The sequence below is a fragment of the Arvicanthis niloticus genome, chromosome Y, assembly GCF_011762505.2.
Source record: "Arvicanthis niloticus isolate mArvNil1 chromosome Y, mArvNil1.pat.X, whole genome shotgun sequence".
NCBI classification, from domain to species: Eukaryota; Metazoa; Chordata; class Mammalia; order Rodentia; family Muridae; genus Arvicanthis; species Arvicanthis niloticus.
Genome location: NC_133431.1, coordinates 9,578,836 through 9,723,014, shown reverse-complemented (window position 1 = coordinate 9,723,014; position 144,179 = coordinate 9,578,836). Strand labels below are relative to the sequence as shown.

The following is a 144,179-nucleotide window of genomic DNA, read 5'->3' as shown; positions in this document are numbered from 1 at the left end:
TTTTTTTTTTTTTTTTTTTTTTTTTTTGAGACAGGGTTTCTCTGTGTAGCCCTGGCTGTCCTGGAACTCACTTTGTAGATCATGCTGGCCTCAAACTCAGAAATCCACCTGCCTCTGCCTCCCAAGTGCTGGGATTAAAGGCATGTGCCACCCATTATTGATCATTATTGGTTATGAATTAGTATTGATAATTATTGATTACCATTTATTGATTATTGATTGGTATTGATCATTGATTGTTACTTCATCACCCTCATCACCCTACCTCTGCCTCCCAAGTGCTGTGATTAATGGCATGTGCCACCACCGCCAGGCCATGACATGTGGTTGAGCAGGTGTGTCTGATCATGTGGGGGCTGAGACACAGGGATCAGGCAGGAAAGGAGGACATTATGGCATTGTCTGTGGTGTCTATAGGAGGTGGGCAGAAGGGAAGAGAATACTGCCCCTATCTCTTCAAATTGTAAGGGCAACTGATATTAGAGTTTGAAGTAATAGTGGGGTAAGCCTTTGGTCAGAGTACCTAGTCTACTTTCTGGCATGGCTTTTGGTTGAAAAGGAATATCTGCTGATAATAAGGGGCTCAGACAAAAGATGAGTTTGTAAAGCCCAACCAATTCTTTCTTGAGAATGCACAAAATCCACTTGAGCAAATATCCTATTACAAACTGCCTTATCAAGAACCAGTCAAGGTACAACAGCAAGGTCATGCTACATATAGATAACTAATACACCTTAAAGAAAAATGCAGCCTACCCATCATGGTTGTCAGATGATTTTGCCCCCTTGTTTGATTCCTGAAAATTATGCCAGACATGCAGTTACTAAAGTATTAAGTTGCTGACATGTATGTTAATGCCCCAATCATGCTGTTACCACAATAAATACCCAGCATCCCTATATACTGGGTCTCTCAGTTTGGACTTGATATGAGGCTGACTGGTGAGAGTCCTTGTTGCTGAACTCATAATAAATACATTTGTGTGTTTGCATTGTAATAGGTTTCTTGGTGGACTTCGGGGTCTTTGTGACCTGGGCATAAAATCTTGTTGCATAGACTGCAACCTCAAGACCTTCAGGACTCCCAAACAAAGGGTTGAAAGGCCAGTGGTAAAGATGAGTCATTGTTCTTTGTGTTGGTGCCTTGTGTGTCAGATTTGTGTCTGTGTGCCTTGGTTTAAGGATTTTTCTTGAGTATTTGTGGAGGGAGATGACTAAAGGAACATGGAACCACAATACAGTGGATGCAAAGGAAAGTCTACAGAGGGCTTGAAAGATGTTCCAAAGCCTGGCGTAGTGCCCATGGTCTTAAATGCTGAGAAGGTTGAAGCAGATTTGGAACCCTGATACATGACTCACAGTTGCCATCCTTCATTTTATCCTCTGTCCAAATGTAGGAATCTGCTGGGTATCCTTTGTGTCTGTCTATTATATGTGTGGCACTTTATTTTGTGACTTAGAGAGGAAAAGAGACTGTTTTCATTCTGATCAATTTAGTTACTAACCTTGGCTCAAATTCTTACCACGAGACCCATAACAGAAAGCTCTTTAAGACAGTGTCCAAGGCAAAATCAGGCTCTCCCTACCCTGTTTTACAGGGTGGGAAGGACAGACACCTCATTTTCCCCCTCCTAATCAACGCTGTTCCCAGTCCATATGTGAATCTGTAGTTTTTAATTTGGAGCTGTCAGTAGGTAGCAGGTTGTTCTTCATCCATTGCAACAAAGTTAGTGTAACTTCCTTGGCTCTGCAGTCCTATGTTGGGCCTTGGATGAGGCAACTCCATTTAACCTGCACCATCAGTCACATAACACACAGGTAGAAGGCATGATTAGCAGGTCTCCACCTCCAGAGATTAAAATATTAATGAGTTATCTAAAGGTGGGGGAGGGGCGTAGCTAATTAAGTTATTCCCTCCCTTTTTCCCCCTCCCTAAAAATCCAGGGGAGGCTGGCTTTTGGCTGGGAGCCACATCATCCACACCAACTCACCACACCATGAACAATAAAAGCTTTGGAAAACCAAACTTCACTTGTCGCCTGGGCCTTCCTGTGCCTGCCACCAGATTCCCAGCCTTTGGAACCCTGAACCTTGTCGATGTAGCCTCTGGCTCACCTGCAACAGCTGCGTGAATGTGGGACCCTCCACCAGTGGTGTGGGAAGCCCACCTGGGACCCCACTGCCAGACCGATGTGAGACCCCGCCGCTGGACTCCCCCGAGAGTTTTTTTTTTCCACAGTCCTATTTCCAGGTCTGTAGGGCAATCTGCTTCTCTGTTAACCTTCCAGCTGCTTTAGCCTCCTCTTTGGCTGCACTGGCCTGGGAACCCAGGGTTAAAGACACCTCACTCCTGGGCAACACAGCCTCTGAACTCCCATTCCAGTGTAGCCTTCCCTGCTCTGAGTCAGGTGAACTTCCCATTTTGTCCTGGCTAAGCCCCAACTACACCTCCCTTATGTGGTGGCAGAGACTCCTGTAATTAATATGGTTGGATGATTGGTTTTGTGTTTTTACAGTTTCTTTTATTGTTTCTGTGTCATAATTGTCTTAAGTTCTCAGCATTTCAGAGCTACAGTCATCTGAAGGAGCCTCAATTGAGGGAGTGCCCTCATCAGAATGGCTGGTTGCTATGTCTCTGAGATATTATGTTGGTGATTGATTGGGAAGGAACTTTCACTGAGGATGGCAATATTTCTAAGCAAATGGACCTGGGCTGGATGAGAGAGCTGAGTGAGCACTGGGCAGTGACCAAGCAAAAGAGCCAGCCAGGAAACAGGGTTTGTCCATACTTTTTGCCTCCATTTTTTATCTTCAATTTCTATTCTCAGCTCTCAGTACAGTGAACTGTGATCTGACAGAACCATAAACAACAACCATTTATTACCTCAGATAGAGTTAGTAAGTTGAGGTCATAGTATTTCATGGAAAATTTACTCTGTGAAAAATTAATCAGGATGTGATTTGTGTGATATTTTAGCCAGAGATCTTTAGTAGTATGCTTATGCCCTGAAGTACTGAGTAGGTAGAAATCTAGAAATAATACAATGAGTTCTATATTTTATTTATTTGTGTTTGTTCATTTTTCACACTTATTCAATTTATGTTTCAATCACTACCCCCTTCCCATCCCACCTTATACACTCCCCCATCCCTGACTCCTTTCTATCTCCCCAGGGAGCGTTGAAACCACTTAAATATCCCCCCAGCCATGGCATGTCAAGTCTCTGCATGGTTAAGCACATCCTCTCCTACTGACATCAGACAAGGTAGTCAATTATAGGGAACAGTGTGGACAGACAGACAACACCTTAAGGGACATCCACTGCTCCAGTTGTTGGGGACCCACATGAACACTGAGTAGCACATGTACTACATATGTAGTGGGGTCCTCCATCCATCCTGTGCATGCTTTTTGTTGGTGACTCAGTCTCTGAGAGTCTCCCAGGGCCCAGGGTAGTTGACTCTGATGGTCTTCTTATGAATTTTCTGTTTCTTCAGAGGCCCTACATTATTTCCTCAAGTCTTCAAAAAGACCCCCTGAGCCATTTCCAATGTTAGGCTGTGTGTCTCTGCATCTGTTTCAGTCAGGTGCTGGTTGAGACTCTCAGAGGACAATTATGCCAAGATACTGTCTGCAAGTATAACAGAGCATCTTCACTAATGTCAGGGGTTGGTGCTTGCCCATGGGATGGGTCTCAATATGGGCAGGGTATCATTTGGCCTATCCCTTAGTCTCTGTTCCATCTTTGTGCCTGCATTTCTTGTAAACAGGACAAATTTGGGGTGGAGAGGTTTTTGGCTCAGTTGGTATCCTTAACTCTCCACTGGGTGCAGGATCCATATCTCACTGCTATGCATTTCAGCTAAGATCACCCCCATAGACTCCTTGGTGTTCTCTCATTCAAGATCTCTGGCACATCCTAAAGATGCCCTCACCTTTCCCCTCTCACCAACTACAGATTTTGATTCATATTCCTTACCCTCTGGCCCTCTCTTGTCTCTCACCACACCTGTTCCTGACCCTCCTTTCCCTTTCTTATCTGCTCTTCTATCCAGTTCTCTTTCTTCCATCTGCCTCCTATGACTGTTATATTCCCCCTTCTTTGTGAGATTCAATTGTGCTCATTTGGGCCTTCCTTCTAGTTTATCTTCTTTGGGCCTATGGAGTGTAGCATGTATATCCTGGACTTTATGGTTAATATTCACTTTAAGTGAGTACATTCATGCATGTCCTTTTGGGTCTGGGTTACCTCACTCAGGATGATAGTTTCTAATTGTTTCCATTTTCCTGTAAAATCCATGATGTCCTTGTTTTTATAAGTGAATAGTCTTCCATTTTGTAAATGAACCACATTTTCTGTATCTGTATTTTGGTTTAGAAACATTTGTATTCTTTCCAGTCTCTAGCTGTTATAAATAAAATGGTTATGAACTTAGTGGAGCAGGTGCCCCTGTGGGTATATGGCTAAGAAGGTGCCCTAATTTCCTCCTGCTAAGACTTAAATTAATGGAAGGAGTAGGCAAGTGTTTCTTTTTCTCAGAAAGAAAACTAAATAAAACCTGCTGCAACCTGTTGTCTGCAACGCGCTACCTCGCCGATAAGGAGCACGCCACACTCAGGATTCTTCTGACAGCATTTATTGAACAGCTCTCAGGATGGTAAGGTGGAGGGAAGGACGCCGAGCTCAGAAAGCCCGCTGCTTAAATAGAGCTTTGGGAGACGTACAGATCCCTCATTGGCTCAAATCTTTCATCCAATTGTCATACTCGGTTTTCGTGCCATGCACAGGCACATTCTCAAGTAAAGCTTCCGTGAAGAACCAGGAAGCAGAAGCCTGTGCCATCTTTTAATGGCAAATGCGGCTCCTCACATCTCCCCCTTCCTTATTAAACTGCAACAACAATCGAGGATTGTTAGGTTGCCGATCTAGCCCACCGTTCTACCGATAGGCGTTCAAGGCAGTTAAAAGTACGAGACCCTCCACACCTTTTATCCCGTGCAATGGGAACCTGAGCCCCGGGAAGTGTGGAGGACCACCACTAGGATACCTGGTGCAATGGGAACACGAGCCCTCAGGATATCCTATTAAGTGATGGTGTCTCATTGTTTAAGCAGATTCAACCAGGCTTGAGGGGATGTTCCCTGCTCCACGGCAAGCAATGCTTGCGTGATCACCACCTTATCCTTTTGATGTTGTTGTTTGAATTTGCAGAGCAACCAGAGGGTAAGCAGCACTCCCCCAAAGATCATGCAGCCAAATAACCCTACCCCCACCCATTCCTTAAAGTAAGAAAAGACCGAAGAGATCCACGAGGAGAATCCCTGGGTCAGGGAGAAATCCAAGCGAGTAGAATTGATCTGGACGATAGCAATCCGCAATCGTCGCATGGTCTCATCAAAATCAGCCGTCCAATTCTGCAATAGCTGCTGAGATAAGATTCTTGAAAGGTTAGCTACCCGAGTAAAATTTTCATATTGAATGGAGGTACTTATATACACAAGCAGGAGAACACAGGTGAAAACACTTTACCACGTGCACCATACAGCTGAGGTCACTAAACAGCAAAACAAGCTATGTGGGATAAACAATATATTTATCAGAGTGCGCTTCAGCTGTTATAGGCTTTTGAAAACCATGTCTTTCATCAGGGTATATGGTTCCAGATGGCTGCAAAGTTGATCTAGCCACTTTCCATACCAAAGCCATCAGTTTGAACAGCATGAACCCGAGAGACAAGAGACTTAATATCTAAACTGTTGATATAAAAGCAATACTCTTTAAGGCAACACACAACTTCCCCTGTTGGAGAAGTGAAAGGTCTAAGCCTTGTACCCACAAATTTTCAATAGAAGAAATTATACCAATGAAATCCTTGAATTTTGCATCAGCTTAGTAACAATTATACAGATTAAGACAGCCTAATATTAACCACCTCAGTCCCCAAATCCAGGGAATTGGGGCGCCGACTCCTCATTAACTTCTTCAAGCTGAACATGGGTGTTGACTTTTAGAAGAGGAATGAGGGGAAGGGTAAATTGATAAGCATCTTAAGTCTGTCTTAACTGCATCCAGCTGGAAGTCCAGGGCATCAGTGAACATGCAGGTGATAAGAAGATTCATTCACCAAGGCTGTGTATTCTGTAATATACAAATCTCAAAACAAGTTTTAGTATCTAGATAATTATTTTGATTGATTCTCTGGAATCTAGTGTTCTGGAGGCCTACCTCTGTCATGTCTGATCCATATAATTCTGGAAGACATAACTACTACCTTAATGACCTCATCAGAAAACTCATAGAAAAACCTTTTTTTCCAAATTAGCCTTTCCTTAAGCCAGTAACCAGAAAAACCTTTACATTGAGTTTTTATCCAGAAAAATATTATACAACTCAGAATCACACCCATTTTGAAAGTTAAATCAATTAACATTATCATTCTACTTAACTCTCTGTCTAGAGCAGCCTTCTATTTATTCCTCGCGTCTTTAAAGCCTTTTTCATCTGTTTTTACTCACTTATTTCTTGCCCCATTTTCGTTACTATAACCTTTATCTATTTTTCTGTTTGGCTCTCTTGACTCAGAGCAGCCTGAAATTTACTCCTTGCATCTTTAAATCCTTTTTCATCTGTTTCTATTTACTTATTTCTTGCCCCGTTTTTGTTACTATGCAATCACCTTTGTTTCACTTCCAAATTCAGCCAGCTTTGTCAGTCGACTAGTTCTCCAGCGCAGGAGTGAGGATGACCGCTTCCAATTCCCATGGTGTCCTTCACTGTATCCCGCTTACTGGAGCTCAAACGTTGAGACTCTGTCCAAATTAGCCTTTTCTTCTTAGTTTTCTTCTCTATCCTAGTTTTCTTTTCTATTTTATTAGCGCTCTCTCCCTTTTCTGCTTCTGATAGGCTATCTTGTTGTTAAGCCAAACAAGATCCACCATACCTTGCAGAAAAGCGTCTAGACTCTCCGAGCCACCAGTTCTGAATCCTCTGCGAGCCAACAGGGTCCTTCGTGACTGGTCAAAACTCCGAGATGTTCGGCTTCATCCCGGGTTTCGGTTCCACTTGCAACGCGCTACCTCGCCGATAAGGAGCACGCCACACTCAGGATTCTTCTGACAGCATTTATTGAACAGCTCTCAGGATGGTAAGGTGGAGGGAAGGATGCCGAGCTCAGAAAGCCCGCTGCTTAAATAGAGCTTTGGGAGACGTGCAGATCCCTCATTGGCTCAAATCTTTCATCCAATTGTCATACTCGGTTTTCGCGCCATGCGCAGGTGCATTCTCAAGTAAAGCTTCCGTGAAGAACCAGGAAGCAGAAGCCTGTGCCATCTTTTAATGGCAAATGCGGCTCCTCACAGTTGTCCAAAGAGATGCAGAGTCCATCAACTTAGAGGCAAAACTTGAGAGGATCATCTAAATTGTGCTGCTTTGCAAAAATGAAAAATGAAAAATCCAAGGTCACAGAGCCTTCCTCTGCGGTTTCAATTCAGCACTATTCAGCCATTGTTTGGCGGAGTCAGTGCCTCAGTAAGGAATCGGTGACAGTTCATTGCATTGAAGTTGTCAGGAGGATGCTTGAGTAGCATTTTGAGACCACAACTTGTTGAGACGTCTAAGGCATTGATACATATGCTATGAAGAGACGCACACAGGGAGAGGATGAACCCAAACTGAGAGATGTAGGAGAAGTTATAGGAATAGAGCAGTGTTGCAGGGCAGTGGTGGCACATGCCTTTAATCCCAGCACTTGGGAGGCAGAGGCAGGGGGATGATGGTGATGGAATAATGATCAATAATCATGCCAATCTATAATAAATACCAATCAATGACCAATAATCAACACTAGTCAATAAACAAAACTGATCGATTATCATGATAATCAATAATCGATAATCAGCAGACAATGCTAATCAATAATCAAACTGATCGTGTATCATGATAATCAATGATCAATAATCAATAATCAGCAGACAATGCTAATCAATAATAGATTCTAATCAATAGCCAATAACAATCAATAATTGATGGGATACTCTCTTAATCCCAGCACTTGGGAGGCAGAGTCAGGGGGATCATGGTGATGGAATAACTATCAGTAATCAATGCCGATCTATAATCAATAATCAATAAATAGTAATCAATAATTATCAATACTCATTGATAGCCAATAATGATCAATAATTGATGGCACACGTCTTTAATTCCAGCACTTGGGAGGCAGAAGCAGACAGATTTCTGAGTTTGAGGCCAGCCTGGTCTACAGAGTGAGTTCCAGAACAGCCAGGGCTACACAGAGAAACCCTGTCTCAAAAAAAAAGGAATGGAGCCATCTAAGCCTTTAGAAAGTGAAGTCCAGTGTGTCTGAGACAAAGCTATAGGATTTGGGGTTCACCCTCTTGTGTTTCTTGCCTTGGTCCAATCTTCTTTCCCTGTGTTCACATTCCTATCAATTGAAATGAGAAGGGGAATTCTGGGCCATTGCATGTTGGAGAGATATAACTTGCTTTCTGATTACTCAGTTTTGAGAAGCAGCACAGTTTAGATGATCCTCTCAAGCTTTACTTCTAAGTCGATGGACCCTGCATGTCATTCTGAATGATGTCATTGAAATGACATCGCTGTATGTGACCTCACTGGATGACATCTCATTCCCCATCAATCCCACTCATCCCCGTGTGACGTTGCTCTGGATGACATCATGTTTGACAATGTCACTCTGGGTGACCTCACTGGATGATGTCGCTCTGCATGATGCCGTTCTCGGTGACATCACCGTGCGTGACATCACTCTGTATGATGTCACCATGGGTGACATCACTCAGGATGACATCACCCCAATGGTGTCGCTCTGGATGATGTCAGTGGATGACATCACTTTGTATGATGCCATTCTCGATTACATCACCGTGTGTGGCATCACCTGGTGACGCCACTCTGTTTGATGTCACTGTGGATGACGTCACTCAGGATAACATTGCCCTAATGATGTCAATCTGGATGATGTCAGTGGATGACAGCAGAAGAGACTTTACACTTTGTACAGTGTCTGAGCTCCTACAGACTCTTAGGATCACTGAAGACTCAGTGCATTTTCATCACAGGATGAACGTGAGCCTATAGTGTCCAGGGCCAAAGTGCAGTTGAGTGAAACAAAAGTCTTCTAGATAGAATGATGTTTTTAACACTTTTCTGTCCTGTCTGGCTTTCTTTGTCTAAGCTCTTGTAGGAGGGACCTTTTCAGGTTCCTTTAGGGGGAGAGGATAGTGTATACAGACTCAACATGTTTCTTTTTTCTGTCTTTCTTTTTGTTTCTAGAATAATTTATATACTCATCATTACCCTGATCACTGTCCCTATGGGAGGTCCCCTGCCCTCACAAAGTCCCTCCCTGACACTATTTTTTTCTCCTTTGAGATGGTGTGGGCCCCGTGGGTATCCCCACACCATGGTACATCAACTCTGCTGGGTTAAGTGCATCCTCTCACAATGAGGTCAGAAATGGAAGCTCAGTTAAGGGGACAGATTCCAACGGTAGGCAACAGCCCCTGCTACAGTTGTTGGAGGACCCTCATGAAGACTGAGCTGCACACCTCCTATATATGTGCCAGGAGACTTAGTCCAGCATGTGTATGCTATTTGGTTGGTGGCTCAGTCTCTGAGTCTCCCCAAGGATCCAGGTTGGTTGAGTCTGTTGGTCTTCTTGTGGAGTCCCTATCCTCTTTAGGGCCTACAATCTTTCCTCTAACTCTTCCAAAGAATCCTCAAGGTCCCTTCAATGTTTCATTCTGGTTCTCTGCATCTGTTCAGTCAGCTGCTGGGTGGAGCCTCACAATGGACAATTATGCAAGGCTCCTGTGTGGGAGCATAACAGAGTATCCTTAATAATGTCATGGATTGGAGCTTGCCCATATGGTGGGTCTCCAATTGGACAAGTTTTCATTTAAAAAAAACGTTGTAGATTTAATTTGCAATATTTGGCATCGTCTCATATTATTTATATTTTATAATATTCTATAAAAGAAAATTATTTTTTGGATATTTTATTTATATTTCAGATGACATCCCTTTTCCCCATTTACCACTCCCCCCCCCAGAAAACCCCTATCCCATGCACCCCTTTTTTTCTTTTATACACTTTTTTAAAATGTTAATCAAAGGCTTTATAAGATTCATAATGCTCAATCAGAAGTGTAACCCAATACCCAACCTAGATATATCAACTATCTTTGACTGGTGGAGACACATGAACATCTGCCTCCATATCACCCCTCTCTTTCTCTCTCTTTCTCTCTCTCAACTCCTAGCTTCTCCTCTCCCTCTTCTCCTCCTCTCCTTACTCCTTCTCTTCCTCTCAGTACTTCTTCCCACTTTAGCTCCTCCTACATATCACCCTTCCTGTTAAAATAAAATTTTTCTTTCAAAATGCAATTAGGGCATAATTATGCCAATTTGTATCAATGAGGTACAAAATAGTCTTAATACCCAGTCCATTATTTTGTTGGCTAACCAGAACCTCTGTCATCTCTCCTAACTAAAACTCTTAGTTCTGGACCTGGCTTTTTCCTTGGCTTTAGAATGAACATCAGCTGAGAACCATCAATTCAAATCTTTTATCTAAAGGTAAATAACCAGGATTGGCTATGAGACTATAAGTTTTAAACCCTGTCAGAAATCCAGAATGACTGAGTTAACTAAAATTATGGGAAACACAAAGCATAGCTTCTGAAACTTAGCCAACTTATAGAGACCTTTGAACACCTGGACAGTCCGAATACTACAGCCTTCTGAGTCAGGATCATCTGACAGACCTTAGAGATGCAGAATTATTAAGGGCTGATTACTATGTTTAGGCAGATATAATCAGTCAACTATTATGCAAGTGTGTCCTTTTTTGGACAGTAATTTGTCTGAAGATGGAAAGAGGCAATTCTTGCCTGGTTGCTGTCTCACCACAATTGGAGTAACTCCAAAAATGCTCAATTTTTCTTAGGATCCAAGACAGGAAGCTGTCAGGAGCAGACAGGTCTCTAATCAAAATGAACATTAATATAGAAATGTTCGTAAGTGTAGTTAACAGACAACAGTCCAACTATTCTTAATAAATAATGTATTTTCAGTTGTCCATGTCTCCTTCTTAGTAGTGGGATACTCTCACTTATAAGTGGATATTAGCCTAAAAGTATGGAATACTCAAGATACAATTCACAGTCCACATGAAGCTCAAGAAGCAGGAAGACCAAAGTGAGGAAGCTTCAGCCCTTCTTAGGAGGTGGAAAAAATATACATGGGAGGAAATATAGAGCCAAAGTATGGATCAGAGACTGATGGAAACACTTTCAGAGGCTGCCTCGCCTAGGGCTCAATCCCATATAGAGACACAAACCCCAGACACTATTGGGGATGCCAAAAGGTGCTTGTGACAGGAGCCTAATATGTCTCTCTCTTGAGAGGCTCTTTCAGAGCCTGGCAAATACAGAGGCAGATGCTCACACCCAACCATTGGACTGGGCATGGGGTCTCCAATGGAAGAGTTAGAGAAAAGACTGAAGGAGTTGAAAGGGTTTGCATCCCATAGGAAGAACAATAATATCAATCAACCAGACCACCCAGAGCTGCCAGGAATTAAACCAGCAACCAAAAGAGTACACATGTAGTATCCCATGACTCCAGCTGTATATGTAGCAGAGGATGGCCTTGTTAGACATCAATGGGAAGAGAGGCCCTTGGTCCTCTGAAGGCTTGATGCTTCAGTGTAGGGGAATTCGAGGGCAGGGAGGCAGAGGGAGTGGGTGGGCAGGCGAGGAAGCACTCTCATAGAAGCAGAAGAATAAAAGATTAGATAGGAAATTTTCGGAGGGGAAACCGAAAAATGTGATAAAATTTGAAATGTAAATAAATATAATATCCAATAAAACATGGAAATAAAGATTTAGTAACTCTTATTCTGAAAAATTTATAATGAGACCCTTCATCTAGTGTGAATTATATATTCACAGAACTCACTGATCTTATTGTGATAAAGGTATTGTGTATGATATTATTTTCACTACTGATATTTCTTACTGAATGAAACACATTCATTTCATGTTTAAATGGTATGTTTTCATGAAACTAAAAGAGCCTTATACTGCAGACACAATCTGAACCCCATATTCCTTTTCATGTACTGTACTCTTCTTAATATGTTACCTGATATTTTTAACATAGTCATGATACAGTGTAAAGTTACCCCTAAAGCCTGGTCCTCTGTGATGGTAATCAATAATATGCAATGCTGCCATTATGCTCTACACACTACTAACACTCAATCTTGTTTCTCTTTTCAAATTGGTTCTTTTTATTGCATCAGTAATCTATAATCTATTATATTCCAAATCATTAATGAGACAATTTACCATTTTGCTAATGTCTTAGTTTCTGTTGCTGTAATATAACACCATAGTCAAAAGGAACATATGAAAAAAGTATTGATTTCCCTGTGTACCATTGTCACAGTTAATTGAATGACACCAAGATGAGAACATGAATGCAGGAGCCCAATTAGAGTCCATGCAACTGTGCTCATTACTGCTGTCATTTCCATGTTGTCTCAAATCTTTTTTCTTATAATTCCCAGGACAACATGCCTGGAGGTGGCACTGTTCACAAACAATTGGGTCACCTAATATTAATCATTAATTAAGAGCATTGCTTATACACGTACACATCAAAATGACGGAAGCTATGCTTCAGTTGAGATTACCTATACTCAAAATTGAGGTTTGTGTACTCATGAATGAAGCCATTTTCTACCAAGCCTTAGTCATGGGTATTTCATTAGGCAGTGCTATCCTGCTGTGATAGTATATTATTTAAAATTTTTGTATGACTTAGTAGTACTTTTGTCAAGACAAAGCAGGAAGATATGTTGAGTTCCATCTAACATTTTAAAACTAATGAAGTTTCAATGATGAAACTTATCTTTGTACTTCTGAAAAGAATTTAAATCTTGTCTCAATAAAATAACATAACACTTTTGGATGAAAATACACCCTAGCAACCCAGCACTTGAAGCCAAGATGGAGAAGACCTCCACAACTAACATGACCTTTCCCCTGGTGCTGTGGTACACAGGGAGGAAGGTGATCCAGACACTGCAGAACACCAGCATGCTGAAAGTTAGGAACTTGGCTTCATTGAATCTGTCAGGAAGGTTCCTAGCCAAGAAAGCCACAGTGAAGCTCCCCAGAGCCAAGAAACCCAAGTATCCCAGGACAAAGTGGAAAGCAATGACAGAGCCTTTGTTGCAAATAATAACAGTCTTCCCATGTTCAGATTGTATATCTCTGTCAATAAAGGGAGGAGATGTTACCAACCACTTTCCACAGAGAAAAAGTTGGATTAGGGTACACATGGGGATGACCAACTTAGGTGCTGCTGTTATAATCTCTTTCATCCTTCTTCCAGGGGTAGTGAGCTTGAAAGCCAGGACCACAGTTATTGTTTTGGCCAACACAGTAGAAATAGCCACTGTGAAAAACACTTCAAATGTGATTTGCTGCAGAATGCAGGTGGCCTGGTTGGGATGTCCAATGAAGAGCAATGAACAAAGAAAACAGAAGATGAGGGAGATGAGCAGGATGTAGCTGAGAATGCGGTTATTGGCCTTCACAACAGGAGTATCCTTGTGCTTCACAAAAATGACGAGTACTAGAATTGTGATGGCCGAGAAGCACAGGGCCATGCAGGCTAGAGCCATCCCCACTGAATCTTCATAAGCCAGAAAGGACACAGCTCTTTGGAGGCAGTGAGTTTGCTCTAAGTTGGCATACTTATCATCTGGACACCTCACACACTGTTCCATATCTGCTAGTGAACAATAAACCATTATAAGATATCATAATTATGTAGGCAATAATTATGTATTTGTATTATTAATAGGATATATCAAAACATAGTTTAGTTTTGAGCATCTATTTCATTCCTTATTGCCATAGGGACCACTGACTTATGATTGCTCTCTATTAACATATGCTTGGTGATGGAACAAAACACCATCATAGGAAATGGAACATAAAAAACATTATGAAACAAAACAAGGAAAAATATGATGATGAATAATATGCATCGTCTCAGATTATGTCATTCCTCAAACCGTAAATTCACAACTCACAAACAAGAGTAGGGTGCATACATAGGTGCATACATACATGCCAGTTCATGAAACACATTATGTACTTTGCTTTGAGAGTTGTTCCCTTTGTCTATACCTACCCATAGGCACCAGAGCACACAATTCCTCATGCAAATACTGTTTGCAATAAGTAATATTTTCATTCTAGAAACTGTATGCCTCACTGACAAATGCATGTCCCTGTCATTATGGTAAGATCTCTTTCTTCCCAACTACACATTTAAAGCTATAAGGCATGAAGATTATGGATATTTACATTCATCCCTCTTTCCTTAGTTAGGCTGGGATTGATGATAAGTGCTATCCCCTCTCTTGCTGCATTCTTGAAATCTTCACTCTTGTTTTAATTCTTTGACAAGACATGCTTAAACCTTTAAGCCATCTAAGCTCTTAAAATATATTTCATTAAACAATAACTGTTAGCAAGCCAGCGGTGGCACAGCGGCTTAGGTGGCTGCCTCCAGAGGGCAGCTGTGCCTTTCTTCCCGAGTTCGAATCCCGCCATCTCTCTTTCTTCCCATGTGTTTCATGGGAAAAAAATAAAAATAAACAATAACTGTTACCCTGAGCATCTGGTCTTAATTTAAAATCAGTTGTGAAAGAAATGTGCTGTTTGTAGAATATACTTCAGATTATTTCCTAAGTCCAAAAGAAGTTGATATGATTTAACTGATTAAGTTCTAAACACGGGAGTTTAGGTCTTCAGTTTCCATCTAGGCCATATCATATTTCTAGTCTGGAATGAGAATGTTTTGAATTCAGCATTTTTTTCTGCATGAAAGCATGTACCTGTTTCATTGGAAACCTCATTTTCTGGGCACTGGACACAGTCAAAGCAGCAGTCTGCTGTTTCTTTCTGATGAATTTTCCTGAATCCAGCAGTACATGGTACACTACACATGGAGGAGGGAACCTGAAGCAACACACACACACACACCACTATATATATATATATATATATATATATATATATATATATATATATATATATAGTGGTGTATATATATATATATAGTGGTGTGTGTGTGTGTGTGTGTGTGTAGTTCATGTGTACATCATATGTATAATGACCCATAGATTGCTATGTGGGACATTAAAAGATATGGCTATAAATATTCCCCTGATAACCAGCATTACTTAAATATTTCAGGGACATTTTTATTTGTATTACCCCGAAATGCACTGAAAGTCACAGTACATTTATATAACATGTAATATTATTTATGCAACATTCAGTTTGTAGCAATTTAAAATTTTTCCTTCCAAAACTGATTAATCAAAAAGGAATGTTTATTTGGCATCAGTTTCTCTATAATTATTTATAAATAAAAAATAAGAACACTGAGTTGTATGGTAAATCAAGAACAAGTTGTTTGATGAGTATGAACAAAATATGTTATATAAGACACTCATAAAATTAATGAAGATTTCCTAAGTTTAAAAGAAAACGTTGAACCCTCTATCCAACCAACCCCCTACTTCTATAAGGGAGCTCCCCTACCCACCCACCCACTTCTGCCTCATCACCTTGTCTTTTCCCTATGCTGGGGCACCAAGCCTCCAAAGGAACAAGGGCCTCCTCTCCTACTGATGCCCGATAAGGGATTCCTCCACAGAATAGGGGAAACCAGGAATGCTGATGATATTTAAAACGTAAATAAATAAAATAACTAATAAAAAGATATAAATTTAAAAAAACCTTGAATCTGGAGAAAGATTTTTGTTAATAAATATGTGCTGTTCTTAATTAAACTATAAGTATGTTCACACAGAATCAAAAAATTCTGTAATTTACATATAGTTACAAATTTTTAATTATATATATGTACATATATAATACTATATGTTTAATAAATATATGCCTGTGTCATGTCGTTGAATAGGCTAGTGGGTGCAACTGAACATGGAATCCAGAGGCCTTTGATCCCTATGAACAGATTTACATGAAGTTGAGAGTTATCAAATTTTGGTGATTGGAACTGAGGATGGTCCTTTGTAAAAGTAGCAACTGGTCTTAACCACAGAGCTATTACTTCAGTGCCTCATACTTTAAAATTTAGATATTCTGAAAAAAAAGCTGTGGTATACCCACTGATGTTCCTCCTGTGGCCCACTCCAGGTCTTCAGATATGTGAAGTTGTTGACTCTGTGGGAAACAAGGAAAATAGCTTCCTAATTTCACTTTTAATCCAAAGCCTTGTGGAAAATTCCAAGTGAAGAAAATGTCATATTCTTCACACTGATTTTCTCTATGGTTCATGTTCACCAGTTCTCCAACAGGGTTAGTAAATACCCTGGTTTTCAACAAGGAAGCCATCTAAATGAGATGCATCATTAGATAATTACATATGCATATCAATAAAGGGAATGCCAAATTCAGAATTTCCTCTAATTTTTTAAAGACTTTCAGAAAAGACAGCTGTATTAAAATAATCTTGTGTAGTAAAATAAAATATACCTTATTGATAATTAAAATTAATATACTGAATACAATTGTTCGATGATAAAATGTGCTAGAAAAATTACCAAATATCAAGTAACATGGTGTGTTTGTGTGTGTGTTTCTGTGTGTATGTAGTGTGCACATGTTTGTCAAAAATACTTTGTAAAAAAATGGAAGCCATGTATGTGCAAATGAAGGCGAAGTCTGAATGTCTGCAAGTTGTGAAAATTAAGGATGATTCTGGGTCTTTCATATATATATATACCTTATGCATGTACAAAAAACCCCACAAACTTAATAAATTGTGCAGTCTTAGTCATTTATGGTTATATAAATAATTGTTAAGTTAAATGAATAACTATTAATCCCAGCTCATGTACCTGTTATTTATTTATTTATTTATTTATTTATTTATTTATTTATTTATTTATTTGAGACAGGATTTCTCTGTGTAGACCTGGTTGTCCTGGAATTCACTCTGTAGACCAGGCTGGCACTCTAACTCAGAAATCCGCCTGCCTCTGCCAATCGAGTGCTGGGATTAAAGGTGTGTGCCACCACTGCTCAGCTCATGTACCTATTCTTGAGAAATTATTCTTTAGAAAAATATTCTAACCTACTCATCACTTAAGGCTTTTAGATAAAACTCTTGGCTCCTATTTTTAATTTTGAATTCATTTGGTGAAATGTTGAGACACGTTTTCACAAAACTTCCTGATATTCAAAAAATGTATTGTTTCCATTTAAATCTTATCCCTGTGTATGATATTTATCCATTTAAAGATTCAATGAGGAGTTTTGCAGTGTATAAAACTTTCTATTGAGAGAATAATCTCTAACAAATGTACAATTGTTTCTCAGAGTCCATTTAAAAGATCACATTGATTTATCTAAACATAATGAAATGTAAGAAACTTTACCTGCAGACAGTCCATGAATACTCCCTTGGGTTCTGCCATTTTCTGAGACTCTACTTGTTGAAGAATGAGTTCATGGTAGGTGTAGGCCACAGCATAAATCGCGTTATACAAATTATAACCTTCATCACTCAGGACCATGTCATATTTGTGCAGTGTTGTCCATTCCAATGTGTTGATGAATGTAAAAGGAATCATTTTATTGCTGTTCTTAGAGATTGAACAATTAAAATAATTCCACCCCAGGACAGAGTCAGAAATGCTTACGGGGTATTTCTCAGTGTCAATTGTTTGCATAAAATTCCTAAGTTTAGCAGTCTCACCTTTGTGGTGTGTAAAAGTGACAGTCCCATGGAAGAAATCAAGGGTGAAATCTTTTTTATTTGTAATGACATCCCATTGTGAGGTTGTGATCCAGATTCTCTGAGCACCTAAATATCCTCATCGTCTAAGGCTGATTTCTAAAGTAGAGTTCATGTCACCATAAATGACAACAACCCTTGCTGTTGATGTTGTAATTTGTTCATCATATACCTTAGCCCTTGTCATGTATAAGTGCGTGTTTTCTGGGATCACATTCCCAAAACCAAACAGAACCCTTTCCTTTGCATTTCTTCTCTCATGTCTGAGAGAAACTGAATACCTTGGTCATTGTCTGAGATGACCAGTCCAATCCAAGTCCATCTAAAATGAAGCATCAAGGAGACCATGCCATAACACAAATGGGTGTCCTTCGTGGCTACCTGATGGACAAAGGGCAACTGGTCATGGTCACTTAGGTTCGGATTAAATGGTCCAAAGAAAACCTAAAGGATGCGGAAGAGAAGATGAAACATCCACATGAGGAATATAATTATTAGGACACTTGGACTTACATACAGGTAATGTTACTCACCTTCAGAACTCCTGTTAAGAATATTAAGATTTTACTATATATATATCTATTTCTATTAGATTCTAGACTATTTCTGATAAGTCTGAATGTCCTATAAAACAGTTTTCTCTGTTTGCTTAGATATGATTTTTAACTCTTTATCACATATATGTATATATACAATATATAATATATATACTATGTATATACACATATATATACACACACAATATGTGTGTGTATGTGTGTAGCAGCACACACATAAATTCATGCTCTCCAAGCTTTGTTGTAGGCACATGCAAATGAAATTTAAAAGATGTTAACTGTTCCAGTGTTATGCCTTCTTACCGTTGGGGTCCTAGAATAAAGTGCTAGTCTTAAGGATGATTTCCATGATGGTCCTATAATGTCTGCAGCACACGTTGGATCTAATCCACAGATATAATTAATAAAATCCAAACTATGGTTTTGTTGTGAATATACTAAATCCAGAAGTCCCAATGTATCTCCACATAGGCCAACAATGATGTCAAATATCAAAGACATGTTGGGTAAAAGATAAGGATTCTTGTTGATCTCTTCAGCAGCAAAAATCATTACCAGAAGAAACTCAGATTTTCTTTTTTGTATTCTAGAACAAGGCATAAAAATGATTAAGGGAGATGTCTGAAACATGAAATATAAATTGCAAAAGTTTGTAATATGAGACATGCTATATTTCTGTCTAAATTTCTTGAATAAGTTTTATAAATTAGAAGTCTTTAGAACTCCATACAATTTAAGAATTCATAGATGTATGGTACTATAATATGCTAAATTTTGTATTTGTGAGAACTGATATAGATTATTTATATCTCTGTCATCTTTGAACTAGATTCTTGTCCTCTTGAGCAAGACTACTCTAAAGTATATTTGGAGTTGTAATGCCACAGATAAATAAATAAATAAATAAATAAATAAATAAGCATGGCTGAAACTACACATAAATGGTATAACACATTCTCCTCAAAATTTTTAATATTTAAATGCAATTTATACATCATATTTTTATTGAATATTTTGAGAATCAGGTAATATATTGCAAATTTGTTCAACTTTTATATTCATATTTTTAATAACCTAAAAATATTAATGAATATTTAATAATATCCATAACCATGAATCCTATATCTAACATTGAGTACTAAATTGTTTCAAGACATACAAAATATTTTGGGGGGAATTTAGTAAAGGAGAATAAAATATTAAAAAGGAATCATTAAAAATTATATTCAAAAGCCCTTATATGATATCGTGTGGGAGTATTCAAAGCACATTATACATCTGTGTACATTGTCTAACAATCAGTATACTTAAAATGATTATCAGTGTTTGTAGGAAAGAAATTATTTCATCAGTAAGAATATTTTACAGATTTCAAAATAGCAAACTCTCTTTGTAGTAAACATTAAAAATGCTAGCTTTATGCACAGTGAAAAAAATTATCAATAATATTCTCATGATTTTTGTAGAACATGATGTTAATATATTCAAATGTTAATATTCAACAAACAATAATTATTTTAAGATATATTTTATATAAATCAACTTATCTATTTCAAAATATACAATATGATACAATTATCCACATAACTAGAATATTAACCTTTTTGATCTTTTATACATCAATTTAATGTTACCTTTCAGTGTGTTGTTATTAGTCAATTTCATAAAAAAAGATATCAGATTTCTCTTAACACCTCAGTCTTCTTAATTCTTTGAGAACCTTTAAGTGATATCTGAACACAGAAATCTTCTTTCTCTATGAAATGTGCTCACCTGGCCCAGGACAGATGGCAGATTATCTACTACTATTAGCAATTACCTCTTGTCAGAAGTAAAAATGAAAAACATCCTCTTTTGATGAAATTTGCAATTTCAATAGGACTGTTTGAAGCTAAGTTTTTCTTTTGAAACCTGAAAAGTGCATTGGCCCAGTTCATATATTTATAATTTTAAACCTAATTATGGCTTATAAAAATGTCACCAATGAGGATTTTCACTATTTTTCTACTGAGGTGTAGGATAAAACAGAATACATCAGAAATAAAATTCCTACTGACCTAACAGAGAAGTATAATAATGTGAAGCCACCATCACTGTCAAAGTGTACACAGTGTTCTGTGGCTAACAATTGAGAAACATATTCTTTAAATCCTAAAGACATGAAAATTGAATAAGAGATTGGTTGGAAATTCAAAGACAGAAAACTACAGGAAAACTCAGTCACAAAAAAAGTAGTCCCAGTCATACAGATTATGTAAAATGTGAATGATTTCAACACTCTTTCCTACATGATCGGCAGGCACAAATGATAACATCTCACACTTGGGATCTCAGAACTATGTAGCCACATTAAGAACAGGTTCTTATCTACAAGAAATGCATTTATTCTCCTAGATCTCCTCTAATGTTATATTTATTTGATAATTAATAGATATATTGACCATCTACCTGATAGTGATAATAAGCCTAATATGTGACTGAGTATTTGCATAATTGGACCAAAAGATTATTCTGGTAACAGAATATGAAGCCTGGAAGTCTTTATCCACATTAAGTGTCAACTCCAGAATGGCAGGAGGGATGCATTTAAAGACTATTTTAAAAATCAAGGTAAATATATATATATATATATATATATATTCATGTAATCAGGTATAGTAGACCAGCACATACACAAATATTTCAGTGTCTGAATGTATGCCTAACTTTTGGAGACCAAAATTTGATAACCTTTTCATGAAGGCATTTAGATGCCTGCTCATACAAGAATCAATGGCAGACAATAGAATATAGGCAGTGTTGGAGTCTTTTCATATTGAGCTCTTTCCAAAGGTGAGAATTGTGAATGCAAGGTAGATGAAGAGACAACTTTTAAGATAAGATGTGCACAAACACTCAACAGAATCCAGTCTCTCTCATTGTCCAGCATTGTGAATTGGAGCCCAGCATAGTAAACATAAACTAAACTGTGACACATTTCAAAGTATTAAAATAGTCATTGATGTAATAATTTTTAGTAGTTCCTAAAGTAACAGGGGGGAGAACAGGACAGAACCCAACAGTTTGTGTATACACCTAAATATTTCTAATTCATGACACTGAAGCAAGAAACATAGTTAGTGACTTACCTAAAAGGAATAAGTTCATTATAATCAATGTCTTCAAAAGCTTCTTCCAATGCTGAAAGCATAAAACCACAGTCACTTCTCAAATGTCCATCATTATCTTCAATATTCTTTATCCTCCAAAAGCAACTGAGTTCAGTCAAACAGCACAAGATGAGAGAAAACTTCAGGAGCAAAAAGGACATAGTGAAACCACGCAGCTTCTTCATGTTTGCTAGGATCTAAGCCAGAGCAATTGCTTAATCTGTTTCTTATGCAGACAAACACAACACACACACACACACACACACACACACACACACACACACACACATTTACAACTATGTGTCTGTTTTTAAGGCTACTGCTGTTTGGAGATCTACTTAATTATATTCAACAATAATTTTCCACTCATCTTATGTAATGCTCCCTGGATTCAGTGGGAAAATTCTTGCTTCAAGCTCTACATCTGAGACCTGAAAACTTTTGATCAAAACATTGTTGAAAACATGTTGTGAAGATCATGTTCTCCGTCCTCAGGTGCCATGATTTCATTCATATCCATGGCATAAATATTTTCAGAAAGTATCTTCTCCTGGACAGCTGGGACCAGACCATGTGTCAACAGCCATATGTATGAACACAATGGATCTCATCAGAACTTCCATAGTAAGACAAAAGTTGAGAAGGTCATAAGTGTTCCTTAACATTTAGACATTGAGTTTGATCATGGGACATTATATCTTCCATTGTCTAGTGCAGGGAAGGGCACTCTCACATGCAACATTGAGGCAGGAGGTGACCATGCTCTCTGTTGTTCATATACTATTGTATGCTAGTCATGTTCACAAAATCTCCTCAAAATCATGTAATTCCTGTCGTCTCTAGAATATGTCATCATGCTGAATCCAATGATGACTTGAGTTATAGAGATTCATCACCCATCCTGTCCATTATCAGTACCTGCAAAGACATTCACTGAGTTATAATGCTGATATCTTGCTTGATAATCAGTCCCTGGTAGTCAGTGTCATTTGATAAAACATTTCTTTGGTTGATATTTGTTAACACTTCATTAAAAAATTTGAGAACAATTTCATACATTTTATTCAAAGGAATCAAAGAAATTAGATGTCATTTATGAGAGAGAATTTTATTGCTAATGTTAGTATATACTTATAGTTTTCATTCTTGTCTAGTTGGTATTTGTTTTGATACAGTCCTGTCTTGGATTACATTGCAACAACACAGATGTATGTCTCTTATGGTCATTTATGTAACTTGGTTAGATTACAATTAGTGACACAGATGGAACATTGAATTGATGTGTTTTTTTGAACTTCCTTATATTTTTGCCCATAATATCCACACTGTGTTAAGTGGAGTCTTTATCACAATTTCTGTAATGGTTAGTGTGTTACTGGCTTATAGTAAATATTGCTATGGAGTTTATTGTGCTATCTTAGTTACTATGAATGAGAATTTGTTTCATACTTTGGTTGAATTATGAATTTGTGAGTTTATATATTTTTAGTACATTTGCAGACAGACCTATAGATTGTATAAATTGAGTGTCTTGTTGTGATAGTCTATACTTTTTGTATACTGAGTGGTAATGCTATGTCAAAAGAACTGGAAATATGGATGGAGGCTGACTCTACACACCATTGTGCTCAGTTCAATACTTGGCTGCAAGCATTTGCATATGTATTGGGAAGGGTCTGGCAGAGCCTCTCAAAAGACAGATAGATAAGGCCCCTGTCAGCAAGCACTTCTTGTCACCAGCTATAGTGTCTGGGTTTACTGGCTGCATATGGAATGGATCCACAGGTGGGGAATTCTCTGGATTTACCTTAGACAGGAACAATTATGAGTTAATATTATTGAGATGAGTGTGGGACCCCATGCCTTAATCGGGTGCAGAGCCTATCCTCGGTCTCCATAGTTTTTTTTCTCCCCCTTTTTTGGTTATTTCAGCTAATGTCATCCCCATTGGGTCCTAGAAACCTCTTTCTTTCCTGGCACCTAGGACTTTCTGTTGGCTACCCCAAGTTTTCCATCACCCATTGCTACACACCTCTCTTCAATTCCTTGACACTCTGCTCATCTCCCCTGTCTCCTCCCACACCTGATCCTGCCCGCTTTCCCTCTCCCCTCCTTCTCTTCCTCCAAATTCCCCCCTACCCTCTAACTTCAGCGAGTATTTTGTTTCTCCTTCTAAGTAGTACTGAAGAACCTACACTTTGGCCTTTCTTCTTCTTGAGCTTCATGTGTTCTCTGAGTTGTTTCATGGGTATTCTGAGCTTTTTTCTTAATATCTACTTATCAGTGAGTACATACTGTGTGTGCTGTTTTGTGACTAGGACCTCACTCAGCATGATATTTTCTAGTTCCATCCATTTGCTTAAGAATTTCATGAATCCATTGTTTTTAATAGCTGAGTAGTACTCCATTGTGTAAATGTACCACATGTTCTGTATCCATTTCTCTATTGAAGGAAATCTGTTCTTTCCAGCTTCTGGCTATTATAAATATGGCTACTATGAACACAGTGAAGCATGTGCTGTGATGTATGTTGAAGCATCTTTTGAGGATATGCCCAGGAGTGGTATAGCTGGGTCCTCAGGTAGCACTATGCCCAATTTTCTGAGGAACCACCAGACTGATTTCCAAAGTGCTTTACCAGCGTACAATTTCACCAGCAATGGAAGAATGTTCCTCTTTTTCCACATCTTCATCAGTATCTACTCGCACTTGAGTGTTTGATCTTAGCCATCTATGGTGAGAAGAAATCTCAGGGTCTTTTTGATTTGCATTTCCCTGATGACTAAGGGTGATGAACATTTCTTTAGGTGCTTCTCAACCATTGGAGATTCCTCAGTTGAGAACTTTTTGTTTAGCTCTCGACCCCATTTTTAATAGGATGATTTGGTTCTCTGGAGACTAACTTCTTGAGTTGTTTGTATATATTGGCTATTCCCCTTCTATTAGTTGTAGGATTGGTAACAATCAAATCTGTAGGTTGCCATGTTGCCTTGATGACATTGTCCTTTCCTTTACAATGTTCTGAGATCCCATTTGTGAATTGTTATCTTAGAGCCTTGACCATTGGTGTTCTGTTCAGTAATTTTTTGCCTGTGCCAATATTTGAGGCTCTTTTCCACTTTCTCTTCTATTAGATTCAGTGTATTTGGCTTTTTTGTGCAGGGCCTTAACCTTTTAGACTTGAATTTTGTACAAAGAGATAAGAATGGATCTATTTGTATTCAACTCCATGCTGATTGCCACTTGACCCAGTATGATTTGTTTAGTATACATTTTTTACGCACTGGATGGTTTTGAATTCTATGTCAAAGATGAGGTAATCATGTTTGTGGGTTTAATTCTGGGTTTTCCATTCTATTCCATTGATTTACTTGCCTGTCTCTGGACCAGTACCATGTGGTTTTTTATCACAACTGCTCTGTAGTACACTTTGATGTCAGGAATGGTGATTCTCTCAGAAGTTCTCTTATTGTTGAGAATAGTTTTCATTATCCTGAAATTTTTGTTTTTCCAAATAAATTTGGGAATTGCTCTGTCTATCTCTGTGAATAATTGTGTTGGAATTTGTTGGGGATTGCATCAATTCTGTAGATTGCTTTTGGTAAGATGGCCACATGTTAATCCTGCTTATTTGTGAGCACAGGGGATCTTTTTATGTTTTGAGGGTTTCTTCAATTTCTATCTTTAGAGACTTAATGTTCTTGTCATACAGAGCAACAGTGATTAAAATTGCATTGTATTGGTACAGAGAGACACGCAGAAAGATCAAGGGAATAGAATTGAAGACACAGAAATGAACCCATACACCTATGGTCCCTTGATCTTAGACAAGGGAGCTAAAACATTCCTATGGGGAAAAGACCCCATTTTCAACAAATGGTGTTGTTTCAACTGGAGGTCAACATGTAGAAGAATGCAAATTGATCCATCGTTATCTGCTTATACAAAGCTCAAGTCCAAGTTGATAAACAACCCCCCAAAAAATACCAGATACACTGAAACTAATAGAAGAGATGGTGAGGAAGACCCTTGAATACCTAGGCACAGGGGAAAAGTTTCTGAACAGAACACCAATGGCTTATGCTCTAAGATCAACAAATTGTCATTGTCCCATTGTCAAATGGGACCTCATAAAATTGCAAAGCTTCTATAAGGTAAAGGACACTATCAATAGGACAAAATGACAACCAATGGATTGGGAATAGATCATTACCAATCATACATCTGATAAAGGGCTAATATCCAATATATACAAAGAAATCAAGAAATTATACTCCAGACAACCAAATAACCCTATTAAAAATGGGGTACAGAGCTAAACAAAGAATTCTCAACTGAGGAAACTCAAATGGCCAAGAAGCATCTAAAGAAATGTTCAGCATCCTTAGTCATCAGAGAAATGCAAATCAAAACAACCCTGAGATTCCACCTCACACCAGTCAGAATGCCTAAGATCAAAAACTCAGGATATCATAGATGCTGGTGAGGATGTGGAGAAAGAGGGACACTCATTCATTGTTGCTGGCATTGCAAGCTGGTACAACCACTCTGGAAGTCAGTCTGGCATTTCCTCAGATAATTGGACATAGCGCTACCTGAGGACCCAGTTATACCATCCCTGGGCATATACCCAGAAGATGCTCCAACATATAATAAGGACATGTGCTTCACTATGTTCATAGCAGCTTTATTTATAATAGCCAGAAGCTGGAAAGAACCCAGATGTCCTTCAACAGAGGAATGGATACAATAAATGTGGTACATTTACACAATGGAGTATTACTCAGCTATTAAAAATAATGAATTTGAAAAATCCTTAGGTAAATGGATGGAACTAGAAAATATTATCCTGAGTGAGGTAACCCAATCACAAAAGGACACACATGGTATTTACTCAGTGATAAAGTGGGTATTGGCCCAAAAGCTTGAAATAGCCAAGATTCAACTCACAGCCCTCATGAAGCTCATGAAGAAGGAAGACCAAGTGTGGATACCTCAGTCCTACTTAGAAAGAGTAACAAAATACTGAAGGGAGCAAATATGGAGACAAAGTGTGGGACAGAAACTGAAGGAGGGTTCGTCTGGAGACAATTCCACCTGGGTATCCATCCCATGTGCAGTCACCAAAGGTAAAGGCTGATGTGGATGTCAGGAAATACATGCTGACAAAAGCCTGATATGGCTGTGTCCTTAGGGGTCTGCCAGAGTCTGACACATTCAGAGGCAGATGCTCACAGCTAACCACTGATCTGATCAAGGGGTTTCCAATGGAGAAGTTAGAGAGAAGACTGAAGGAGCTGACAGTTTTTGTGGCCCCATGAGGAGAGCAACAATACCAACCAACCAGAGCTCCCCAGGGTCTAAACCACTAGCCTGGGAGCACACAGGGAGGGATCCATGGCCCCATCTGTATATGTAGGGGAGGATGGCCTTGTCAGACATAGGTGAGAGAGGAGATCCTTGATCCCATGAAGGCTGAACACCAAGTGGGGTGGAATTCGAAGGTGGGGAGGTGGGAGTGGGGGAGTTGGTGGGGGCACATCCTCATAGAAGCAGGAAGGAAGATGGGATAGGAGGTTCCTGGGTGGTGGGAGAATGGGTTAAGGGGATAAAATCTGAAATATAAATATAATATCCAAGTAAAAAATAAACAAACATATATACGACACCCCCCAAAGAAGTAACAAAATACTCATGGGAGCAAGTAAAGAGACAAAGTGTGGAGCAGAGACTGTAGGAGGGATTGTCTGGCTGTGTTGAGCATATGTTTCTGACCCACCTTTGCTTGGCTATATCACAGATGTCACAAGCGGCCTGGCCTCAAGTTTTTAGAACTTGTGGGACAGAGAACCAAAAAGATAAATTATCATGTCTCTTGTATTTTTCTTAAAGATGACAAATTATTCAGTCTCAATCATGTACTGGTCTAGAAATTGATACAATATTGGAAATAATAGTCTTCCTTTGGAAGGTGGGGTCTGCGCGTTTTCAGAGACATATATGGAAGTCAGCAGCAGATCTCTGTGATGTTATGATAGCAAGAGGTAAAGTTGGGAGAGAATCTGGATTTCAAACAAGGGTTATTGCATGGGTTAAGGCTTTTATAATTGTCAAGCTAAAACCGGTTTAGTCTTTTCCACCATATTTATTGTAAGTTGCATTGACTACATGCTTTCTAACTGTGTCCTTGTGTTGAAACCAGACACACCTTTCACGGGGGTCCATCAACCAGCTTTTGTCTCACTGCCCCGAGTCTTAGAAAACCTTAATACTTTGAAAAAAAGCTTGAGAAAATCATTCTTTAGGAAATTATTCTCATGTGTACGTGAGAGCCTGGCCCCACTCACACGTTCCTGTCGTTCACGGTCGGGGTCGGTGTCGATGTCGGGGTGAACGAACACAGATTTCTGGATCTGGGTCCCGGCACTTAGTCGGTCAGCTTTTTAGTTCTCCTGCACCCACACCACCAGGGTGACGTCTACAACACCTCACTGGCTGTCTCACTCAGCGCCACACGCAGCAAGGGGCGAGGCCAGCTACCCTGCTCTCCTGCCCTCGGGGGCGGCTCACACACGCCTTCCCCACTAGGGCGGCTCCATTGTGCTTCCCAGGTGATGTGCAGGGTCCCCCATGCTGAGTGCGACAGAGAGGGAGGGGTGGGATCGGCTCTCAGGCTCTCACAACGCTGGTAACATTTCACACTTCTGTCCATTAAAATGCCTTTTATTTCAGATATACATTGAACATAGTTTCAGCAGTTATGTAAACTATAAGGCATGATATACACTAATAATAATGAAATGATAATGAATGCCATATTCTGTGAATTTCTGATGTGTTTGAAGACTATGTATCTATATAAAGTATATCTGGACTGTTAAATCTTGACTACCCTTAGCTATTTGTATTTGAATAATATTGAAAATACTTTAAAAATAATTTATTATAATTAAACATATATTATATATTTATTTATATAGAATATATATTTATATATTTATATATATTTATTTATTTATTTTTATATGTAAATAAATATATTTAATTTATTTATATATTTATATATAAATGATATATATTCTATATAAATAAATATATAAATATATATATGTTTATATTATATACTATAATTAAATCATAATCTAATATAACTATGAGTTTACTGTCTGGCCCTTAACTTGCATTACTTAGTCATCCTAACAGTTAGTCATCCTAAACAGCAGCTATAGAGAATTGGGTCAAAGCTTTGTATTATCAAATGGGTTGCATAGGTACAATGCCTATCTACAAGTAAAAATATTAATTTCAAATATTGTATCAATATACAAAGATTTGTGCTAATGGAAACCTTAAATCTGTATCAATGTATAAATTCTGTGCCAGTGTAAGAAATTATAAGTTCAGTTTGGCATTGATTAACAAAGATTTCTGTCATTATAAGATTATGACTATACAGTGCTTTGTTCAAGAATAAATTTAGTAATCTCTCCTATCTATTTCCTCCCTGTTCAAAATTATAATCATTTGGAAGAGGGGTGACAATTTTATTTTTGGTTTTATGAGACAGAGCTTCTCTGTATAGCCCTGGATGTCCTGGAACTCATTCTGTAGACCATGCTGGCCTCAAACTCAGAAATCCTCCTGCCTCTATCTCCCAAGTGCTGGGATTAAAGGCGTGTGACATCAATTATTGATCATTATTGGTTATCAATTAGTATTGGTGATTATTGATTACCATCTATTGATTATTGATTGGCATTGATTATTGATCATTATTCCATCACCATCATCCCCCTGCCTCTGCCTCCCAAGTGCTGGGATTAAAGGCATGCGCCACAACTACCCAGTGACAAAATTTTTTAAAGAGGTAAGGAGGGATAGGAAAATTAGAAAAATTGGTTTGACTTAAGAAAGTAGCCTTTGCATCTGTCATCCAGTTTCTGTTCGCTTAGAGGGCTCAGGGCTTGACTGAAGTTCTGACTGGCTCTGTCTGGATGAACCAAGTCTGTCTGGAATCAGCAGCTACTCCTGATGGTGTTTGGGAGACAGTTGGAACAGCAGGTCACTTCAGAGTTGCTGCAGATGAATCTTGTCAGAGCTGCCCATTGTGTAATATATGAATCTTACAACCAACATTTTAGTATCATTAAGATATTTACATAGATTGTGCGAGGTGCACAGGTCAATTAAAGATGAATTTTTGTTCCTTGTTTGAGCAGATGAAAGACAACTGTCCTTTCACGAGTTAATCTGATCAATAACCAAACGTAATAAATCCTTATTCATGCCATGTGAGAGATGTCGTGATGAATCTTAAAGATTCCATAACCAACAAGATTAATTGTCTGATTTTAGCTGAAGTTTTGGCTAGAGATACTTTTATATCTACGCATGTTTCGAGGTTGTTTCCCTGTGGAAGGATCAGCAATTTATGTTGCCTGTCCTGTTTGGTCTTGAATTTTTCTTTTCCATCTGTAGCCAAGATCTTCAGGGGGCTTCTACTATCATATCTGGTCCATATTAGTTTGGAAGGGGTCCAGATACTTTTTGTGTTGACACAAAAACAGAGCCTCTCTCCCAGAATAGAAAATAGAAATAAAAAATAAAAGTACAGTAAAATATAAAATAATATAAAATATAACATTAAATATAAAATACAAAATATAATAAATTATATATATGATATAATATGAATATAAATATAAACTATAAAATATAAAATAAATATTAAATAAAATAAAATATAAAATAAAATTTAAAATATACAATAAAATATAAAATGTAAAATATACAACACTTATCTGTTCTAGAATATCAGAGAATTCTGTCCACTTTGCCTCCATATTACCAGCATTATAGGTGGGTGTGTCACAGCTAGATACATCAGTTCTTTTCATTGGCTTATTGAGGATGAGAGGCTGAGTCTCTCTGGTTAGGGTAGCTAGGACACAGACTGTGGTCCTAACTCTAGTAAGAGAAGTCTACCATGAAATGCAGCCCTGCTGACTTAAATTCCACTGTCTTTCAAATTAGGAGCAGTATTGTTTTGCTTCATCATAATGTCTGTTATAAGTCACCAAAGGACTAGGGCAGAGCTCTGTCCTTATTCTCTAGATGGTGAAACCCAGACTCAGGGTGCTAAGTCACTACTGAATATATATGTGGAACTGCTTGTCTTACTCATGCTGGGTCTCTACTGACTCAGTAAATGAAGTGGAAGCCACCTCAGCTAGACATGGTGGCACAGGCCTGTAGTCATGGTGCTTGGAAAGTGGCGACAGAAAGGGACCGGACAAGAGAAGTTGGTAAATTCCCTGCTTTGATGGAACTTAATATTAGCAATGAACAGTGAGGTAATCACTTTTAGATGATTGATAAGTGTCATACTCAACCTTTTTTTTTTTTTTTTTTTTGGTTTTTTGAGACAGGGTTTCTCTGTATAGCCTTGGCTGTCCAGGAACTCCCTCGGTAGACCAACCAGGCTGGACTTGAACTCAGAAATCCGCCTGCCTCTGCCTCCCAATTGCTGGGATACTCACCCATTTTTGTGTCCAATACCAGTCTTTCAAGAATTGGATAAAAAATCGAACTTACTGAGAAATGAAATTACTGTAGTTACACTAGTCCTACCAAAAAGAATGTCTAGGTAATGCTTGTGTTCCTGCCTATAAGACAGTTTTCTTCCAAGGTTTAAGATGATACCCCTGAGAGAATAGGCTTAAGTAATACTTGGCATGCTCCCTGGCGCACATGATCATCAAGTCCACTTCAACTTTTAAAACAATATTTTGCCAGTATAATTATGACATTTCCACCATCTCTGTTCTGTCTCCAAATCCTTCTATAGACAACTCATTGTTTTTCACCTAAGAGCTAATTTTGCTTGAAGAACAATTACTGTTTGAGTGTGACCTATATTTGGCTGCAGGACTTCCCAGCTATGAAGCAAAGTAATGGCTGAACTGGAGTGTAGGTATGGGATAGGATGTACACATGATGTCCCCTGTTCCTTGGTTGAAGAAGAAGACATGCTCTGGGAGACTGCAAGAATTTCTTCCTACCTACAAAGTTTCCAAACTCAGTCCCTATCTGCCCCTATTGTGGAAGTGCAGAGCTGGGTAGGCCTGTGCTGTCTGACTCATGTCGTCTCTCCTCATCCAGTAGGGAAGCTGCTGCTGTCCTGAGGCCCAGCTGGGTGACACTAGATAGTGACAGATTCTGGGGAGAGCTAACAATTAGTAAAAACAGTTGGAGGCACCTTGTGAGATGTTTCTAGAATTCTCCATTGATGCAGCAGGAGTGAGCTGTGAGGTAGACAACAAGCAATACTATGCTGAGTGTGGCAGCCGCTGTCCAGGAAAGTCACTTCCACAACCAGGAAGAGCAGTTGGCTGAGTTGTCAGAATCTGATCTGCTGGGACTGGGATGGATTGTGAGACAGATTATGGTTCCGTTCATATATGCAGTGATCTGAGCAGGGGAAAACATCCCACTAAATATGATTTAACTGAGAAAACAAAAGGAGTGAAAAGAAAATGTGGTTCAGGTTGAACAATGCATCTGACTCTGACAGGGCATTCTGTATTAGAAGGGAGAATAAACTCTGCTGTAGGTCAGGATTTTTTTTGACAACTAACAACTCATGTAAGTTAAAATCTTGTGGGGTTTTTTTTGGTTATAGTTGATTTATTCTCCCTGAAATCATAGACTGAAATATACATTTGATTTATCACACCACAAAATATTGCTTACTGATTGAAAGAGTAACTCAAACAACTTTGTTTTGTTTCCTAATAGTATAGAAGTGTATATATGTGTGTATACAGTGACGGAATACACACACACACACACACACACACACACTTATACCATACATACACATATAGTGTATAGTGTATATATATGTGTGTGTATATACATTGATGGTATAATATATATTATAATATACATAATATATTGATAATTATAATAAATTAATAATATATAATACACACACATATATATACATATATACATATATATGTATATATATATATACATACATACATACATATATATATATATATATATATATATATGGGGGTAGTTTTGAGACAGAGTTTCTCTGTATAGCACTAGCTGTCCTGGAATTTACTCTGGAGACCAGTCTGGCCTCCAACTCAGAAGTCCACTTGCCTCTGCCTCCCAAGCGCTGGGATTAAAGGCATGCACCACCACAGCCGGGCTGAGAAGTATATTTCTATAGCATTAACTTCTGATTCTATATGACAAGACATACAGAAAAGCTCTCATTTATGGAAATACCCATAAATGACAGAGCTGGAAAACTAGGGAGACCTAAGTACTCTGTAGTCTAGGCAAGTTGATCATAATCTCAAGAAGCTGAGCAGTGAACTTCATGAGGTCATGTTTTCCTGGTGGATTAGGTCTTGCTTTGGTCTGTTCCATCTTCCATATGCTTTGACTCTTTGTGGAATAATATTGTTCCTTTTTAGCATTGACAGTTGAAAACATAACAGTCTTTATGAGGGTCATGGAAGAGTGTGGTACAGAAGAGGCAGGAGTCGAAGCGAGATGCGGGGTTTAAATGGGAATGTCGCCCATTGCTCACATGTTGAATACTTTTTTTCCAGTACCTGGAAGTCTTTGAGAGAAGTAGGGGAAAAGTCTAGGATAATCATTCTGGGGAATTTGGGTGACATCTACGTCTATATGAAAGGTAAGTGAGGTTTGCCACGATTAATAGCAAAAAGCTCACTAGGTAAATAAAATAATCCACTTGCAGCTTTTGGATTCAATGTGGGACTGTATCTACTTCACAGAGGAGGGCTATCGTAGTTTCCTCTTGATCTTTGGATGCTTTGTGCTCCCGAAGTCCTATTGCTTATTAAAGAGTGGAACTCTCAAGTAGGAGAATTAGCCCCAGGCAATGAGTTCCCTATTTGGCTAATCAATACAACATGTGCAGTCCTTGAACCATATTCAAACAACCAATAAAAACACAGTCAACAAGTTTTATTTATGTATTTGAGTCTTCACAGTCACACATATGTAACAAGTAAGAAATTGTCAGGGAAGAATTTAGGATGGAGAGGGGAGAAGTAAGGGGATAAATTGTTGAAGTATATTTCATTATGGTTCATAGAAAACGTAATTGATTAGTAAAATACCTAAGCATAGGAAGACATTGCCTTTTCAGATGCAGCTATGTGTCTGAAATGATGGAGTTTGGGTGTGCCTCTGAAAGTCTCAATAGACAAAAATGCTAAAGCATGGAAAGTTCCTGCCTATTTTAAGGCAAACTGCTTGAGAGGAGTCTTGTGGTCTTTGATGAATGACTTGAAGCAAAGTCAGCTGGATGCATTGAGGTGCTCTTCTGTTAAGTTACAAACTTTGGCCTACTACAGCCATGGCTTGGAGCCAGATCAGCTCGACTACCATGAAATGACCTGTTTCACCCTCCCAAGTGTGTAGTGAGGGAGATACATCCTTCTTTTATAGCCATTAGACGTCTGAGAAGTCTCTTGCTGGGTACTCTCTTTGGAGGACTCTATTTCTGCTTCTTTGCTTAGAATGGCATCCTGAAAGCAGAGTGGAAAGAAAAAGCAGGACACACATGCACACATGAAACTGAATGGAGGAAAGAGAGCAGTGCAGTGCACATGTGTTTGATGATCTCAAGAGAAAAGTTGACTAGCTAGATGAAAGGGCATAGATGAAGGAGAGTCTGAGCAGCTAGCAGTTCAATTGTAGAATCAAGCTTATAAGTAAATATTTTGCTTATGGTTAAGAGAATGACTTTAACTTACTTTTTTTGGTTTTTTGAGACAGGGTTTCTCTGTGTAGTCCTGGCTGTCCTGGAACTCACTTTGTAGACCAGGCTGGCCTCGAACTCAGAAATCCACCTGCCTCTGCCTCCCAAGTGCTGGGATTAAGGTGTGTGCCACCACTGCCCGGCGACTTTAACTTACTTATTTATCGTGTTTTTACCAAATCTACCACATTGTTTGCCATTATTGGAAAAATGTAAAAACATGAAGGGTACAGACAGTGATATATCATATTTCAAATATATAAAAATTAATTTTAAATGAAATTATGTTAAATAAAGAGATGGCTTAATTATGAGCATTGGATGTTACAGATGATGACACATGTTACAGTCTCAGAAACCACAGGCATTAAACCAGTTGCTGTAACTGCAATCACAAGGGGTCTAATGCTCTCGTCTGGCCACTGCAGGTACAGCACTCAAATAAGTGCCAGGACAACCCTCAGAGACATAAAATAAAAATAATGTATAAATAAATGAAGTCTTTTACGCAGATGTCACAGCCTTGAGACAGACAGCATTCAGATGAGGTAAAATGTACTTCAGTTCAAATTACTAAAGTTAATTATTTAAAACTGAAACAAGTGGGCACCGTGAGGGCTTTTTATGATTTGCAATATTGAACATGGGATATTCCTTCTTTAATATGGAGCTTTTGAGAGGATAGGAAAAATCTTTAATCTAGACCACAGCTTCTGGTGGCAGCCTACGTATATAAAGGATATCGAAGATGGAAGGTCCTTCTGATTTTGTGCTTGCTATACTCTGGCAAGAAAGATCACTTCATTTTCTAGCATCAGAGGTTCTGTCTTTGGAATTTTGGTGTGTGCTGAAGACCACCTGAGACATACAGGCACTGCTGTATTCTTCAACCTTCCATTGGTACAAAGTCTCTGTTTTATTTGTGGGACGACATTCTGAGATTCATTCCTATACATCCATGTTGTACATACGTAACGAGATCCCTGCTATGAGTTCTGTTCATCTGGAAAACCATCACTAATACCGACAGAGTTTCTCACCTTCGCACTGAGGAAGATGTGCTGGCTAACGATAGTCCTCCATAGTGATCGGCATCCATTTCCTGCTTTTGTCCCAGGGTTGTCTGGAGAATTGTATTGACAGGTCCAGATAAACCCCATTTGTCTCTATTTAAGGATCCTATTGGTCTCCATTTGGGGGACCAGGCCTGATAGGCCATAAGGCACCATCTCCAGGAGTCAACCATAAGTCCCAGGATCTAATTCATAAGACACCAGCTCTAGCAACAGACCATAAAATCCAGAACAAGATCCTTACCCTCCTCCTGGAGAACAGCCTAGGGATAATAACTACAAAAATGGGAAAATATCCTAGAGCCAGCCGCCCGGGCTGGCCAGCCCTATATCATCATATGGTTAACTGTTCATGAGGTAGGAATTCAAATCACTGACAACCGGTGACCCCCCCAGCACCCACTAATGAAATATTAGGTTACCGAATTCTTCTAGAGAGTTCCACCTGTTCCCTATACGAAGGTCTGCATGCCTTTCTCTGGATTACCATTTCAAAGAATGGTTGAGACTCATGTGCTAGTTGTTTCTGCAGAATGAGTGCTTTTTGTTTTTCCATAGTATCTGAGTCTAGGATCCTCCTTCAGGGATTTTCAGATCATTACAATATGTAGCAGGTGAATATTAATTTTGTTTTTTCCTGACATCAGTGTGAAATCACAAAAACAAATATACTGTTTTGTGTCCTAAAATCTTTCTATAATTGTTAATATTCTTGGAGGCCTTCTGCCTGTTGTCATATAGTTCAATCTGCTCCATGGTGAATAATGGACTGTGCAAGGATTCCATCCTGACTAAAGGAGGAGGAGGACGCAGATGAGGACCACGGGGGGGGGGGGCGGAGGAGGAGGACGACGACAAAAACGACAAAGACGACAAAGACGACAAAGACGACGAATATTCTGTATAATAGTTCTGGAAGACAAAAAAAAAAAAAAAGGTATTGGAGGACAGGCGCAAGTGATACTGAAAGAAAAATCTTGCAGATCCGAAAACTGTCTGCTTCTGCACTAGAATCCTGGGACAGGAAAGCCTTTACTGCGTGCGTTCAGGGCGCTCCAACCCTAAGGGAGGTGCTCATGTCACTCAAGATTCCCAGCCAATCAGAGCCTCCAAAAAGACCTTCCACTCAGAAGGAGAGGAGGGTTCTTCCTGGTGCTTTGCTCTACACTACTTATTCAGCATACTATATCCCTACAGGGAGATAATCATGTCAGTCAAGATGCACTGGCCAATCAGAGCCTCTGAGGAGACGTTTCACTCAGAAAAGGCGGGTACTTCTGGTTGCTTTGACCTGTACTTCAGGTTCGGTTCAGTTGCTGAGCAAGCTGCCTTGAGTGGTAGGTGTGACGTGGTTTGACCTCTGCTTCTGGATGCCTTAGTGGAGTGCCGACAGGCTGAGCTACTACATCGCAAAAACAACAGAGCTCCTTTGAAAGCAGGAATGTGCTTGGGAGAGCATGGTGAGCATGTGAAAACTGCCCCTAACCTGAAGGAGAGGTGGTCTGAGAAGCTGGAGTCCGGGTGGTTCGCCCTCCCCTGGGGGAGTTGGGAACTAGCAGGCACCTGTGAGGTTCCATGTGGTCTTTGCCACTGTATGTACCCAGCGGTGGCATCTGAATAACTTCATTGCATGAGCTGCATCTGCACAAACCGCTTGGAGCAAGGGCTTGCATGTAGAAACATCCTTAGCAGGATGCCAAATTCGGAAAGGCCTCGTTTGTCTGGTATCTTCTAGATAGACATTGTGCCCTGGCCTTAAATAGTTCCATTTGGATGCAATTTTTTGGTGGTTGTGAATGCCATCTCACACACTGGGTAGCACTCCAAATTTAAGCTATGATGAAAATAATACAATTTATGATGTAAAGGATTTTCCAAGGTTTGGAAGATAGTGAGTCACAGAGAGTAGACTTCAGCTGAGGGAGGGACTGCCTCTAAAGCCCCCACAGGTAAGTAGCATGGTAAGGGAGCGTCTAGGACATCAGGATGCTAGGATACACACGTTTGTTCACTGGGATTGTCAGGAAATGTAGGTCCAAAACATAAAAAAGGAGTCAAGCCTGATTAACAAACTTCTAGGCCCAACCCCAGATCAAAGTCACTGTTTTAAAATCTGCTCTAAGGAGCATTGCAGGGTCACAACCAACACTCATGCCTGGTGTGCCATAAAGGATCGTTTTTCTTCTTGAGAGAAGCATAGTTTGGCCACATGGGCAAGACATCTGGTGAATCCATTTGAAAAGCAAAAACACTGTTGTGGTGAGGACTGGCCTGCCCAAGCAATGCTTTCCCTGAGGCCTTCATAGATAGAGAATTGCATAGCTCCATCTCAAACACAGCCACATGCTTGGCAGAGCCTGTAATGGCCTGGGACCTGGGGCTTTTCCCTAAGGCCTTGAGGTATTTATCAAAAAAACAAAAACAACAGAGCTCCTTTGAAAGCAGGAATGTGCTTGGGAGAGCTGGTAATGGTCTGGGCCTAGGTCCTTTGGAGAGAGGATGTCTCTCATCCTGAGATTCCAACAGTTCCTACCACATGGTGCTGATGATATCAGTCAGAAACCACTGTAGGCAGGGTCAGTAATGTTGATGAGATCACCCTGTTCTCAGTGGGCATCGTTGTTTTATTAGATCCTTCTTTAATTTGTCCCATGCTGTGGTGGATTCTGCTGACTTCATTGAAGTCTCCCAACTCTATCTATTTTCCCTGTAGGTAGTATACAAGCTGCTATTCTCCAGAAGCTTCCTTAGCATAAGCCTTGTCTCCTGGCTAACCACCCCAACTCTATACTTTGTATCTTCTACTTTTTTAACTTTTGTCTCCTCTGAGACCTTCCACTTAGGACTGTGCCAGTGCAGAATGACCTGCTGTTTCAGGACACTGGTATACTTAAGAAATAATTGTAGAATATCTTTGCCATGTAAATCTCCCTTCTGCCTAAGTGGCTGGCTTGATCAGCATGAGTGTTCAGTCCATCCTTAAATTGTTCACATTATAACCTGGGGTGAGAACCTAAAAAAGCGTTAAGGATAACGACATGTGTGGAATGCAAAATCTCTTCTAGGTTGCCTCCTTTTTAACCTAAGCTACATTCATACTATTTTCACAGAGATTTTTTTTTCTTTTTTTCTTTTTTTTACACTCCTTATTTTATTCCCCTCCTGGTCTTCCCTCCAACTGTTCCACATCCCATACTTCCTTCCCACCCTCCTGTCTCCACAAGGATGTTCCCACCACCCAACACTCCAGACCTCTAAAGTCCCCGGGGCCTCCAGTCTCCTGAGGATTAGGTGCATCTTCTCTGACTCAACCCAGACCCGGCTGTCCTCTGTTGTAGACCTGTTGGGGGCCTCATGTCAGCTGGTGTGTGCTGCCTGGTTGGTGGTCCAGTGTCAGAGGTCTTGGGGGATCCAAGTTAATTGAGACTGCTGGTCCTCCTACAGGGTTGCCCTCCTCTTCAGCTTCTTCCAGCTTTTCTCTAATTCAGCCACAGGAGTCAGCAGCTTTTGTCCATTGGTTGGGTGCAAATATCTACATCTGACTCTTTCAGCTGCTTTTTGGGTCTTTCTGAGGTCAGTCGTGAGTTTTTGAGTTCTGTGGACTGTATCTTGGGATTTTTGTTTGTTTGTTTAGATTGTTTTTTTGTTTTTGGCTAATATCAATTTATTAATTACTGAATACATATCATGTGTGTCCTTTGTAGTCTGAGTACCTCACTCAGGATGATATTTTCTAGTTCCATCCATTTGCCTGCAAAACTCAAAATGTCCTTGTTCCTAATAGCTGAGTAGTATTCCATTGTGTAAATGAACCACATTTTCTGTATCCATTCTATCATGGGACATCTATCTGGGTTGTTTCCAGCTTCTGGCTATCACAAATAAGGCTACTATGAACATAGTGGAACACATGCCCCTATGGCATGGTGGGGCATCTTTTGGGTATATTCCCAAGAGTGTAGTCGCTGGGTCTTCAGGTAGATCTAGTTTCAGTTTTCTAAGTTGTCTCATCCACTGTTTTAAAGGAACTGTAAGTTCCTTCAAGTATCTCCATTTAATTTGATGTTGGCTGTTGGTTTGGAGTAAATTGCTTTCATTATGGTTAAGTATATGCCTTGAATTCCTGATCTCTCCATTACTTTTAACATGAAGGGGTGTTGTATTTTGTCAAATGCTCTATTTTTTGCATCTAATGAGATGATCATGTGTTTTTTTTTCTTTGACTTTGTTTGTATAATAGGTTACGTTAATGGTTTTTCATATATTGAACCAACCTTGCATCCCTGGGATGAAGCCTACTTTATCATGGTGAATGATGGTTTTGATGTGTTCTTGGATTTGGTTTGCAAGATTTTATTGAATATTTTTGCATTGATAAGCGAGATTGGTCTGAAGTTCTGTTTTTTGGTTGGGTCCTTGTGTGGTTTAGGTATCAGATTATGTAGTGTTCCTTCTGTTTCTATTTTATGGAAGAGTTTGAGGAATATTGGTATTAGGTCTTCTTTGGTGGTCTGGTAAAATTCTACACTAAATCAATCTGGCACTGCACTTTTTTGGTTGGGAGGTTTTTAATGAGTTTCCCTGTGGGATATGAGCCTGTTTAGATAGTTGACCCCTTCTTTGATTTAACTTTGGTATGTGGTATCTGTCTAGAACAACCATCCATTCCATCTCGATTTTCCAGTTTTGTTAAGTATAGGTTTTGTAGTAGGATCTGATGATTTTTTTGATTTTCTCCGTTTCTGTTGTTATGTCTCCCTTTTCCTTTCTGATTTTTGTTAATTTGAATACTGCCTTTGGGCCTTTTAGTTAGTTTGGCTAGGGGTTTATTTATCTTAAGTCTCTCAAAGAACCAGCTTTTGGTTTTGTTGATTCTTTGTATTGTTCCTTTTGTTTCTATTTGGTTGATTTCAGCCCTGAGTTTCACTATTTCCTGCCATGTACACTTGTGTGAGTTTGCTTCTCTTTGTCATAGAGCTCTCAGGTGTGCTGTTAAATTGCTAGTGTAAGATATTTCCAGTTTCTTTACCAGGGCACTTAGCAGTATGAATTGTCCTTTTAGCACTGCTTTCATTGTGTCCCATAATTTTGGGTGTGATATGTCATCATTTACATTAAATTTCAGGAATTTTTTAATTTTTAATTTCATGATTTCTTCCATGACCAAGTTATCATTGAGTAGAGAGTGGTTGAGTTTCCATGTGTATGTGGGCTTTCTGTTGTTTTGCTGTTCTTGAAGACGAGCATTAGGCCATGGTGAACTGATAGGATGAATGGGATTATTTCAATCTTCTTATATCTGTTGAGGCCTGTTTTGTGACCAGTTATGTGATTGATTGTGAAGGAGGTACCATGATGTTCTGAGAAGAAGGTATATTCTTTTGTTTTAGCGTGAAATGTTCTGTACATATCTGTTAAATCCATTTGGATCATAACCTCTATTAGTTTCACTGTGTCTCTGTTTAGTTTCTGTTTCAATGACTTGTCCATTGGTGAGAGTGGGATGTTGAAGTCTCCCACTATTATTGTGTGGGTTTCAATATGTCTTTTGAGCTTTAGTAAAGTTTCTTTAATGAATGTGGGTGCCCTTGCATTTGGTACATAGATGTTCAGAATTAAGACATTCTCTTGGTAAATTTTCCCTTTGATGAATATGAAGTGTCATTCCTCATGATACTTGATAACTTTTAGTTGAAAGTATTTTATAGAATAATAGGATGGTAACTCCAGCTTGTTTCTTGGGACCATTTGCTTGGAAGACCCTTTTCCACCCTTCTACTCTGAGGTAGTGCCTGTCTTTGTTATAGAGGTGTGCTTCTTGTATGCAGCAAAATGCTGGATCTTGTTTGAGAATCCAGTCTGGTAGCATGAGTTGAGTCCATTTAAATTGAGATATATTAAAGACAGATGACTCTTGGTTACTGTTATATTTGTTTTTGTGGGTGGCTTTATGTGCTTGTATTTCTCTCCTTTTGGCTTTGTTGTGAGATACTTAGTATCTAGTGTTTTGTTTGGTGTAGGTACCTTCCTTGTGTTGGAATTTTTTTTCTAGGATTCCCTGTAGGGCTGGATTGGTAGGTAGATACTGTTTGAATTTGGTTTTGTCCTAGAATATTTTGGTTTCTCCATCTATGTCGATTGAGAGTTTTGCTGGGTATGGTAGCCTTGGCTGGGGTTTGTGTTCTCTTAGAGTCTACATGACCTCGGACCAGGCTCTTCTGGCTTTCATAGTCTCTGTTGAAACGTCTGGTATAATTCTGATAGGTCTACCTTTGTATGTTAATTGGCCCTTTTCTCCAGTGGTGAATCCTGGTGCTCCTGTCTAAACCAGGAGTCACTTGTAGCTATATCTTGTCCTCCAACCATCACCATCCTAAAGCTCTGTACACCATTTTAATAGGGTTATTTTGTTCTCTGGAGTTTATCTTGAGTTCTTTGCATATATTGAGTATGGGCCCTTTATCAGATGTAGGTTTGGTAAAGATCTTTTCCCAATCTGTTAGTTTCGGTTTTGTCCTATTGACAGTGTCCTTTGCCTTACAGAAGTTTTGCAATTTTATGAGGTCCCATTTGTCTATTGTTGGTCTTAGAGCATAAGCCATTAGTGTTCTGTTCAGGAAATTTTGCCCTGTGCCCATGTGTTCGAAACTCTCCCCCCTTTCACTTCTCTTAGTTTCAACATACCTGGTTTTAAGTAGAAGTCTTTCACCCACTTGTTCTTGATCTTTGCACAAAGAGATATGAATGGATCTATGTGCATTCTTCTACATGATGACTGCCAGTTGAACCAGCACTATTTGTTGAAAATGCTGTCTTTTTTCCACTGGGTAGTTTTGGCTTCTTTGTCAAAGATCAAGTGACCATAGATGTGTGGCTCTATTTTTGGGTCTTCAGTTCCATTCCATTGATCCATTATATAAACAAAGTTAAAAAAACACATAATCATCTCATTAGATGCTGAGAAAGCATTTGACAAAATTCAACTTCCATTCTTGGTAAAAGTCTTGAAAAGATCAGGAATTCAAGGTCCATACCTAAACATCACAAGGACTTCAAGTCTCTGAAGAAAGAAATCAAAGATCTCAGAAGATGGAAAAATCTCCCATGATCATGGATTGGCACACTTTATTTAGTAAAAATGACCATCTTGCCAAAAGCAATCTCCAGATTCAATGCAGTCCCCATCAAAATTCCCACTCAATTCGTCATAGAGTTAGAAAGAGCAATATGCAAATTTACTTAAAATAAAAAAAAAAAAAAAAACACAGGATAGCTGAAAACTATGCTCCACAATAAAAGAACTTCTGGGAGAATCAATATCCCTGACCTCAAGCTGTAGTACAGAGCAATAGTGATAAAAACTTCGTGGAACTGGTTTAGAGACAGGCAGGTAGATCAATACAGTGAGGTTTGTAAGAACCAGCCAGATCAAGTTGTTTGTTATTTGACACTTGGTCTTAGGATTTAATCATAACAGTTCTAATATGCAAGTTCCAAAATTAAAATGGTAAGTAAAATATGAATTTGCTTCTGGACAGAAACTGGGAATGTTGTCATTTGCATTTATATTGAAAATATAGGATGTTTAGATGGCATAAAGCATTGAAGTCTATATTTATCTTAATTAGCTGTCCTCGTAGAACCCTGAAGATTGGCATGTTAAGAGTAATACATACAAAGGAAATCAATGTCATTGGATTTCAGAGGAAAACAGACTTCATCAAAAATTAAGCTACAGGTTTTTTGTGTGATATTTTGCCCTCAAATCCTTCTCATTCTGCCCATGACCTGGGATCTTGAGTAGGGTAGTGTTAATAAGGGGCTGATTTCCTAGATGGAATAATAAATCATTAGGATGGTTATTACTAGCGTGTCACAGCTAAACAAATCAGTTCTTTTAATTGGCTTATTGAGGATGAGTGGCTGACTCTATCTGGTTAATGTAGGAACTGAACAGATTGAGGTCCTGAGTCTAGTAACAGAAGTCTCCCATGGAATGCAGCCATGCTGCCTGAAACTGCCCTGTCTATCAAACTAAGATCAATATTGCCTTTTCTTTATCATGTCTGTTAGAAGTTAGCAATGCAGACCGTGATTGTCTATGGCCAATATCCATAGTCTTTTCTGCAGCTTCAGAAATTCAGAGCCGTGGAAGCAGTTAGTGTTAGCTGAGGTATATAGTTCACTATGTTTTGTATTCTTCATGCTTTTTTGCCAAGATAGCCTAGGTCACTTCAGGGTCTGATTCTTCCACAAGTGAATCAGTTATCCTCAGGCTGTTTTGAGCTACCTAATGGCATATCCAGTGCAAAGAACTCATCCCTGAAATCATGGACATAGTCAACAGAAATTCACACAGTAGGTTTTATTCATATATTTGTGCATAGTTTTCAAAATTAACAAGGAAGAAATATGAAAGAATCTGGGAATGGATAAAGGAAATTTAAAAAGGGTGAAAGTAATGCAATATAATTTACTTAACATGTACAAAAATATATTTTATATATAATGTGGCTATAAATACGACCTAGCAGTTAGAGATAAACTGGACGTTTCTATAGTAGACGAGGAGTCCCATTCCCAAAACTACTTGGTTGCTAACTGTAATTGTGAAGTATCTGCTGCCCCCTTGTGGTCACAGCATGTACTGTGCACAGACACATGCAGGCAAAATAGTAATACATATAAAATAACATTTCAGAAGAAGAGCTCAGAAAACTGGAATTCTCCACAGTGAGGTCACTGTCCTGAGAAACAGAGCAGTCAGGGCTAACTGAAATGTAATCCTTTCTTTCCTGCATTGAAGTATCTATTGCCTTCTTCTGACCCAGCTTGCTCAGGAGGAAAAGCTGCTTTATTTTGAGGTTAGAGTAGCTCAGCAGAGCTGCTCATGTAAGAGCAGTGTGTATATATTCTCCATGTGCTCTGTGTCTGTTGCACATGTGAGAATTGTGCATTGATAAGTCTTTTAACTCTATATTTGAGATCAGATTTCATGATTAAAATGTAAATTTGTGCTATAAATCTCTTTATTTACAGTTCAAATGTTTCAGCCTTTTCAGGTCTCCTCTTTGGAATTCCCCCTCTCCCTATCTGTATAAGGGTGCTCCCCCACACCCCCACCCACTCCTGTCTTCCCTCCCTGTCCTTCCTCTACACTGGGGCATCAAAGACCCTCTGGCCCAAGGGCCTCTCCTCCCACTGATGTCCAACAAGGCCATCCTCTGTCACATATGCAGCTGCAGCCATGGGTCCCTCCATGTGTATGCTTTGGTTGGAGGTTCAGTCCCTGGGAGATCCGGGGAGTCTGGCCAGTTGACACTGTTGCTCCCTCAAGGGGTTACAAAACTCCTCATCTCCTTCAGTCTCTTCTCCAACTGTTCCATCCAGGACCCCATGCTCAGTCCAATGGTTGTCTGCGAGCATCTACCTCTGTATTGTTCTGGCTCTGGCCAAACCTCTCAGGAGACAGACATATCAGGCTTCCAAGACCAAGCACTTCTGAGCATCCACAATAGCATCCAGGTTTGGTGGCTGTATATGGATTGATCCCCAGGTGGGGCAGTCTCTGGATGGCCTCTCCTCAGTCTCTGCTCCACACTTGATTCCATATGTCCTCCTGTGAGTATTTTGTTCACCCTTCTACAAAGCACTGAGCATCCACATTTTGATCTTCCTTCCTGGGCTTCATATTTGGTTGGTTTTCTTTGAGCTGAATACATACTCTTTTGAAAGATATATTTTAAAATAATGACTTAGTTTTGTGCAGTGATTTCCTTATCAAACACATATTAATGCTAGAGCGGCTATACATCCAGCCTAGAAAGATGTTATTGATAAAAGCTCTCCCATTTACACTCAGCTGTCCTTGATTCCACTGGTTACTCCTGAGGGTTATAACATATTGTCTTCTTGATTAACCTAGCTAAATTCTTAATGTAGCTGCCTGTACCACCACTCAGTTTTAAAATTACTTGTTGTAGCCATGTAGTCAACTTTCCATTGCAGTAAGAGGGAAAGGATTTGCACATGGAGCATGGCTTCTACCTTCAGACCACCAGAGTAGGGGACCAGATTCTTGTGTAATTCATGGAAGGAAATGGGACAAGCAAACAACGGTTCCCATCACCATTATGATGAAGTGCCAGGTGGTGCCATGGTGAGTGATTCTGTTATTTCCCAGCATGCATTAATTCATGTCATGTGAATGAAAGCAGCTTAAACTGGTAGTCATACAGATTGGGATGATTAGCTTGGATCCAATGAATATTAAATTTCCAACTAGTTGGCAATATTGCACACATTTCCAATGCACTTGCAAATTTACTTCAGCCCAGAGGGTTAAAAAGAGGACATTGATGTTAGAGGCATGTGATACGTTATATATCTCAGCAGCTAACATTGCTCATAGGGGTGAGGTAAAACCATATCTTCTTAACAGCATACTCTGTGCCTGATGTTTTTGAAAATTGGTGCAGATATGTGGGGACGATTCAATAATGATTATCATTTGAAATAGTCAATAACTGATTTCAGTTTTTAAATTTGATATCCTTTAAATGCATCTGTGCTATTGTCTCATAATTATTTTCATTCTCCAATACTTCCCAGTCATTCAAATTTTCTTTTCATTTTTCAAAAGTGCTGCTGATTATTTCTTTTTAGAGCAATAGCTCTTGTACCACAGGCTGGATCATACTCAGTAATTTAGAATTAACTTAAATGTCCAATCCTGTCTGTGCTGGTACATGCGGGGAAGTCTTCAACTTGGCAGGCTTGACTTTGACACTTCATTGAATGGAAAAATAGACCAGTGAGTGTGTGTCGTGTAACTTCTGTAACTTCTGCTTTTTGTCTGGACTCTCAAATGAAGCTGTACTTGTAAAAGAGTTGAATTCTGTGACCAACTTGGAACTGTGTGTAGTTACAGTGAAGAAAAGGACAGAGCCAAAGAAGTTTATAAATTCCCTGCTTTGACAGTACTTAATATTAGCAATGAACAGTGAGGTACTCAATGTTAGATGATTGATACGTGGCTTGAGAAGCCCATCTTTGGGTCCAACAACAGAAAATCAGTAATCTGGATTAAAAAGTGAACTTTTAATTCACCTTTAATGGAGATATGACTCAGCAGTAAAGAGCTCTGTCTGCTCTTCCAGAGGCCCTGAGTTCAAATCTCAGCAACCACATGGTGGCTCACAACCATCTGTAATGGGATCTGATGCCCTCTTCTGGTGTGTCTGAAGACAGCTACAGTGTATCCACATAAAATAAAGAAATCTTTTAAAAAATGAACTCACCAAATTACTGTAGTTTTACTAGACCTGCTGCTTAACAGGACATTTTTTGTTTTGTTTCATTTTGTTTTGGTCTTTGAGATTTTAAGATGATTCTCCTGAGAGTATAGGCTTAAATAATACTTGTTGTGCTATAATACAGATCCTTCCTATATGGAGCAGAGAATCATCAAGCCCATTTCTACTTTTAAAACAATATTTTCCATTATATTTATCACATTTCCACCATCTGTCTTCTGCCTCCAAATCCCTCCATAGACATCTCAATGTTTTTCATTGAAGAGCTGTTTTTACTTGAACACTGGTTACTGTTTGAATGTGAGCTATGTTTAGCTGCAGGTTGTCCCAGCTGTGAGCCAAATGGATGGCTGAAATGGACTGAAAGTGTAGAATAGAATGTACACATGATGTACCCTGTTCCTTGATTGATGAAGCAGACGAGCTCTGGGAGACTGAAAAAATTTCTTCATAACTACAAAATTCCCAGACTAGGACCCTGTCTGCCCCTATTGTGGAAGTGTAGAGCTGGGTAGGCCTGTGCTGTCTGAGTCACTTGATCTCTTCTCATGCAGTAGGGATGCTGCTGCTGTCCTGAGGCCCAGCTGGGTGACCCTAGATAGTGATGGAGTCTAGGAAGAGCTAACTATCAATAGCAAGAGTATGAGGTCCCTTGTGGGATTGTTCCAGGATTCTCCATTGAGGTAGCAGGAGGGAGCTGTGAGGTAGACAACAAGCAATAGTATGTGGAGTGTCCATCCATTTCCAGCTTTTCTCCCAGGGTTGTCTGAAGAATCATATGAAAAGATCAAGATAAATTTCATATGTCTCCATTTGGAGTTCCAAGCCTGTTGGGCCATAAGGCACTATTTTAAGGAGTAAACCATGAGCCCCAGGAACCAAGTCATAAGACACCAGCTCTAGCAACAGACCATAAAATCCTGAAAAAGATCATTAATACCCCCCACCCCCCAGTGAATAGCTTAGGGACAACTAGAAAAATGGGGAAATATCTCAGAATCAGCCATCCAGGTTGGGCAGCCCTATTTCATCATATAGTTAAACATTCATGACTTAGGAATTCAGACCCCTGACAACCTGTGATCCCCTAGCACCCACCAATGAAGTTTTAGATTACCTAATTCTTCTAGAGAGTTCCACCTGTTTCCAATAAGGTCTGTGTGCTCCTCTCTGAGATCGCCATTTCAAAGAATGGTTGAGACCCATGTGCTAGCTGTTTCTGCAGAATAAGGGCTTTTTGTTTTTGCATACTATCTGAATCTAGGATCCTCCTTCAGTGATTTTCAGATCATTACAATACCTAGTAGGTGAATATTAATTCTGGTTTTCCTGACATCAGTGTAAAAATCAGAAAAACAGATATCCTTTCCTGTGTCCTAAAATTTCTCTTTAATTGTTGATAATATCCTGGGAGTCCTTATGCTTGTGAGACATATAGTTTACTCTGCTCCAAGGTGAATAATGGACTGTGCAAGGAATCTGCCTTGATTGAAGCAAGAAAAGGAGGAGCAGGAGGAGGAAGAGGAGGAGGATGAAGAAGAGGAGGAAAAAGAGGAGGAGGAGCAGCAGGAGGAGGAGGATGAAGAGGAGGAGGAGAAAAAATAGGAGAAGGAGGGGGGAGTAAGAGGAGGAAGAAGAGGAAAATGAGCAACAGCAGGAGGACCAGGAGAAGGAGTAGTGAGAAATTTCTGCAGAGTGCTGAAAGACAGAAAGGTTATTGGAGGACAGGCACAAGTGATACTGAAACAAAAATCTTGCAGATCTGAAAAGGGTCAGGTTCTGCATTAGAACCTTGACCACAAAGTCCTTTACTGTGTGCCTTCAGGACACTCTAATCCTGAGGGAGCTAGTTGCACATGTCACTCAAGATTCCCAGGCCAATCAGGGCCTCCAAGAACAATTTCCAATCAGAAAAAGAGGAGGGTTCTTCTAGGTGCTTTGGTCGTGCTTCAGGTTCAGCACACTCTAACCCTAAGGAAATAATCATGTCAGTCAAGATTCACTGGCCAATCAGGACCTCCAAGGAGGTGATGTGCTCGGAAGAGGAGGGTACTTCTTTCTTTTTCCTGTGCTTCAGGTTGAGCTGCATTGCTGAGCAAGCAGCCTTTAGTGGTATCTGTGATGTGGTTTCACCTCTGCTGCTGGATGCCTTAGTGGAGTTCCGACTGGCTGAGCTACTAAATTGCAATATGGTGAGCATGTGAAAACTGCCCCTAACCTGAAGGAGAGGTGGTCTGAGAAGCTGGAGTCCGGGTGGTTCGCCCTCCCCTGGGGGAGTTGGGAACTAGCAGGCACCTGTGAGGTTCCATGTGGTCTTACCCACTAGATGTACTCAGCGGTGGCATCTGAATAACTTCATTACATCATGAGCTGCATCTGCATAAACAGCTTGGAGCAAGGGCTTGCATGTAGATACATCCTTAGCAGGATGCCAAATTCAGAAAGGCCTCTCTTCTGGTATCTTCTAGATAGACATTGTGCCCTGGCCATTTAAGATCTATTTAGACTTAGTTTTGTGGCAGTTGTAAATATCATCTCATGCACTGGATAGCACTCCAAATTTAAGCTGTGATGAAAAGGGTACAATCTATGATGTAAAGGGTTTTTCAAGGTTTGGAAGATAGTGAGTCACAGTGAGTAGATTTCATCTGAGGGAGGGACTGTCTCTAAAACACCTACAGGTAGTAGCATGGTAAGGGAGGTTCCAGGAGATCAGGATGCTAGGATACACTTGTTTGTTCACTGGGATTGTCAGGAAACGTAGGTCCAAAACATAACTGTAGAGACAACCTTGCCAGGTCACAAGCAACACTAAGGCCTGCTGTGTCATACAGGCTCATTTTTCTTCTTCAGAAAAACAAAGTTCTGCCACATGGGCAACACAGCCAGTGAAACCATTTGAAAAGGAGAAACACTATTGTAGTAAGGATTGCCCTGCCAAAGCAAGGCTTTCCCTGAGGCCTTCAAGGACAGAGAATGACATAGTTCCATCTCAAACTCAGCCACATGCTTGGCCGAGCCTGTTATGGCCTGAGGTCTAGGACCTGGGCCCTTTCCCCAAGGCCTTGAGGTATTTATCAAAAATAAAAAAACGATCTCTTTGAAAGCAGGCATGTGCTTGGGAGAGCTGGTAATGGTCTGGGCCTATGTTCTTTGGAGAGAGGATGTCTCTCATCCTGAGATTCCAACAGTTCCTACCACAGGGGGCTGATGATATCAGTCAAAAAACATTGTAGGCATGGTCAACAATGTTGATGAGATCACCCTGTTCTCAGTAGACAATATTGTTTGATTAGATCCCTCTTTAGTTTGTCCCATGTTAGGGAATCTGGAAGTCCCACCTCTTCCAGTCATCTATTGGCTGCTCGCAGCTGTATTGATCAATCAAGAAACAATTAGAGACAGGGACCTTCAGAGTTTACAGGCAGTTTCCCAATACAGCATCAGAGCCATGCCCTTCACTTTACTGCTGAGGTATATCTCCTGCCCTGTGTTGTTTACAATCTCATCAACGTTAAGAGTGGCAATACTTTTTATGTCCAATTGTAACTGTTTAAACATATATTCCCTTTGGTCACGTCTTATTAATGTTATAGTTTGAACCAGTCAGTGTATCTCAAGTTTTTGGAAGATGAATATACAACTGGATTGTTTGTATCACTCTCTTAAGAATTTAAGTAAAGTGCTGGAGAGATAGTTCAGCAGTTAATAGCAGTGACTGCTCTTCCAAAGGTACTGAGTTCAATTCCCAGCAACTACATGGTGGCTCACAACTGTCTGTAATGGGATCTGATACCCTCTTCTGGTATGTGTGAAGAAAGCTACAGTATACTCATCATATATATAAATTAATAAATAACATCTTTACAAAAAGTTAGAACTTAAGGAAAACCCTATGTGTTCTTTCTATGTTTCCAGTTTGGTTAGTTAATTCTGCCAGGAGATACAGGGTATTACTATACACCTTTGGCTGTCCTAGAACTCATTGTATACATCACACTGGTGTCTGACTCAGTGTGATACTTCCTGCCTCTGTATTCTGACTGTACTGTTAAAGGCCTAAGCCAATAGACCCAGCTTGGTTACTGATTTTTATAGTCAGTAATTGTTAATGTTGATAAAATTTCTTTGAAATGTGGTAAGTAAGCACTATTGATTTTGTAGACCTTATCTGTTCTTTGTATCTGGAATTGAAATTTCTCGAGAAAGGCTGGATCCTATTCAAAGGGCTGAGAAATGACAGGGGTGAACCTCATTATTAAGTTTTCTTGTAATATGACTTGGTAGCTACAGTAGAACTTCAGTGTCAGGAAATAAGAGGGGCAGGCCCCAGAATTATAGGAATACATTGTCTATGAAGAATACATGCCCAGTGTTGTCTCTGTTGTGCTTTCTTCTGTACATGTGTATGGGATATTCTAGAGTGCAGTGACTTATGAGGACGTGCATGTGAACTTCACTCAGGAAGAGTGGGCTTTGCTGGATCCTTCCCAGAAGAAGCTCTACAAAGATGTCATGCTGGAGACCTACAGAAACCTCAGTGCTATAGGTAAGACTGTGAATTCCCTTTCCTGATTAAAATTGGAGAAAACAGTTTCTTTCCTTTGATGCACTTCTGTAATGCAGTTGACATGGCTGCAGGATTTGGTTTAGAAGTCACGCATGACTCACTGGTTCACCGAAGATAGTAACTTACAGGTTACACAATGTGCATACATACATGTTCTGTTACTCTGTTTTAGGAATTAATTGGGAGGACCAAAATTTTGATGAACATTGTCAAAGATCTAGAAGACTCAGAAGGTAATTTTTACTTGGAAGCTCCTAAAAATATGCCTTTGAATAAATTTTAAAATGTGCTGAAATTTTAAGGAAAAGCAACAGTATAAATGAGCACAGCTTTAAGTGTATTGATGATGGTTACATTGTAACAAATCCATGTCCTCAGTGCCCTGTATCTGGTTTGTTTTTGCAAGGCATTCCTTTAAGAAAGAGGGCATGGAAACAATGCCTTAGTGTATATCTCCATTTGAAACATAGCCCTATCAGAGCAACACTGTACAACTAGCAGTCTGTTTCTGCTCATTTTGTAAAAGCTAGACACATTGAATAGTTGATAAATATATGTCCAAAAGCTTCTAAGAAGGAACTAGTCTATAGTAAAGCTAATGTTACTCACTTATTAATAGAGACAGAATAAGTTTCTAGAGATGGCAGCTTCTTGGATGTATCAAGGATGTTGTGCAGTAACCGTGATCCCTATACCACATGTCTGTGAGGAACAAAAAAATCAAACCTTTTGAATGCAGTGTTCAAACTTTTTTTTGTTAGTCTTCCTTTCTTAAGTATATAATGTATCAGATACAAACTGTATATAAAAGGGATATTTCAGGAAATAAAGTCTATATATATATATATATATTTATATGTATCTCTCTGATAAAAAGTAAATGATCTATCTATAGTGGATGGTAGTTAGTGTAGGCTTTTTGAACATGATACAAGTTTACAATTAATTGCTTTTCCAATTTCATTGGCAATACGGCAACCTCATTCTGTAGAAAATTCTCTTGAGTATTAGGAATATAGAAATGCTACTATTTCTCCTGATTCATTTTGCAAATATAATATGATGCACAGTATAGAAACAGTTCAAATATAGTTAGTGTGTTAAAGCTCTGAATTCTTCCACTTTTTATCAAGTGTGAGAAAAACCTTTGATTCAAAAAGAATATATAAGGCTGAGCCATATAATGAATGCTCATAGAATCTCAGGTATCTTTCAAAATGAAAACCAACCCATAATGAAGGGAACGGCATGAATGTAAACAAAGTGATAAAATCTTAAGGTCTGATTCCTCTTTATATTTAGACAAATAGTACCATGAATTCTTACAGACAAAAGTATTTATCACTGTGGTAAAGCTTTCATGTGTGCCAATTTTCTTCTCAGGCATGAAAGAAGTCAGAGTACAGAGAAACCCTCTGAATGTATACAATGTGGTAAAGCCTTCTCTTTACATGCTCCCAGTCATGCTCAAAGACATGAAAGTTTTCATATAGAAAAGACACCTTATGAAGTTATTCAGTGTGTCAAAGCCTTTGCACCTTACACAAGTAGCCAGATAAGTAAAAGCACAGAAATTGGACAGAAACCCTATGAATGTAATCAACATGGTAAAGGATTTGCAAAACACAGTCATCTTAAACGTCATAAAAGTATTCATAGTGGAGACAAACCCTTCAAATATAATGAATGTGATGAAGCCTTCTTACATCCCTTGAATCTTCACATGAATGAAAGGATTCATACTGGAGAGAAAACCTACAAATGTAATGACTGTGATAAAGCCTTTTCCCAACATATTAGTCTCCAAATTCATAAAAGAATTCATACAGGAGAGAAACCCTACAAATGTAATCAATGTGAAAAAGCCTTTTCCCAACACTGTCACCTCCAGAAGCGTAAAAGAACACATACAGGAGAGAAACCCTACAAATGTAATGAATGTGATAAAGCCTTTTCCAAACAAGATAGTCTCAGGACACATAAAAATATTCACATGGGGGAGAAACCCTACGAATGTAATCAGTGTGAGAAAGCCTTTTAACGAAACAGTAGTCTTTAAATACATAAAAGAATTTATACTGGAGAGAGACCCTACAAATGTGAATGTGCTAAAGCCTTTTTTCTAAACTCTAACCTCCAGAAGCTTAAAAGAAGAGAGAAACCCTACAAATGTCATCAATGTGAGTGAGCCTTTTCACAGTAGTAGACACATCCTCTCACTGAGGCCAGACATGGCAGCCCAGTTAGGGGAACAGGGTCTACAGGTGGCAAATTCAGGGAAAGCCAGTACTCCAGTGGTTGGGGAACCCATATGAAGACCAAGCTGCACATCTGTTACATATATGAGAGGCGCCTAGGTCTTGTTCATGCTCACTTTGGATGGTTGGTTGTTCAGTATCTGGGCGGCATCAAGATTCCAGGGTAGTAGATTCTGTTGTCTTCCTGTGGATTCCCTGTCTTCTTTGGGAACCTCAGTCCTTCCCTGATCTCTTCCACACAACTCGCCAGGTTTTGTCTGATGCTGGGCTGTTTGTCTGTGCATCTATTTCCGTTAACTCTTCGTCATAGCCCCTCAGAAGCGAGGTGTGCTGCAATCCTATTTGCAAACGTAACATGATATTATTAATAGTGTGAGGGACTGGTTTTTGCCCCATATGGAATGGGTCTCAATTTGGGCCAATTGTTTGGCCACTCTCTTCTCTGAACTACCCCTGTTTCTATTTGTCTTATAAACAGGACAGATATTAAATGGAATATAATTTTGGTGATATGATGTCCTTATTTCTGCACTGGGAGTCCTGCTTGGCTACAGGAAGTGGCCAATTCATGATCGACATCTTCCACTTCTAGGAGTTTTAGCTAGACCCTTGCAGTATTCATTCTTTGGGTTTCTCCTGTCCCAGGTTTCCTGCAGGTCCTTGAGATTTCTTCTGAATCCCTACACCCCAGATTCCTATTGTCCCCTCTGCTTTCCGTCCACCTCTCCCTTTCTCCCTCCACCCACATTTTTCTTCCCCATTTCTTCTCCCACCCAGTTTCCTTCCACTACCCACCACTGAAATCTTATGAGAAAAATCCAACCATCCTTCCTTGGCCCTCTTACATATTTGCAGTCTTTGAGTCTGTGGATTTTACTATGGTTATTCTATACATTATTTGTAATATCCACTTATAAGTCAGTACATAACATTCACAGACTTTTGTGTTTGGCTTATCCCACTCAAGATGAGATTTTCTTATTCTATCCATTTGACTGCATGATGTCTTTGCTGTTAAGGATTCGGTGTTCCTTGTGTAATGAGTGACATTTTTTAACCACTCTTCGGTTGAGGGACTCGAAAGGTTTTTTTTTTTTCTATTTCTCTCTATAATGAATAAAGCTACTATTAACATAGTTGACCAAGTGTCCTGGTTGTATAGTTGAACATTTTTGGGGTATATCCCCAGGAGTGATATAGATGGGTCTTGAGGTAGAACTATTCTCACTTTTCTTAGAAAGTAACAAAATGTTTTCCAAACTGGCTCTTTACGTTTTCACACCCACCAACAATAGAAGACTATTGAGAGCCGACTTGTAGCAGAAAGCGGCTATCAGCTTTGCAGCCATCCTGAGCCATATACCCTGACATGAGACTTGTTTTTCAACAGCCTACAACAGCTGAAGCACACTCTGATAACATCTTGTTTATCCCACATATCTTGTTTTGCTGTTTAGTGCCCACAGCTGAACGACGAATGTGCTGTCCATACCTGCAAGGTGCACAGTGCACCGCTATCCACACTATACACACCTACACACCTGTAACGTATATGTCATATTTACACCTGCACGTGTAAATATACCACGTGCCTACAAGGCACGTGACAAAGTGTATAAATACCCTGGGCTTCCCTTCGAAGAGAGAGACATGAAGAGAGAAAAAAGGAGAGACAAGAGACAAATAAGACAATGAGGGAGAGACAAGAGACAATAAAGGAGTCGAGACTTGATCAGAACCTCTGTCTTGTCTCCGTTCTTGAACTCTTTTGGTAGACCCTGACCTGAAGATCGGAGCAGCAGCTTGGGCCTCAGCATTTTGGCCCCCAAGCATGGGACAGAGTGGGTCTCACTAGAAGAGTGTTTCCCTGGCTCCACATTCTATCCAGCATGTGCTATTTTTTGAGTTTTTGATGTTAGCAGTTCCCACGGTTGTAAGATTAATCCTCATAGTTGTTTTGGTTTGAATTTCCCCGGTGAGTAAAGATTCTGAAATTTTATTTAAGTATTCCTTGATCATTCACAGCTCCTCTGCTGAGAATTCTCTGATTAGCACTGTACCCTAGGCTTTAATTGGGGTATTTGGGTTGTTGCTGTCTAACCTCCTGGGCTCTTTAGAAATGCTGAATATTAACCCCCTGTCAGATGAAGGGTTAGTGAAGATTCTCTCCCAATCTGTATGCTGCTGTTTTGTCCCAATGACAGTGTCTTTTGCCTTCCAGAAGTTTCTCAGTTTCCTGAGGTCCCATTTATCAATTGCTTATCTTAATGCCTGACCCATTGCTGTTCTCCTCAGGAAACTGTCTCCTTGACCACTTTTCTCTTCCATGAGAGATAATATATCTGCTGTTATGTTGAGGTCCTTGATCCTACATGAGTAGGGTTTTAGTGCAGGGTCAGATATGTGGATCTATTTGCATTCTTCTACATGTAGACATCCAGTTATATTAGCAATATTTGTTGAAGATGATTTTATCTTTTTTTCACTGTATGGTTTTGATTTCTTTTTCAAAGAGCAAGAGTGTATAGTTGTGCATTGGCCACCTTGTCTGTTTCTGTCCCAACACCACGCAGTTTTCTCACTCTTGCTCTCTAGGACAGCCTGAGGTTGGGAACAGTGTGTTTTCTTTCAGAGTTGTTCAGATTATCCTGGATTTCCTGGTTTTCTATATGAAGGTGAGTATTTCTCTTTCAATGTTTGTGAATATTTTTGTTAGAATTTTCATGGGAATTGCATTGAAGTTTAGAAAGCTTTTGGTAAAATGTCCATTTCCACTGTCTTAATCCTACCTATCCATGAGCATGGGAGATCTTTCTCTCTTCTGATTTCCTCTTCAGCTTCTTCCTTCAGTGATAGGAAGTTCTTGCCATACATTTACTTACATGGCCCATGCTACACCAAGATATATTTTATTATTTGTCAAAATTATGAAGGGCATTATCTCCCTGACTTTCTTCTTGGGATATTTATAGTTTGTATGAATTATTACTACTGAGTTCATTGACATTTTTTCCAGTCACTTTGGTAAAGATGTCTATCAGCTGTAGGAATTCTCAGGAAGAATTTTAGGAATGATATATTTATATATCATTAGGATATATATATATATATATATATATATATATATATGAATGATATATTTATATTTAGGAATGATATATTTATATTATATTATTATATATATATTATATTACATATTAAAGATGTCTATCAGCTGTAGGAATTCTCAGGAAGAATTTTAGGAATGATATATTTATATATCATTAGGATATATATATATATATATATATATGAATGATATATTTATATTTAGGAATGATATATTTATATTATATTATTATATATATATTATATTACATATTAAAGATGTCTATCAGCTGTAGGAATTCTCAGGAAGAATTTTAGGAATGATATATTTATACCATCATATCATCTGGGAGGAATGACACTTGACTTCTTTCTTTCCAGTTAGTTTCTTTTTGTTCTCCTTTGTTGTCTTCTTGTTCTAGTTAGTACCTCAAGTACTATATTTCATAGACCAAGATCTCTGTCTTATCCCTGATTTTAGTGAAAGTTCTTTAAGTTTCTCTGAGCTTAATTTGATGTTGTCTATTGGCTTGCTGCATACTGACTTTATTATTTTTAGGTATGTATGCGATATCCCGGATCGCCTCAAGAGTTTTGATATAAAGTGGCTTTGATCTTTTCAAAACTTTTTCAGCCTCTACTGATATGATCATGTGATTTTTTTTCCTCCCAGTTTATTTGGTGGATTACATTGATGGGTTTTTATATATTAGACCATTCCTGCATCTCTGGAAGGAAGCCTGCATGACCATGGTGAATGATGTCTTCTTGTGTTCTTTGGTTTGTTTTTATTGGGTTTGGTGTGAGTTCATTTTCATTGACTGTTAGAAAGTCTTTAATTTCTTTCTTCCTGGACCCAGTGATCAGAGCACAAAGAATATTTAGTTTGAGTATGTTTGTAGGCTATCTGTTCTGTTCATGTAGACAATTTTACCTAGTACAGCTTTCCGTTTTTCACCTTCCCTCTGAGGAAGATGTGCTACCTAACAATAGTGCTCCATAGTGATTTTCTTCTGTTTCCTTCTTTTCTCCTAGAGTTTGCTGGAGTATCTGGGTAACAGGTATATATTCGTCGATATTACCCTGATACCAATTCGATCTCATGGAAACAGAAATCATATTTTATATCCTAAATCTCACTTTAATTGGTAATCTCCTTGGAACAGTTCTGTCTGTGAAGTAGATAGTTCACCCTTCTGCAAGTTGAATAATGGACGTGTAAGCTATCCACCTTGATTCCAGGAGGAAGTAGAGGAAATGGTGCTGAGTGCTTAAGACAGGGAGATAATTCATGGGAGGACAGGCCCAAGTGATTCTGAAACAGAATTCTTTGTGATCAAAGAAGGATCAGCTCCTGGTAGAATCCTGGGCCCTGAAACTGTATGGTGTGTGCCTTCAGCATACTCTACCCCCAAGGGAGGTTCTCATGTCCCTCAAGAATCTAATGTATATACCCAAATTCATGCATTTTTAGAAATGTAATCACATAGAACAATCAGCCATCAACTATATATCTCACAATATAGCTTGAAGTGATACCATGTAAAGATGTATGTGTAATTTGACAATTCATGCTCCTTCATATCCCCATTAGTTATCCATTGGCACTTCCTCTTGAAGTACTGCCTGCTAATAGAATTATCTAGATATGCTAATTATGCAAGAACAATGAGACACATTTTATTTATTTGTTTTGTTTTGTGTTGTGTGTGATGTGATAATGGGCTTTTAGGCCCCCAAACATAAGTGGAGATGGGAAGACAACTCTGTGTGATCTACATTTGGCAATCTTTTTAGGATGATCAGTGTTATTTTGCCAACCTTGCACACCAAAGGTGTTTCACACTGAGTCTTTTCATAGATGGTCAGATAAGATTTGGTGAAAGAAACATTTCACCAGAAAACATTGTCTTCTTTTTAGATTGTAAACATATTGTCATATAAGAATGGAGAGAAATAGTAACATTGGTTATAAATTTTATGTGCAAAAAAATGATGTATTGCTAAGTCTTTTTTAGATTATGTTATTTCATTCTTAGGTAGAAACACTTCTTCAGAACACTTTTCCCAGAATCAGAAATGAGTGCCAGACAACTGTCTCAATGGGTCCAGCTGGTTGCCTCTAACCCTGTTGACCTGAGATCAATCACTGATAGACCCATATTATCTAGAAATGTTTTTCTGATTTCTATACTTAGGTTCTGGCTTATGCCTGTCACACACCAGCGGTATATAAACATGTTAAACGAAATAAGGAACAATGATATCACTTGTAGTCAAAACATTCTTGGGTTTTATCTCTAGAATTCACACAAAGGAAATAGAAAAAGACACCTGTTAGGTGTTTTCTCACTGCTTCCTACACCCAGGACACAGGGGTATATCCACAAACACAATTGAAATATTTTTTACAGGAGGAAATTAACTAAACAAAGAACCCCAATTTTGAGAACATATGAAATGAATTGCCAGTTTAAATTATTATTATAAAATTTCAGTAGGTATTACTGAACATCAAAACTATGAGGTTTACTCTTTAATTCTTACCTTGTCATTCATTCTTTGATTCAAATGTAAGTCATTGACAAAACAGCTCAGCTGTTGTTAGAGGTGCGTTCCTGTAATCCCAGGACATTAGGGATGGTGGTAGGACAGCCTCTGAGTTTTAGGCCATGGTGGTGTACATAGTGAATTCTTGGATAGTCATAATTTATAGTGACAGTCTCAAGGAAAAATAACAAAAAGAAACAGCATACCTCATTTTATTGAAATTTTCCAAATATAATCTGTTTTCTGGACTCATTTGGCAGCAGTAGGAGCCAACAACAATGCGTGCCAGGTGTACCTCTGATGTGAGTTTTGCTTCCTGTAAGGAGAGAAAAGGAACTTGTATGCATGAAGATTGGTTTGCTGAATGGGCTTCTGTTCTGGTTCATAGATGCTGGCAAAACTTTGTTAGTAACTCTGAGTGGTGGTGACTCTAGGTGACATCAAATCTGTCTTCACGTGAGCCTGGACCTCAAACAGAAGTCACCCTAAAACTGTGAAAGTCTGGCATTTAGGCAGAACCATGCAGTATGGATGAACTATAGGGGGTGGGATGGGGCTTTGGATGTAGAAGAAAGAGGAAGAAAAGGCCCCTGTAATGGAGTCCTCGGGGTTTACCTGAACACCAGCTGGCCTCTATTGCACTCTGTATCCACTCAGCTGTGATGCTTCAGTCCTGTCCAGTTCTTCCCCTCATTTTTATCTAGGCAACTACACAGATTTGTCAGTGATAGCAGCCTGCATATCCCATGTGGCAGTCTCCACAATTTGCACACAAAGCCTCTCAGTTCCTACAGCATTAACCCTGTATAATGCCTGGATGGTTGGAATTGGATATTCTAAAGGAGACATTCCCATCTCTCCCTTTGGTTTTGGTAGTATAATAGTGGACCCCATGAATTTTGAATTTCTCATGGAATCTCGTTTTCATAAATGATTCATTCCTCCAGGTAAGGACTTCTGTGCATAATAAATATTTATTTGTTAATGAAATACTTTTCAGGAGAGCAAGGAGCTCAAATTCTGTTAAGGACTTAGAAAAGGGAGAAAATTCTGTTTCAAGTCAGTCATGCTGAACAAATCTCTTAATCTGTTTTCAATTTTCATGAGTAATTGTCTCCTTTCATTTTACTCATTTTTGTTGTTTCATTTTCAAGAGTATTCTCACTATGAGTCTCTGGATGGCCTGGGACACTTATCTGTTCTAGAATATCAGAGAATTCTGTCCACCTTGCCTCCATATTACCAGAATTATAGGTGGGTGTGTCACAGCTAGATACATCAGTTCTTTTCATTGGCTTATTGAGGATGAGAGGCTGAGTCTCTCGGGTTAGGGTAGCTAGGACACAGACTGTGGTCCTAACTCTAGTAAGAGAAGTCTACCATGAAATGCAGCCCTGCTAACTTCAACTCCACTGTCTTTCAGTTTAGGAGCAGTATTGTTTTGCTTCATCATAGTGTCTGTTATAAGTCTCCAAAGGACTAGGGCAGAGCTCTGTCCTTATTCTCTAGATGGTGAAACCCAGACTCAGGGTGCTAAGTCACTACTGAATATATATGTGGAACTGCTTGTCTTACTCATGCTGTGTCTCTAATGACTCAGTAAATGAAGTGGAAGCCACCTCAGCTAGACATGGTGGCACAGGCCTGTAGTCATGGTGCTTGGAAAGTGGAGACAGCAGTTTCAGGATTTCACAGTCATTCAAGGTCTAGCCTCAACACAGGATTGGAGTTTTCAGCTGGGAGCAGGGATATCTGGAAGGCACATAATGAATAAACACAGAATACATTTTGGGTACAAACTGGCATGTAATTTTTCAAGATTTAAAGTTACTCTCCCTTCTCTCTCTTTACTTTCTCTTGATTGCTCACAGCTTGAAGCTGCACACAATCTCCATTCTCCTGCACACTCTGCTTTTCTCCTGTGAGCTTTTCTCAAACTCTCACACTCCTACACATGGCTGTGCATTCCCCTTTAACTCACACACACGCATCACATATCTCACACACACCACATGCACTCTACTTTCACTCACATACACACTCTCTATACACACCTCACATTCTCTGTTCACTTACTCTTCAGAGCTCTCTGGCCTTTTTTGCCCCAGTGTTTTATTGGTAATCCAAAGGCAGGTAGTAAGAAGACACTGTATAGTCATTGCTAAAACAAATTTAAAAGGATAACCACATCCCAGAAAGAATCAAGAATTACAATTGTTCCCCAGAGTTCCAAGCTTCCCCTATTCCTAGGCCTGTAGCTAAGATGATAATAATTGCAAACTTGTCATTATTTAAACTTTAACTTTGGACCCCCAGCATGCTAGACTTTAACAGAATAAAACACTCTACGTTTACATACCATTTGAGTCCAGGGCATCATTCTTTGGTGAATCATGGACCCTTACCTAATTCATGTCATGTGAAAGGAAGTAGACCAGATTGGTTGGCATATAATTTGAGTAGGTTACCTTGATCCAAGGAATGTTGAGTTTCCAGCTAGAGGGCACTCTTGCATATGTGTCTGATCCACTTGCAAATTTACTTCAGCTCAGAGGGCTGAGAAACATGCCATTGGTTTTAGCTGTATGTGTTTGGCTACACATCTCAACAGCTAGCATTGCCCACAGGGCAAGGTCACACAATGTCTTCATAATGCCATTCTCTCCAATCAGGGAATGGCCTGCTGTTTTTAAAATCTGTATGGCTACGTGGGTATTTTTTAAATGCTGTATCTCTTTTTAAATGTGAGTTCCTTTAAATGCATCTCTGATATTGTCTCTTAATTGTTTTCATTCTCCAATACTTCCCAGTCATTAACAATTTTTTTTTCATTTTTCACAAGTGCTGTTGATTATTTATTTCTGATTAGAACCATATCTCCACTAGCACAGGCTAGATCATATTATGAAATTTAGAATTAATTTGAATGCCCAATGCTGTCTCTGCTGCCACATGCAGGAAGTCAGTTCTTCAACTCTCCCAGGCTGGACGTTGACTGTTCACTGAAATGAAAAATAGACCATAAATGATTGTCCTCCAACTTCTGTTTCCTATTGGGACTCTCAAATTAAGCTGCACCTGTGCAAGACTTGACTTCTGTGACCAACTTTGAAACGTGTGTAGTCACAGCCCACAAAGGGATGGGACAAAGAGAAGTTGATATCTTCCCTGCTTTGACAGTACATAATATTAGCAATGAGTACTGAGGTAATCAGTTTTAGATGATTGATAAATGTCCTGTCTGGACATTTTTCGAGTTCACAGACCAGGCAATGAAGAATCTGGATAAAAAGCTGAACTTACTGTGAAACCAAATTACTGTCCTTACTTTATTTCTACCAAATAGAAGATCTAAGTGGTGTGATATGGCCCTGACTAACAAGACTGTCTTTTTATTCTTTTTCAAGATTTAAGATTGATTTCCTCTGAAACTATATTCTAGAATATAGACTTGATTCTTTATATCACATAATGTTGCTTGCTTACTGTCTGAAATAGTAACTCAAACAACTTTCTCGTTTTCCCTCCTACTATAGAACTATGTTTTTATATCACTATTGTTTTAATCTATATGTCAGGACACTCAGGAAAGCTCTGATTTATAGAAAAACCCAAGAAAATGCCAGGTCCCAGCTTATACTCAACTATTTAGAGTTTCAGTTCTCGTGGAACTGTATTTAGCCGTGTAATTGCTAGGAATGAACCCTGGTTCTAAACCTATGCTCTTGACAACTGAGTGATCTCTCCAGCTCCACTAACCCAGTTTCAGTAAAGTAAAACGTATTATACTCAAGACATTTGTCACAAGAGAAGCAACTCTGAGCAGATAGCCTCAGTTCAATTCCTTTGATGGTCGGAGTGATCCCAGGACAGACAAGTCTAGGCTGCTGTGGAGAAGCAATCCTGTGAAGCACATCCTCCTTTACTTCTAACCAGCCCTGTATCACATGACTTCTAGGCTCCCTCTTCTAGAGAAGATTATCATGCTGGGAATAGTGGTCCGAATGCACAGGATACATCTATTCTGCTATCTATTATAGATTCCATATGTATCATACATTATTATGTTCTTAGTTAATCAAGGTCAGCTGGGGTTCTTAATGAGACCCTGTCTCATACAAAGGAAACAAATCAAAATTGTATTGGTGATGAGCTAACAGACTCCACTTTTTCTTCCTTTTGCTGATGAATCATAGTGTTACAATTTGATTCCAAGTTAAAAGTCATTTTTTTACTTGTTCTTCCTCTGTAATCTTGTGACTTCCACATCATAAATCATTTCATTGTTCCTGCTATGTTCTGAGAACTATGAGATAGTTAACTAAATTAATAACTAAAATAGAATCTGCTTTTGTAATCACTTGCTTTGTAACTAGGCCTTGAGTTTTTCTATAAAAAAACTCTCCTGCTTTTATTCAGGGGTGCCTTATAAAGTGGGAATGAAAGCTGGGTATTCTGGAAGAAAATTGGTGCCCTGACCTTCTGGGGGATTTTCTTAACCAGGTTTTCTATTTTTTTTAAAGATTTATTTATTCTATTTATGTGAATACACAGTAGCTGTCTTCAGACACACCAGACGAGGGCATCTGATCCCATTGCAGATTGGTTGTGAGCCACCACTTGGTTGCTGGGAATTGAACTCAGGACCTCTGGAAGAGCAAGCAGCCAGTGCTCTTAACCTCTGAGCCATCTCTCCAGCCCCCAGGTTTTCTATTCTTGATGATGTTTCTTGTTCAGGGTGTTCTGGGACACATGGGGGTCAGGATTGTGTTGAGGGGTCCCTGAAGGTAGGGAAAGAAACCATGGTAAGAGATAAGAATGAAAACCTCATACAGATTGTCTTTTTAACCTGGATCAGACTTCAGGAAGTGTAATGCCAGGTAAATTATTGCTAGCATACTTAAAACACAGTACAAGTTGGGAAAAGGTTTCCAGATAACTGTCAGTCCAGTCAGTCCAATTCCAGGCCACAGTAAAGCCTGGGAAGTACCTATAAAAAAAGATAGGAAGTACCAATCTTTTGCAAAATACACATTCCAATGAGGATGGATTCTATGGCTAAAAGACCTACATTTAAATCTGGTCTCTGATGAATAGCAAAGAGGTCTGCAAGCCATAAAATGCATGTCACATTTTCTATAAGGTTAGATAACAGTTGTAAGAGAAAAAAGTGTAGGATAATCATTCTGGAAAACTCTGTGACACTTACCTGTATATCAAAGGTAAGGGAGGTCTGCCAACACAGATAACAAAAAGCTCACCAGGTAAATAAAAGAAAAGTCCACTTGCAGCCTTTGGATATCTGCAGGTACTTTGTGTCCTTCACAGAGGAGAGACCCCTTTCCTTATTTTCCTCGTGATCTGTGGATGATTTCTGCTCCCAAAGACTTCTCACTTATTAAGAGTGGAACAGTCCCTCAGTAGCAGAATTAGCCTCAGGCAATGAGTTCCCTGTTTGGCTAATCAGTGCAACGTGGTCAATCCTTCAACCACATACACACAACCAATAGAAATGCAGTCAGCAAGATTTGTTTCTGTATTTGAGCCTTCATATTCACACATACATAAGAAAGAAGAAATTGGTGAAGAAGAATTTAGGATTAAGAGGGGGAAGGAAGAGGGCGAATTTTTGAAGGATATTTGATTATGATTCATCTAATTGGTCGGAAAGTATCCAAGCTTAGGAAGATACTGTGTTTTAAGATGCAACTAGGCATGTATTGAAATGAACTTGGGTGTGCCTCTGTAAGCCAAAAGCTCCATAGATGAGAATGCAAAAGAATGGAAAGTTGTTGCCTATTGTAATGAAAATTGCTTGGAGCCGTTCCACCCTGATAATGACCTGTTTCAGCCTGCCAAGGCTTTACTGAGAGACCTAGTGCCTTCTTTTATAGCAATTAGACATTTGAGCGCCCTCTTGGTGGACAATCTCTTCAGACTCTATCTCTAGCATAGAGGAGCATTGTGGAAGCAGAGGGACAAGAAATTGCAGGACACAGATGAAACAGGGTTTGAGGAAAGATAGCAGAGGAGCCAATAAGGGTTTCGATGAGCTCAAGAGAAAGGTAGACAATCTATATAGAAAAAGATTCCTAGCTGGGCAGTGGTGGCTCACGCCTTTAATGCCAGCACTTAGGAGGGAGAGGCAGAATTAATTTCTGAGTTTGAAGCCAGCCTGGTCTAGAGAGTGAGTTCCAGAACAGCCAAAGCTATGCAGAGAAACCCTGTTTCGAAAAACCAAAAAAAAAAAAAAAAAAAAAGAACAAATTTCTAAGGAGCTAGCAGTTTAGTTGTACAGTCAAGGTGTATATAAGTGTGTGTGTGTGTGTGTGTGTGTGTGTGTGTGTGTATTTAGAATTGAAGAGCCAGACAGAACCCTTAGCTATTTATATTTTTTCTGAAAACCCTCCACTTAGTTTCATACCCCATTTTTGAATGTGCCCTTTTTGTTTGTTTTGATTATTTTTCAAAACACCGTGATAGATATTTTGCATCTAGTTAAGAAAATGATGGCAGCTTACTGAGCTAAGATGTTTTTACCAAGCCTCCCACCTCATTTGTCATTATTAAGAATACATATTAGAGAAATGTAAAAAAGTAAGGATACAGGAAGTGATCTATTATATTCTAATTCAAATGCATAAAATTAGTTTTAAATGAAAAAATATAATAAGTACAGAAATGACTTAGTTATGAGCATTAGTTGTTGTTACAGATGACACAGGTTGCATTCCCAGAAACCACATGGTAATAATTCACCTGCTGTAATTGCAATCCCAAGGGATATAATGCCCTCTTCTGACCACTGCAGGTACTGACCACAGACAAGTAACCAACAAAACACTCACATACATAAAGTAAAATAAAGTATAAACTATGGAATCTTCTACATGGATGTCACAACCTTGAGACACACAGCATTCAGGAGGAGGTACTATGCACTTCTTTCTGGTCCTACAGAAAAGCACCTGTGGCTTTCCTCTGGACCACTGTACTCAGTAAGAAAAGCAGCCTTATTCTGAGGTTAGATGAGCTCAGCAGAGACGTTCATGTAAGAACAGTAACCACAGTGCTGTTAGGTGATGTTTTCTTGATATTTTCTGTATTTCTGTTCTCTGTCTTTTGTATATGTGAGAGCTGTGGCATTGATGCATCTCTGAAATCTATCTTGTAGATCACACATTATGGACCAGGAGACAGTTTTGCTCTGCAAATCTCCATCTCCCTCAGTGACTAAACTTGCAAGGTCCTGTCCCCATTTAAGTTGTTCAAACTCTAATCTGGGGCTCAAACCTAAAGGAGACTTATGGATGACAGCATATGTGGAACTCACACTGTGTCCTAGGCTGGTTCTTCTGTGGGCATCAGCCTGAGCTGAACCAGGATTCCCACAATCCTGGTTCACAGTGCTGCTGTGGTGTGATGCACACTACAGAAATATCTAAGAATGCAATCAGTGGTTTAGTACTCTGAGTTGTCCCATATTTCTTTTGACATGTGAAATACGTCATATAGAAATCTCATATAGAAAAAAAGATGCTATAAATGTGAGCCATGTAATAAGTGCTCTTACCATCACAGGTATATTCAAAGAGGTAAAGCAACCCACAGTGAGCAAGTACAACCATGAACATCAAAGTGATAAAATCTTAAGATCTGAGTGTTCTTTGTAATTAGACCAACCATAAAATATATTCATATTTGTAAAAGGACTGATCAGGCTAATGAATGTGGTAAAGCTTTCACATGTGCTTATTATTGTTGCAGGCATGAAAAAAGTTATATTGCAGAGAAATCTTATGAATGTAACAAAAGTAGTAAAGCCTTTTCAAGTCACAGTAATCTCCAAAGACATAAACGAACACATACTGGAGAGAAACCTTATGAATGTAATCAATGTGGTAAAGCCTTTTCACATCACAATACTCTCCAAATTCATAAAAGAACACATACTGGAGAGAAACCTTATGATTGTAATCAATGTGGTAAAGCCTTTTCATGTCACAGTCATCTCCAAATACATAAAAGAACACATACTGGAGAGAAACCTTATGAATGTAATCAATGTGGTAAAGGCTTTATACAACCAAGTCATCTCCAACATCATAAAAGAACCCATACCAGAGAGAAACCTTAGTTATGTAATCAATGGGGAAAAACCCATTTATAAGTAAAAAAGTTCCAAAGACATAAATGATCACATACTGGAGAGAAACTGTATGAATGTAATTCATGTAGTAAAAGCCTTTTCACAAAGTTTTTGTCTCCAAAACCATAAAAGAACAAATATTTGAAAGAAACCTGTGAATGTAATCACTTTGGTAAAAGCCTTTTCATAAGGATTTTTCCCAAAACCATAAAAAAAACCATATTGGACAGAACTATGAATGTAATCATTGTGCTAAAGCCTTTGCATATGTCACTAATCTTGAAAACATAAAAGATCCCATATTGGAAGAAAGTTCATGAATGTGATCAACATGGTAAAGACTTTTCACAACTTTATCATCTCCATTATTATAAAAGAACAGGTACAGGAGAGAAACCTTATGAATGCAATCAGTGTTGTAAAGCATTTGCAAGTCACAGTCATCTGCAGTGACAGGAGAGATCACGTACCAGAGAGAAATCTGCTTGAATATTAACAATGTGGTAAAGCCTTTGCATGTCATAGATCTTTACACATACACAAATTAATCACACTGGAGAGAAGCCTCATTAATGTAATCACTGTGGAAAAACTGAGAATTCACTTTTATCTGAGACTACATAATAGAACACATTCAAGAGAGTGACTCAGTGTCATCAAGGTGCTAAGTCCTTGCAATTCACAGACATCGCCCAATACATAAAAGAACACATACTGTAGAGAAACTGCATGAATGTCATGAATGAGGGAAAGTCTTTGCATGAGAATGTACTCTCCAAATACTTCAAGTAACACACCCTTTAGGAAAGCCTTACAAATGTAACAAACATAGAGAAGCCCGTGTCTATCACTGTAGTTTCCTAAGACATAAAAGACCACAAATTGGACAGAAATCTTGTGAATGTCCTCAAGTTGGAAAATCCTTTACAGCCACAGTATTCTCTGCATAGAAACATCAACACATACTAGAGAGAAACCTTCTGAAAGTAATCAGTGTGGTAAAGCATCTGCATGTCCTAATCGTATTTAAATGCATGAAAGAATTTATAGTAGGAATAAACTGTGGTGATTTGAATATGCTTGTCCCTAAAAAGTGACAATCTTAGTATGTTTGGCCTTGTGGGAGTAGATATTACTGTTTTGAAGGAAGTGAACTCCTAGGGTGTTGGTCTTTGGAGCTTTGGCCAGTACAAAACAGACTCTCCTACCACCTGGCTGGATGACAGTCTCTTCCTGGATGCCTTCTCATGAAGATGCAGAACTCTCAGCTCCTTCTCCAGCATCATGGCTGCCTGCATGCTGACATTCTTCCTGCTATGTTGGTCATGAACTAAACACTTGAAAGTGTAAGACAGACCAAATTAACTATTTGCCTTTAAAACAGTTGCCTTGGTCACAGTGTCTCTTCTTAGCAATGGAAATTCTATCTGATACTGAAGTTGGTACCCCAGGCTGAGGTATTCTTTTTGGTAGGCCTGACCATGCTTTTGCCCCAGACTTAAGTATTTTTATTGGTACACCTGACTATGCTTTTGTTGGAAGCAATGTGGGTTTTTAGACTTTGGATTTGTACATGCATTAAGTGGAACTTCATGGGCCATGCTAGTAGAACACATATTACTAAGGGTGGTTTGAACTTTGTATATAGTTTTTATAATGTTTTGTTGAAGAAGGTTGTTGTTTTTGCTTCCATCTGAAGGTAAAGAGGTTTATTTTGTTAATTTCATTCACAATGGAAGTCTCAGGAAAGCCAAGCATAGCCTTTAGCCTCTGTTTACTCTCATGGTGATTGTTTTGATCACGCTTAGTAAACTTAGGAAAGAAAAATATAAAATCTTAGGTTCAAAGAGAAAATCTCACCAGGAATTTGAATGAAGCTAAATCTTGTGATCACAGATCCACAACGTTATTAAAGAAATGGTGATATTATGGCAAGATTCCATCCACCTAAACATATGGATGTGAAGTTGTATGGATGAGAACTGTATAATGTTAGGCATTATTATTAACTGGTTATAGTTTTTATGTGGACATAAGAAGATACAATTATGTGTCAAATTGACAATGGACAGATTGTGATTACTATACTGGGTTTTCAATTTAAAATCTAAAAGGAAATACTTAGGTCCAGGCATAATGGTACATGCCTTAAATCCCAGGAGATCAGAGTCAAGCAGATCTCTGATTCAAGTCATCCTGGTAAAGAACAAGCTTTAGGTGATGAAAAGCTTAGGTACAGGGAAAGTGTTACACATGTATTACCCAACATTCAGGAGACAGAGCCATGCAGATCTGAGTTCAAGTTTCATCTACAGAGCAAGTTCAAGGACAGCTGAGCTTAGGCAGTAATGTTGAAAAATAGAAAGGTGGTGATGATGTACTAGAAGAGGCCATGTTCTGGCAAAAACAAGCAGAGGAACTCAGCAGCTTTCTTTTTGTGGTTCTTACTTTAGAGGCAAGAAGAGAAGGGACGACTGAGACAATTCATGCTGGTTGGCTATAGTTAAAAAATTAGTGGTGACAAAGAAGAAACCAGCATCACTGAGGTGACATCTTATGATAAGTGTTTTCTGAGAGGAGAAAAAAGCTGTATTCCAGAGGTAGCAAAGGTTGTCCCTTGTGGTGCAGCTTGACTCAGTCCTGGGTAAGACTCACCCAGGTGGCACTGGTTTTAAGGCATCAATGTGTCATGCAGTGCAGCTAAGGCTTGGCACCATGAAGGGAGCATGAGAGGAATGCTGTGAAGACTGTTTGTCACAGAAGAACCCAGCATATTGAAGATGTCAGTCCCGTGGGATGAGCAGAAAGAACAGCAGCAGCAGTTGAGTGGAGTCAAGCAGAACCTAGTGTACTATAGAGGGAAGAGCTGGAGAGAGACCCAGCTTCTTTAATGGAGCGCAGAAGATGATCTGTGGATCCCAGATACTGGAACAAGAAGCTGTAATTTTGAAGTTTCTTTCGAGACCCCAAGAGGTTTAGATTCCCGAGCAGTGGGATACCTTCTCAGGCAAACTCCTTTCAGGAAAGAAAATCAGCCAAAGAGAAAGAATTGTGCTGCAGTGAGCAAAGCAGGAAGGAGTTGGAGATCTGAAGAACGCTTTGACATCAGACATGGAGATGCAGAGTTTGGAGATTGCCTTGCTGGTTTTTGGTCTTCTTTTGGCCCAGTATTTCCTCATAATGGTGATTAAGAATGGTGACCTATATCCTGTTAATTTGGATGGATAAGATGTGCTATTTGTTTTGGAAAGTATAGGGGATTACAGTTGAATGATTGGGTGAATCTCAGAAGAGACTTTGAACTTTGGACTTTAAACATTTATGAGACTTCAATAGATGATGAGGACTTTTTAATTTGAACCTCACATATTTTGTATTATGCTACTTTTAAATATGGTCCCCATACACTCATGTGTTGACACAATTATATGGGGGCCAGGCAGTGGAATGTGGTAGTATAAATATGTTTGGCTCATGTGAGGAAGTTATGAGATGTGGCCTTGTTGGAGGAAGTGCATCACTATGGGTGTGGTCTTTGAAGTTCCACCCAGTGTAGAATGGGCCCTCCTATTAGCTCCCCAGCAGACAATCTCTTCCTGGCTGTCTTTGGATCAAGATGCAGAACTCTAAGCTTCTTCGCCAGCATCATGTTTTCTTTCATGCCTGCCATGCTTCCTGCTGTGATGAAAAAGGACTAAATCTCTGAAACCATAAGCCAGTCCCAATAAAACTGTTGCTTTCATAGGAGTTGCCTTGTTCATGATTTCTCTTTATAGTAATGGAAACACTAAGACAGAAACCCTGTGAGTGTATTTAATATGGTCAAGCCTTTGCACAATTCTAGAGTCTTCATTGTCATGAAAGAATACATGGTAGAGTCTAAGCACGCCCCCTGTGACACAGGACATACCTCCTGAGTCTTAAACATGCCCCAAGAGTCTTAAACATGTTCCCTGTGACTCAGGACATGCCCCCTGTGACTCAGGACATGCCTCCAGTGACTCAAGACTCATCCCCTGAGTCATAAAAACACCCCCCTGTTACTCTGGAAACAGTTTTAAACAGGCTCCCTGTGTCACAGGAACGACCCCCTGAGTCTTAAGCAAACCCTCTGTGACTCTGGACATGCCCCCTGATTCTTAAGCTTGCCCTCCTGTGACTCAGATCATGTGTAGATCCCAGATACTGGAACAAGAAGCTGTAGTATTGAAGTTACCTTTGAAACCCTAATACTTTGAGATTCCAGAGCTGTGGGGTACCTGCTCCAGAAAACTGTTTTAGGGAATAAAACCAGCCAAAGAGAAAGAACTTGCTGCAGTGAACAAAGCAGGAAGGAGTAGGAGATCTGAAGAACACTTTGACATCAGACATGGAGATGCAGAATTTGGAGATTGCCTTGCTGGCTTTTGGTCTTCTTTTGTCCCAGTATTTCCTCACAATGGTGAAATATATCCTGTGAAGTATATCCTGTGATTCAGGCCATGCCCCGTGAATTTTAATCACACCCCCTGTGTCTCAGGACACACCCCCTGAGTTTTACGCATACCCACTGTGATTCAGGACATGCCCCCTCAATCTTAAACATGGCCTCTGTGACTCAGGACATGCCCCTGAGTCTTAAGCTTGCCCCCTGTGACACTGGACTTAACTCCTGAGTGCAAAACATGCACCCTGTGACTCAGGACATGCCCACTGAGTTTTACACACATCCCCCTGTGTCTCAGGGCACACCCTTGAGTATTAAACATACATTCTGTGACTCAGGACACACCCACAGAGTCCTAATGGACATGTTTAGTATAATGAAGCATTTGCCGACCTCTTTGTCTTCATCATTATGAAACTATTCATACTGGACAGTAGTTACATACTGTGCTAAAGCCTTTACGTCATGAGGTCCACTGAGATCCAACACAACTCAACCGCAGGACAAGGCACATGATAAGAATTTATTGTAATCAAGTCACTGCTGATAAATAAGGGCCACAAAATTACACTCAGAAGCTCAGCTGCAATACCCCAGCCTCAGCCCCACCCTGAACCAGAAAGTTATATAGCTTCCAAAAGTCAAAACCACAAAGTCCTGTGCCAAGTTACAGCTACATTTTTCTCCCAATCACGTTTGTTTTTTTTTTTTGTTTGTTTGTTTGTTTTTACTTTATGTCAACTGATACAGAATGTAGGTTGTATGGTCAACATTATCACAGCCATTTGTTCTTTTGTGGTTAGTAACTTGGATTATATTTTGAGAAATAAAACATGAATAACAGAGATTACTGTTAGGAATGAAGACCCCCAAACTTGGGAGACCCTAAATCCAGTCTTGAGAAGTAACGGCCACCCACAAACTCACATGATACCATACCTGGATGCAATCAGCAGAGGTTTATTAGGGAGAAGAGTTGGCAACCAACAGTCAAACAGCTCACTCTCACAGGAGTAGAGTTTGACAAAAGACCAGCAAGCTGAGGGGCTTTTTAAAAAGCAAAAACCATATATCAGAGGAGTGAGAAGGGGGGTGAGGGGTTGTCAAGGATACATAACATAAAAAATAGTGGAACATTGCAGAGGAGCCCAAACCTAAATGATTCAGGATCATGTAGAAAGAGCACTCTGCAACCCATTCTTTCCTCACAAAAATGTGGTCTTGCCATGTCACTTGTTCAACTATTTTTTGATTAACTAGTTGATCCAATTTTTAAGTCCTTGCTTTTTGGGCAGTTAACCAGTAAACAGATAGTGGTGAGATGGCTCAGAAAACCAGTGTTCAAGTTCCAGAAAAGACATGGTGGCTCATGACAAATGGATCTGATGCCCTCTGCTGGCATGCAAGGGTACCTGCAGAAAAAAAGCCATCTAAATTAGCCATTAGTATTAGCAATCAGTTAACCAGTAAAGGGCAATTTCACTTAGACAATCTTAGTATTACTTGGTGAGGTAACCTGTGGAGTGTCTAACACTTGAGTTGTTTTATTTGTTATTTAGGGGAAAAGGTCAAGGGATCTATTAAGTTCTACTTTCAGAATAAGCTGGGGCTAAAGAGATGGCACAATTGTTAAGAGTGCTTGCTGCTCTTGCAGAGGAGCAGAGTTTAGTTTGGTTACCAATTGAACCAGAATCAGACATTTTAAGGCATATTTGGAGTAATATTTAGTACACTTAGCCATGGTTTCAGTTACTTGCAACTATAGTCCACTTCAGAAAATTGTGTGTGTGTGTATTTGTGTGTATGTGTGTCTGTGTGTGTGTGTGTGTGTGTATCAGCACTAATCCAACAATGCTACATGGAAACTTCCAGAAAACACTCCATAAGTTTAAATCAATACTGTTCTTAGCTGTACATTGTCACCTCACACTATTTTGTCAAAATGAATCATCCATCTTGCTTTATAAACTAGAATAGGGTCCAGACCTTGGGCACCTTTGACATCAGGATAGGAAGCTGAGAAAAGTAGCCTGAACCTCTTCTTGCCTCTGCAGCAGTCTGAACCTCTTCTTGCCTCTGCAGCAGTCTGCAGTGTTTATGATTTATTGAAAAGCCTCAGGTGTATGGGGATCATGAATTGCAGTTGGGATTTGCTTTCAGAAATGCCATCTAGGAGCCCAATGAACAAACAGAAAAATGTACTACGGTAAACATTCTTTTAACATTCAGGTTTGACTTTGATTTTTCATTTTGCTACTTAATTCCTGTGAGAATTCAGATGGGGTAGAGGAACCATTCTGAGCCTTGGTCTCCTTATACACAAAGGAGGATACTAGGACTTCTCTTACATGGTGACTGTGCAGATCAGCTGTGATAACCTTTATGGAGCTTAGCTCTGAGGAGATAGATATTCAGTACAGTACATCATAGCTGTTTCTGTTATTCATATAAAGTTGTCCTTGACTAAATTCACATGAAAATGACAGAGGAATTGGAGGTCAGCAACAGAGTAAGCCCAAAGACTAACTTGTGACCAACATGGCTACCTAGCAGATTTCCACCATGCAGGACTGAATCCTCCCTGCAAAACAATGGTGAAATGGGGAGGGAATTCACAATTCAAAAAATGTACCTGGCTGCTGCTTCCAGTTGTTCCTATTCCAAGGAAAGTTTCAGACCAATATTATCATTTTATATTTATTCTACCTGTGTGGATATATTGATTAAATATATTTTTGTCCTTTCATATCAATTTTTATTTTCATCAGGAACAAAATGAACTAGGGTCAAGTTAACAAATTTAATTTACTTGTAATTCATTTGCTATTAAGTACATCATATGAATAACAAATCATGTCTCAGGTATATATTCTACATGTAATTAATAAAAAGTCAAAATTTATAAACCATAAATTTGTGTCTATTGCTTGTGTGGGTTTTCTCTTTCTGAATTTTCAATGTCAAGTGAAAACTTCACAGAGAAATCTTTAATAAGCATATTTTTAGGTTGGGAAGAAGTTAAACCAGACATGTCTAGAGCAGAAGAATACTGAGAGGATTTTATCTCAGAAGAAAATTAACTGCAGCAATAGCTGACAGTGAGACCCAGCATAGGGTAGCATAAATGTTCTTTGCTGGCAGCAGGCTGTGTGGCTCTTGACAACTTATCCTTTGATTATCTGTGGGGTTCTGTGAATATCAAAGTCTTTGCTTCCTTTGTCAGTATGCTAGTTTTGGAGGCAAATGGCTGGGAAAACTTTTAGTTTCTTTTGAGAAGTTTTTCTCTAAGTAAGAGAGAGGCTATTAGAATAAGAATAAAACAAACCATTAAGATATAAAATGAATACATTTTAGGCCTGATATTTTGTTGAGGGCTGCACTCTGCCTCAACACTTTGGGGGCTTACTGCTCTGGTCAAGAGAGAGAGTGAGGCCGGAGGGGCAGGAGACACAAATACTGGAGACAAGACAGGGTGTGTGGTCAGGTCTTAAGTCTCGTCCCCCCCCTCTCTCACCCTGTCTCACTTATTGAAAGGAAATCTGGGGTATTTATAAACACAAGCAGGAGAACACAGGTGAAAACACTTTACCATGTGCACCATGCAGCTGAGGTCAATAAACAGCAAAACAGGCTATGTGGGATAAACAATATTCTTATCAGAGTGTGCTTCAGCTGTTATATGCTTTTGAAAACCAAGTCTTTCATCAGGGTGCATGGTTCCAGATGGCTGCAAAGTTGATCTAGCCACTTTCTGCTAAAAGTCGGCTCCCAACAATATTTCTTCTTTGTGTAATAGGGATAATATTGACTCAGTGGGACCATAAAGAATAATGGTGACCACATTAACCTTAACCCTGAACCCAACCCTATCCTAACCCTCACATCTTAATTTCCTAACCCCCTAAATCAAATTCTACAAACCTTATGCTAATCCTACCCATGATTGTCTAATCCCCTAACACTAACTCAAATCCTGCTTGTTGTGGGGCATATTTTTATTACAATTTTTAAAGTGAGAAACCCTTTATTAATATTGATGTTTTGAGATGTTCAGATCCACCTTTAATCTGGAATATAGATTCTTTTGACAACCTACATATATAAAGGACATTTAACAGGGCAGTGTTTTTGTTTTTTTTATTGGCCCTACTTTTTTGTACAAAACAAAGATGATTTGTTTGTTTATTTACATTTTAAAACTGGTATTAGTAAGTACTTACTTCTTCAGAATTCTGGCATACACTGAATATCAGCTGTAATATCTTGCAGCATGAAATCAACCAGTTCTTGATTTCCTTGATCTAATTTCCCTTGTCAAACAGCATTTATTGGGACATTCTATTAAATAGCATTTCTGTATACAAAGATTTATTCTATGATTTGAGCTATGTTTATCTACAGAACCTGTACTAAACAACTGTTGTTTTCTCCACTATTACACTAATGAAGATGTACTGGCTAACAATAGTGCTCACCTGTGTTTCCCTTTTGATTCTGGCTTTTCTTCAGGGTTGATTGATACCTGTCATCTGGTGAAAGGAAGCTGCAGTTTCCCTGAGCCCTGCATGAAGAAACAAAACTAGATTCTTGATTCCTAAAATCCCTCTTTAGTGTTAGCATTCTGTCTAAAACTCTACCTCACAGTTACCTGGTGATAACCAGGTATGCTGCTCCCCACAGTTACCTCTTTAAAGAGAGACTGAATGTTTTCTATGTATGTGGGGGAGGTGTCGGGTAAAGAGATGTCTCTGCAGACATGCTGAGATATCTTTTCTCCCTGATGAACCAGCCAGATGACATTATAGTATGGAATATAGTATATTTATGACATGGGGAGGGGAGTTAAGAGGGTAGTAGAGGCAAGCAAAGACAGAGAGAGGCAGAATGTAGAAAAGTAGAGGCCTGGCTTGAGCATGTGGAGAAAGAGGGGAGAAGGGAATGGAAGAGAGTGGGCAATTGATGAACCTAAGATGGCAAGATAAAGAGAGAGCAAGAGATAAAAAGGGAGAGGAAGGGGTAAGCAGCCACCTTTACAGGGGGTCAGTCCTACCTGGCTTTTGCCAGGTAACCATGAGGAGGAGCATACCTGGCTGTTGCCAGGTAACTGGGGTGGAGTTTAGACAGAATTCTAAAGAAATAACCAGTGCATACATTGACTTGTGGGTCAGATTGATACCTACACTGCACACTGAGTACTGAGCTATGGAAGCTGTTCACCTTGATGACAGGAAGAAGAAGGCAAGTGCTGTGAGGAAAGCTCAGGTAAGGTATGGAGTCAGGTCCTGGTAACTGCAGGATCATTGCTCTCAGAGGGGAGGTGCAGGCAGCTGAACAGCCAGAGCTGCAATGCTCGGTTCTCTCCCAGGGCTGGGTGGGGTGAGGTTCCTCTTTGAAGACAGAAACCAAAGCTAATGGAGTGCAAACCCCTCCTCAGCTCTAGAAAACATCTGACCCTGGCCCAGAAGCACACTTTAACCTTGAGGAGCGGTAAGACTCACTGGCCAATCAAGGCTCCCTGGCAGACCTGCCAATCAGAAAAGGAGGCCGATTCTTCTGGGTGCCACTCTGCAAGTTTCCTGTTCCTGTGCAGGCTTGAATGGTCATCTGTGCCCTGCTCTGAGCTCTGCTGTGGGTGCTGTGTGGAGACCTCAGGGAAGCTCTGAAATCGAGTCATGGTGAGCACAGGATCACGGCCCACAATGGGCAGGGGCAGGCGGCTGAGCAGTGGGAGCTGGGGTGCTGGATCCTCTCTAGGGCTGCATGGGAAGCATCAGCTAGATGTGACCACCTGTGAGGTCCCTGGTGATGCTCCTCACTTGTTAGATCAGGAGGTGACCTCTGGGTAACTTCACTATCTTGTCTGATTCTGAATCTGCCCAAAACATTTGGAATTCCTAGTTGTCCTAGTTGTTTAGTGCCAGGAAACTTTTAGACTCAACCTTTTTTTATTATTGACAGATGTATCCATTTTGTTTTATTCATCTTTAATGTCTGAGACCCTCTCTTCCTTTCCTGTTCCCTCTGTGAACCTTACCTCTGTGGTTGTCAGTGCACAGGTAATTTCAATGCTCTGCTCTCAGGGACTTAGCAACTGCTTTAGTCTTTCCCTGCCTCCATCACCTGCTGCTGTTGTCAGGTGTGCTTTATATACAGGGACCACCAGCTACACAACTCTCTCTGTTTGTTCCCTGTCTCTGTTCTCTGCACATGCCCCTCTCTATTCTCTTTCTCTACTCTCAGGTCTCTCTGCTCCCTGTCGGTCTGCCTGTCTGCAGGTCCTCTTCTGTGCCGCTATCCCTCCCCCAGGTTCTCACTCATCTTCCTGTTCCCAAACAACCTCTTTTGTACCATATCTGCTTTTTAATTTCTCAGGCCCTGCTGTGATAGGTTAGCTTGGATTTCTTGCTGACATATTTTCCTGGTTGTTATTTATTATATTCCAATGGTGGTGTCTAGTCATCTGGGTTTGAAGTGATTATTGATTTGGATAATGATTTTGGATTTGTCTTGTTTGGGTGGGAGTTTTGTTCATGGGTTACTGTTTTATGTATGGATTTGAAAAGAGCTTTGGCTGAGTGGTGCTTTTTTTATTGACATGTTTGTTTGTTATGTTCAAGAGGGAATGCTTGCTAATGTTGAAAGCTGGGAGAAGAGGTGAGCAGGAAGAGATGATCTTAGTAATCTACAAGGAGACTTTGTCATTAGCGATGTTAAGCTCCTTCTGTTGGTTAGTACAGTAAAATTGTGAAAATTGCATTTGAGATAACAAATAGTGTGGTAGATCTAAAGAAAGTTTACCTTGTGTCCTTTCAGACATGGCATGTGGGTGAACAGGAAGTATCTGCCCAAGTGGGTGCTATGATACAGGGATGAGGCAGGAAAGGAAGGGCAAGTGGGGATTGTCTGCAGTATCTTTAGGAGGCATGCACAAGGGGAGAGGTAATTTCCACTAATATTCTTTTCCAAAGGTGAGGCCACTGGTCTTCTGTGCCAGTTGTCAGGGAAACTGATATTAGGGTTTGCAGTAACAGACAGTGAGGTAGGTCTTTGGGTAAAGTACCTGCTCTACTGTCAGGCATGGCTTCCAGGTAAACAGTAGTATGTTTTGATAATAAGGGGCTTAGTCAAAAAGATGAGTTTATGAAGTCCAACCAACTCTGTTTTTGAGATTTCACAAAGTCCACTTGAGCAAACATCCTATAACTAAACCCTCTTATCAACAGCCAGTCAAGGTACAACAGCAGGGTTTAGCTACAAATAGATAACTAGTAAACCTTAAAGAGGAAAAAAAGTTATCCTACCCATCATAGTTGTCAGATGGTTTTATCTCCTTGTTTGGTTCTTGCAAATTATGCCAGACATGCCATTTCTAAAAAATTAAGTTGGTGACCTGTATGTTAATGCCCAATCTTGCTGTAACTACAATAAATACTCAGCACCCCTAGACTTGGTCTCTCAGTTTGGACCTGATGTGAGATTGATTGTGGAGAATCCTTGTTACTGAGCTCAAAGTACAGACCTTTGTGTATTTGCATTGCAATAGGTTCTTGGTGGTCTCTGGGGTCCCAGTGACTTGGGCACAACATCTTGGTGCATGGACTGCAACCCTGAAACCTTAAGGAATCCTAACTGAAGGCTGAAGTGTCATTGTTGTTCTTTGTGTCAGTGTCTTATCTGTCAGATTTGTGTCTGTGTGCCTTGGTTTTTGGATTTTTTGTTGATTATTTGCAGAGGGAGATGACTAAAGTAACTGTGGAAGCAAAGTATAGTGGATGCCTTGGAGAGTTGAAGCCACAAAGGGCTTGGAAAAAGTTTCAGAGCCTGGTGTAGGGGGTGGTATGTCCATTATCTTAATTTCTGGGGAGGTTAGAACAGACTTAGAACCCTGCTACAGGGCTGACAGCTACCTTCCTATCTTCATTTTCTCCTCTAAGTGGAGCAATCTACTGAGTAGCCTTTATGTCCCCTTGTGGCTATCTATTTTGTGTGTAGCATTTTGTTATTTTCTGACTGAGGAAATGAGACAGACACTACCCCAATGAATTTAGTTACTAACCCCATACCTTGGGTTAAATCCTTCTAGACCCATTGACTAGTCCATGACAGAGAGCTCTTCGATACAGCATTCAGGGCAAAATCAGGCTCTGCCTACCTTGTTTTACAGGGTAGAAAGACAAAGACCTCATTTCCCACCTCCTGAACTACCCTCTGCCCAGTTCATATGTGACTCTGTAGTTTTGAACTTGGAGCTGTCATAAGATGGAAGGTTGTTCTTCATCGATTCTCACAAATTTAGCATATTTTCCTTAGACCAGAGATCCTGTCCTTTGTTGGTGGTCATTTGAGTTGTGTGGGACAATCTGCTTTTCTGTCTACCTTCCAGCTGTTTTAGCCTCCTCTTTGGTAGAACTGGCCTGGGAACCCAGGGTTAAAGACACCTCACCCCAGGTCAGCACAGCCTCTGAGCTCCCCACTCCAGTGAATCCTTCCCTGCTGTGAGCCAGGTGAGCTCCCTATTTTGTCCTTGCTCAGCCACAACTCCAACTCCCTCTTGTGGTGGCTGGGGCTCCTGTAATTGATATGGTTAAATCATTGGTTTTATGTTGTAACAACTTCCTCATTTATTATTGTGTCTGTCATAGTTGTTTTCAGTTCTCAGCATTTCAGAGCTACAGTCATCTGAAGGAACCTCTCTAGAGGGTGTGTCCTCATCAGAATGGCTGGTTGCTATGTCTGTGAGAGATAGTGTTGATGATTGATTAGGAAGACTCTTTGTCTGAGGGTAGCAATATCCCTAAGCAAGTGGTCCTGGGCTGGATGAGAGAGCAGGCTGAGCATGAGACAGTGACCAAGCAAAAGAGCAATCCAGGAGATAGTGTGTGTCCATGCTTTTTGCCTTCAGTTTCTAATCTAAGCTCCCAAAATGATGGACTGTGATCTGACTGAACCACGTAGAACAACCGCTTATTACCTGAGATGCTTTTGCTTAGAGGATTCAATCACAGCAGCAGAGTAGCAAGTTAGAACTACAACAACAGCCTAATATTGCTGCTTTACAGAATCTATGTTGTAGACTGTATTCTTGTGGACAGGACAAATTTTGGGTAGAAAGACAATAGGATTGGTTGGTGTCTTTAACTCTCCATTGTGTGTCCTGCCTGACTGCAAGAGCTGGCCTCTTCAGTGTCCATATCTAACTGCTATGCATCTCAGCTAAGATCAACCTTAGACTCCTTGGTACCTTTTTATGGTCTCTGGCACATCCCAAATGTACCCCAGCCCCAACACCCAGCTGCAGATGTTGATTCATTTTCTCCTTCTGGCCCTCTGTTGTCTCTCACCACACCTTTCCTGGTTCTCCTCAATTCCCATTTTTTGTCTGCTCTCTCATCCATCTCTCTTCCATTTGCTTCCTATGATTGTTTTACTCCCCCTTCTGAGTGAGATTTAACTGTGTTCATTTCAGACTTCCTTCTTCTTTAGTTTCTTTGGGTCTATGGAGTGTAGTGTGGGTTTCCTGTATTTTATGATTATTCACTTGTAAGTGAGTACATACATGCATGTGATTTTAGATCTTGGTTACCTCACTGAGATAATAATTTCTAGTTGTATCCATTTGCCTGCAAAATTCATGATATTCTTGTATTTGATAACTAAATAATGTTTCATTTTGTAAATGAATCATATTTTCTATATTCATATTTTGGTTGAGGGACATCTGGATTCTTTCCAGTTTCAAGCTGTTATAAATCAAATGACTATGAACTTAGTGGAGACCCTACTCTATGTCACCTGCCTTCACAGAGTTCCTCCTGTACCTCCTGTTTGACTTTTGAGAGGGTGTGGGCCCCTGGGTATCCATGATGGTGTATCAAGTCTCTATTGGGGTAGGTGCATCCTCTCCACTGAGGCCAGACGTGGCAGCCCAGTTAAGGGAACAGATTCCAAAGATAGACAGCAGCTTTAGGGACAGCTCCTGGTACAAATGTTGGAGGACCATCATGAAGACTGAGCTGCACATCTGCTACATATGGGCCAGGGTCCTTTGTCCAGCCTGTGTGTGTTATTGTTTGTGGCTCTGTCTCTGAATGTCCCCAAGGATCAAGGTTAGTTGAGTCTGTTGCTCTTCCTGTGGAGTTCCTGTCCTCTTCAGGGCCTTCAATCATTTCCCCAACTCTTCCCTCAGAGTTACAAAGGTTCATGCAATGTTTGACTGTGGATCTCCATTTCTGCTTCAGTCAGCTGCTGGGTGGAGCCTCTCAATGGACAATTATGCAAGGATCCTATGTGGGAGCATCATAGAATATCCTTAATAATCTCATGGATTCGAGCTTGTCCTTGTGTGTCTCCCATGGAATGAGTTTTTATTGGCCATTCCTTCAGTCTCTGCTCCAACTTTACCTCTGTATTTCTTTTAGACAGGATAAATTTTGTTCTGGGTGTCTCCAGTGCTCTGGTTGAATCTGATCCTTCAGCTTTCTTCTCATGTTCCCATCCAATCCCCATTTGGACTCTGTCCCTCAATCACATAAGATACTGTGCACACATTTCCTGTTCAATGCTATGCTACTTTGCAAACCTTGTGGTTTTATATTTTTTACTTTATTCATTCTGTTTTTGTTTTTCTAGACCAAATTTCCCTGTGAAGCCTTTCCTGTCCTGATTGTAGATATAGAAACCACAGAAGCCCCCTGACATACTTTTGTTCAATAAGCACATGCTTTTGTGCTGCTCTTCATCCACATCTTTAATTTTGAAATTTGGCCTAATATATACATTATATTCTATTTCTCCCCATGGCTTCTGCTCACGTTATCAATATTATCTGATGCTTCAGATTCATTAAATTGCAGGTGTGTGATGTTCTGCCTAACTCTTATGTTTGTTGTGAAATTTTTGAATAAATAAGTGTATTATGGCTGGATGCATGAATATGAATGACATGTGTGCCTCATCTTTACTGTTGTCAGAAGATGGCCTCAGAACTCCTGATCTTCAAGAAATGGACAGGTGTGGGTCCATATGTGTATGCTAGAAATTGACCACCATTATGTGGAAGACCAGCAAGATCTTTCAACACCTGAGCTACATTTCCTGAACTACATTCTTTATTTCTGATCAACATAGACATTACTGCCACACGGTGGTGGCACATGCCTTTAATCCAAGCACTTGGGAGGCAGAGGCAGGTGGATTTCTGACTTGAAGGCCAGCCTGGTCTACATAGTGAGTTCCAGGACAGCTAGGGCTATACAGAGAAACCCTGTCTCGGAAAAAACAAAACAAAACAAAAAAAAAAAAACAATAAAACAAAATATATACATTACTAATAATTTTGTCTGTTAATTTTTAACTGTTTAAACATACATTCCCTTTTAGTACAAGTTAATTAATGTTGCTGTTTAAACTGGTTCACTTTATGTTTATACAAGATGGATACAGAACTGCAGTGAATGTATAATTCTTTGTAGGAACTTCAGTAAAGAACTGTTAGTTCATTCTAGCATTTTTGTTTCCTGGTTTATTTTTGTAGCAGAGTGAGGTTCTTAACATGTAAGTTTTGCTGTCCTGAAACTCATTGCATAGACGGTGCTGGCATCCAGCTCAATGACATACACCTGCCTGTACCTCTGCAATTAAAGATATGAGCAAATACACACAGCTTGCCCATCACTTTTGTAGTTAGTAATTTTTCATCCAGCTTTTCAGATGTTTTCTCAGTAGAGTTGACCTGTTTCCCCTGTGTGTCCCTCTCAGTTGCCATTTGTGCTGCAAGGCTTTATCCTATTCTAAGGGTTCAGGAGTGATACGGGTGAACCCTGTGTCAAGGGTCCAAGTGTCAATATTTCAAGTTTCTTCTAAACTGACATGGTGATTATATTATAATTTGTGTGTCAGCAAATAAGTGAAGGAATCATGTGAATTATAAGATTATATTGTCCAGGAAGCATAACTTTGCTTTGAAGTGATGTCAGTATCAGACTTTCTGTTGTATACATGTATGTGATATTTTAGGATGCAGTGACTTACGATGATGTGCATGTGGACTTCACTGCAGAAGAATGGAATTTGCTGGATCCTTCCCAAAAGAATCTCTACAAAGATGTGATGCTGGAGACCTACTGGAACCTCACTGCTATAGGTAAGACTGTGAATTTTCTTTTGCTTTTCAAAATAAGGGAAAAATGTTTCTGGGTTACTGATGATCATCTCTTGTTTCAATAGAGAACAAGTAACATTGAGTTGAATAAATCAGGCTCATTGCTGTGAAAATTCAGAGTAACTTAAATTTTGCCTAATTCCAATACCATATCATACATTTTCTGGTACCTTGGTTTCAGGCTATAAGTTGAAAGTCCACCATATTGAAGAACAATGTCAAACTTCTAGAAGTCATGAAAGGTAATTTTAATGTCTCAGCTGATACAAATATGCCTGTGAGAAAATTTTAATATGATCTGGAAGCTATAAAAGAAAGCAAGTGTGTAAAATATCAGTCATTTTATTGTAGCTATGATTATAATTTTCTCCCACAACTATGTACCTCAATGTTATCTGACTGGTGATTGCAAGGCATTTCTGTAAGAAAGAAGAGAAGGAAACAATGTCTTAAGAGATTCCTTTATTTGATTTGTATCTACATTAGAACTATGTTGTGGAACTACCAATTTGTGTAGTCTCATAATATTTAGATGTTGCACATTGAATAGTAATAAACATGTATCCATAACCTTCTAATAAGCAAATACTCCATGATAAAATTGGACATATTATTCTAGTGAAATTATTCAGTTTATAGTGTGGTAGGTTTATGAAAATCAAGAATTTTGTCCTGGAGAAACATTAATCATATCTACAATGAACAAAAAGTCAATGTGTGTGCATTCAATGTGAAAAGCTTTCAGTTATTCTTCTTTTTTAATGGGTATATCAAGTGTCAGAATGGATGAAACCATGTGAGCCTAGGGATATCAAAAGGAAAAATGTACCTCTATCTGTTTCAGAACAATGAGAAGATATGTAGTATTCTGCCTTTGGTAAACTTGCTGAATATGATAGCTGTTTGCAGTTAATTGATTTTCTGACTTTACTGGGAACATCCCCAAAGTCACATTGCAGAAAATCTCTATATGTACTAGAAGTTTGGAAATGCCACTGTTCATCCTGGTTCACAGTGCTGCTGTTGTGTGATGCACACTACAGAAAAATCTAAGAATGCAATCAGTGTTTTAATGCTCTGAGTTATCCCATATTTCTTTTGATATGTTAAAAACAACATATAGAAATCTCATATAGAAAAATGAGGCTATAAATATGAGCCATGTAGTAAATATTCTTATGGTCACAGGTATTTTCAAAGAAGTAAAGCAACCCACAGTGAGCAAGTACAACCGTGAACATCAAAGTGATAAAACCTTAAGATCCGAGTGTTCTTTATTATTAGACCAACTGTAAAATTTATTCATATTAATAAAATGATTGATCAGGCTAATGAATGTGGTAAAGCTTTCACATGTGCCCATTATTGTTGCAGACATGAAAGAAGTCATACTGGAGAGAAGCGTTATGAATGTAATCAATGTGGAAAAGCCTTTTCATGGCACAGTAATCTCCAAAGACATAAAAGGACACATACTGGAGAGAAACCTTATGAATGTAATCAATGTGGTAAAGCCTTTTCATGGCTCAGTGCTCTCCAATATCATAAAAGAACACATACTGGAGAGAAACCTTATCAATGTAATCAATGTGGTAAAGCCTTTTCATGTCACCATAGTCTCCAATGTCATAATAGAACACATACTGGAGAGAAACCTTATGAATGTAATCAATGTGGTAAAGGCTTTTCGTATCATAGTAATCTCCAAAACCATAAAAGAACACATACTGGAGAGAAACCTCATGAATGTAATCAATGTGGTAAAGCCTTTTCATGTCACAGTTCTCTCCAAAGACATAAAAGAACACACACTGGAGAGAAACCTTATCAATGTAATCAATGTGGTAAAGCCTTTTCATGGCTCAGTGCTCTCCAATATCATAAAAGAACACATACTGGAGAGAAACCTTATCAATGTAATCAATGTGGTAAAGCTTTTTCATGGCACAGTGGTCTCCGTTATCATAAAAGAACACATACTGAAGAGAAACTGAATGTCATGAATGAGGTAAAGCCTTTCCATAACACAGTAATCTCGAAATACACAAAAGAAAATGTGCAGAGTGATACCTTATGAATGTAGTCAATGTGATAAAGCCTTTGCATGTCACTGTACTGTCCCAACACTTAAAAAAACATATGCTTTAGAGAAACCGTATGAATAGAGTGAATGTGGTAAAGCCTGTGCATATCTCTGTAGTCTCCAAAGACAGAAAAGAACACAAACTGAGCAGAAACCTTTTGATTGTTCTAAAGTTGAGAAATGGTTTATGTGCCACAGTGGTTTCTGAATACAGAAATGAACACATATGAGAGAGAAACCTTCTGAAAGTAGTCAACATGTTAATGCCTCTGCATGTTCTAAGTATTTTTAAAAGAATAAAAGAATTTATATTAGAAATAAATTGTGGTGATCTTAATTTGTTTGACTCTAAGTAATGGCAATATTAAGTGATGTCCATTGTTGGAGTAGATGTTACCTTTTTGAAGGAATTGAATTCCTAGTGTGGTGGTCTTTGGAGCTCAGGCCAGTACAGAACAGACCCTCCTACCACTTGTCTGGAGGACAGTCTCTTCCTGGATGCCTTCACATGAGGATGCAGAACTCTCAGCTCCTTTTCCAGCATCATGGCTGCCTGCATGCTGACATTCCTGCTATGATGGCAATGGACTAAACATTTGAAAGTGCAAGCCAGGTCCAATTAAATATTTGCCTTTAACACAGTTGCCTTGGTTACAATGTCTCTTCTTAGCAATGGAAATTCTATCTAAGGCAGAATTTGGTTCCCCAGACTTAAGCATTGCTATGATAGGCCTGACCTGGTATTTTGTTTTGTTTTATGGAGCAATGTGAATTTTTAGACTTTGGATTTCATATGCGTTAATTGGAACTTACTGGGCCATGCTAGTAGAACACATATGTACTGAGGGTGATTTGAACTTTGTGTATAGTTTTTATGATGTTTTGCAGAAGAATGTTGCTGCCTTTTGCCCTTTTTCTGTAGAGTGTCCTTGAAGATAAGGTAAAGAGGTTGATGTTCATTGCATTGACAAAGGAAGTCTCAGTGAAGCCAGCAAAGCCTTTGACCTATGTTTAGTCTCATGATGATTTGAGTAAGCATAGTAATCTTAGAAAGAAAAAGTATAAAATGTTAGGTCAAAAGAGAAAATCTAACCAGGAAGTTGAATGAAGCTAAATTCTGTAATCAGTGATATTAAATGGTATTAAAGGAATGATGACATTAGTGTAAGATTCCATCCACCTAAACTTACGGATGTGAAGTTGTATGAAGGAGAACTGTATCGTGTTAGGCATTATTATTACCTAGTTGTTGTTTTCATGTGGACACAAGAGTTACCAGTATGTGTGAAGTTGACAATTGATTAATTGTGATTAGTATTCTGGGTTATCATTTTAAGATCTAAAATAAAATACTTAAGTACAGGCATGGAGTATATTCCTTAAATCCCAGATAAACATCAAGCACATCTCTGATTCAAGTCTTCCTGGTACAGACACGTTTTAAGTAAGGAAAAGTTTATTTATGGGCAAAGTGTTACACACATATTACCTAGCATTCAGAAGACAGAGCCCTTTGGATCTGAGTTCTAGTTTAATCTACAGAGCAAGTTCAAGGACAGACGAGCTTAGGCAGTGAAGTTGTTGAAAAATATAAAGCTGGTGATGAAGTAATAGAAGGGGCAATGTTTGGGCCCCAGCAAGCAGAGGAACTCAGCAGCTTTGTCCATGTGGCTCTTCTTTCAGAGGAAAAAATAGAAGGGATGACTGAGACAATTGGTGGTGGTTGCATATAGTTAGAAAATTAGTGGTGATGAAAAAGAAACCAGCATCAGTGAGGTGACATCTGCTGGTGACTGTTTTCTGAGAGAAAAAAGAAGTTGTATTCCAGAGGTAGCCAAGATTGTCTCTTGTGGTGCAGCTTGACTCCTTCCTGTGTAAGACTCACCCAGGTGGCACTGGTTTTAAGGCATGGATGTTTCATGCAGTGCAGCTGAGGCTTGGCACCATGAAGGGAGCATGAGAGGAACACAGTGAAGATTGTTTGTCACAGAAGAACCCAGCATGTTGACGATGTCAGTCCCGTAGGATGAGCAGAAAGAACAGCAGCAGAAGTAGAATGGAGTCAAGCAGAACCTAGTGTCCTATAGAGGGAAGAGCTGGAGAGAGACCCAGCTTCTTTTGAGGGGGAGAGAAGATCATCTGTGGATCCCAGATACTGGAACAAGAAGCTGTAATTTTGAAGTTACTTTGGAGATTCCTGAGCTATTGGATACCTTCTCAGGAAAACTACTTTCAGGAAATATAATCAGCCAAAGAGAAAGAATTGTGTTGCAGTGAGCAGGGCAGGAAGGAGTTGGAGATCTGATGAACACTTGACATCAGACATGCAGATGCAGAGTTTGGAGTTTGCCTTGCTGGCTTTTGGTCTTCTTTTTTCCCAGTATTTCCTCACAAAGGCATTTAGTAATAGTGACCTATATCCTGTGAATTTGGATGGATATTATGTGCTATTTTTTCAAAGTATAGGGGATTATAGTTACATGATTGGATAAATCTCAGAAGAGACTTTGATCTTTGGACTTTCAACATTTATTAAACTTCTATAGATGATGAGGACTTTTTAATTTGAACCTCACATATTTTGTATTATGCTATTTTTAAATATGGTCTTCATACACTCATTTGTTTGCACAATCATATGTGGGCCAGGCAGTGGAATGTGGTAGTATAAATATGCTTGGCTCAGGGAGTGAGAGGAAGTTATTATGAGATGTGGCCTTGTTGGAGGAAGTACATCACTGTGGGGGTGGGCTTTGAAGTTTCATCCAGTGCAGAATGGACCCTCCTATTAGCTCCCTGGCAGACAGTCTCTTCCTGGCTGCCTTTGGATCAAGATGCAGAACTCTCAGCTTCTTCACCAGCGTCATGTTTTTTTGCATGCCTGCCATGCTTCCTGCTATGATGAAAAAGGACTAACTCTCTGAAACTGTAAGCTAGTCCCAATTGAACTGTTGCTTTTATAGGAGTTGTCTTGTTCATGATTTCTCTTCATAGCAAAGGAAACACTAAGACAGACACCCTGTGAGTGTATTTAATATGGTCAGGCCTTTGCACAATACATGCTAGAGTCTAAGCATGCCCCCTGTGACTCAGAACACACCTCCTGAGTCTTTTTGTGTGTTTGTTTTTGTTTTTGTTTTTGTTTTTTGATACAGGGTTTCTCTGTGTAGCCCTGGCTGTCCTGGATCTCACTCTGTAGACGAGGCTGGCCTTGAACTCAGAAATCTGCCTGCCTCTGCCTCCTAAATGCTGCAATTAAAAGCATGCACCACCAGCCACCACTGCCCTGTGCCTCCTGAGTCTTAAACATGCCCACAGAGTCCCAAACATGCTCCCTGTGACTCAGGACATGCCCTTTCAGTTTTAAGCACATCCCCCTGTGACTCAGGACTGATCTCCTAAGTGCTAAACATGCACCCTGTGTTTCAGGACATGCCCACTGAGTTTTACACACATCCCCCTGTGTCTCAGGATACACCCCCTGAGTCTTAAACACGCCCTCTATGACTCAGGACACACCCACAGAGTCCTAATGGACATATTTAGTATAATGAAGCCTTTACACACCTCTGTATTCTTCATCATTATGAAACTATTTATACTGGACAGTGGTTACATACTGTGCTAAAGCCTTTATATCATGGGGTCCACTGAATTCCAACACAACTCAAACACAGGACAAGGCAAATGATAAGAATTTATTGTAATCAAGTCACTGCTGATAAATCAGGAACTCAAAATTATACTTAAAAATTATTATACTTACAAAATTATTGCTTAGCTGCAATACCTCAGCCTCAACCCTACCCTGAACCAGAAAGTTATATAGCTTCCAAAAGTCAAAACCACAAAGTCCTGTGCCAAGTTAGTTACATTTTTCTCCCAATCACATTTTTTGTTTTTACTTTATGACAAATGAAACAGAATGTAGATTATATGGTCTACATTATCACAACTTTTTGTTCTTTTGTGGTTAGTAACATGAATTATATTTTGAGAAATAAATCATGAATAACAAATTATGGTTAGGAACAGTTGTTATGTTTTAGGTAACAAAATATGAATAATAAAAGATGGTCAGATATTTTTAAGTACACAGGTTTCCTATGACCTGGAACTTAAACTTAACTTCAGTTTATGATTAAATGGAAGTTGGTAACAAGAAGGCAGTCCTTACGGCAAGTTTCTTTTGCTTCTTCCCAACATTTGTATATTATAGACATATTTAAATATATAACAGAACACATATTGAAGATATACATAGAAATTTTATCAATGAGATAAAACCTTTTCACAACACAGTCATCTATGAACATAGAAGAATACATTCTGGAAAGAAATGCTATTCATAAGCAATGTGGTAAAGCCTTTGCATGTGGCAGTCGTCCTAGAAACCATGAGATAAAGTCGTAATGCAGAGAAATCCCATAAATGTAGTCAATGTGTTCAAGTTGTATACTTTTTTTTGCTTTTTTGAGACAGGGTTTCTCTGTATAGCCTTGACTGTCCTGGAACTCACTCTGTAGACCAGGCTGGCCTCAAACTCAGAGATTCACCTGCCTCTGCCTCCCGAGTGCTGGAATTAAAGTCGTGTGCCACCACTGCCCCGCAGTTGTGTACTTTCTGGTATCATATAAGAGTAAAGTCTTCAGCATGAAATCAATCTATTAAACCCTTTGTGTATCACAGTTGTCTTTGAAGATCCTCAAGAATACCAAAAGTAATCTGTGACTACAAAGAAATTGGTAAGATCTTACCCAACACACTGAGTTACTGGAGGTTATTTATTCTGAGGAAAAAAATGTGACAAGCATCAACAATCAATTCAAACTTTATTATGTCTGTCTATTTTGTTTGCACTTGCAAAGTCATTTGTGATGTCACTGCATTTTCTTTGTATTTTTAGTTGATCATGTATCCAACAATGTTGCTGAAAGGGCTTATCAGCTCTAGAAATTACATTTGGGAAGTTTTGGTCCACTTGTATCATTTGCAAATAAAGATAATTTTGGCTAGGCAGTGGTGGTGCATGCCTTTAATCCCAGCATTTTGGAGGCAGAGGCAGGTGGATTTCTAAGTTCAAGGCCAGCCTGGTCTACAGAGTGAGTTCCAGGACAGCCAGGGCTACACAGAGAAACCTTGTCTCGAAAAACCAAAAAAAAAAAAAAAAAAAAAAAAAGATAATTTTACTTTCTCCTTTCTAATCTGTATTACCTTTATCTTCTTCAGTTTTATTGCTGTTGCTAAACTTTTAGATAGTATTTCTAATAGATGTGGAGAGAATGGATCACCTACTCTTTTTTGTGAATTAGTGGAATTAATATGAATGTTTCTCCATTTAATTTAATGTTGGTTACAATTTTGCAGTAAAGTGACATTATTATGTTTAGGTATGTCCCTTGTATCCTTAATCACTCCAAGAACTTTATCATAAAGTGAGATTAAATATTGTCACAGAATCATTCATTATCTAATCAGATGAACACTCATTTTATTTTCTTACACATTATGCACATTATATTAAACCATTCCTGGATCTCTTTAATGGAGCCTGCCTCATTGATCATGGAGGATGATCTTTTGAAGTGTTTTCTATGTAATTTAACTTATTTTATTAAATATTTTTGCATCTGTGGTTTTAAGGGAAAATGGTTTGTAATTCTTTTTTTTGTAGCTGGGTCTTTATATTATTTGAATATTTGAGTAACCATGTGTTCACAAAATAAAATCAGCTAAGGTTTCTTCTCTTTCTATATTGTTGAATACTTTGAGGAGTATTCTCATGAACTCCTCTTTAGAAGTCTGGTAGGATTCTACCCTGAAACTCATGGACCTGGACTCTACTTGTTGGCAGACTTGTAATGGCTTCTCTTTTTCTAATTGTTTAGGTCTGTTTAAGTTATTTACCTTAGTTTGATTTAACTTTGGTAAGTGGAACAAATTGAAGAGATTAGCCTTTTCTTTTAGAATTTCTAATTTGGTGGTGTACAGGCATTTTAATACTATGGCTTTACCATTCTCTGGCTTTCTTCATTGTCTGTTATTTTGTCACCATTTTTATTTTAGATTTCATTAATTTGGATATTCTCTGTCTTTTAATAAGTGTTTCTATTTTGTCTAATAAAAGGCTCAAAGGACCAACTCCACGTTTCGTTAATTCTTTCTATTCTCCTCTTTCTATTTTATGGATTTTGATCCCAATTTGACAATATCTTGATGTCTACTTCTTTTCTTCATTGCTCACTCACTTCTTTCTGTTCTAGACTTTAAAGTATGCGCTTAAATTGCCAGTGTGAGAGCTCTTCAATTTTTTTCATGTAAAGATTTTGTGCTATGAACGTTCATCTTAGAGACAGTATCATTTTCTTTGTGTTCCATAAGATTCTGCATGTTGCATATTCATTGGCATTGACTTCTATAAGGTCTCTAATTTCTTCCTTTATTTCTGTCTTAACCTAGTTTTCACTCAGTAGTGAGGTTGCAGTTTCCATGAGTTTGTAAGCTTTGTGTTCTTTCTGGTTTTGTTGATATCTAGCTGTAATCCATGATGATCTGATAAGATACATGGTGGTAGCTTGTCTTTCTTGTATGTATTGAGACCTGCAATGTGTCTGAATATGTTTGCAGTTTACAAGTGAGTTTCATGAAGTGCTAAGCAGAAGGTGTATTCTCTTATATTTTGGTAGAATGTTCTCCAAATTTCAGCTGGATTCATGTTCATGCTATCAGTTAGCTGGAGTATTTCTCTGTTTAATTTCAGTCTGGAGAATTTATTCATTGGTGAGAATGGAGTACTGAAATTTGTAAGTATAATGTATGAAGGTCATCATGTGATATTTACTTTAAAACTCTTTATTATACAAGAGTATGTGACCATATGTTTAAGGCATAGATGTTAAAAATTGAAATGTCATCTATGGTAGTTTTTTCCCTTTGATGAATATGTCGTATCTTTCTCCAATTTTTTGATTTTTTAAAAATTATTTTAAAATGGCTACCCCAGCTTGCTTCTTTGGTCTATTTTCTTGGAATAACTTTTTACAACCCTTTACACTGAAGTAATGCTTATTCTTGATGTTGGGTTATCATTCCTTTTTCTTTCTTTTTTTTTTTTTACAGTTTTAATGTTTTAATGATTTATTTATTTAATTTATGTATATGAGTACACCATTGCTCTCTTCAGACACACAAGAAGAGGGCATCAGACCCCATTACAGATGGTTGTGAACCACCATGTGGCTGCTGGGAATAGAACTCAAGACCTATGGAAGAGCAGTCAGTGCTCTTAACCATTGAGCCATCCTCTTCAGCTCAAGCTATATATCTTATACACAATAGAAGGATAAGTTTGTGTTAGCATCCATTCTGTTAGCCTGTGTCTTTTTATAGTCATCTTATGTCATTGATATTGAGAGAGTCAATGAATGGTGATTGTTATCTCCTGATATTTTGTTGTTGTTGTTACTGCTTCTGCTGGTCATGGTGGTGGTGTTGGGGTGTGTGTTTGTGCTTTCCCTTCTTTTGTAGATAACAAGATTATTTACTACCTGTTTTTTCATGTCTATCATTAATCTCCTTGGGTTGGATTCTTCCCTCTACACTTTGTGTAGGTTTGTTTTTGTAGATAGATCAGATTAGGGGTTAGGGTTAGGGTTAGGATTAGAAATCCCCAAGTAATATTTACCACAACAAGATGGCTGTAGGGTGGTGGGCTGTGAGAAACAGCTGGGTGCTTGGTTGAGAAGGAGCTTGGAACCCCAGACCATTATTGGATGGCAGGAATTCCCTCTGCTCCCAGGCCCTGGTTCTTTTCACTCAGCTTCAGCCCTGCAACAATCCCTGTCACAGAGAGGTTTATGGTCATCAGTCACAAGGAACAGTGCCCCAGGCTTTTCCACATGCAGATGGGGTATCTCCAAACTTCCAGGCCAAGCCAATAGGCGTCATCTGCTGCCAGACCCTAACCCACCCTGAAACTGTATATAAGGGCTCTATTTAGGGGAAGTAAAGTGTTCAAGAATCATCCTGATGTCCGAGAGTTTCTGTCATGAGAGCTGTAACACTTGGGAAGAGATTTGCTCTCCTGGAACCTGCCTGAAACACCAAGCTACCTCCTTGCCAGCTGGCTCCTTAGCAGCCCAGCATGGGCCTGGACCAGCTCAGCATGGAGAGACAGGGCAGCACCTGGGAGAGATGGGTCAGTGACAGCAGCAGTGAACAAGCGGAGGTGGCAGTGGGAGCAGGCAATCTCCCCTCCTGCCCACACTCTGTGTCCTTGGACCTAACCTCCTGCATCAGGCCGGAGACCTACAGACAGTGGAGATGCAGGCTGGAGGCAGCGTGGAGACAGTAGTGAGCCCTCCCTGCTCTCACCCTGTCCCCAGCCAGGAGATCATCATGGGACACCCTCCAGAACAAGAGACCCAGAGATGGCTGTAATTATGATTTGTGTCCAATGATTGAAATGGAATCGAAAGTAAGATGATAGAGGATACTCAGTAGTCCTGGCTCTGGTTCTTTCTAGAAAAGGTCATAATGTGCTTTCAGATGCCTTTCCTTTAAAGAAGATGAGAGGGAAAGATTGTTCCAGTGACCAATTATTAGACGTGGAAGTTGAAAGGAAACATGCTGCTCCCTGTGGTGGTGCATGCCTTTAATCTCAGAACCCAACAGATAAGTCAGTAAGATCATAACACCAAGACCCAGCTCGGCTGTCTAATGAATTTGAGGCTAGCCTAAGCTAAATTAAACCGTCTTACTTTCACCTCAAATATTTTCATTGATACTGGTTAGAGAAGGTGGTATGTGAGTACATACATCTGTTTGTGTGTGTGTGTGTGTGTGTGTGTGTGTGTGTGTGTGTGTGTGTGTGTGTGGTTTTTCGAGACAGGGTTTCTCTGTGTAGCCCTGGCTGTCCTGGAACACACTCTGAAGACCAGGCTGGCCTCAAACTCAGTAATCTCCCTGCCTCTGCCTCCCAAGTGCTGGGATTAAAGGCATGCAACACCACCACCTGGCGAGTACATACATCTGTATATATCCCTTTTTACTTAATGTTTTTAGATGTGAAAATGCATTGGAAAACAAGAAGAGTTAATAATAAAATATTAAAATTAATTTCTGCCGGGCAGTGGTGGTCACCTTAACCTTAACCCTGAGCCTAACCATATCCTAACCCTCACCTCTGAATTTCCTAACCTCCTAAACCTAATTCTAAAAACCCTTATCCTAATCCTAACCATGACTGTCTAATCCCCTAACCCTAAATGAAATCCTGCTGGTTGTGGGGCATATTTCTTAATTACAACTGTTGAAGTGAGAAACCCTTTATTAATCTTGCTCTTTTGAGATGTTCAGATCCACCTTTAATCTGGGCTACAGATTCTTTTGACAACCTACATATATAAAGGACATTGAACAGGGCAGTGTTTTGTTTTTTGTACTTGCCCTACTTTTTTTTTACAAAACAAAGTGAATTGTTTGTTTATTTGTGTTTTAAAACTGGTATTAGTAAGTACTTATTTCAGCCTGGAAACCTCCGCTGCCACTGCTGTGGTGATACGGGAGGAGCACGGGGGTCCCGGTGGCATCAGTGGGCTCCTTCTGACGTCACAAACCGCGCAACGTGATCCAATCACCGCTGCCAAAGAATGGGGAGATGACCGGAGCTTCCAGGTACAGTGTCAGGTGGGTGGAAGCAGATGTTCCAGGCTACCAGTGAGTGCGTGGAGGCACCTGTGAATCTGAGGCAGGGGCATGACTGGAGATGCCTCCAGTTACTGGCTGGCAGACCTATGGACATGCCCCCAGACTTATATAAAGGAGAACTGTATTGTGTTGGGCCTTATTGAAAGACCCCCAGAAGGGGAGACCCTCACTCTAGTCTTGGAAGATCGAGGCCAGCAAACAGAAAAAGACTTTATTTCAGGAATCAGCCAGGCTGAGGTCAAGACTCATAATGAGGGGTGTTGATATCGAGGCCAGGGGAGAAGGGAATTTAAATGAAAAAAACACAAACCAGGGGTGTGAATGGGAAACCAAAGAAGAATATAATAAAAATAGTGGACAGTCCCAGCCCATTATTCAGTCCCCTATGTGGGAAACATCTTGTACATGTTTTTCTCAGGAATTGAATCTTCCTCAACCATCTACTTTGTGGTCAGCCAGTTCCTGCAACGACCCCAGCTGACCTGTAGTTTTAGTTCTGCTTTCTTTGTGGTCAGCTGGTTCCTGGAAGCTGGAGCTAGTGAACTGGCTGGCCTGCATTCTTGGCTCAGCTCTAGGGGGTCATCCAAACTTTCCATACCCTTTATAAATTTTTATATCTTTCAATTGCCACCTGGTCATCATTTTCATGACACAAGGGTCACCAGTATGTGTGAAACTGACCATAGATGGACTGTGATTACTATTTTGGGCTTTCATTTTAAGACCTAAAATTAAATACTTAAGTACAAGCATGGAGGTACATGCCTTAAATCCCAATAGATGAGCATCAAGCAGATCTCTGATTCAAGTCTTCCTGGTACAGAACAAGTTTTAGGTAAAGAAAAGCTTAGGTACAGGCAAAGTGTTACACACATATTACCCAGCATTCAGGAGACAGAGCCATGCAGATCTGAGTTCAAGGTTAATCTACAGAGCAAGTTCAAGGACAGCCGAGCTTAGACAGTGAAGTTGTTGAAAAATATAAAGCTGGTGATGATGTAATAGAAGGGGCCATGTTCCAGCCTCAGCAGGCAGAGGAACTGAGCAGCTTTGTCCATGTGGCTCTGCTTTAGAGGGAAGAATAGAAGGGACGACTGAGACAATTGATGCTGGTTGGCTGTAGTTAGAAAATTAGTGATGATGATGAAGAAGACACCAGCACCACTGAGGTGACATCTTCTGGTAAGTGTTTTCTGAGAGGAACAGATGTTGTGTTCCAGAGATAGCCAAGGTTGTACCTTGTGCACCTGGAGTTGATCATCTGTGAGAATCACTCAGGTGGTATTGGTTTTTAAGGCATGAATGAATCTCATGCAGAGCAGCTAAGGCTTGGCATAGTGAAGGGAGTGTATGACAGGAACACAGTGAATTCTAGTCGAAGGGGAAGAACCCAGCATATTGAAGATGTCAGTCCCATGGGATGAGCAGAAATAACAGCAGCAGCAGTAGAGTAACCAGAACCTACAGTGCTATAGATGGAAGAGCTGGTGAAGTGACCCAATCTCTTGAGGAGCACAGAGGATCATGTGTGGATCCCAGATACTGGAACAAGAAGCTGTAATATTGAAGTTACCTTTGAAACCCTAATATTTTGAAATTCCAGAGCTGTGGGGTACCTGCTCAGAAAAACATTTCCAGAGAGTGTAGTAACAGATAGTGAGGTAGGTCTTTGGACAAACTACCTTTTCTACTGCCATGCATGGCTTGTGGTTGAACAGGAGCATCTTTCAAAAATCAGGACCTCAGGCACAAAGATGAGTTTGTAAAGCCCAATCAGTTTTTTTTAGAGAGTGCACAAAGTCCATTTAAACAAACATCCTATGACAAACCTCCCTTGTCAACAGCCAGTCAAGGTACAACTGAAGGGTATAGATAACTAATATACCTTACAGTGAAAAAGTTAGCCTACCCATCATGGTTGTCAGATGATTTTGCCCCTTTGATTGGTTCCTGCAGATTATGCCAGTCATGTAATTTTTAAAATATTAAGTTACTGACCTTTATGTTAATGTCCCAATTTTACTGTAACTGCAATAAATACCCAGCACCCCTAGACCTGGTCGGTCAGTTTTGATCTCATGTGAGGCTGACTGGCAAGCATTCTTATTACAGAGCTCATAATAAAGACCTCAATGTGTTTGCATTACAATAGGCTCTTTGTTGGTCATTGGGGTCTCGGTGACTTGGACATAACATGTTAGTGCATTGACTAGAACCCCAAGACACCCAGGACTCCCAACTTAAGGAATGAAAGGCCAGTTTTTAATATCCACCATTGTTTCTGTGTCAGTGGCTTGTCTGCCAGATATGAGTCTGTGTGCCTTGGTTTTCAGGTTTTTCTTGAGTATATGTGGAGGGAGATGACTAAATTGAACCTGGAACCCTGCTACAGTGGATACGCTGGAGAGTCGCAGCCCCAAAGTGCTTCAAAGATGTTCCAGAGCCTGGTATAGTGGATGTTGATCCTCTGGTATTAATTTTTGGGAAGACTTGGAGCCCTGCTACAGGGCTCACAGCTGCCATTCTATCTTCATTTTGTCCTCTGTCCAAGTGGAGGAATGTGCTGGGTAGCCTCTACCGCCCCCCTTGTGGCTGTCTGCTATGTGTGTTGCAATTTGTTATTCTCTGACTGAGGAAATTAGACAGACTCCACCCTAGTCAATTTAGTTTCTAGCCACACACCTTGGGTTAAATCCTTAACAACAGGACCATTGACTAGTCCATGACAGAGAGCTCTTCAAGACAGCATCTAGGGCAAAATCAGGCTCTGCCTACCTTATTTTAAAGGGTAGAAAGACAAAGATCTCATTTTCCAACTCCTGAACTACCCTTTGCCCAGTTCATATGTGACTATAGTTTTGAACTTGGAGCTGTCATAAGATGGAAAGTCATTCTTCATCAAGTCTCACAAAGTTAGCATATCTTCCTTGGACAAGAGGTCTTGTCTTGTTGGTGACCATTTCCAGTTGTGTGGGACAATCTGCTTTTCTGTCTACCTTCCAGCTGTTTTAGCCACCTCTTTGGTAGCACTGGCCTGTGAACCCATGGTTAAAGAAACTCACCCCAGGTCAGCACATCCTCTAAGCCCCCAATTACAGTGCTCTGAGCCAGGTGCCCTTCCTATTTTGTCCTTACTCAGCCACAACTCCAACTCCCTCTTGTGGTAGCGGGGCCCTTGTGATTGATATGGTTAGCTCATTCATTTTCAGTTGTTACAACTTCCTCATTTATTATTGTGTCTGTGTCATAGTTGTCTTAAATTTTCAATATTTCATAGCTACAGTCATCTGAAGGATCCTCAGTCGAGGGTGTGCCCTCATCTGAATGGCTGGTTGCTATGTCTGTGAGAGATAGTGTTGATGATTGATTAGGAAGGCTCTTCCACTGAGGCTGACAATATCCCTAAGCAAGTAGGCCAGTGCTGGATGAGAAAGCAGGCTGAGCATTAGACAGTGACCAAGCAAGAGAACAAGCCAGGAGACAGTGTTTGTCCATGCCTTTTGCCTTCAGTTTCTAATCTAAGCTCCCAAATGATGGACTGTGATCTGACAGAACCATATACAACAACCACTTATTACCTGAGATGGTTTTGCTTAGATGATTCAATCACAGCAGCAGAGTAACAAGTCAGAACAGCAACAACAACAAGATGGTATCAAAGGGTTATTTTGCTGTTGTACGGAATCTATGTTGTAGATTGCATTCTTGTGGACAGGTCAAATTTTGGGTAGAAAGGTATTTGGATTGGTTGGTGTCTCTAACTCCCCACTGGGGGTCCTGCCTGACTGCATATGTGGTCTCTTCTGCATCCATATCTAACTGCTATGCATGTCAACTAAGATCAACCTTAGACTCCTTGTTGTCCTCCAATTTGTGGTCTCTGACACATCCTAAATGTACCCCCTCCCCCCAGCCAGCTGCAGATTTTGATTCATTTTCACCCTCTGGCCCTCTGTTGTCTCTCACCACACCTGTTCCTGGTTCTCCCCCATTCCTTTTTCTTATCTGCTTGAACATCCAGTTTTCTCTCATTCATCTGTTTTCTTTTATTGCTTTATTCCCCCTTTTGAGTGAGATTCAACCATGTTCATTTGGGCCTTTTCCCTTGTATAGCTTCTTTGGGTCTATGAAGTGTAGTGTGAGTTTCCTCTACTTAGTGGTTATTATACATTTGTAGGTGAGTACATACATGTATGTGCTATTAGGTCTGGGTTACCTAACTCTGAATGATAGTTTCTAGCTGTATCCATTTGCCTGCAAAATTCAAGATGTCCTTGTATTTAACAGCTAAATAGTTTTTCCTTTTATAAATTAACCACATTTTCTATATTCATATTTTGGTTGAGGGGCATCTGGATTCTTTCCATTTTCAAGTTGTTATAAATAAAATGGCTATGAACTTAGTAGAGTCCCTACTCTAGGTCACCTGCCTTCAAAGAGTCCCTCCAATATCACTTATTTGTCCCTTGAGAGGGTGTGGGCGCCTGGCTACCCATGATGGTGCATCAAGTCTCTATTGGGTTAGGTGCATCATCTCCACTGAGGCCAGATATGGCAGCCCAGTTAAAGGAACAGATTCCAATGACAGATAGCAGCTTTAGGAACAGCTCCTGCTACAGTAGTTGGAGGACCATCATGAAGACTGAGCTGCACATCTGCTACTTATGGACCATGGTCTTTTTTCCAGTCTCTATATGTTATTGTTTGTAACTCAGTCTCTGAATGTCCCCAAGGATCAAGGTTAGTTGAGCCTGTTGGTCTTCCTGTGGAGTCCCTATCCTCTTCAGAACCTTAAATCCTTTCCCCAACTCTACCATCAGAGTTACCAAGTTCTATGTAATTTTTGACTGTGGATCTCCTCTTCTGCTTCAGTCAGCTGCTGGGTGGAGCTTCTCAATGGATAATTATGCAAGGCTTCTGTGTGGGAGCATCACAGAGTATCCTTAATAATGTCATAGATTGGAGCTTGTCTATAATGTGTGTCTCCAATTGAAAGAGTTTTCATTGTCCATTCCTTCAATCCCTGCTCCAGTTTTACCTCTGCATTTCTTTTAGACAGGATAAATTTTGTTCTGGGTGTCTCCAGTGATGTGGTTGAATCTGATCCTTCAGCTTTCTTCTCATGCTCCCATACATTCCCCATTTGGACTCTGTCCCTCAATCACATAAGATACTGTGCACACATTTGCTGTTCAATCCTATGCTATTTTTGCAAACCCGGTGGTTTTATATTTTTTAACTTTATTCATTCTGTTTTTGTTTTTCTAGACCAAACTTTTCTGTGAAGCCCTTTCTGTCCTGATTGTAGAAATAGAAACCAAATAAGCCCCCTGAAATGCTTTTGTTCAATAAGCACATGCTTTTGTGCTGCTCTTCATCCACATCTTTCATTTTGAAATTTGGCAAAATATATAGATTATATTCTGTTTCTCCAGATGGCTTTTGCTCATGTCATCAATATTATCTGATTCTTCAGAGTCATTAAATTGCAGGTGTATGATGTTCTGTCTCACTCTTGTGTTTGTTCTAAAATTTTTGAATAAATAAGTGTATTATACATGTGTGCATGAATATGCATGTGTGCCTCATCTTTACTATTGTCAGAAGATGACCTCAGAACTCCTGATCTTGAGGAAATGAACAGGTGTTGGTCCACATGTGTATGCTAGAAATTGACCACCATTATGTGGAAGACCAGCAAGATCTTTCAACTCCTGGGCTATATCTCCTGAACTATGTTCTTTATTTCTGATCAACATATACATTAATAATATTTTCATGTTTATTTTAACTGTTTAAACAGGAATTCACTTCTAGTAAAATTTAATTAATGTTGCTGTTTGAACTGGTTCACTTCATGTTTATGCAGGATGAATACAGAACTGCAGTGAATGTATAATTCTTTGCAGGGACTTCAGTAAAGAACTGTCACTTTATTCTATCATTTTTGTTTCCTGATTTATTTTTGTAGCACAGTGAGGTTCTTAACATGTAACTTTTGCTGTCCTGAAACTCAATGGATAGACCGTGCTGGCATCCAGCTCAATGACATACACCTGCCTGTACCTCTGTGGTTAAAGACATGAGCAAATATATGCATCTTGCTCATCAATTTTATAGTTAGTAATTGTTCATACAGCTTTTCAGATGTGTGCTCAGTACAGTTGATCTGTTTCCCCCAGCGTATCCCTCTCAGTTGCAATTTGTGTTGCAAGGCTATATCCTATTCTAAGTGTTCAGGAGTGACACAGGTGAACCCTGTGTCAATGGTTCAAGTATCAATATTTCAAGTTTCTTCTAAACTGACATAGTGATTATAATTTGTGTGAACAAATAAGTGGAGGAATCATGTGAATTATAAGATTATATTGTCTAGGAAGCATACATTTACTTTGTAGTGATGTCAGTATCAGGCTTTGTGTTGTACACATGTATGGTATATTTTAGAAAGCAGTGACTTATGATGATGTGCACATGAACTTCACTGCCAAAGAGTGGAATTTGCTGGATCCTTCCCAGAAGAAACTTTACAAAGATGTGATGCTTGAGAACTACTGGAACCTCACTGCTATAGGTAAGTCTGTGAATTTCCTTTTGCTTTTCAATATAAAAAAAATGTTTCTGCATACTGATAATCTCTTATTTCATTAGAGAACAAGTAATATTGAGTTAAATAAATCAGGTTTATTGCTGTGAAAATTCAGAGTAACTTGAATTTTGCTTAATTCCAATATCATATCATTCATTTTCTGCTACTGTGTTATAGGTTATTATTTGGAAGAGCAACGTCAAACTTCTAGAAGTCATGAAAGGTAATTTTAATATTTAAGCTGATACAAATATGCCTGTGAGAAAATTTTCATATGATCTGGAAGCTCCAAAGGAAGGCAAGTGTGTAAAATATCAGTCCTATTATTGTAGCTATGATTATAATATTCTTCCAAAACTGTGTACCTCAATGTCAGTTATCTGACTGGTGTTTGCAAGGCACTTCTGTAAGAAAGAAGAGAAGGAAACAATGCCTTACGAGATTTCTTTATTTGATATTTATCTCCATTAAAACCATATTATGGAACTACCAATTTGTATAGTCTCATAATATTTAGATGTTACACATTGAATATTGATAAACTTGTATCCATAACCTTCTAATAAGCAAATACTCCATGATAAAGTTGGTGATACTCATATTCTTGTACAGAAATTTTTAAGTTTATTGTGAGGTCAGTTTATGAGAGTGAAGAATGTTGTCCTGGAGAAACATTAATCATGTCTGCAATGAACAAAAGTCAATGCATGTGAATTCAATGTGGAAACCTTTCATTTGCTCTGCTCTTTAAATGGGTGTATCAATTGTCAGAATGGATGAAACCATGAGAGCATAGAGATACTAAAAGGAACAACTTACCTCTATCTATTTCAGAACAATGAGAATAGCATTCTGCCTTTGGTAGACTTTCTGAATATGATAGGTGTTTGCAGTTAATTGGTTTTCTGACTTTACTGGGAACATTGCGAATGTCACATTGCAGAAAATCTCCATAGGTACTAGAAGTTTGGAAATTCTTCTGTTCATCCTGGTTCACAGGGCTCCTGTGGTTTGATTCACACTACAGGAAAAACTAAGAATGCTATCAGTGCTGTAATGCTCTGAGTTGTTTCGTATTTCTTCAGACATGTGAAATACATCATATAGAAATCTCATATAAAAAAAGAGGCTATAAATGTGAGCCATGTAGTAAGTGCCCTTACCATCACAGGCATTTTCAATGAGGTAAAGCAATCAACTGTGAGCAAGTACAACCGTGAACATCAAAGTGATAAAACCTTATGATCTGAGTGTTCTTTATTATTAGACCAACTGTAAAATTTATTCATATTGACAAAATGATTGATCAGGCTAATGAATGTGTTAAAGCTTTCACATGTGCCCATTACTGTTGCAGGCATGAAAGAAGTTATACTGGAGAGAAACCTTATGAATGTAACCAATGTGGTAAAGCCTTTTCAAGTCACAGTAATCTCCAATATCATAAAAGAACACATACTGGAGAGAAACCTTATGAATGTAATCAATGTGGTAAAGCCTTTTCATGGCACAGTCATCTCCGATCTCATAAAAGAATACATACTGGAGAGAAACCTTATGAATGTAATCAGTGTGGTAAAGCCTTTTCATGTCACAGTCATCTCCAAAGACATAAAAGAACACATACTGGAAAGAAACCTTATGAATGTAATCACTGTGGTAAAGCCTTTTCATGTCACAGTGGTCTCCAAAGACATAATAGAACACATACTGGAGAGAAACCTTATGAATGCAATGTGGTAAAGCCTTTTCATGTCACAGTGGTCTCCAGTATCATAAAAAAACACATACTGGAGAGAAACCTTATGAATGTAATCAATGTGGTAAAGCCTTTTCATGTCACAATGGTCTACTATATCATAAAAGAACACATACTGGAGAGAAACCTTATGAATGTAATCAATGTGGTAAAGCCTTTGCAAGGCCCAGTCATCTCCAAAGACATAAAAGAACACATACTTGAGAAAGACATGAATTTAATCAATGTGGTAAAGCATTTTGATATCAAAGTGGTCACCAATATCATAAAAGAACACATACTGGAGAGAAACTGAATGTCATGAATGAGGTAAAGCCTTTCCAGGACACAGTCATCTCTGAATACACAAAAGAAAATGTGCAGATTGAAACCTTATGAATGTAGTCAATGCGATAAAGCCTTTGAGTGTAACTGTACTCCCCAAACACTTAAACGAACACACGCTTTAGAGAAACCTTAACAAATGTAATGAATGTGGTAAAGCTGTGCATATCTCTGTAGTCTCCAAAGACATAAAAGAACACAAACTCAGCAGAAAGCTTTTGATTGTACTAAAGTTGGGAAATGCTTTACATGCCACAGTGGTTTCTGAATAGTGAAATGAACACATATGAGAGAGAAACCATCTGAAAGTGATTAACATGATAAAGCCCCTGAATATTCTAATCATTTTTAAAAGCATGAATTTATAGTAGAAATAAACTGTGGAGATTTAAATATCTTGACCCTAAAAAATGACAATATTAAGAAATATGCCTTGTGGGAGATGTTACCTTTTTGAAGGAATTGAATTACTATGGTGGTGTTATTTGGAGCTCAGGCTAGTACAAAACAGACCCTCCTACCACTTGGCTGGAAGACAGTCTCTTCCTGGATGCCTTCTCATAAAGATGCAGAACTCTCAACTCCTTTTCCAGCATCATGCCTGCCTGCATGCTGACATCCTTCTTGCTAAGAAAGGCCCAATTAAATATTTGCCTTTAACACAGTTGCCTTGGTTACAATCTCTTTTTAGCAATGGAAATTTTATCTAAGACAGAAGTTGCTACCCCAGACTTAAGCATTGCTATGATAGGCCTGACTATGGTTTTTTTGTTTTGTTTTATGGAACAATGTGGAGTTTTAGACTTTGGATTTGTATATGCATTAAGGGGAACTTAATGGGCCATCCTAGTAGGAATATGAAACACATATGTACTAAGGGTGATTTGAAATTTGTATCTAGTTTATATGATGTTTTGCTGAAGTATGTTGCTGCCTTTTGCCCTTTTCTGTAGGATTACATAAGGAGGTTGATGTTCATTGCATTGACAAAGGAAGTCTCAGGAAAGCCAAGCAAACCTTTGACCTATGTTTAGTCTCATGCTGATTGTTTTGAGCAAGCATAGTAATCTTAGAAAGAAAAAAAAATAAAATGTTAGGTCAAAAGAGAAAGCCTCACCAGGAAGTTGAATGAAGGTAAATCCTGTGACCAAAGATACACAATGGTAATAAAGAAATGGTGAAATTAGGGCAAGATTCCATCCATGTAAACTTATGGATGTGAAGTTGTATGAAGGAGAACTGTATCGTGTTAGGCATTATTATTACCTAGTTATTGTTTTCATGTGGACACAAGAGTTACCAGTATGTTTGAAATTGACAATTGATGGATTGTGATTCCTATTCTGGGTTATCATTTTAAGATACAAAATAAAATACTTAAGCATAGGCATGGTGGTATATTCTTTAACTCCCAGGAGATGAGTGTCAAACAGATCTCTGATTCAAGTCTTCCTGGTACAGAACACGTTTTAAGTAAGGAAAAGTTTAGGTATGGGCAAAGTGTTACACATGTATTACCCAGCATTCAGAAGACAGATCCATGCAGATCTCTGAGTTCAAGGTTAATCTACAGAGCAAGTTCAAGCACAGCCGAGCTTAGGCAGTGAAGTTGTTGAAAACTAGAAAGCTGGTGATGAAGTAATGGAAGGGGCGATGTTTGGGCCCCAGCAAGCAGAGGAACTCAGGAGCTTTATCCATGTGGTTCTGCTTTTAGAGGAAAGAATAGAAGGGATGACTGAGACAATTGATGCTGGTTGGCTGTAGTTAAAAAATTAGTGGGGATGAAGAAGAAACCAGCACCACTGAGGTGAAATCTTCTGGTAAGTATTTTCTAAGAGGAGAAAAAAGTTGTATTCCAGAGGTAGCCTAGGTTGTCCTTGTGGTGTAGCTTGACTCAGTCCTGGGTAAGACTCACCCAGGTGGCACTGGTTTTTAGGCATGAGTGTTTCATGCAGTGCAGCTGTGTCTTGGCACCATGAAGGGAGCATGAGAGGAATGCAGTCAAGAATGTTTGTCACAGAAGAACCCAGCATGTTGAAGATGTCAGTCCTGTGGGATGAGCCGAAAGAACAGCAGCAGCAGTTGAGTGCAGTCAAGCAGAATCTAGTCTCCTATAGAGAGAAGATCTGGAGAGAGACCCAGCTTCTTTTGAGGAGTACAGAAGATCATAAATGGATCCCAGATACTGGAACAAGAAGCTGTAATTTTGAAGTTTCTTTGGAGACCCCAAGAGTTTTACATTCCTGATCAGTGGGATACCTTCTCAGGAAAACTACTTTCAGGAAAGAAAATCAGCCAAAGAGAATGAATTGTGTTGCAGTGAGCGAGGCAGGAAGGAGTTGGATATCTGAAGAAGACTGACATCAGACATGGAGATGCAGAGTTTGGAGATTTCCTTGCTGGCTTTTGGTCTTCTTTTGTCCCAGTATTTCCTCACAATGTTGATTAGTAATGGTGACCTATGTCCTGTGAATTTGGATGGATATTATGTGCTCTTATTTTAAAGTATAGGTGATTAAAGTTATATGATTGGATGAATCTCAGAAGAGAAAATTATTATGAGATGTGGCCTTGTAGGAAGTGCATCACTGTGGAGGTGGGCTTTGAAGTTCCACATGGTGCAGAATGGGCCCTCCTACTAGCTCCCTGGCAGACAGTCTCTTCCTGGCTGCCTTTAGAACAAGATGCAGAACTCTAACCTTCTTCACCAGCATCATGTTTTCTACCATGCCTGCTTTGCTTCCTGCTATGAGAAAAAAGGTCTAAATCTTTGAAATTGTAAGCCAGTCAGAATTAAACTGTTGCTTTTATAGGAGTTGATTTGTACATGATTTCTCTTCATAGCAATGGAAATACTAAGACAGAAACCCTGAGTATATTTAATAAAGTCAAATCTTTGCACACTTCTCTAGTCTTCATTATCATGAAAGAATACATGCTACAGTTTAAGCACGCCCACTGTGACTCAGGACACACATCCTGAGTCCTAAGCAGGCCCCCTGTGACTCTTTACTCTTGAACTCTTGAGTGCCAAACATGCACCCTGTGTCTCAGGACACACCCATTGAGTTTTACACACATCCCCCTGTGTCTCAGGACACCCCTGCAACTTAAACATGCTCTCTGTGACTCAGGACACACCCACAGAATCCTAATGGACATGCTTTGTATAATGAAGACTTTGCACACCTCTTTAGTCTTCATCATTATGAAACTATTCATACTGGAAAGTGGTTACATACTGTGCTAATGCCTTTACATCATGGGGTCCACTAAGATCCAACACAACTAACTCAACCACAGGACAAGGCAAATGAATAGAATTCATTGTAATCAAGTCACTGCTGATAATTCAGGGCCACAAAATTACACTCAGAAGGTTAATTGCAATACTCCAGGCTCAGCCCCAACCTGAACCAGAAAGTTATATAGATTCCAAAAGTCAAAATCACAAAGTCCTGTGCCAAGTTACAGCTACATTATTCTCCCAAGCACTTTTTTTGTTTGTTTGTTTTACTCTATGTCAAATGATACAGAATGTAGGTTGTATGGCGGACACTATCACAGCCTTTTCTTCTTTTGTGGTTAGAAACATGCATTGTATTTTGAGGAATAAAACATGAATAACAGAAATCATGGTTAGGAACAGTTGTTATGTTTTAGGTAAGAAAACATGAATAATGAAAGCTGGTCAGATATTATTAAGCACACAGGTCCCCTATGACCTGGAACTTAAACTTAGTTTCAGTTTATGATTAAATGAAGAGTGGTAACAAAAAGGCAGACCTTAGGGCAAGTTTCTTTTGCTTCTTCCCAACATTTGTATATTATAGACATATTTGAATACATAGCAAAACACATATTGAAGACATATCTTACAAATGTAATCAATGAGATAAAACCATTTCACAGCACAGTCATCTATGAACATAGAAGAACACATACTGGAGAGAAATTCTATGAATAAGCAATGTGGTAAAGCCTTTGCATGTGGCAGTCGTCCTAGAAACCATGAGAAAAAGTCATAATGCGAGAAACCCCATAAACAATGTCAATGTGTTAAAGTCTTGTACTTTCTGATATCTTTGTATAAGACTAAACTCTTTAGTAAGTAATCAATCTATTAAAGACTTTGTATATTACAATAGTCTTTGAGCACCTTCAATAATATCAAAAGTAATCTGTGACAAGAAATAATTCATATGATCTTACCCAACACACATTGAGTTACTCAAGATTATTCATTATGTAGAAACAAAATTTGACAAGCGTCAACCATCAGTTTAAACTTTATGATGTCTTTCTATTTTGTACATACAAAGGCCACTGGTTTTTCTTTTTCGTTTTTGGTTAATCGTGTATCCAACAATTTTGCTGAAAGTGTTTATCACCTCTGGGAATTGCCTTTGGGAAGTTTTAGTTAACTTATGCTTACTATCTTATCATCTGCACATAAAGATAATTTTACTTCCTCCTTAAAATTACAATTTAATGTTAACTTATTTAACATTAAATTGTAAATTGCAATATAGGACTTGGAATATAGGACTAGTTAACATTAAACTGTAAATTGCCATACAGGGCTAGTTAGTATTAAATTGTAAATTGCAATATAGGACTAGTTAACAGTACATTGTAAATGGCAGGAAAGGACTAGGTAACATTAAATTGTAATTTCAATATAGGACTAGTTAACATTAAAATTTTAGATAGTATTTTGAATAAATATGGAGAGAATGGATCACCTTCTCTTCTTTGTGAATTAGTGAAATTAATTAGAATTTCTCTCCATAATTTAATGTCAGATATAGGTTTGCAGTAAAGTGACATTATTATGTTTAGGTATGTTCCTTGTATCCTTAATCACTCCAATAACTCTATCATACAGTGGGGTTAAATAATATCAGAGAAATTTCATCATCTAGGGGATTATAACTTTTTTTCTTATACTTTATACTTTATACTTTAATCACATTATGTTGAACCATCCCTGCACCTCTTGAACGAAGCCTATGATCATGGTGAATGGACTTTTGACATGGTTTCTATTTTATTTTAATTTTTCTGTTTTATTAAATTAACATTAAATTTGGTTTTAAGGAAAAATTGGTCTATAACTCTCATTTGTTACTGAGTATATTGCCTGGATATTTGAGTAACCATGGGTTCACAAAACAAATTGGCTAAAGTTTCTTCTTTTTCTATATTGTTGAATACTTTGAGGAGTATTCTCATGAACTCCTCTTTGAAAGTCTGGTAAAATTCTACCCTAAAATTCATGGCCCTGGGCTCTTTTTGGTGGCAGACTTGTAATGACTTCACTTTTTCTATGTGTTTAGGCAGTTTGAGTTGTTTATCTTAGTTTGATTTAATTTTGGTAAAAGGAACCTATTGAGGAAATTTTCCATTATTTTTAGAAATTCCAGTTAGATTGAGTTGAGGCTTTTTAAAACTATGTCATTACCATTCTTTAGATTTCTTCATTGTTATTTTGTCCCCATTTTCATTTTAGATTTCATTAATTTGGATATTTTCCATCTTTTAACAAGGGTTTGACTGTCTTATCTAATAAAAGGCTCAAAGGACCAATTCCATGTTTCATTAGTTCTTTGCATTCTTCTCTTTCTATTTCGTTTATTTCAGCCCCCAACTTGATAATTTACTGATCTCTAATCCTTTTTTCATTGCTCACTTGTTTCTGTTCTAGAATTTAAAGTGTGCTGTTGAATTGCCAGTATGAGAGCTCTCCAGATTTTTCATGTAGGGATTTTGTGCTATGAACCTTCATCTTAGAACTAGTTTCATGTTTTTTGTATTCTGTAAAATTGTTCATGTTTCATTTTCATTTGTCTTGAATTCTAGAAAGTCTCTAAGATCTTCCTCTATGTTTGTCTTAAGCTATTTTTTATTCATAGTGAGGTGTTCAGCTTCCATGAGTTTGTAAGCTTTGTGTTCTTTCTGGTTTTGTTGATATCCAGCTGTAATCCATGATGGTCTGAGAAGATACATGTTGGTAGCTTGCTTTTCTTGTATGTATTGAGACCTGCAATATGTCTGAATATGTTTGCCGTTCACAAGTGAGTTTCATGAAGTGCTAAGCAGGAAATATATTCTCTTATATTTTGGTAGAATGTTCTCCAAATTTCAGCTGGATTCATGTTCATGCTATCAGTTAGCTGGAGTATTTCTCTGTTTAATTTTGGTCTGGAGAATTTATCCATTGGTGAGAATGGAGTATTGAAATTTCCAAGTAAAATGTATGAAGGTAATCATGTGATTTTTATTTTAAAACTTTTTATTTTACAAAGGTATGTGACCATGTGTTTGAGGCAAAGATGTTAAAAATTGAATTGTCATTTATGGTAATTTTTTCCCTTTGATGAATATGTCATATCTTTCTCCAATTTTTTTTGATTTTTTAAAACTATTTTAAAATGGCTACACCACCTTGCTTCTTTGGTCTATTTCTTTGGAATAACTTTTTACAACCCTTTACACTAAAGTAATGCTTATTCTTAATGTTGAGCTATCTTTCTTTTTTCTTTCTTTTTACAGTTTTTATTGTTTTATAATGATTTATTTATTTATGTATATGAGTACACCATTGCTCTCTTCAGACACACAAGAAGAGAGCATCTTACCCCATTACAGATGGTTGTGAACCACTATGTGGTTGCTGGAAATAGAACTCAAACCTATGGAAGTGCAGTCAGTGCTCTTAACCACTGAGCCATCCTCTCCAGCCCAAGCTATATTTCTTATATGCAATAGAAGGATGTTTGTGTTAGCATCCATTCTGTCAGCCTGTGTCTTTTTATAGTCATCTGAGGTCTTTTATATTGAGACAGTCAATGAAAGGTGATTGTTATTTTTTGATATTTTGTTGTTCTTGTTACTGCTGCTGCTGGTCGTGGTGGTGGTTTGGTGTGTGTGTGTGTGTGTGTGTGTGTGTGTGCTTTCCCTTCTTTTGCAGATAACAAGATTATTTACTACCTGTGTTTTCATGTCTATCATTAATCTCTTTGGGTTGGATTCTTCCTTCTACACTTTGTGTAGTGTTGTTTGTGTAGATAGATCAGATTAGGTGATAGGATTAAGGTTAGGATTAGAAATCCCCAAATAATATTTACCACAACAAAATGGCTGTAATTATGATTTGTGTCCAATGATTGAAATGGAATGGAAAGTAAAATGATAGAGGATACTCAGTAGTCCTGGCTCAGGTTCTTTCTACAAAAGGTCATACTGTGCTTTCAGATGCCTTTCCTTTAAAGAAGATGAAAGGGAAAGGTTGTTCCAGTAACCCATTATGAGACATGGAAGTTGAAAGGAAACATGCTGCTCCCTGTGGTGGTGCATGCCTTTAATCTCAGAACCCAACAGACAAGTCAGGAAGATCATAAGGCCAAGACCCAGCTCAGCTATGTAATGAATTTGAGGCTACCTGAAGCTAAATTAAATCGTCTTACTTTCCCCTCAAATATTTTCATTGAAACTGGTTAGAAAAGGTGTCATGTGAGTACAAACATCCATACATATCCCTTTCTACTTAATGTTTTTAGATGTGAATAAATGCATTGAAAAACAAGAAGAATTAATAATAAAATATTAAAATGAATTTCTGTGGAGGAATGTAAGTTTACTTTAGCTTTTGGGTTTTCTCTTTTGCATCTATATTTCATTATTTTCTGTATCAAACGTGGATTTCTTGTGCAGTTTAATCAAAAGCACAAACTATGACAAACCATCTACACAATAGCTATGGTCTGTAATGTGTTATTTCATTCTAATTCCAAGGGATTTTAAAAAAATTAAATACACATTTGTAGACCAGATCCAGAGGTCACACATGGATCTGGAAAGTCTCTGGTAGAAGAAGGCCAAGAAAATCTCCAGTGCTAAAGAAAAATCACATAATTCCCAGGATGCGATTTTGTTTTCTCATTACGCAGCACAAAAGCCTGCTTGTGAGCAAGACACTGACTTCACAAGATACTGAGCCTTCACAAGACCAAGGGCCTCTCCTCCCATTGATGCCCAACAGGGCTATCTTCTGCTTCATATGCAGATGGAGCCATGGTTCTCTCCACGTGTACTCTTCAGTTGGTGATTTAGTTGCTGGGAGCGCTGGGGGGTCTGGTTGGTTTGTATTGTTGCTCTTCCTATGGGGTTGCAAACCCCTTCAGCTCCTTCAGTCCTTTCTCTAACTTCTCCATTGGGGACTCTGTGCTCAATTCAATGATTGGTTGCAGGTATCTGCCTCTGTATTTGTCAGGCTCTGGCAGAGCCTCTTAGGAGACAGCTGTATCATGCTCCTGTCAGCATGCACTTCTTGGTATCCACAATATTGTCTGCGTTTGTTGACTGCATATAGGATGGATCCCCAGGTGCGGCAGTCGCTGGGTGGCCTTTTCTTCAGTCTCTGTTCCACACTTTGTCTCTGTATTTGCTCCCATGAGTATTTTGTTCCCCCCTTCTAAGAAGGACCAATGAACCCACACTTTGGTCTTCCTTATTCTGTCTCTCTCTCTTTGGTTTTCGAGACTGGCTTTCTCTGTGTAGACCTGGCTGTCCTGGAACTCACTCAGTAGACCAGGCTATCCTTGAACTCAGAAATCTGCCTGCCTCTGCCTCCCAAGTGCTAAAATTAAAGGTGTGCACCACCACTGCTCGCCTTGTATTTATTGTTGAGTTTCATGTTGTCTGTGAACTGTATCAGCTATTCTGAGCTTTTGGGCTAATACTAAACTCAGGACCTTTGAAAGAGCAGTCAGTGCTCTTAACCACTGAGACACCTCTCCAGCCCCCTAAAATGTAAATTTCAATAAAGGACTAGTAAATATTGAATAGGAAATTTCAATATAGGACTAGTTCATATTAAATTGGAAATTTCAATATATGACTAGTTAAAAATAATTGGAAATTTAAATATAGGACTAGTTCATATTAAATTGGAAGTTTCAATATAGAACTAGTTAATGTTAATTAGAAATTTCCATATATAGCTAGTTAAAAATATTTGGAGTTTCAGTATAGGACTAGTTAATATTACATTGTAAATTTCAATATAGGACTAGTTAAAAATAATTGGAAATTTAAACATAAAATGAGTTTAAAACAATTAGAAATTTTAGTGTAGGACTAGTTAACATAAGTTGTAAATTTAAATACAGTCTTACCTATTATTAAATTGTAAATTTCAATATAGGATTAGTTAATGTTAAATTGGAAATATCAAAGAATATTATATTTCAATATAGTACTAGTTAACACTAATTTGGATATTTCAATATAGGACTACAACATATTAAATTGGATATATCAATATGGGACTATTTAAAAGTACATTGTTTCTGGGCGGTGGTGGCACATGCCTTTAATCCCAGCACTTGGGAGGCAGAGGCAGGCAGATTTCTGAGTTCGAGGCCAGCCTGGTCTACAAAGTGAGTTCCAGGACAGCCAGGGCTATACAGAGAAACCCTGTCTTGAAAAACCAAAAAAAAAAAAAAAAAAATCACATTGTAAATTTTATTACAGGACTAGTTAATATTAAATTGGAATCTTCAGTATTGGACTAGTTAATATTCAATTAGAAATTTTGATACTGGATTAGTCAACATAAAATTGGAAATTTCTTTTTTTATTAAATGTTAATCAAAGGCTTTATAAGTTTGGTAATGCACAATCAGAAGTGTAACCCAATACCAAACCTAGATATATAAACTATTTTTGACTGGTGGAGACACGTGAACATCTGCCTGCATGTCCCCCCCTTTCTCTCTCTCATCACCTAGCTTCTCCTCTCCTTCATCTTCTTTCTTTACTCCATCTCTTCCTCTCCATACTCCTTCCCACTTAGTTCCTCCTACATATCACCCTTCCTGTTAAAATAAAACTTCTCTCTCAAAATACAATTAGAGCATAATTATTCCTTGCCCTTGCCTGTGGGGATTTGACGAGACCCTAGGGAAGGGAGCGAAAGAATGAAGAGACAAGAGACACAAGGAAGAAGCACCTGTCTGAATGTCTGATCAAGTGCTTAAATTTTATTGTTCAGGCTGCTGTTATAAAGGCAAGCAGGCAGGAGGGTCATCTGACAGTCAGGGTCCAGGGTCATCCCATAATTGCAGAGTTCTCTAAGCCCACAAGAATTCCTAGCCCAAATTACTTATCCAAATATTTTCTCACAAACAAGAAGGCAATTAAAACTTTCTCAGGTCGAGTTGCTTATCTGATTAATATTTTCTCTCTGGCAGAAGGGCAATAAATATAGTATTCCTAAACTCAGGCTGTTTACTTAACTGACATTTGTTCTCAGGCAGAAGGGGGTCTTGGCTCCCAGCAATTGCTAATTGTACCAGTGAGGTACAAGATAGTCCTAATACCCAGTCCATCATTTTGTTGACTAACCAGAACCTCTGTCATCTCTCCTAACTAAACACCTAGTTTTGAACCTGGCTTTTTTTTCTTGGCTTTAGAATGAATGTCAGCTGAAAACCATCCACTCAAATCTTTTCTCTCAAGGTAAATAGCCAGGATTGGCTATGAGACTATAGGTCTTCAACCCCATCAGAAATCCAAAATGACTGAGTTAACTGAAATCATGGGAAGCACTAAGCATAACTTCTAAAACTTAGCCAATTTATAGAGACCACTGAACACCTAGACAGTCCCTATAGTACAGAACGTTGGAGCATCAGTATCTTCAGCCTTCTTACCCAGGATCCTCTGACAGACCTTAGTGCTGCAGAATTATTAAGGGCTGATTACTCTGTCTAGGCAGATATAATCAGTCGACTATTCTGCAAGTGTGTCCTTTTCTGGACAGTAATTTGTCTGTAAATGGAAAGAGGCAATTCTTGCCTAGTGGCTGTCACCAAAATTGGAAATTTCAATATAGGGCTAGTTAAAAATAATTGGAAATTTGGATATAGGACTACTTAATGTTAACTTGAAATTTTCAATATAAGACTAGTTAACATTAAATTGGAAATTTCAAGATAGGACTAGTTAATATTAAAATGTAAATTTCAATATAGGACTGCTTAATAATAAATGAAATTTTCTCTTTTTTTCTTCTTTATTTATTTTTTTATTTTTTATTTTTTTTCTTTTTTTTTCTATTTTTTATTAGATATTTTATTTACACTTCAGATGGCATCCCCTTTCCCCATTCCCCCCCGCACCCCCCCTTAGGAAACCCCTATCCCATGCCCCCTTTTCCTTTTTGCATTTATACATTTTTTAAAAATAATGATAATCATAGGCTTTATAAGTTTGGAATTGTTCAATCAGAGGTGTAACCCACTGACCCACCTAGATATAACAACTATCTTTGACTGGTGGAGATACTTGAACCTCTGCCTCCCTGTCTCCCCCCTCTTTCTCTCTTTCTTCACCTAGCTTCTCCTCTCTTTCTTCTTCTCCTCTTCTTACTCCTTTTCTTCCTCTCAGTACTCCTCCTACCTTAGCTCCTCCTACACATCACCCTTCCTGTTAAAATGAAACTTTTCTCTCCAGGGATAAGGGGATCCTGGGTGGTGGGGGAAATATGGTAAGGGGATAAAATTTGAAATGTAAATATTATATCCAATAAAAGAGGGGAAAAAATAGAAAAGCGGTTAGAACCAACATTCTTAATAAAATGTCAGCCCTCTTTAAAAAAAAAAACTATCTTGATACTAAAAGTTGTTTTGAGAATTGTATATTGCAGAATGATCAGCCTTGGTGTATCTACTCAACAAGCAAGCTGGGCAGACCTGCTCAAACCTCTGAGGTCCGGGAATTCCATCTGGAGGCAGCGAAGACACAGCATCAGAGGATTGTCACTTGCTGTCCCCCCCCCACTCCTCTTCTAATATCTCAACGCCCATAATCAGCTTGAAGAAGCTAATGATGAGTCAGCGCCCCTATTCCCTGGGCTTGGGGACTAAGGTGGTAAATGTTGGGCTGTCTCTCTAGGGAAAAGTAGTGGTTTTGTCAGAATAGAGAGGATTAGCTAGGGTTTATTACATAGCCATAACCTATTAGTAGAAATCTGTATAATTAATATCAAGATGAAGATATAAATTCTTAAATGGCACCAATTTACTTTGTTTACAAATTTTAAGATTTTCATTGGCATGAGCTTCTTAGTGATATAAGAGTGAGATGAATATTGTTACTCCCATAGGCATTGTACCAGTATAACACATTTAGGAATACAAAGCTTAGACCCAGTCCTTCTTTAACTTTTTAAAACTGATTTGAGATGGTCAGCCTGTGAGTTAAGGGACTATAGCAAATTCATGGCTTGGAGTTTATTATAAGAGTGTTCTCTATGTTTTATTTAGAAATAGCTGAGTGGAGTTAACAGGCAACAGTCCAGATTACCTTACATGGATAGCTGGTTTTCAAAACATCAGAAATCCTTAGAATTGACATGACAAACATTTCAGTATTAATGTTCATTTTCATTAGAGACCTGTCTGCTCCGGACAGCTTCCTATATTGAATTCTAAGAAGAAATTGAGCATCCTTGGAGTTACTCCAGTTGTGGTGAGACAGCCACTAGGCAAGAATAAATGAAATTTTCAATATAGGACTAGTTCACATAAAATTGAAAATTGCAATCTAGGACTAGTTAACATGGAATTGTAAATTTCAATACAGGACTAATTAACATGAAATTGGAAATTGCAATCTAGGAGTATTTAACTTAGAATGGGAAATTGCAATCTAGGACTAGTTAACATCAAGTGGTAAATTTCAATATAGGACTAGTTAACATTCAAATGTAATTTGCAATATAGGACCACTACAACCGTAGAGTCGTCCTCTCACATTGGATCATTCCTCTTGGGCAAAGTACAAAGCTTTCTACTTCCTGGAATAGACAGGTATTCTGCTTATGATTTTGCCTTTCATGCACATATTGCTTCTGCCAAATCCACGATCCATGGACACACTGAGTGCCTCACACCACAATGGCATTCCACACAGTATTGCTTCTGACCAAGGAACTCATTTCACAGCAGAGAAGTGAGACAGTGGATCAATGATCATAAATTATAATGGTATTAATTACCATTAATACCATAGTCCTTGTTACCATAAAGGTGCTGAATTGATAGTAAAATACAATGACATTTAGAAGACACTTTTACACAGCCAATTATGGGACAGCCACCTGGAGAGCTGGGCAGAGTCCTAGGCTTTCTGTATTTTGAATCAGCTTCCAGTATTTGGTACAGTTTCTCTCACAGCCAAGATTCATGGTTTCAGGAATCAAGGTTGTTGGAAACCTGTGTGAAGGCCACAGTCCCCCAAATGTGAGTGGTACTCAGCTCAAAATGGAGGACTCCCTTTATCAACAAGGCTTCCATTTCTCTGCCTCAATTTATCTAGACAATGACCCTGAACACAGGTGGCTGCTATCAAAAGACTGTCCCTGTGTGGAGCTACTTAAACTCAGCACACAAGTTCCATTCTGGCTTCCCTGCCCACATGATAATTATGTATACTATTATGACCAATTAATACTTTCCACCTGTACCCATAAAAGACCTCATATACCTTATTTCTGGAACAATAAAGTAGATTTGACTCACTGTGCTGGTCTCAGGAGTTAATTTTATAATACTCACAGCCATCTCAAGCCAGATTGCCATGGCTGTTCCCTTTGTCCTCACTGGTTGGTGGCTAACAACCACCCAAGAATAAAGAAGACCCACACCAAGGCTACCACCCTTAGTGGCCCAGTAGGAAAAATGTCAATGTGTCTTACATTCCTGTGTTTAGCCTTTCCCATTCTTCAGTTTTCTCACAAATTCTCCTGTCTTTCCATGAATCCATCACTGGTGATGCTGTGACAAGATGAATATGAGTAGGCTGGCACTGCAGTCACCTTTCAGAGGATATATTTCCTTTTTGTGTTTATGCAATGGATCCTTCTAGATTGTTAAACTCACCAAAGGGGTGATATAGAAAGAGCAGCAGTTATGGTGAAAACAAGTCTGATATTCTCTCTCTCTCTCTCTCTCTCTCTCTCTCTCTATATATATATATATATATATATATATATATACACATATATATGTATATGCATATATATGTGTATATACATATATATATGTATATGTATACATATATATCACACACGTATATATTATATATTACATATATATTACATGCATATATTACATATATGACATACAAATATTACACATATTACATATATATTATATATTACATATATCACACATATATTGCATATATATTGTATACATATATATTATATATCACACATATATATATTACATATACTGCATCCATATATTACATATAATACATACACATATATAAATTATATATATTACATATATTATATTACATATATATATTACATATATTACATACCTATATATTATATATATTACATATATATGTAAGATGCTTCAAATTTATTAGTGAAAACTAACAGACTATGTTTTTAAAACCAGCATATTACCTGCAACCTGCTCCTAATCTCTGTTGAAGTGACCTATGTCCTTATTAGAGGATCAGTGCAGTTCTCCAGGGGTTTGTACTGCACAGGGCTGGACTTTCTTTTTGTCCTTTTTAAACTTTTTTCAGAAAATTACATTTCCCCCTTTTCTTTTCTCCTATATACTGCCCTTCTTTTCTTTTTATTCATTTCCTCAATGAATCTAGTTGTTACTGTGTGCCTGTGTGTGTGCCTCTGTGTGTGCCTGTGCACATATTCCTAAGCACATAAATATTTTCTAAGTACTTTACATTTAGTAATTCAGTATTACAAAATGAACAATTAAATGTCTTCACAGCTAGGTGTCTGTAAACAATATTTTGCAAAGGGCAATTGTACAAGAAAAGTGCAGAAATAATTAGTAGGCAATTCACAGAAAAGAGACTCTTAAAGGAATGGAAAAAGAAATCACATATGCTAAGAAGCAAAAAATGTAAATTATATACGAAGCATATGTAAAATTACATTAAAAATTAAAATTAAAAATTAAATTAAAAATGTAAATTATATTAATGCCCACTAAGTAGACAATGAGCAACACACAATTACCAAATACAAAAATGCAACAGAACCTGAGATTTAAAAGGTAGTACAGCTGGGACTGGTGCTGTATACATCTAATCTCAGCCCTTGGAAGGGGGATCCAGAGTCCATATCTGTGAGTTCAGTCAGCTTGGTCTACATAGCCAGTTCTAGGTTAGCTGGGGTTACATAATGAGACCCTGGGCCAAAAAGAGTTACAAGAGGTTGATTAATCAGTGATGAAATAAAGCATTTGCCTGACTTTCTACCTCAGTTTTTGACTTTGTACCTCAAGTACAGAAACAAGTCACTTCTGTGACAGGGAAATGTAAACACTAATGATATAGTAAATAACACTAGGTGTATAGACATTAGACACTTAGAGACAAATGATATAAATGAAAAAAATATAGATGTAAGATTGACTTCAGAATAACCCGGAGAAGCTGAGGTAGAAGAAAGCAGATGGGACTCTGCTTTCTTTCTTTAGACATAAACACCAGGAGAAATCAAAATACTTGCTTTTTGTAATATTATTTTCTATCATTTATTATTTTAAATGTTCAATAAGAGTACAAGTTAAATTTATTATGGTTAATCTAATCAGGTTTTGAAAGCATGTCGTGTACATGCTTTAAATAAAAATACTGCCTCTGATTTAAAGGCTCTTAAACAAGTTGAAAAGAGTCAAGCTTAATAATATTCAGTATGTTGTAAACTTAAGAACAAAATTAGTTGATAATGTTTATGATTATACACAGGACTTAAACTGAATTGATTGTCCCTCTTCATGAACATAATTCAATATATCTAAGATTAATAGGTCTGTTTATAAATAGCCTCAGGCATGTTTTCTTCTATCCTTTTAAGACTGTATATATGGATGCAACATATACATCTCATGGAATAAAAATACATGCAATTACTTTATCTATGAAATCAGTTGAAGTAAATGCTCAAAACAACCAATAGAAAAACACTGAACACTAAACCTACTGGATATTTTTCTAAAAGAAAATTCATGTTTGTAAAATACAACATTTCGTCTTTGCTTTTAAAACATGAAAGGTAGCCAAATAAACGTTTTACTTTATTGCTGACATAATTTCTACAAGTATGTCATATGTGAGATATGGATTAATAATATTAATAATATTAATATTATTATATATAATCTATATATTATATTATATATAATGAGGTTAGGGTATATATTATATAATATATAATGTGATATAAAATTATATTATATAATATACAATATGATTAATATAATAATATATCAATATATTAATATATTATATATTAATATTATTACATTTTATAATATATAATATATAGTATATAACATTATTATATAATATTAATATTATTACTATTATTGATATTATTAATATTATTAATCCAACCTGCTGTTGGATGGTTATTGTTCATTATTTTATCTTATGAATGTGCATACACATATATAAATATATACATTGGTTGATAGTCTTTAGTCTTGGTGCTAAAACCCCACATCCTTCCCAACATCTTCACTTCACTATAAAGAAGCAACTGCAAAAAATGAAATTATATTTTAAGTATTGCTTTCCAGATCTCACCTAGGTAAATTCTAATGGTGATAATGCCTCAGCAAAGAAAACAGACTATTAATTGTATACATGCCTATTTGAGAGTAAAGAGAGGTGAGAATGAAACTGAGAGATTTAAAAATACTGTACCTTTTCTTGGAACAAGTGAGGTGAATCCCCATGTTGTGACTTAGTGTGGCTCATGTTCCCTACTTGAAAATTAATTGACGTTAAAATTTAAATAAGAATGGGAAGGAAATGAAACTGCTAGTTATTCAGAACATCAATATATAGATGCTGGTAGGTCCTGGGAGATTCTTGTTAATTAAAATTACTTAGAAGCTAGATTCTTTGTCAGTGGTAATCAAATAACAAAATCTATTTAAAAGAAACCAACTGTTATATTGGAATATAAAAAAATAAATATAACAAATTAAATATAAATATATATAAAATAAATACAAAGAAATCTTAAAAATAAGCTTCCATTTATGTAACAAAATATAAAATACTTACAATAAGGAATAGACTGAATTGGTCCAAGTTCTGGGAAGGTCACAGGAAGAGAAATCCCTGGAAGATCACTTTGGTTTGAATGTTTGGTAGTTTGGTCAGCCCAAGCCACCACCTTTTTTCTTTCTACTAAACTTTCAATATCTTTGAAGTCAGAATCAGAAGCAGCATTTGACAGGCCAGTTTCTTTCAATCTCCAATACTGTTTTTTTTAGGACTGGAAGCAAAGCATTCAATAAACTACAAACAAGATGACAAGAAAAGAGAGATCTCTCTCATAAACACACTATTGTAGTTCTTTGGTACAACGGGAAAAGTATTACAATATCATTAAAATGATACTGTAAAATTAAATCATTAAATGATTTAATGGTGTAGTTTAATTTGTGATTTAATTAAATCATTAAATCATTAAATGATTTCCTATGTAACTTTACTTGACAAATTCTCTAAGCCTGCACCAAGTCTATGTGAGGCCAAACTGTCCTTTTAAAAAAAACTCTCTCTCTCTGTTCACTCTCTCCCTTAATACTCATGAAAATATTAATTTAGTTTTTTTGTAATTCAAATTTGTCTTGTAGAAAATTGAAAATATTAATATTTTTTCACTATTCAAATTTGTCTTATAGGAAATTGAAAATATTAATATTAGTTTTTTCAGAATTCAAATTTGTCTTGTAGAAAATTGAAAATATTAATATTAGTTTTTTCACAATTCAAATTTCTCTTGTAGAAAATTGAAAATATTAATATTAGTTTTTTCACAGTTCAAATTTGTTTTGTAGGAAATGTTCTACAGGTGGTCCAGGTACTTTCTATGTGATTCTGCGAGTCTATACCCAGCTGGAACCCTGTCATCATCTAAGCCCATAGCCTCCATGGCTTCTTCACAGTCCATGAAGTTAGACTTACAACAGTTGCATCATTATCAAATGTGGATATTTTGGTATATGACGTATACACTACAGTATAGTAACTACACAGAGATAGAAGGTGAGTGTGGGAAAGGCCTGGGGATCTGAGGAGGGGAAGACAGCTACGGCTCATAGATTTATAGATCTCTGCACTTTTGGCAACTGTACTGTTCTGGGGAGTAAAATTACTAGGTCTGAAAGTGCGATGAAAGCCTTACTTTTGATGTTGGGAATATTCCCATAGTCTCAAGATTGGAACTGAAACTCAGGGAAAAACAGGAACTCAACTGGGGGGCAATAGAATGTCAAGTGTAAATTCCCTTCCTGGGGCATCATCCTGCAACAGGATGTTTTGTTCTTTTGTTTTCTTTTTTTTTCTTGTTTTTTTTTCAGACAGTGTAGCCCTGGCTGTCCTGGAACTCACTCTGTAGACCAGGCTGGCCTGGAACTCAGAAATCTGCCTGCCTCTGCCTCCTGAGTGCTGGAATTAAAGATGTGTGCCATCAACTATTGATCATTATTGGTTATCAATTAGTATTGATAATTACTGATTACCATTTATTGATTGGCATTGATTATTGATCGTTATTCCTTCACCGTCATCCCCGTGCCTCTGCCTCTCAAGTGCTGGGAAAGATGTTTTGTTCTTAGAAAAATGACAGAATGTTACTAAGCAGACAGCAGCACAAGGAAAGTCTCAGCCAGGGCATGACAGCCCTTGGGGTCCTACAGAGATGGATGGCCCAGAACTGTAGTCAAAGACAATTTAGAGGAAAGTTTTTTTTTATTTGTAAAGGAAAGACTGAACAAATAATGCCATTAAAATACAAAAAGAAACAAAACGTAACTTTTAATTTCTTACTTTTTTATACCTGAAACAAAATAAATATGACAATGCCTTTTTTGTTTGTTTTTTGTTTTGTTTTTCTTTTTACTGGAGGCTCTATCATTAGGGACTATTATGTTATTTAAATTTATTTACATAGTAGTAAAATGAAGAACTCAGGCTAAAATTATTTCCTTTCATAATATGTATTTACTATGTGGAAGTCTTAGAATTAACTTGCAACACTTAATCTTTCTATAAATATATGAGTATTGACTATCTATTAAGAACGAGAACTCACTTAGCTTCTCCATATCTGCTTTCATAACTACAAGAAGCAATTTCAGCTTTTGAAAGAAAGACTCGGCCGGGCAGTGGTGGCGCATGCCTTTAATCCTAGCACTTGGGAGGCAGAGGCAGGAGGATTTCTGAGTTCGAGGCCAGCCTGGTCTACAGAGTGAGTTCCAGGACAGCCAGGGCTACACAGAGAAACCCTGTCTCAAAAAATCAAAAAAAAAGAAAAAAGAAAGAAAGAAAGACTCAATTCAATAGCTTTGTTTAGAACCTGAAGTCTCCCCTACTGATGAATCTGGTGTATCTGAATTAAAATAAGATTTTTTTTAAAGATTTTATTTATTTATTTTACATATATGAGTACACTGTAGTTGTCTTTAGGCAAGCCAGAAGAGGGCGTCAGATCTCATTGCAGATGGTTGTGAGCCACCATGTGGTTGCTGGGAATTGAACTCAGGACCTCTGGAAGAGCAGTCAGTGCTCTTAACCACTGAGCCATCTCTCCAGCCCTTAAAATAAGATTTAATTATTATGTTTAATTTATATTCCTTAAACTTTATTAAAGAAATATGTCTCCTATTATTTTCAGGTACAAATTTTTAAGTTTCAAACACCTAAATGAACTGCAATTTTTTTTTCTATATTTAGTACAAAAACTAGTAAAATTCTTTTTTTTTACTCTTCAGCAATAGTTAAGATAAAAACATGTCACAATAAACTCAAACTATTTTAATAAATGTAAACCATCTTATTATCTTGTAACACACAGACCATGGGGTTGGCAAAGATAAAAGTGGTGAGGGAGATGCAGTCTGTCCGCCTTGTCTTAGGAGAGCTGTGTAGCTCACTGTAATAGGAAAACAGTGAACAGACAAGAAGTTTTTATAGAACTTAAAACTAATATGTTACAGAAATTTCAACTTTCTGCCGCCCATTTGATTAAACAATAACTTACTAATCATTTTTAGAAAATTTGGTTTTCTATTCCTCATATCCAGAAACTACGCCAGTGTAACTAGATAATCTCACGTATACACTAAATCCATACATGTGCACACATAGATATGCAAAGTATGTAAATATCTCATATACTATAAGAAACCTCAAGGGTTTTCTTTTATACATATCAGGTGAAAACAGTCCAGATGCTCAGCCTATTTGCTTTCCCTTTATTTTCTGTCTCAGTCTTCTTAATTATGTGATTTCTAAAGAATAAAAGAATTTAAGTTAGTGTATCTGACTTGAAAGCTTAAAATACAAATTCCCTGTTACTTAGTGTTTCCCATCTAAGTACTAGAAAGCTAAACCATAAACATTATATTTGTTTGATCAAAGGATAATTCCTGTCCAAACTAAAGACATGAACATTTTCTTTGTTTTCTTGTTTTTCATCTATTTTCAAAATAGGGTCTAAATTTCCTACTACTTCAATGGCCTTCTACTGACATTTATCAAGCACTGAAATTACAAGCACACAAAGGCATATCCACTGGTGTTCTGTAACTTTCTCTACAAAATTAACTAGACCCTATCATCTCTAACATAGGAGTTGTCATTTATTTACTATGTGAATAACATATGTTTTTCATAAAATGAACAATACGTTTTTTCCTGAGTTTCTGGTCCTGGTTTTACATTTGCTTTTTATAGAAGCCGTTTTCTAACACATTAAACCCTATACCACCACATATAGTATTGAAGTCCTGTATTCAGCCACAAACGAGCTGGCTTGTGGGGAGCCAACAGAAGGCGACTATCATCCTTGCAGCCATTTTGAGCCATATACCCTGAGAAGAGGCTTGATTACATCATTCTACATCAGCTGAGCACACTCTGATAACATCTTGGTTTAGATACCCAGGATCTTTGCTTGGGTGTGTGAGATTAAAGGTGTGTGACTTAAGGGTGTGACTTAGAGATCAGATTTAGAGACAAGATCTAAGGGCATGGCTTAAACGTGGGACTTAGAGGGGTGGCTTAGAAATGAGACATATAAAAGGCGAGAGTCAGACCGAAGAAATTATTATTAAGAGTAGGAATTCGGAGAGTACAACTTGGAGTACAATTATAAGTACGATTATGAGTAGGAATTAGGCAGAGTAGGAATTAGGCATTGAGCAAGGAGACACTTGGACTAGAGAACTGGGACGAAGAATTATTAGTTATTAGGTACTTGGCACCTGGAGGAAGAACAGAGAATTAGGCATTAGACATTAGGCACTTAGCACTAGAAAGAAGCTTGGAACTTGGAGTCACTAGGAACTAGGGACTAAAGACTTGGGACTTGGACTAGGAAGAGAGACTGAAGAATAAACAGGATTGAGTCACACTCTGTCTGGTCTCCATTCTTCCAGTCAGTCCTCACTCTCTCGCTCTTGCTGAACCCTGACCCGCAGACTGGAGCAGCTCGTACAGTGAAGGCTCTAGCAGTTTAGCCCCCAAGGCTGTTGGCAGACCGAGTTCAAACATTGACAGAGCAGTCCAAGACATTTTGGCCCTCCAGCGTGGGGCAGCTCGGGCCGCAACACTGGCTTACTACTATTCCAGATGGTATGACGTAAGAATCAAGTATTCAGGATTAACTCAGTAAAAATTTTTATGGGAAAAATAACAACACTTGAACATGTAACACAAATATGTGTATTTAGATGCTACAAATATATGGTCACAGGCTTATAAATGCAGGATTTATGACAATGCTAAACTAAATTCACATCCTGGCTATGCTATCAGTTTTTTTTCTTTTTAGTAGCATTAATAAGTACAAAATCTGCTGACGTAACATTAATAAAAAATTTTATTTCTTCATAAAGATATATGAGTAACAATACCCAAAACTGGACTACACAAGTTATTCATTCTTTCAAATGTCTATCTACAGAGTTACTCTAGTTATATTTCCCACTGTAGACTGAGGGTCAGACTACTGCCTTAACAGATGCTGTTTTAAGGTCCTCACCCTAGTGCCAACTTGACTTCTTGGTAATGATGGTCTGACTACGTAGTAACAAGATGCAAAAACAATCAAACAAAATCCCCATTCGTTTCTACTTGTGTCAGGCTCTGGATCAATCTTTCATGCACTATGACAGCCAATTCTGAGTACATCCAACTCTTATAAAAGGCCAGTGAAAGAACACAAACTGGAAATAATTAAAGAAAGCCTACTTAGTCCCAAATCAAAGGAAGCCTGCCTGATAAGATAAAGGATAGAGCACTAAGTGAAGATCCACTTAAATATATTTAAAGTGTAAATTATACTACCCCTCACCAAACACCCAGAAGTTAACAAAATGATGTAAGAATTAAAAAACAAAATATCAAGCCGGGGGCAGGACTTAAACCCCAGCCCTCAGAGACAGAGGACAGGCAGATCTCTGTAAGTTTGAGGGCAATCTTGTCCAAAGTGAGTTCCAGGACAGTGAGGGCTATACAGAAAACCCTGTCTCAAAAACAAAACAAAATTCTGACAATTAGCTTTCCTGTGTAAAACCATTATGACTCTATAGATAATCAATAGTAGCACATCCAACAAAAAAACTGCATGTATTACTGGCAAGAATATACACCATTAACAATACACATTCTATGCTGCTACAGCAGACTAGACAAATGCACATGTGGAAAACAGCTGTGTCAGAAATATAGTAAAACACACATTTAAATAACGAACATTATTTGGATTTGTACTAAAAAGTCAGACCCCACAAGCAGACCATCATGTACTTAGATGATGCCATGTGAACGTTCTCTCTATTTAATTGGTCAATAAAAGTAACAGAGCCTGTGATTGGATAGTTGCGGGGAAAGGTGGGACTGGAGGCTCAAAAGGGGGTGGCAAGTAAAGAGAGAAAAAGAGAGAAGAAGGGAGGAGGAAGCCACTATGAACCAGAATCATGTGGCAGGGAGAAACCACAATTAAAAAGGTGTCTTAGCACTTGGAAATAAGTTAGTATTGTATTAGATTTGCTCAATCTTGACATATGACTTATAATTACAATATTTGGATTCTGTGTCATTTATATATATGGGCTATTAGGGTTGAAAATTCTAGCAACAAATTGGCGCACCTTATGTCCAGCTTAGAACCGAACTATGCTAAGATGAAAATCTGCCCCCCCCCCATTCCCCACAAAATTAACAAAAAGGGCTTCACTCTAAAGCTGCATCAGGGTGGAAATTTAGCATGCAATGAGGCTAAGAAGTCTACAGAGAGCTGACTGAGAGGCTCTCTCCCCAAGCTGCAAGCAAACCTAGGCATCCAGAGGTAGCATCTCAACCCTGAGCTGGGACACAAGGTGGCGCCAATGTCACAACATAGTTGGGGTTCCCTGAAAGAAAAAACAGGGACCTAAAGTCAAGGGTGCCAGAGAAGCAGCCTTCACAACTGGAGACCAGCATCTGAAAAAATAGCAGCTATCTTTCCAAAGCTTTCTCACAGACACAAAGAGCTGATCTCTGCCCTAAGTCAACCTTACCGTGCAAGCTTTCTGATTTCCCACATCCCTTCCAACCCCCACACACTTCTAAAGAGGGCACAGGACAGCCAAACCAGTTCTTGCAAATGCTTACACTGCAGGCTGCCTAAGATCAATACATGTGCTGCAGGCTATAGCCCAGACAAAAGACCCAGAGGGCTCACAACCACAAAAGCCAAGGGTCTTTGTGCAGTCAGCACCTCCCTACTAATTAAAGAATCAGAAAGGACCACTAAGTCCTTTTTTTTTTTTTTTTTTTTTTTTTTTTTTTTGGTTTTTCGAGACAGGGTTTCTCTGTATAGCCTTTGGCTGTCCTGGAACTTACTCAGTAGACCAGGCTGGCCTCGAACTCAGAAATCCGCCTGCCTCTGCCTCCCAAGTGCTGGGATTAAAGTCGTGCGCCACCACCGCCCGGCAGGACCACTAAGTCCTAAACCAAACACCAGAGGAAAACAAAGACACCAAATGATAAGACCAAATAATAAGAATTAAAATAGTAATTACTGCAATCTTTTCCTCCTTCACTTCCTCCCATGTGAGTAAGGTGCTATAGAAAGGAGCTTCTTAACTAGTGATTTAAAAAAACAGTGATTTTGTTTTTACCATTGTTAGTTTCTCAGAGTATATGTGACCAAAGTCTAAGAAATTAAATTTTCAAAGATACATTGAAGAAAATTTTGCATATTCTAGAGACTAACTCTAAAAACTGTACCAGGATTCAATCAAAAGTAACATTTACCAGCAAAACTGGTAATTATAAACAGTATGATCTAGCCAGGCAGTCTTTAATCCCAGCACTTGGGAACCAGAAGAAGGTGGATTTCTGAGTTCGAGGTCAGCCTGGTCTACAGAGTGAGTTGCAGGATAGCCAGAACTACACAGAGAAACCCTGTCTCAAAAGAAATCAATCAATCAATCAATAAACAAACAGTATGATCTGCCCTTATTAAGTAAAGCAACTATTTTGATTGATTAGTACTTAATTTTATCTTAACACACCTGTCCAGAATGATTCAGTCATCACAGAGACAACAATACAATATCACAGTAATGAAAATGTAGCTCCAGCTTTTGTCTACATGACAAGGAACTACACTAAGCACTGAAGAGTCCTAATATGCACATACATTAAGAGTCTTGGCCCCAGAGAAACAATGTAAAATCATCTAAACCAGGCAATTGAGCAGTGGTGTATGAACAGAGATCTTAAATGCTAAATGTGTATCAGCCAGCTGCACAGGTTAAAAAAAATGCAATACTGACATACATATTGTGAACAATTTTCTGTGGGGATAAACATACACAAATGTGACCATAAGAAGACTCAAAATTAATAAAAAATTAGAGAGTAATACCTACTAAAAAAAGACAAGTGCTAAAATGATCAGAAAGGAAAGAATCTAGATTGGGTGAATTAAAACTCAGAAAGAGGTTATTTGGAATTTAAAAAAAAAGGAAAATAAAATTAAATAAATAAATGATTTGGGAGTGGAGACAGAAACTGATGGAACAGTCTCACCATGCAAAAGAAAGTGGGTGAGTAGGTATCTTAGAGTTTTATTACTGTGAAGAGACACCATGACCAAGGAAACTTTTATAAGGAAAACATTTCATTGGGCTGAGTTACAGTTTCAGAGACTCAGTCCATTATCATCATGGTGGGAAGCATGGCAGCATCCACGCAGACATGGTGCTGAAGGAGCTGAGAGTTCTACATCTTGATCTATAAGCAGCAGCAGGAGACTGTGTCCACACTGGGCACAGCTTGAACATCTATTAAAACCTCAAGGCCCATCTTCACAATGACACACTTCCTCCAACATGGCCACACAAACTCCAACAAGGCCACACCTCCTAATAGTGCAGCTCCCTATGGGACAAGCATTCAAACACATGAACCTATGGGGGCCATTCCTATTCAAACCATCACAGTAGATAAGTCTTCAGACAGGAAGTGCATAGCTAAACTATATATAACTTAAAATTTCCAGATATCTTCACCAACCCATAAGACAAACTACCCAACCACTGCAGAGATTAGACCCAGGAAGAGTAGACAGAGCTGGTAGAAGAGACAGCAAAAACAAAGGGTAATTAGGTGATACCCTTTCCAGACTGAGAATATGGCCCTCTCCTGACTTCTTTGGCAAAACCAAATGGTTTCTGCTGTGTATGTACCCTTTCTCAATAAAGAAAGAACATCAGATCCTTTCTCAGGGAAATCACAAGCATGCACCACAAAGGACCTCAACCCTAATCCTGAGTCTCTGCATGAAGATCCTGAGAGATGAAGTGAAGCCTGGGTCGCTCTACAGACTCCAAGATGTTGGAGGCGCCAAAGCTGTGAGACATCTGTCAGGAAAAGTGGCTTACACGGAGTGGAACCAGCCTGTTAGAGACATACTCTGCAGGCAGAAAAGATGGAGGGATGGAGCCATCTAAGCCCTCTGATATCATATATTAAGCTAGAGAACTGGCTTTCAACCTTCCAAATGCTTTAATTCCAAACCTTCCAAATGCTTATCCCTTTAATACAGTTTCTTGTGTTGTAGCGACCCCCAACTATAAAATTATTTTCATTGCTACTTCATGACTGTTATTTTGCTACTGTCATGAATTGTCATATAAATTACAATTTTCAGATGTTCTTAGGCAACCCCTCTTGTATATGGGTCAAGGCCCACAGCTGGGAATTGTTGAGCTGGGGATTTGGTGTTTACATTCTGCTTTATCAGTCTTGCTTGGTCCGCCATTTTCTGACTATTCCCCCTTTCCTCCTTTTAGGAATAGTAATGTATATCTGTGCCATTGTATGCTGAAGTTAATTCACGATTCAAACTCACAGGGTTTTATTGAGACTGTGAAAGACTAAGGGGGCTTCTGAATTAGTATTAAATACACTTTGCGTTACAGCAATGTCCTCTGAGCCTTTGGAGCCCGGGAGTAGAATATAGTGGTTTGAATGAGAATGTGTACCATAGGCTCAAATATCTGAACCCTGGTGGTGACTTAACAGGCTACACCTCACTAGAGGCAGGCTCTGAGGATAGTATGTAGACTAGCCTCAATTCCAGTTCACTATCTCTGTTCATGTTTGGGGTTTAACATATGATCTCTCAGCTCCCTGCCATGATGGTCTCATCCTTCTGGAAGCACAAGCCAAAATAATTTCTTCCATAAATTGCCTTGGTCATAGTATGTTTATTTTACAGCAACAGAAATGTAAATAATACAGACTATAAATAATTGAGGACTAAAACAATTTTTTCTTAATCCTAAATGTTCACAATAAAATTGGGCACCAAAAAAGTAAAATGGACTCAACCTCTGTATTCCACTAAATATTTCAGACAGCATCCCATCCTCCTGCATAGCAGAAATGCTCTTCCAGCATCTGGATCTTGGCAGCCATGTACTCATCCTACAACCAAAAAAAGACAAGACAATAAACAACAGTTACAGCTCCCTGCCACACAACTAACTTAAAAGACCCCGACAGAACTACAAATACAATCTCACTTTTTTAACCCTAAAATAATTAGGCTTCACTGTTTTGATTATCATATCTTTAAAGTAAAGCTAGAGGTGACAACAATGGTATGTGTTGTCCAAACTGCAAACGCCTTGTTTTTACTGATTATTAAAAATTTTATATATTCCCTGTATTTTCTCAAAATAGACACATGAAAAGAAAATGTTTTACTCTGTATAGATGATTAACTGACAATACTATGTATGTAAATATACAGAGGAGTTAGATGGCTCCATCCCTCCATCTTTTCTGCCTGCAGAATGTACCCAATTCTCGGTATTACTAGCAATGCTGAGATAAACTAAAATATATTAAATTGTTCTGTGCAAGAATATCTACTTCCTCAGGACAAAATCCTTGAAAGTAAAATAAACTTTAAGAGTTAGAGTTTATGAACACTGAAAATACAGAGTTGGTGTATAAAGTCACATGTTATACCTGAAGCCATACCATAAAATAAAAATAACAAAAATTATCTAGACATGTAAATATCTTTAATCATTAAAACACACCTATTTCCCAGCCATCATTTTCTGCTTCCTGCAAGACTGCCTCATGGTGGCTGGAACTTCTATATGGGGAGAAAAAAATAAGTTAATTTTATAACATAATCTACTCTTCATTGATCTTCTATCAAGGGAAATGGGAAAGTTGAAAATTTAAATGTCCGATTAACGCAAGACAAAAGATTACTGCCAAGTAAACCTTATCAAAATGGATTATTCTCAGGTTGCTTTATCTGTTCTATCTGTCCAGAGAACATCCTCCCTACCATTTAAGCCTCATATGTAAACACTTCTCAATTTTTCAACTGGGTCAGAGGGGTCAATAGAGAAAGAATCTATGCCCTCCTGAATAACAACACTTAACATTCACTTTGCATAAAACATCGATAAGTCCAACTAACAGTCACTTACTTTTTACCCCTAACTAGTTAAACAATCTACTAAAATATTCCCTATATCATCTGACCTAAAATGGGCCTTAAACAATGTCATACTAGCCACACAAGAAAACACACACAGTATAACACATTCGCCATACAAATGCATCCTCCAAGAAGTTCATTGAAAGAACACATCATATGCCAGGCAGTGATGGTGCATGCCTTTAATCCCAGCATTTGGGAGGCAGAGGCAGGGGGATCACGGTGATGGAATAACGATCAATAATCAATGCTGGTCAATAATCAATAAACACTAATCAATAATTATCAATACTAATTGATAACCAATAATGATCAATAATTTTTGGAACATGCCTTTAATCCCAACAGTTGGGAAGCAGAGGCAGGCAGATTTCTGAGTTCAAGGCCAACCTGGTCTACAGAGTGAGTTCCAGGACAGCCAAGGCTACATAGAGAAACCCTGTCTTGAAAAACAAAACAAAACAAACAAACAAACAAACAAAATCATCCTTTAAGAGTCAAAGAGATTCCTATTACAAAATTACTGGTTCAAACTCTGAATCTATATACCTCCTTTTACAAGGAAATGACTTGAGAATTCTGCTAATGTGTATGTCACAGCCATTAAATATAACTTGTGAATGAGAATGTCCCCCAGACTCAGATATTTGGACACTTGTCAGCTGGTGGTGCTGTTTGAAAGAGATTAACAGGTATAGCTTTGCTGGAGGAAATAAGTCCCAGGAGGTGAGTTTGAGAGGTTGAAGACTGTTGTCATATCCAGTCTGCTCCCTCTGCTTCCTGCTTTGTGGCTGAAGATGTGAGCTCCCAGCATTCTGCTCCAGCTTCCATGCCTGCTTCTTGCTGCACTGCTTCCCATCATGATGTCTATTAAACTGTAAACAAAGTTACTCTCTCATGGGAAAAGGAATGAGAAGGTGGCTTCCTCAGGTTTGCAGCTTACTTGGCAGAACACCAGGATTCTCTGCTTGAGAACATAAGTTTCCTCTGTCTCAGTCACCTGAGAATGACAAAGACTCTAGGTTGCCTGGAAGCCAGCAAGCTGGAAGCAGTCTCCTCATGCCATTTCTCTACAAATAGTCAAATATATCTTCAGATTTAAAACCAGGTAGTACACCTATAATTGCAGTGTCTGGGAGGTTGAATGAGAATCAGGAGTTCAGGACAAGCTCAAGAGCTCAAGACCAGACTACAGGAACACAGTCTCAGTTATAAATAATATATAAATAAGAAATAAAAATATAGTAATTCAGCCGGGCAGGGGTGGCACACACCTTTAATCCCAGCACTCGGGAGGGAGGCAGAGGAAGGGGATCACGGTGATGGAATAACGATCAACAATCAATGCCAATCAATAATCAATAAATGGTAATCAATAATTATCAATACTAGTTGATAACCAATAATGATCAATAACTGATGGCGCACACCTTTAATCCCAGCACTCAGGAGGCAGAGGCAGGTGGATTTCTGAGTTTGAGGCTAGCCTGGTCTACACAGTGAGTTCCAGGACAGCCAGGGCTACACAGAGAAACCCTGTCTCAGAAAAACCAAAATTAATAAATAAATAGTAATTCACTTGATAACTCATATAAGATCACTTTATGCTCAACAGGGTTTCTGCTGAGAAAAGTCAGTTAGAAAATTCTTGCTGATGGTGTACTGAGGAGGGTAGACAGGTCTGACACTGAGATAGATGCTAAGACTGTGGATATGGATCAGGGGTGCAGCACTTCCCTACCATTCAAGAGGCAGTGGGCTTGGTGTCAATACTGAAAAAAAACCCACAAAACCAAGCAAACCCCATAGAAAACTAAAACTGCGTTTTCTATACTAAATTGTCCCAAGGCAAAGACACCTCCCAAGTATTGGAAATTAGTTAAGATTCAGAGGAGAACAAAATTTACAAAGATCTGCTACTTCTCCCCAAATGGGATTCTTTCCCCTCTGAGAGTAGATAGTCTGTCAACTCCAGAGGAGGGTCTGAAAAGTGGGCCATGTTTTTAACAAACACCATACTAAATTAATGAGAAATGGAGTCTAAGAATCTTCCAAATATACTGATCTCTGTAGTAGGTTGTTAGTGTCTTAGAAATAAGAACAAACTAGAAGTAAACAAATTAAGTTTCCCAGAAATCAAATGCCACCTCTGTTAGAAGTCTGCACAAAGCTTAGAACACACAACACCAAACCAAACAATTCCAAGGGGGGGGGAGTTATTCAGGGCAAAGATGATGGGGGGGAGAAGAAGAAGTGGGAAGAGGACAGTGATATCAGAAGGTTCTGCCTGTTTTATATGGGCGGTGACATAGCCTCTCCCAGGTAAAGGTGAAGTAGCCAGGTGGCTTCTGGGAATGTATGGCTGTTGCCTTGGCAACGATGTGGGGGTTGCCTAAATGTGATATCACTGGGTTCAGAGCCTGATACCAACAACCTCACATTAGTTTATCTGTGAAGTGGACTGAAGTAACCCTGGCAAGAAGCAACTGGCTAGAACAACTGTATTCCACCACTTGACAGCACTTTTGTTCACTCTACAGTCAATTTACAAATACAACTGTGACACAAAGAAATAAACTATACAAATGAGAGCCACCTAAGAACAAAATTAGTGGATAGAGAACTTTAGCCTTTTCGATAACCATGCTATGTTCAAGGAGATAAAGCAAAGGATAAAACTTAACTTATAAGTCTTTAGCCTTAAAACAAATTACAAATCTGTTTTAAGTTCACGCCAACAGAGGCTAGCTAGCTATGCAGCCAGAGCCTATCTCAAACACACCAATCACCAAAATAAGTAAGTGCAACTGCCCCTGAGTGATGTGTAATCAATCCAATTACTGTAATCATATCCAGATGTAAAGTGCTACCTTACCTTCACTTAGAGTTACAAGAAATATTTGTTAGCTAAAACAAATATACAATGAGTTAATTGGTGTGCACATTTAGTCACATGACATAACTCATGATGTGACACAAATGCAGAGAAAGCAACCTGTGGCAACTCGAGGATAAGGTGAGATAAGCTTAGTTTGGACCCACTCCTATCTCTCTTTTCAGTACCTTTTCCCTTACCTTAACCACCAGTTTTCTACTTAGTTACTTACAACTGAGGACATTAAGTACAGTGGAATCCAGGGACACCTGTAATCAGTTCAATACCTGGAACCTACACAAAAAACAGACTCCTACCAGATGCCCCTGACCTCCACTTGTTGAGGTTTAGTCTGTCACTATGTATTATAATGCTAACTGCAGGCCCCCAAGGCCTGACTGTCCCAGAGACTAGAGAGTCCACACATAGACCCAAGTGCTGCTATGTGATGTTGCCCTCAAATTATTTCCAACTGCTGAATAGAGATGCCAACAGTCAATACCTGATACCTGGACAGAAAAGACAGAAGCAGGTTTTAGCATTCCAGGACTTCCCCAGCATCAGAGAAGAACATGGAGGGGAAAAGAAGATAAAGAGAAGAAGCTGCCATGTGTTAGGTGAGTCATAAAATAATGACCACATGGGTTGGCTAATTGGAGTTAAAAGCAACCCAGACAAAACATGGCAAATTATATAGTGGGATTATTGGCTGGGATAGAGACATAACAGCTAGAGGATCAATAGCTGCTCTTATGCTAATTAAGGCTTATTGTAAATATAAAGGTTGTGTGTGTCTTTTATCTGAGAACTAAATGGCCAAAGTCAGGGTAAAACCCCTAAGTTGGGATTAAATAATTTCTACAACATCCACATACACAACTCCTGCACACTCACACACATAAAAATAATAAATGTAATTTTTAAGATTTATTTATTATATTTGTATGTGTATACTATAGCTATTTTTAGACATACCAGAAAAGGACATCAGATTCTATTACAGATGGTTGTGACCCACCATGTGGTTGCTGGGAATTGAACTCAGGACCTCTGGAAGAGCAGTCAGTGCTCTTAACTGCTAAGCCATCTCTCCATTCCAATAAATGTAATTTTTAAAGAGGGTTAAAGCACTTGTCATTAAGCATGAGGACCCAAGTTCTATCACCAGAACCCCTGTGGTCTGACAACCTCCCTACTCATTGTCCTCTGACCTCCATATATGCACAGGAACACATATAGACATACATACACAGAATAAAATAAGCTCATTATAAATTACTTACTTTATGTATTTATTAAAGGTTTTTCCCATCATCTCTACTTGACACAGACTCACTTCTGTCTTTCGTTGACATAGCTCATTCCCCACATCTAACTTTCCTTTCCTCATGCCTATCATGCTCACATGTGTTTCTCCTCCCTCAATGTCCACTTTTAAATCTATATTAAATGCTTTATAAACTACAGTTCTGGGGACTAGACAGATTGGTTCCAGGTTAAAAAAAAAAGAAAAACTTGCTGCTCAAGCAGCCTGGAGTCCAAATCCCAGCATCCTTCAAACACCTGTGACTACAGCTTCCATGAATCAGACAACATCTTCTTAGGCAGAAATAATGAATAACTACCAGTAATTTGGAGGAACATACACTTACAAATATATGCAAAACTTTGTCCTTTTAAAATGTAGCTCACAAAAGAGTTAGGATCTGGGTCATGAGTCAAAGTGAAGTAAGTAAATATCCTGGTTCCTTTGTACCATGTGACCCAACCAAGTACTATTATCTCTACGAACCTGTTTCTGAGTGTGCCAAATTTTTACGGTGCTTTTGAATATTAAATGGGAAACCACTTAGCAAAGAGTTCTGGAACAGAGCCCATCACATAGTAATTTACCAATTATTATTAAATTTTGGAACAAATGTTAAAAAGACAAGCAGTGTTTCATTTTCATTTTTAAGTGTCAGGCACATGGCTTAGAATCCTGACTTAAACTTGAGACTGAGATACAAAAGAAATTATAAAAAGCCATTTGCCAAAGATAAATGATAAGTAAAATATCTAGTATTATGGAAATATAATTGACATAGGCAGAACCTTGAGTTTGTAAGAATAATTTGATGCATAATCTCAAGGTTTTTCTTATTAAATATATGATTTCATTTTCATAAACAATAAAGGAAAAAACAACACATTTTTTAAAAGGAGAGCAAAGGTAAGTATGTAAAATATACTAGGTTGCTTTACGCTCTAACTTGAGAACCAAAATATAACAGGCAGGAAAAACTCCTTGTACAAACTGGTAGAAAACATCACACTAAAGATGATAAAACACCTCTCCTTCCTGAACACTTCAAAACACAGACTTCCCTGAGATCTTCGTGTTTTCCTGTCTGTAAACAAGAAGGCCCAGTAACTCAGTCCATCACCACAATCGTATTTCCAGTAGAACAACAAAGGGAAACCTAGGAAAGCCACTCTGGTGGCTTCTCACTCTCAGCACTTTTTATTTTATTCTAGACAAACAGAGAAACTATTTAGAAAGTCAAATAAACTTTGGTAGGCAACAAACTTTCACTCAAAAACAAGATAAAGAGGAACCCTCACGTCACGGCCACGCCCCATACGTAAACCCCACCCACTCAGGAACTGTAAATACACTGGGATTTACGCTGACTCCGTCCACACGGCCCGGCCCCGCCCACATCACTCAGTCAGTTTTGCTACTCCCACATTGACATCACAGGACGTTGCCTAAGCTCCGCCCACAGGCAGAAGGGATGTCAGTAATGGTAAATACAGACCTGGATTCCCACCGGCCCCGCCCCCCGCTTGGCCCCGCCCCGGATCCGCCCTAACCCCGCCCTCCTCGCCATGGCACCCGCCGGCGCCGCGTTCCTGCCACGGCCTCGTCAGCTCTCAAAGCCGCGGGAGACCAGAAGCTGGATAGAACCGGATCAGCGTGGCCCCGGGGTGGGCGTGGCCTCGGCTCACCGTCGCTAGGCCCCGCCCGCCGCACTGTGTCCCTGTAGCAGTCACCGCCGCTGAGGGCGTCTGTGACGCACTTCCGCTTCCGGGGAGGGCGGACCCGCGCTTTGGGAAGGGCAGCAAGGCGTTTCCGCCCGGAGACGCGGCGCCGCTTCCGGTTCTCGGCCGCTTGCCAGGGCACTTCCGGTCGCGCTCACTGCTGATCCTGACTTCTGCGGGGCGGAAGCAGAAGCGGTTACGCCGGAAGCGGCTTTCGGTGACCGGGGCGTCCGCGAACCGAGGCCGTCACCCCGCGACCCCGGCGCTGGCCTGTGACGTCACCGCGCCCCCTAGGCGGCCACACCCGGATCCCGACGGCCGCAGCGATTCCCGCCAACCCCAACGGACTCTCCGTGACGTCACAGCCGCCGATGGCCACCCGCGCAGGCGCACATCGGCAATCCCGGATTTCCTCGGCGGCGTAGGCGTTGGAGATCAATCCCGTGATTCCCCGCGGCGGCCCCCACCCTGTCGATATCAATCGATACTAATCAATTATCAGTAATCGAGTTAATCAGTAAATCGTGGCGCAGGTCTTTGTTCCCAGCACTCAGGAGGCAGAGGCAGGGGCATGACGGTGATGGGATGCGGATGACGATCAATGCTCACGATAACCGGTAATCAATGTTAATCAATGACGAATAGTCGATGCTGGTCAGGAACTAAAAATGTTCAATGCTGATGGTAATCAACGATCGATAATCAGCAGTTATTGCTGATCAGTGATCAATACCGATCAATAGTTGATAATAACTGATAATCAATACGGATCCATAGTTGATGACACCAGTCAGTGCAAATCAATAATCATCTTGGGAGGATCCTAATAAATATAAATATAAATAAAAATATAAATATAAAATGTGCAATGAAATATGAAAATAAAATTCTAATGAAATAAAATATAAAATGTAAAATAAAACGAATAAAAATTTAAAATAAAATATAAAATATGAAAAAACCTAAATAAGATAAAATATAAAATATAATAAAATATAGTAAAGTAAATAAAAAATAGAATAAAATAAGGCACAAATATAAAATTAAGTAAATAAAAATAGAAAATAAGATATAAATGTAACATAAAATGAATAAAATAAAATATAAAAAGGAAATAGAAAATATGAAAATATGAAACATGCTATAGACAAATCATTATTATTATAATATAAAGTTAAGTAAATAAAAATATAAAATAATATAAAGTAAAGTATAAATGTAACACAATGAATAAAATAAAATATAAAATATGAAACATGCTATAGACAAATCATGATTATTACTGTTTTCCATATTTCGCCGTATGTTTAAGCACAATTGGTCAAACAGCGTCCGAGAGGAAGTGACACGTGCAGTGTGATATTTAACAATTTTACTTCCCTCACACAGCCAGGTGTAGAAATGAAAGTCCAAGCAGATTTTTATTTTAAAATCTTTAAAATTCATTTCTTAAACTATTTAAAAAAATTTTACGTATTTTTACTCATATTTACATCATGCTTTATATTTATAGTTTATTTCAGTTTTTATTCGTATTTGATTTCATATTTTACATTATTTTACAATTTGATTTACTCTTATTTTTCTGTTTTATAATTTATATTTAATGTATTTTATGTTTTATTTTAATTTTATAATTTATATTCATAGTATGCTTTATACTTACGTTTTATATTTTACATTTTATTATATATTTTGAAGTTTAAATTTATTTCATTTTATTTTATATTTTATATTTCATTTCATATTTATTTTTATTTTATGTTTTATGTTTTCATTATATTTTATGTATACAATTTTTTCATATTATATTTAATTTTATATTTTACTTTACTTTTATTTTTTTAATTTTATAATTTATATTTTATATTTGATGTATATTATTTTAGTTTTATTTTATGTTTTATACGTATGTTTTATATTTTACATTTTATAGTTTATTGTATATTTTAAATTTTAGTATATTTTATGTTTTTGTTAATTTTATTATTTATTTTGTACTTATATTCATGTTATATCATATATATTATATATTGTGTTTAATATTTAATGTTATATTTTATTATTTTATATTTTACTTTACTGTTAGTTTTTTATTTTCTATTCTTTATGTTTTATATTTTATTTTTTATATACATTGACATATTTATATTTTATATTTTACATTTTATTATATATTTAAATTTTATTTTATGTTTTATATATTGTGTTTTATATTTTATTTTTATGTTAAATTTCATATTTTGTATTATTTTCTATTTTATTTGACTTTCACTTTTTAATTTTATATTTTATGTTTCATGTATTTTATATTTTATTTACTTTTTAATTTATTATATTTATATTATATTTTATATTTATGTTTTGTACATTTTGTATTTATTACATATTTTAATTTTAAAATTTATATTTTATATTCTTTATTTCATAGTAAAATATTTATATCATATTGTACATTTTATTTTATATTTTATATTATTTTCCATTTTAATTTTTAAAAATTTTATATTACCATATTTAATGTGTCATTTTGTTTTATTTTATTTATTTATTTATTTTTTTTGTTTCATTGTTCCCCATACTTAATTTTTGATCTGGGGAGTTTTTTTTTTTTTTGGTTTTTCGAGACAGGGTTTCTCTGTATAGCCTTTGGCTGTCCTGGAACTCACTCGGTAGACCAGGCTGGACTCGAAATCAGAAATCCACCTGCCTCTGCCTCCCAAGTGCTGGGATTAAAGGCGTGCGCCACCACCGCCCGGCTTTATTTTATATTTTATATTTACATTTATCTTATAATTTATATTGATGTTATATATTTAATGTTTTTTCCATTCTATTTTAAGTTAATTTTTAATTTTATATTTTAGAAGTTATATCCAATGTATTTTATATGTAATTTTTATATTTCACATTTTATATTTTATAGTTGATGCATCCGATTGATGAATTAGAAGACGCACCTTCATCATCTCTATCGATTTTCCGATGATTTATTTCCCAGCCGACACAACGCGGAGACAAATCCACAAGGAATGAGGGTGAGGCCCTGAGGCCCCGGTAGACGCTGCCATCCAAGGCCATGTTAGTCCTTATTACAGAATCAAGTACCAACATCATGGAATGGAATGTGGCTATAACTTCTGGAAGTAAAAAGGTCTATTTTATGTCAATGTACTTGATATACTATAATTTGTGTCCACATAATAATGAAATTTATGGTGGGACTGACCATAGGCTCCATGATAGATTCAGCTTAAAAAATTATTACCCTATCACCATCAGGTCACGGTCTTTTTTTGTAATGGTGACTCCAGGGTTAGTGATTGGAAGCGATGTTATTAGAAGGGGCCGTGTTCCAGCCCCAGCAAGCAGAGGAACTCAGCAGCTTTGTCCATGTGGCTCTGGGAGGAAAGAATAGAAGGGACGACTGAGACAATTGATGCTGGTTGGCTGTAGTTAAAAAATTAGTGGGGATGAAGTAGAAACCAGCACCTCTGAGGTGACATATTCTCTGAAGTGTTGTTACATCGTCCATATGCTGGGTTCTTCCCCTGCGACTAAGATTAACTGCATTTCTGTCATACATTCCCTTCACCATGCCATGCCTTAGCTGCTCTGCATGACAGGTTCATTTATGCCTTTAAAACCAATAACACCTGGGTGATTCTCACACATGATTGACTCCAGGTGCACAACAAGGAACAATCTTGGCAACTTCTGGAATACAACTTTGTGTATTTGCATTGCAGTAGGTTCTTGGTGGTCTCTGGGGTGCCAGTGACTTGGGCACAACATCTTGGTGCATGGACTGGAACCCCAAAACACTCAAAAATACCAGCTGAAGGATTGAAAGGCTGCCTGTTAAGATGTATCATTGTTGCCGGGTGGTGGTGGCACACACCTTTAATCCCAACACTTGGGAGGCAGAGGCAGGTGCATTTCTGAGTTTAACACCAGCCTGGTCTACAGAGTGAGTTTTGGGATAGCCAGGGTAACAAAGAGAAACCCGGTCTCAAAAAGAAAAACAAAAACAAAAAAACAAAATAAGTAACATATGTGTTATTGTTGTTCTTTGTGTCAGTTCCTTGTCTGTCAGATTTGTGTCTTTGTGCTTTGGTTTTTGGATTTTTTTGAGTATTTGCAGAGGGAGATGACTAAAGTGAATGTGGAAGCACATTATAGTGAATTCACTGGAGAGTTGAAGCCACAAAGGGCTTGGAACATGTTTCAGAGCCTGGTGTAGGGGATGGTATGTGTGCATGGTCTTAATTTCTGGGGATGTAAGAATCTTGCTACATGCCTGACAGCTCCCTTCCTATCTTTATTTTCTCCTCTGTACAAGGGTTGGCATATGCTGGGTACCCTTTACTGCCCCCTTGAGGCTATCCATTTTGTGTGTTGCAATTTATTATTCTCTGAGGAAATGAGACAGATTTCATCCTAATCAATTTAGTTACTAGCCCCACACCTTGGGTTAAATCCTTCTAGACAGATTGACTAGTCCATGACAGAGAGCTCTTCGAGAAAGCATCCAGAGCAAAATCAGGCTCTGCCTACCTTATTTTACAGGGTGGAAAGACAAAGACCTCATTTTCCACCTCCTGAACTACCATCTGTCCAGTTCATATGTGACTCTAGTTTTGAACTTGGAGCTGTCATAAGATGGAAAGTCGTTCTTCATCGATTCTAAAACATTTAGCATATCTTCCTTGGACCAGAGGTCTTGTCCTTTGTTAGTGGTCATTTCCGGTTGTGTGGTATAATCTGCTTCTCTATCCATCTTCCAGCTGTTTTAGCCTCCTCTTTGGTAGCACTGGATTGAGAACCCAGTGTTAAAGACACCTCACCCCAAGTCAGCACAGTCTCTGAGCTCCCCATTCCAGTGTATCCTTCCCTGCTCTGAGCCAGGTAACATCCCTATTTTGTCCTTGCTCAGCCACAACTCCAACTCCCTCATGGGGTAGCATGGCCTCTTGTATTGATATGGTTAGCCCATTGGTTTTGGGATGTTACAACTTTCTTATTTATTATTGTATCTGTGTCATAGTTGTCTTAAATTCTCAGCATTTCAGAACTACAGTCATCTGAAGGAGCCTCAATCAAGGGCCTGCCCTCATCAGAATGGCTGGTTGCTATGTCTGTGAGAGATAGTGTTGATGATTGATTAGCAAGGCTCTTCCACTGAGGGTGGCAATATCTCTAAGCAAGTGGTCCTGGGCTGGATGAGAGAGCAGGCTGAGCTTGAGACAGTGATCAAGCAAGAGAGCAAGCCAGGAGACAGTGTTTGTCCATGCTTTTTGCCTTCATTTTCTAATCTAAGCTTCAAAATGATGGCCTGTGATCTGACAGAACCATGTACAACAAACATTTATTACCTGAGATGCTATTTCTTAGAAGATTCAATCACAGCAGCAGGGTAGCAAGTTAGAACAACAGCAACAACAACAACAATGTTATTTTGCTGTTGTACAGAATCTATGTTGTAGATTGTATTCTTGTGAACAGGACAAATTTTGGGTAGAAAGATTTTTGGATTCATTGGTGTCTTTAACTCTCCTCTGAGGGTTCTGCCTGACTGCCTTTTTAGCGTTTATATCTAACTGCTATACATCTCAGCTAAGATCAATCTTAGACTCCTTGGTACCCTCTAATTTGTGGTCTCTGGCACATGCTAAATGTACCCACCCCCAGCCAGTTGCAGATTTTGATT

The 144,179-nt window shown here is 38.6% G+C and overlaps 1 protein-coding gene and 1 pseudogene across 1 annotated transcript; one reads left to right on the top strand and one right to left on the bottom strand.

The window, feature by feature from the left end:
- Positions 1-12,945: 12,945 nt before the first annotated feature.
- LOC143437293 (vomeronasal type-2 receptor 116-like) lies at positions 12,946-35,636 on the bottom strand (annotated as a pseudogene).
- A 17,099-nt stretch (positions 35,637-52,735) lies between these two features.
- LOC143437292 (uncharacterized) lies at positions 52,736-138,633 on the top strand. The gene is made up of 8 exons (XM_076922102.1): positions 52,736-53,174; positions 56,229-56,308; positions 57,756-57,868; positions 67,038-67,375; positions 85,382-85,933; positions 95,600-95,763; positions 103,639-104,124; positions 138,475-138,633. The coding sequence occupies exons 1-8, from the start codon at positions 52,736-52,738 to the stop codon at positions 138,631-138,633; spliced, it is 2,331 nt and encodes a 776-aa protein (XP_076778217.1).
- The last annotated feature ends 5,546 nt before the right edge of the window (positions 138,634-144,179 follow it).

Excerpts from the sequence above, each read along its gene's own strand:
- LOC143437292 (XM_076922102.1), top strand. The coding sequence starts at position 52,736 with ATGTGTGCCAATTTTCTTCTCAGGCATGAAAGAAGTCAGAGTACAGAG. Across the intron at positions 57,869-67,037 it reads CCTAAATCTCACTTTAATTG|GCATGAAAAAAGTTATATTG; the intron begins GTAATCTCCTTG and ends TTATTGTTGCAG. Across the intron at positions 104,125-138,474 it reads AACCTTATGAATGCAATGTG|CAGTCACCGCCGCTGAGGGC; the intron begins GTAAAGCCTTTT and ends GTGTCCCTGTAG.